At 36.8% G+C, this 124,684-nt stretch overlaps 4 protein-coding genes and 1 long non-coding RNA gene across 7 annotated transcripts; 3 read left to right on the top strand and 2 right to left on the bottom strand.

Annotated features, from left to right (window-relative positions):
• Positions 1-21,464: 21,464 nt before the first annotated feature.
• LOC120473373 (uncharacterized) lies at positions 21,465-67,784 on the top strand. Its single transcript, XM_039663176.2, has 14 exons — positions 21,465-21,611; positions 44,339-44,412; positions 46,473-46,558; positions 48,609-48,648; positions 48,908-48,988; positions 49,160-49,267; positions 52,795-52,904; positions 56,876-56,924; positions 59,329-59,449; positions 59,547-59,641; positions 59,733-59,798; positions 61,415-61,514; positions 62,235-62,387; positions 64,168-67,784. Exons 2-14 carry the CDS (start codon positions 44,347-44,349, stop codon positions 65,316-65,318), a joined length of 2,226 nt encoding a protein of 741 aa, XP_039519110.2. The 5' UTR covers positions 21,465-21,611; positions 44,339-44,346; the 3' UTR covers positions 65,319-67,784.
• On the top strand, positions 29,240-32,962 carry LOC120478541 (uncharacterized). The gene is made up of 4 exons (XR_016150699.1): positions 29,240-29,397; positions 29,992-30,060; positions 30,426-30,526; positions 31,204-32,962. It is a non-coding gene; the product is annotated as an uncharacterized LOC120478541 (long non-coding RNA).
• Positions 67,759-77,935, bottom strand: uevld (UEV and lactate/malate dehyrogenase domains). The gene is made up of 12 exons (XM_039663181.2): positions 77,777-77,935; positions 77,529-77,613; positions 77,317-77,382; positions 77,041-77,204; positions 75,508-75,649; positions 75,321-75,409; positions 75,119-75,224; positions 71,915-72,085; positions 71,155-71,328; positions 70,136-70,223; positions 69,889-70,012; positions 67,759-68,712 (listed from the first exon to the last, which is right to left on the bottom strand). The coding sequence occupies exons 1-12, from the start codon at positions 77,816-77,818 to the stop codon at positions 68,548-68,550; spliced, it is 1,416 nt and encodes a 471-aa protein (XP_039519115.1). The 5' UTR covers positions 77,819-77,935; the 3' UTR covers positions 67,759-68,547.
• Positions 77,936-80,138: 2,203 nt separating this feature from the next.
• Positions 80,139-92,926, bottom strand: spty2d1 (SPT2 chromatin protein domain containing 1). 2 transcript variants are annotated; one of them, XM_039663171.2, is made up of 6 exons: positions 92,412-92,926; positions 90,548-90,662; positions 83,192-84,598; positions 82,370-82,526; positions 81,232-81,309; positions 80,139-81,083 (listed from the first exon to the last, which is right to left on the bottom strand). In XM_039663171.2, the coding sequence occupies exons 1-6, from the start codon at positions 92,469-92,471 to the stop codon at positions 80,996-80,998; spliced, it is 1,905 nt and encodes a 634-aa protein (XP_039519105.2). In that variant the 5' UTR covers positions 92,472-92,926; the 3' UTR covers positions 80,139-80,995. The 2 variants fall into 2 exon arrangements, with proteins under 2 accessions (XP_039519105.2, XP_039519104.2); XM_039663170.2 differs by having other exon boundaries at positions 80,139-80,896.
• Positions 92,927-94,412: 1,486 nt separating this feature from the next.
• tmem86a (transmembrane protein 86A) lies at positions 94,413-107,838 on the top strand. 2 transcript variants are annotated; one of them, XM_089127966.1, is made up of 4 exons: positions 94,413-94,578; positions 95,077-95,148; positions 98,595-98,859; positions 100,864-107,838. In XM_089127966.1, exons 2-4 carry the CDS (start codon positions 95,128-95,130, stop codon positions 101,289-101,291), a joined length of 714 nt encoding a protein of 237 aa, XP_088984092.1. In that variant the 5' UTR covers positions 94,413-94,578; positions 95,077-95,127; the 3' UTR covers positions 101,292-107,838. The 2 variants fall into 2 exon arrangements, with proteins under 2 accessions (XP_088984092.1, XP_039519052.1); XM_039663118.2 differs by lacking the exon at positions 95,077-95,148 and having other exon boundaries at positions 94,419-94,578.
• The last annotated feature ends 16,846 nt before the right edge of the window (positions 107,839-124,684 follow it).

Raw genomic sequence — 124,684 nt, 5'->3', positions numbered from 1 at the left:
TGTAATCAACTACATTCCTTAATAACCATAACAATGAGTATTTTGAAATAAATGCTGACAATAGCACATGAATGTGAAAGGTTTCATGTCGAATATCAGATTTGTGAGACGTTCGGGTGACATATGTTGTGGGTTTGTCTTGTTCACTTTGGAAGTTCACATCAATTTTCCAGAAACATTAGCCCTTAATATCTCGGAGAAACAAAATGTAGGTGATATACAATTAAAAGTCTTATTATAATTTGTTTGTACTTTATAATTTGTTAAATTGGTTGTGAATTCATAAGGTCTCTCATTTGTACGTTTTTTGTCAGTCTGCTCATGCCCCCACTAGGGTTTGGTTTAGGGGTGGACCTTCATGTTTTTACCTAATCATTCATATAAAATCACACACTTGTACAATACTTAAGAATTATCATTAGATCAGGTTGGTACTTCACACCAAGGGTTGCGTCCAAAATCGCAAACTCTCTTGAGTAGGTACTTATTCAGAATGAGTACTTACTTCACATCCGGTAAAAAATTATGTTCTATACAGTATGAATGTTGTAGTAAGAATGCAATCTGGATGTACTATATTCGCAATGTTGGACTGCCTTTATATAGCGCTTTCATAGACCCAATGGCCACCAAAGCGCTTTACTTTTGCAACAACCCAGAGTACAGCCAGGATGAAGACCCATGGCGTAACTGATGGTGGGAAGAACCAGGGTGGAGTCAAGGGTCTAACCACCAGGGGTGAAAACAAGGGAACTACAGTCAAGGACCAAGGTGGATCTGGAGCTAAGGTGAAGCCCGACGAAGGGGTGGAGGGATGAGGTGCTGGCGAAGACCTGAAGGTCCATGGCATAGGAGGAGCGACGACTGAGCAAAGTGGAGCCGAAGGGATGAGGAAGCCGGGTGGAGCCGTAAGGACGACGGTCCCAGGTGGAGCCGAGCGAGGAAGAAGCCAAAGTGAAGCCGAGTGATGAATGGACCAAGATGGAGGTATGGGCTCGGTGGCTGGATGAGGAGCCATGGGATCATCCTGCAAAGCAGGAACGGAGAGCTGGAGACCGTAAAACCCAAAGCAGATCCACACAGCAGAGTGGAGTCAGCATAGGGGGAGCTGAGGGACAAAAGGGGACTAGCGGAGGTGGGGCTGAAAGAGGTGTCCAGGACACCCACTGGCACTGATGATGTTGCCTGCTCTTGTACCTGATCAGACTCTCTGTTGGGCTCGGATCTGGAACGAAGTTGGCATTTGGCTTGGATCTGCGATTGGCTCTGGCAGTATGTTCGTTCTGTGCAATGTTGATGATTGGCTGGGCTCCGGGTCGGGAGTGGGGCTGGCAGGGTCTTCTTCCAGACGATGAAAGGTGATCCCCAATTCACCAGCACCCACTCCACATAGGCAGCAAAGTTTCCTTTTGGACCATCCAGCGTGCTTTGGACCACTTGCTGACAAAAAGTTTGGAGAGAGTTGTTTCCCCCGGTCACTCCTGCTCAGATTCTATACACACGCGGGTTGCCAGTTTGAGGACACGCAACAGGAACAAGCTCAATTGACAATGGAATGCGAGGAGACTTAGGCTCAATCCCAATTCACCCCTTGGCCCTACCCCTTAGCCCTACCCTCCGTTTTGCTCATTCACGTCTAAGGGTAGGGTGTCCCGATTCTTCTTGAGATCGAGGAGTAGGGCGAAGGTGTAGGGCTACATAGCACTCGAAACGGAGATATTTCAGAGGCACACTCCAAACGGAGGGCTAAGAGAAAAGTTCATGGAATGCATCGGAAATCACCGACGAGATGGATCGCAAACGGTTAAACATTTAAAGTTAGCGCCAGATGATTCCACCACGCACTTTATTTACTCTTATAGTAACACTATAGTCATTTAAATTAAGAAATGGTATAATAAATTACCTTTCCGATCAGAAAAGACATACATTTCGAGGAAGGGATTTTATAATCATCATGTTTATTCAAAGTTAAGAGCAGCTGCGCTGATTGTCAGTTGTTGTCATGGAGAAATCCTGTACAAACTCTGTAACGGCAGAGCCATTGCCGATGACTGATGGCGTATCGGGTTCATGAAGGGTTGTTCCATTTCGCAGGGGAATATTTCAACCCCTTGGCCCTTGTAACTCCGTTTTAAGGGCCAAGGGGTGAATTGGGATTCAGCCTTAAGGCCATTGCACACTGAGTCCGAAATTCGCATCCGAAATTTTCACACGTTAAAAAAAAAATTCGACCTCACGTTATGTCAGTCACGCTTTCACACCGCCTCCGAAACTTTCGTCCGTCATAAAATTAATCAGATCGGGGTCGATTTTCTGCGTTTTTCGCATCCAGAGCCAGCATTTTGAGAGGTCTTTTGACAATTCAGGGCCGGGGGGAGCTCGTCCTCACATCATTGCACATATGTGCCGTGCTTTCAGTTTCGGTTTTCAATTCGATCAAGTGTTTATGTTCTCTTCTCTATATTGGATTATGAAATTAATAAACCTCCTCTTTCAATCAGATTGAAATTTAGGATCGAATAAGGTGTGATTGAGCAGCCTATTCGATAACTAATGTATTATTTGGGCACAATATATACACAATAACAGCCTAGCTGTTCTGTCATCCCAGATCGGTGCCAGCGCTTCCACCGGCCGCGCGCGGGTGTGTGTTTGTGTGTGTGTCCATACCAGACACACAGCCAGTCTCCGTTCAGAATCGATTGGTTCACGGAAATCGGTGGTCTTGTTTTTAATATGTGGCTCCAGAATCGCTAGCAAAGCATCAAACTGTCCCACTGACATTCTGAGGTAAATTTTGAATCGCTCAGGATAAATTCGCAACTCCTTGATAAGGTGGAACTCTCCTGCCTCGGCGCAATTTCAGGATTGGATGGACGTAATATTTTCTCTTTCTTTTCTTTTCAATAAGAGAGAGGGCAAAAATCATCCTCACTGCTTGACGAATCCATTTGGTATTTTTGCGTTTTTCCCCGCAAACGTTTAATAAATACGCAACGGACTCGGTGTGCAAGGTTTCTATGCGTGACGAATTTTTAGGCTGACGAACACGAAAATACGCATACGAAAATTTCGTACTCAGTGTGCAATGGCCTTTACACTGTAAGTTGATTTATGATGAGTTGATATGCTCCCTTTCATAAAGTTTTTGGATGGGTACTGAGGCTTTTTAGGTTGGCTATAATCTGCGATCTCTGACAGATTGTTCGCTGGCTTTCTTGGCTGCAATAAGCTGTGTTTTCTGTCAACTGGCAACCTGTGGTGGCAAAATAATTGGGTTTTTCCAATTTTGGCTGCATGCGATTTCGCACAGACCACGTTTTTTGTTTTTAAGAGAAACGATTATGTGAAGTCAGCATGATTCCTAAATATCTGGAAACATTTGTATGCTGTAGTACCGTCAAAAACTTACAGAACCTTTAATTAGAAAATTTGCTATGAAACTACGTTTGATGGAAGGATGGATATTTTGATTGATTTATTGATTGATTCTATTTAATAAAGTCACGTTTATTGACCAGGGTGGAAGAAAACTTCATTTTGAACCACAAGAGCCATATCTGTATTACCTGTTTTGCTGGTTATGGTGTGGATGTAATTACCCGTAGGCATAATTGAGCTTAATGTGTCAAAATACAGCTGCCAATTTTTTTTTACCTGGATCTTAAACAACAATTAAAGAACAAGTGAAAGTCTCGAAAGTCATAAGCATTAGTATCTTATTTCTTATAAGAAATTAGGCAGTTCACACACAGACAGAGTCGGATATGAGAAGGGCAAAGATCCTTCTCAATTTCCAGATTTTATATACACAAATAATCCCCCTTCATTGATGTACCCCTCCTTTCCTTGCCAAGGCTCCTGCATGTATACAGGTTCCAGTTCTCCTTTTCCTCACACTCAAGTTAGTTATTGTTACCGGGAAGACTTTTCGGTCCTTTTGACCAGGCCAGTCTGTCCTATTTTGCAATTTCCCTGACACAGCATTTACTAAAAAGGCGTATCTGTTGTATGAATCATCTCTGTCTAAAAACAAATAAAACATCTATGTATTATAAAACACACAAGCAGATACACATATTCAAAAAAGAAAAAAAGATAATATGATTGGTTCTTCATTTACTGCCTCCTCTGTTACTAGAGGAGACTTTGTTTTAATGATTACTTCATAGATGTCAAGCTCGAAATTCGTCTTCTGCCTGGTTCCATTTCTCATATTTGTTATTTATACACACAATCAGGTGCTTGACATACACACATCTCTAAAGTACAAAATGTCTTAGTACATTTTTTTAGAGACTTAGCAACTGATAAACCGTGGTTAGATTAAAGGGTTAGTTCACCCAAAAATGAAAATTAAGTCATTAATTACTCACCCCCATGCTGTACCAACCCCGTAAGACCTTCGTTCGTCTTCAGAACACAAATGAAGATATTTTTGATTAAATTTGAGAGCTGTATAACTACCACATAGGCTCCTAAGGGACTGCCTCTTGACGGCCCAAAAAGTCAATGAAGAAAATGTTTAAATATCCCAAGTGGCTCAACTATATGTTTATCAAGCGACGCGAATACTTTTTGTGCGAAAAAACAAAAAAAAATAACGAGTTTATTCGACTATTTCTTTTCTTCCTTGTAGGCCAGAACGAGATTTCCTTATAGATTTCCACGACGCATGCGCGAGAATTGCGATCTGAAGTAGTGCTGGTGTAAGCAGATCGCAAATCTCGCGCATGCGTCGTGGAAATCTATAAGGAAGTCTCGTTCTGGCCTACAAGGAAGAAAAGAAATAGTCGAATAAACTCGTTATTTTTGTTTGTTTTTCCGCACAAAAAGTATTCGCGTCGCTTGATAAACATATAGTTGAGCCACGGTAGTCACTTGGGATATTTAAACATTTTCTTCATTGACTTTCTGGGCCGTCAAGAGGCAGTCCCTTAGGAGCCAATGTGGTAGTTATACAGCTCTCAAATTTAATCAAAAATATCTTCATTTGTGTTCCGAAGACGAACGAAGGTCTTACGGGGTTGGTACAGCATGGGGGTGAGTAATTAATGACTTAATTTTCATTTTTGGGTGAACTAACCCTTTAATATTCAGTTTAAAATTTCCCTTACACAAGCAAAATGGCTAATCACGTATAGTGCACCTCCGTCAGTTTTTGCACATGTAATTTGTCAGAGGTGGTTTGAGCTGTGACTATGCTTGTGTCGTGACGGCCTAAAGTATCAAAAAGGACATTGTAGTCGATACTAGTGCAGTTTGATGCTGTGCAGTGTTTATTTGTATATAGTGTCTTTTTAAAAATGGAAAATTTCACATATTGGTTTAGGGAAGCAACACAATGTTCTTTGAAGCATTAGCATGAAGTAATGTAATGTGTACGCTACTGTGTAATTACTTTTCTGAAACCTTTCATTTTAACGACATTTCACTTTAATGAGATGATTCTATATTTGTGATTGAATTGACATCTATTTTGAGTATTGCCAGAGTGGAAGATTATATTTAAGCGGACGCAGACAGATAGAGAGAAACCCACAGAGCATTACAAATAACACACTGTACCATTTCAAAATAAGGTCATGTATTGTGAAATATATTGAAGTAATTGAGGGTTTAATAATTGTAAATAATAATTTACTTCTATTTTCATTGATAGTCAAGTCACCTTTATTTATATAAGGCGTTTTACTATACAGATTGTTTCAAAGCAGCTTTACAGTGATGGAAATAATGCAACAAAGTGTTTTTGGGGTGTAAAGCAGATCTAGAAGTAAATCATGTCATCCAGCTTAAGTAAGTGATGGTTCATTTCTGCTGTAAAAAAGTTATTAATTTAGTTCATATCTATACAGCTTCTCTGAAAACAGTGATGATGTCGTTGTCCCGCTCAGTTCAGTTCTTATATATAGTGTCAGTGCAGCCAGATCAATAATATTGTTGAATATTAAGATCAATATTTAGATAAATGTATTACATATATTAAATATATTTATTAAGATTAATATTTAGTGCTAGGAACTTGTTATGCTGTAGCCTACTTCACGTACCATGAGTATTTTTTAAAGGGGTGGTTCACCTTTATTGTCAGCCGCTTTCTCCTCTCTCATTTGAACGACCGGTTGACTTGCTTAGTCAATGAAACCACTCCCTCAGAAACAGGCAGTGGGCTCAGATTGGTTAGCTTGGGCCGGTGTGTTGTGATTGGCTAAACTGTGTCGTGCACGTTGTCCGGAAACTTCACGCCCATTACCTTTACGGGCGAGAGTTGCGTGTGTTCCTGTCAAATGTAAATAATGGTCGATACTGCATCAGTATGAGCCAGAATCAGACCCAGAAAGCGGCGATGAAGAAAGTCAAGCAAAACGGTAAGCAAAAAGCAAAATGGTAATTTGCCTATATTTTTTTTATATACACGTTTGTCTTACACAAAATAGCATCTGACTAACTGGCTACTATATACACAAACAGCGTTGGGCATTGGTTTACGTTCTTGATCAAATCGAAAAATAACATCATAACGTATATATATATATATATATATATATATATATACACACATGAAACATACATTTACAACATTAGTACATACACAAATTCAGGTCTAAAATGTTTGTACACGTTTGTCGTAGACACGAAATAGCATAACTACGTAGCTATAAAGCCAGCGCTGGCATTTGATAAAACTAAAACATTACATCTGAAATTATACATGCATGTACATTTAATATGATTGAGTCTTAGCCTACTTACAGGTTGTGGCCCAAGAACTGCTGCCTCTGGTTTTAAAGTTGGAACTGCTTCACGTTTTAGTAACAGTTTCTTGTTGAATCCGGTGTTGAATTCGTGGAGATTCTGGAAGCTGTCTTCCGTAAAATGTGCAACACAGTGAGCTAAATTACGATCGTCATTTTCAGGAACATAATCAAACATTAATTGTATCCATTGTTGACGAAGTTCAACATCCGTGGGAAGCCCGAACACAGAAGACCTGACAGCTGCGTGAACATAACACTCGACGAGCCGCAGAAATATGGCCATGCCCTTTTTTCCGGAGGGAGGGTTGATGCAAATGTATGGGTTACCGTACGTTCACACCGCCACTGACTTGAGCTTCCAAAGTGTCTGGAAATCATTCATTTTCAATGGAAGCTGGCTATTCTCAGCTACAAGGAGTGTCAAATCCATCGGAGTCGCATTTTGAGCGTCAATCAGAAAGCTGAAAGAAGCTCAACTTAATGGTAATATTCTTTGATGCGGTTCAGCGTCAATCAGCGGCAAAACGCCGGCAACCAATCAGAATATAGACGTCCTTCACGCTGGCTGATTCCGGAGAAATACACACTGAAAACTTTCGTTCCTACCAAAACATTAGTTCCGAGAAAATGGGAGATTGCTGTGATTCCTACCGGTTTCGTATCATTTATGACATAAAGTTGTTTGCTTAATAGGGACCGCATGAGCGCAACTTTTATTCGAAATATTTACGAACGCTCGTTTTAAAGCGGGAATGCAATTAATTTGCTCATAGTGACACCGATTTGACCGCAAATAATAATAATAGCTAACTTTTTTTCCCGACCAAATGTTACCAAAAAAAGCTGTCATTATAAAAGGTTTCTTCAATGTATTGCTTGTTTTTTTTTCATTTCTGTTTATTATATACATTTCATATTATGACACTTCTATTCTCCCTGCAACATCAGAGCGTTCAAAGCATCCAAAGCGTCAACAAGCTTCGTCAGATATTCCCGTCTCGTCAACAACATGTAAGTTAGCATGTAACGTTATTTGTTAAAGGGGACATGAAACGTCCATATTTTCGCAGTGGTAGTGCTAGTAGCTACAGCCTACATATACTAGGAAAAAGTGTCTCCACTCTGACATCCTTCAGGGAAAGCATCGCCGCTTCCACGCGTCTAACTCCCGGCACAGCATGGTAAACGTGCGCGCCGGTGATGCAGAATTGACCACGCAATACATGCTCAAGATCAACCTCTTGACAGCAGATGGACTCTGACATGGAGGGCATCGCAGCCACTCTGACACCTGGTAAGTTAGCGTTGCAAACCCGCTCTTCGCCCCAAACCACCACCAGCTGTTCTACATAGCAACTTAACTTACATGTTGTTGACGAGACGGGAATATGACGGCAGACATCGCGAACAATGTTTCTATGTGCAGTTTGTCAACATATAACATTAGACGTCGTCTTTTTGTCTAATGACTGTACCTAACATTAGTCGTTTGCGGTCAAAACACTGGTGTAAACACAGTTTGATGTCGCGATTTTCAATGCTCAGAGCCTGTTGAACTTGAGCCAACCAACCCCGTGACATCAACTGCACAATGGCGGCGCCCTAGCGGCGAAAGATACAAAGTTTTTTCTTTTTTTCTTCTAAATGTTTACATTTGTAATGTTTCTTATATAATTGTTGATTATATTGGAAATCCATCTTGTAAATCATGTAAACTTGATTCACTGCTTCATTTCCCCTTTAAAAACCTTTTTTTTAACATAACTGGGCTACTCCACAGCGTTATGACAGTACCAAAATGGTCCGAATATAAACCCTTATGATAGGTGTACCGCCGTGATTCAGGATAACACAAAAACACGGTTTTGAAAATGGATTCATGATGTACTCGCTTAATATATACAGTTTGTAAATTTTGAACGCAAAAAAAGTTACGGACTTGCAGCTTTAAATAATTCACTGGGATTCGCATTTTTCTCTAGTGTAACTTTATGCCACTGTTGATCTATCTGTAGTTTAAATTATGGTATGTTTATAAGATATGTTATATTTGATCAGGAACAAGGTCTTCAGAGGGCATAAGCCTAAAACTCATATTGAAATCAATCAAGAGAAATTTACATCACTTGACCGATTTATCGTCTGGATCCATTCAAAATAGAAACCTTGTTTTGAATACATTCACATTGTAACTTAAACCCATAAGATACATCATATGTACAACAGCTCAAACCTGAGGGTTTATTTTGGTACAACAGCACTGCTTCCCTGCTCCCATTAGTCCCAAACCTTCTCCAAGAGGGAGCGTGTTATTGAATTTACCTTTCGTAATGGCACCATGTGCAGCCCCTGCCGCAGGCGAGGATGGAACTGGATGTGGTAATTACGAACACCCTAAACCCACAGACGCACCTCCTAATTAAACTCTGACATTTTCACTCAACACACACACACTGTTTTCCTCTGTCTTATCACCTTCCTCTTGCTCTTTGTTCTCAAAATCAGCTCTGATGATTACACGGACAAAAAAATGTTCTTTAATACCTTTCTTAAAATTTTAATGAGCCAAGAAAATGTCTGCCATAATTCACTGAGACAAATCTACAGCTCTTAAGAACAACAGGAATGAGTTTTCACCCTCAAGCCATGAATTGACAGTGACATTAGCCAAATCATTCCAGTTAAAGAATATTTGTTTGTTTTATGAAGCAAATGGGGTGATGCTTGCTTTTAAAATAGTCACACCACAAAATATGGGAATTTAACATGTTGCTATGTGGTTGATAGAGTTTTTTTGCTATTATTGGTCACATCATCGATGGCCACAAATGGTCAAGGATGTGTTTCATGCAAAGTTTAATACTTTTTAGTTTTTTTTACCAAATCCCCATTACTAAATTTGAACAATAGTTATACTTGCCTTAGTTTCGCGTAGCCAGATCTTCAGAGGTCTGGACTCTATCGCAGCTTTTCTTGGCTAAGCCCCGCCCACACTGTAAAAATGAATAGCTACGACTGAATATATTAAATCTAATCAATAAAATTGAGGCAACAGATTACAATCGATATTATTAATTAAAAATTAGAATTGAGTAAAAATGAACCAAATGAATTACTTAAATAATGATTATGTTAAAACACAACCAACTTTATGTTAGATCACTTTATCTATTTGTTCATCTGGCTGTTATAAAAGTTAATGATTTAAGGGTCAAGAGCCCAAACACTCACCATCTTGAACTTTGTGCAGGTTTAATCCGTGTTTAAGAGCCATGAACTTCATATAATTTTGAAAATCCAGCGTTTAGTTGATCCTGGTGAGCGCTCATTGTCACAGTTGAAACATGACGCCGTTCTTCTTCCACGAGGGGGTTTTGGCGTCATTGTTTCCAGGTGGGCTGCTAAAGACTGCGACACCTGTATAATTCAACCAATCAGATCACGAATGTGTGTCATGTGCATCAGACGTTCAGCCATCGTTAGCTAACTATGGTTGCAAGTTGATCGCAATTTCTATTAAACTCTATTGGCAACGACGGAACTTGCGAGTATAGTTGGCTCGATGCTTTCGGGAAACGCACCCCTGGTCATGACGTCTGAGGCTGATGGTGTGTTCACGTGCTATGGTTAATACCAAAAGCCGTCGTGGACAACGCACATGAACACCCCCTCGTGTGGTATTTTCCTGACCAACTCGTAGAATATTTTCAGAGCCCGTTTAGTTGCACGAGTTGCCGAGATGAGATAACCGTTGACCTTTTCAAAATGGCGGAAAGCAACTTTTAGTGTTGTGAATGGTAAAAATATATACTTTTCATGATCTAGAAAATAGAAAGCGTATTATTTACCGTTTGAGTTTTGATAAATCATTTTCTTGCTGTAGCAGATGACTTAAGCAATCTAAAACAGTTTTAGCTAAATAACAGTTCTGGATCTCCATCTTTTTACCACATTACGACAACAAAAGCACTTGAACGCAACACACTGCTACCAGCTCACAAGTGGAAAATATCATATTTTCCATACCACGTGAACGCACCATGCGAGTGACTATGCTTGCCTTAGCAAACACCACTAATAAACTACTTACCGATTAAATAAGTGGCAAAATCAAGGGATCCCAGCAAGTCATTTTGCGTTTAAAAGATGTTTAAAAGATGTCTTATAGCCGTCCAAACACAGCCCTGTCGTCTCTAGGCTAAAACAATGCAAAATTTGGGCTGTCATTAAAAATTTTATAGATGTCTAACCATAGCCCAAGAATAGAAACACAGGTTAGGCATAAGAAATGAAACCAAACACCTGTTTACTTTGCTTACATTATGGAATATCTTTGTTATTTTGGCAAAAATGACTTGTAACCAAATTCAAGGTTATTTTGGCTATGAGTGGGTTACTATTAGTTAACCTAGACGGTGAAATGACGGCTGCTTGCTAGTTCCACCAAGAAATTATTCTGCCATCATTTACTCACCCTGTCATTCCAAAACCATGACTTTCTTTCTTCAGTGAAACAACAACTATGGACCCCACTGACTTTCATTATTTAAAGAAAAACAAAACCATTTTACACCATCACTAGGTCTCACTAAGTCTTCTAGGTAACATGTTTTATCCTTTTCACATTCCAACAGTTTTGAGGGACAAAACAATTGTGAGGAATGACAAGGTAAGACAGATCTTTTCCAAAGCAGAGGGCAGAATGATGTTTGCATGCAGCGATAAAAGGCTTTCTGTCATGGAATGTGTGAGAGGACACAAATAAGACATTGTGTCTGAAATTGCTTATCGGAGCAGATGCGAGTAAATTGCCTCTGAAATGTGCCGTGACCGGAGAGCTGACGCCGTCATAAGGCTGGATCAATGCCATTTCGGCAAACATGGCAGTCTGTGGCTGTGACGTGGAAGCAATGGGTGTTGTTGCGCTCATTGAACGACGTCCACTTCCTCTGGATAATGGTTGCAGCTGTGCCACGAGTCCACGCCGGCCCAGAAAAAGCCATTACTGCAGAGTTAAGCTGAAGAGGACCTAATGGAGACCAGGGGATGCACAGACAGGCAGTTCATACTCTTCAGTCTGTTTGGTATCAATAATCCCATCTCTCATGTTTGCCCACTTCAGTCAAACTCAATTCCACCATTAGATGTAAAAGCAGCGAATACACAGGGCGGGCAACATTGGCCAGACGGTTTCGATTTCCACATCCGTCAACAATTTTGCTTGAGTAAATATAAATTGGGCTGACATTCATTGCAATCCTCTCTCCAATTGCATATGCAGGGAGGACTGGAGAGAGTGGGTGTGTTAGGGCGCAATCTCAGTCTCATCTCTGACCAATGGAGTCGAGGGTCACGCAGACAGCAGCGCTTGAGGGCTTTTGCAGCCTTTATCGCATCAGGGAGTCAACGGAGCCAAATGTATTTATTGGATCTGAGACAGTCTAACTGCGTACTTACTGCCTGACCTGACCCTGGAACAGAGGAACCTGCCATTTCTTGAACTTCGAATGCGATGAAGAAGTCCTGTTTATCAAATGTACAACCCTCAACCTCACGGATTCATTCACGGAAATCAACTGACAATTTGCATTTCTTGTTTGCTTTCTGCATGCTGCGAACAAGCATCAACACATGCCGCTTCTGGGTCGTTTTGTGTCGTACACTTCGTTCCATCGACTTTCATTCAAACGCATGCAAATTCAGGAGACCGGAAAAGAAATGTCATGCGATTTTTACTGTGTTTTAAAGTTCAAGTAGGGTAAAGTCCAACGCTATCTCACGACCAATTCGTATGTAAAAATGAATACGCTATCTAATTGATAAAATTGTGACAACATATTACAAGCAATATTATTAATTAAATTGAACAAATTAGAACTGAGTAATAATTAATCAAATGAATTCCTTAAAAGTTAACCATTTAAAATGAGTAAAATGTACACCAAAAATATCTGAATAACAGATAGACGTCAAAGATGAATGAAGAACTCTTTATTTTATATTGCCAACATTGAAGACACCTGATGCTAACAAGCAGAATCACTGAGAAAACCATCATTTTAAGTCACTATTATGGTGATCAATGTTTATTTTAGTTGGGCTCTTGACCCTTAAATCATTCACTTTAAGTTTTGTTTGGCTGATATACCTGGGTTAACAGTCAGATGAACAAATAGAAAAGGTTATCTGATGGTGTTGGTTTTGTTTTAACATAATTTTTTTTTTTTTCACAATCATTTAACTGCTATCTTTTCCACAATTGTATTGCTTAGATTGCATTTTCATTTTTACAGTGTATTTTACAAGGTGGCTGATTCGTACAAATTTGTACGATTTGTCTAAACCCCAGTGACGGGTAGGTTTAGGGGTAAGGGGTAAGTCATTCGTATGAATTCATACGAATCGAGAAACTGGTTAAATATGTATGGTTTGGCAAACATCTTATGAATTCGTACGAATAAGCCAACCTCGTAAAATATTTGTATTTTTAGGGGATTTTAAAAATCTGGTTAGGGTTAGACTTAAGTTAGGGTTAGGGTGGAAAATCTTAAATAATTAACTTAAATAATGAATGTGGTTCAGATAACTTAATATTTTGAGTTTCCAATCTCCTTCATTGTATTAACTCTTGTAAACTCTGACCTGCGAATTCGTATCACACAAAGAACACTAGAAGAATAATGTCATAAAGCATGACCTCTTGACTTAGCTGAATTAACCCGTTTTTTGACCGTAAAAGTTTACATTTTGCTTTTTTTTTTTTTTTAACTTTTTACTTCATCGAAATGGTACAAAACTTGGTAAAGGTATGTTGTACTTGCTATGTGAAAAAAAAAAAATCATGGACATGATTCGAAAAGGTGACAAATGGTCCTGACATTTTTGGTGATATCAAGCTCAAATTTGGAACACAGCTCGTTTAGATTTATGGCTTTAAATTTCTTGCAGTTTTAGAGTAAAACGTGTTTTTGAAAAATAGAATTCATATAAAAATGTTTAAAGTATTTTTGTGAATTTTCTTATAACAATTAACATAAAACTAGCCTGACTTCGTCATACTCATATTCAAGAGAGAATACGAACTTCCCGACCAAAAAATGTTGTGGGCGGAGTTCGGGCTGGCATCCAGGCTAACATAAAATATAACTTTTTAAAGTTCACTTTTTAATTTTGTTTTCAGCAATAATCGGCCAAGAAATTCTCTTTGAAAAGAAATCACATTTAATGTGCTCTAAAACATTCAAGATTTATGAAGTTGGATAAATTGAATAAAGGGATTATAAATACAGTGTAAATATAATTTAGTAATATAAAATCCCCTGAAAATACAAAATATTATATAAAAAAAACATTATCAAACTAAAATATAGTACAATCATTTCATTGAAATAATAATAAAAAAATAATGTAATATAGATATCATTCCATTTTTTTGTGTGTGTGTGTGTGTGTGGACAGTAAGTGTAGCTATTTTTCATCTACCCATTTTTATGTGAATTTTGGGATATTGCATTAAAAAATTGTAGGAATACTTAAAAAGAAATTTCCATTCAAAATCTGGCAAAGTTTCAAAGCCTTCACCAATGGCGATTAATCTATTTACCTAATATGAATGTTCTTCAGATTACTCAAATTGTTACAATTTTGCCAGTCAAAATCTAACTAAAAAGTCTGTAATGATGAATCAATTGCCAAAATTGCATTAAAAGGATAGTTCACTTTGAAATTAATTTTTGGGATGTTTTAGCTTACCTCAAGGGCTTTGTTTCCACAGTATTTTCTATTTTGATATTTTTCGATCAAACCGTTCTTGTCTGTCAGTCATATAATGGAGGTATATGGGGTCCACCTCAAAGAGCATGCACAGAGAAGTCCAAATTAAACATGATTTAATGACTCGTTAATGTAAGTACACATTGATGGCCTAAGACACGAAACGAGAGGTTTGTGTGAGAAAACGAACAGCACTTATATCGCTTTTACAAGTCAGAAGCAGAGCGCAACACTATCTGCTTAAAAAAATGTGATGTTAGGGATTGTCATCAACCCATATTTGTGGGGTGATAAGTCTTTCTCTTGATTGAGTCAATAGGAGAGGGAATGTTTGGTGATCACACAAATGATGCACGTTGCCTATATCTGATCCGGCAGGTGTGTGTGTATGTGACATGGTCACGTGTGGTTTAGGGGGTGCAGAGCGAATGACGTGGGCTACGCCACTGTCTGGCTTGTTAAAGGGCCCATTGCCTGTCACAGGTGTCTCCTATTGTGCATCTGCCAGAACACCACGCACATCACGCCATCTTGTTTGGAAATTACACCCTTCACAACAAACAAGCTTCTTTGTAGCGGGAATGGATCCTCTGTCAGCACCGGTTTGTATGGGGAACGTGTAGCACTGGCAGTTTTATAGATCGTCATGTCAAATAGAGATAGAAATGTGGCATTATCATTTGAATCACCCGTGTTTTAATGCAATTGCTCTTGATGTAAATGGTGGCTATTCCATTGTGACACTGATCAGACAATAATGAGCCTTTGTGTGTACATTGTTTTTTTTGGGGACCACAATTTATCACCGCAGACACACACACAAACATGCAAATGAATTTAAATTGGGTAAATGTACTAATGTACTCACATAAAACATTTTTTAGAAGATGATGCTAAATACAAATAGTGTTTATTTGTAATTAACTCATTTTAGCTACATTGCAAAGATTAGTGTTGCGGGAAAAGTGCTTTGCCTTCTTTAATAATGGGAAGAAATAGTTTAAATATTCACCTGTGAATATTGAAACTATTACAGATATTTAAACTAGTAAATACAAATATTTAAACTAAATACATCAATGCAAATATTTAAACTAGTTTATGTGGCATTATCAAACTAGTTTAAACTAGTTTAAATATTTGTATTGTTGTACTGTAAGTACCATAACTAAGAGAAATGCTAGCAACCACACCACATATATTAGCGAACACGTTTCCTTGTGTTGTACCTAGACTTTCTTCTCCTTCAGGTTAAGTCATTTTTACAACTGTCAACTATACACTGTAAAATAAAGTTGCTGCCTCACAATTCTAAGTACATTCAACTTGGATGTTTAAGTCATTTCAACCTAAATTGCATTAAAAAAATGTAATCTTGTTTTTACTTATAAAAAACTTACTGTAAAAAAATGTGTTCATGATTTGTAATCACATTTTTTCTTTTGTTAAATCAACTTAAATAATTCATGTGGTTCAGATAACTTAATATTTTGAGTTTCTGATGATTAAATCAATCACTCAATAAACTCAATTTTTTCATTTCAATGAACTTAATTTTAAGGCAACCAGGTTACTTAATTTTAAACCAACAATATTTTTTACCAACACAGTCTCATGAAAGTGCGTATCTATACCACGATTGTCATTTCTCGTGACATACGGCAAATGTCACGAGTGCATATGCTACGTACTGAAAACCCGTTTAGGGGAAAGGGGGGTGGGGAGTTCGTACTTATTATATGGCAAAAAGTGCGTATCATATGTAGGCTACGCGGGAAAAAAATGCGTACCATATACACGCAAAAACTAGTTTTGGTGTATAAATGGCACGAGAATTGACATTCGTGTTATAGATACGAACTTTCATGAGATTGGGCTCTTTTTTACAGTGCACTGACTTTTTTTTTGTTTTGGTCTATACTATGGAAGTCAATGGAGACCAGCAACTGTTTGGATACTAAAATTCTTCAAAATATCTTCTTTTGTGTACAGCAGAAAAAAAAGAAATTAATACAACTTATGGGAACAACTTTTGGTTTGGAACAACTTATGGGTGAGTAAATGATGAGAGAATTTAAATTTTTGGTGTAAATGTAAATGCTTCAAGTGTAAATGTTTTTATTTAGTACAAGTAAAATAGAAAATTGTAAAGTTAATTGTTGGTTTAGAAGTTACTCTGTAAAAAAAAACATTTGTTATCATAACATTTTTTTCTTAACATTTTGTCAAATCAACTTAGATAATTTATGTGGTTCAGATAGCATAATATTTTGAGTTTCTGGTTATTAAATCAATCCCCTTTTTTTGTTGTTTTAAGTTAAACCAACAATATTTTTACAGTGAGCAGAGCCACTTGAGTACAGTAGGCTAAAGTACAAGAAAATTGCCCCCTGCGGTTAAAATCAAGTTTTGAATGTTGTTTATATGTCTGTGGTGTTTTTAATATGCTTTAATACAAACTATGTGCAAATTCATTAGTCAACACCATTGCTGAGTATTTTCTCCTTAAAAATGCAGAAAGACAAAAACACGGCTTGAAATCGCTGGTGTTTCTGATTTGACAAACTACCTTGTAACCAATCAGATCAATGACTGGATCTCTGAGCAGGGGTACGATCAAATTCAAAACGGTGTGCAACGTTCTGCTACGGTCTCTGGGTTGAACGTCATGTTTCCTGGAAACGGCGTGCACCGGTGTGCAAGAAGGTTTGAAATACGTTTTCTCTTGTTTGGTTGGTGGGTGTGTCAGAACTGTCCAATCAGCAGCAACATAAAGCACGCGGTATTAAAGGTTCTCTAAGCGATGTGGGGCCAAAAGATTTTTTGTCACATACATCAAACGTCTCCTCACTATCGGCTAGCTGCCTGTCCCCTAAACATACTGTAAAATTTACGCGGTCTCTGTAGACACCACAGGCTCCACAAACGGCAACAAAAACAATCATGTCTCACCCGGACCACGAAACCTAACAAACAGTGTTCCAGCCAATCACTGGCAAGAAGTATTTGAGGGTGGGTCTGGGGTGTTAGTGCACGTGCACATAAAGGGTGTGTGTGTGTGAAGGAGAGCAGCGAAGCATCAGAGGGAAGTTTGAAAAATGGCCGACACGACCAAAGAGACGTCGTTCTGAAGAACAAATTAAAAAGAAGAAGGAGTCGGATAAAGAACGTGCGAAGTTCCGAATTTACATCGGTTGCAAAGCTTTTGAACTCCGGCGGCAGAAGGGCTTCCAGTCCGACATTCAGGTTGCTCTGTTTTGGCTGGACAGGTGGGTAACGTTAAATTGTTTGTTTTTTTTCCTCTAAATTGACGCTTATGTTCGCCAAACCCACACAAGGATATAATTTGCTAGAAATGCACGTTCACAATTATTTCAGGAAGCACGGAAGGGAGGGGGAGGAGATGAGATGCAGAGGAGGAAGGGTCTAGCTAGCCTCCGATTTGTTTGAAAACATTCCGAACGTCAACACCCAGGATCGCTTAGACAACCTTTAAAGTGAACTCACTTAATGGGTTCAAGGAAAGTAATTTACAAATGTGTTCAATGCAGCTCGGTATACGCAACAACTGAGGATATTAGAAGATATGTTTGTCGTTTATTGTAAAAATATAGGATATCTACGTAATGATGTAGTTCTTTATATTTTTAGCTTCATTGCAACTGTATGACATTTGATAGCAATAAACAATGGTAATTAAGTGCTTTTCCTAAAAATGAAAATGTGAACTACAAATAAAGTCGCTATGTGAGGCTAAATCGATGCATTTTAGTCTGAATTGAGTAAGATGTGTGCTTTCATTTCAGTTCCCGCTCGCTACCCTATGTCACGACCAATGCGTACAAATTCGACGAATGATTAAAAAGTGTCTAATTCGTACGACCTCACTCATACGAATTCGTACATTTGTCTAAACCCACGTGATGGGTAGGTTTAGGGGCGGGGTAAGGGTATGTACGATTTTGCAAAATTGTACTAATTCGTACGAGGGAGGTCGTATGAATTCGTACGAATTAGCCCCTTTTAATTTGTCGAATTCGTATGACTTGGTCGTGAGATCGGGTTGGTTCCCTTCACTCGATTGGGATGTTCTCTTGTGTTCTGGGCGGCAAGTGCAGTAAATGTAACATTCAGGCATATTAAACACATTTATACTGACTTCATCAGGACAATTCTTCCCAAAGAACACAAAGAATGGCCTTCTCAGCTGCCATAGTTGCAACTCTTGCAGAACAGTGTGTTCAACGCACCACCGTTTCTGTTTAAAAAACGTGCAACGTTTTGTCGGGGCTGAACGCAGCCCTGGTGTGAGCGAGTGGAGGCGGGGGCTCATTTGCATATTAATAGAACAGCGTATACTAAATGAAGCAAAGGTGTCGAGTTACATTAAAGCTATTTTAAGGCATGGCAACATTTTTTTTTGTTCATGGAAAAATTATTGAAAATGGACTTGGACCTGATTTTGATGAGTTAAAGCAATGCAAAAAAAAAAATGTTGTCATTGTGTAGACAAGTCTTTTACTCTTTTACTTCTCAGATTTAACACTTCTCATCAAATTATCAGAGTTTTTATAGTTTTATAGGCCTGAGAAACATCCGAAACAATAATGATATTTATATGAAACATAATTGAGAAGTCCATTAAACGTATGATCTAGAGAAACCTCTGAGAACTAAACCCGTTACCATTACAAACAGTGGCGTTTGATTATTATCTTCTTTTTTTTTTTTTTCCCCATGCAGGCAACAGAGCAGCCGGTAAATGTCACTTTGTGCCTGAGTCCAGCCAGAGACACCACATTTGGGCCCTCGGGCTTCAAACCCTGTCACTTCAGTAGAGAGAGAGAGCAGCCGGTGGTCTCCCAAACGGGAGTTCTGGGTTGAGTTCATTAAAAGCTATTAATTAGCGGTTCGCCTCACAGTGAATCCACACAAACTCAATCTTTGCATGTCCCTTACACCATATACAGTAATGTGCATAGGATGCAACTTGCACCAGGGTCACTTTATTAACAACATTTCAGTGCATATGTTTTCTGCGTTTTCTGCATTTTATTCTCTGAATAAAAGAATTAAGACACGGGCTATATTAGTTTTGGAATTTACTGAAGTTTTATATTAACGTATTGTATTATTACAACTCTTATTACAGTTAGGCCTGTTTTGCCTTAACGGGGCCATTTACACAGGCCCCTTTTTTGGAATAAACCACTCAATTCATATAGTTTATAATCTCTTTTGAAGCGTCAAAGTGGATGTTGCGTATTGTCAATGGAGGGACAGAAATCTCTCATATTTCATTAATTTTCAGTGAACATGTGTAGTTAAATTATGAAAATTCAATTTAACTCAAAATCTCAGGGGGTACTTCAAAAAACATGTTATGTCAAATTTACTGACAAAATAATGTGAAGCCACTAATTTTACCCAACACAACCTACTAAAGCAGATTAGCATTTGCATAATGACCCACAATAGTAATTTATATGTTTCTCACAAAATAACAGATCGTATAAGAATACACAGATAATTTTGAATATAAACAAACACTGAAACCAGCCAAACCCTGAACCGTTGATATTACCAAGCATTTCAAGTGTTTTCTATAAAAAGCAGGGATAACTCCTCCTTTTTGTCTTGTCTATCAAGTCACATTGCAATTTTAGTGTGTGCTGCGTGTGTTTTGGCAATTTAAGTTTCTCAGTTATGTATTCATATTAGGCTATACGCTGTAGACCTATTTTTTTTTGTATTATTTTAAAATCACTACATTGATCTAAATAAAACACCAATATGATACTGTCATCATAGGAAATAATAAAAAATTTCTTCGGGCAGAAAATTAGTCAGCTCAGCACAAAATTAATCTAGCCAAAAGACACTGACAAAATCAAAAGACAAAATCAATGTTGGATCATTTCTGCATAAAAACCTAAAAACAAAACAAAAAAACAAATAATTTTTCAAAAAATAATTAAAATCAGTGATTGATAACACCAATACAAAAAAACATTAAGCTGCCTTTAGATAGATTAATAATGTTATGTTTATTATTTTCACTACCATTTACAGATAATTCAAATCTTGTCAAACAAAGACAAATCTGCAAGTCTGGTGTCTGATCCATTGCTCTCTAGTTTGGAACCCTCCGGTGGTGAAATATGGAACAATAAAGAAATATGTCTTGCATGTCTTAAAACATATTGAATCCATTTTTTTTTATCTCTCTCTCTCTCTCTCTCTCTCTCTCTCTCTCTCTCTCTCTCTCTCTCTCTGTGTGTGTGTTTAAATATTCAATGTTACATTATATATTAAATAGGTGCTTAGCTTTTTTTTATTTTTTATTTTTTTTTTACAACTGCCAAATCTATCTGAAACTAGAAACATCTGCTAAGGAGAAAAACACAAAAAGGAATAAATATGGCATACATTTATATTAAACCTATATAAACCAGATATTTATTTCAGATATTAAAAGATTTATGCATATATACACCTAAACCAAATTGTTGGACAGAAATACTACGCATGGCCGCTAGAGGACGCACCAAGACCAATCACTGCACAATTATAATATAATATAATATAATATAATATAATATAATATAATATAATATAATATAATATAATATAATATAATATAATATAATTAAGCAGCATACATCTAATAATATATTCATTTGTATAAAATGTATAATAAGTTATTCATTATATTTCGTATAATTATTAACACTAATTATCGTCATATATATATATATATATATATATATATATATATATAAATATATATATAAATATATATATATATATATATATATATAATCATAATTCGTAGTCGACTATAATATATAAATAAATATAAATATTAATTTTACAGGTCTTGTGGCTTGCCCTGTGAAGTTGAACCGCGGTCACAGCCACGCGCGCGCGCGCGCTCGTGTTCTCGTGCACTGGTGTGTGACAGTTGAAGACAGTTGAACTGGAGTCTCGTCGTTCCTCGTTGAGCGGCTTCATTATGAACACAGATTATTATTAAACAACAGCCTGTGCAGCGCAGAGTGTCTGTTTTCAAAGGTAAAATACGTCATATAATGCTGTTTATATTTTCGCTCAGTTTGATGAGATTTGATGTTTGGCTGTAGCGTCTCTGTGTGTGTGTGTGTGTGTGAGAGAGAGAGAGTTCTCAGATGAACGTCTGTTGATCCCTCTGAAGTCAGATAAAGTCGTGCTTTCAACGTGTTTATTTTGTCTAGAGAAGCTTGGTGTTGTTTTTTTGTGTTGCCATTTCACAACTAAGTTAACGTTAAGTTAAAAGTTGCCGCTGAATAAACTTCAGGTGGCTTTAGTTTGTAAGACATTTTGATTACTGAAACCGATTGATGTTGATATTAGCCATGAAACAATTTACATCGGCATGTCACACATTTTATATGAATTGTAGGCTAGCTGTCAATTATATCTTTTTGAGTGCTTTTTCATCTTCCCATTATGGATGTACAGTTAATAAATCTATCATGGGTCACGTGTCGGTATCCATATCGAACATTTTAACCACGCGTTGTAACGTTACTGTATTGAAGTGCATTGAACGGCATTTCGGCGTCTTTACACAGGCAGGCTGTTTAATACTGCTAAGGTGGGATTGTTGTAACTGTAACGTTATTGATTGTAGGTGCTGAGGTGAGTCAGAGCAGGCTCAATTTAAGGGATAACGTTAGTTCACTTTGAAATTAATTTTTGATATGTTTTAGCTTACCTCAAGGGCATCCAAGATGTCGGTGTCTTTGTTTCCATAGTATTTTCAATTCATCGTCTGAAATCGTTTAAAGCCCTTTGAACAGTTTGCACTGAAACTGTGTTTTGGACCTTGAACCGTTTGGTTCCCATTGAAGTCCATTATATGGAGAAAAATCCTGGAATGTTTTCATCAAAAACTTTTTTCTTTTCTTTTTTCTTTCTTTTTTTTTGACTGAATAAATAATTACATGGATATCTTGGATGACATGAGGTTGAGTAAATTATCAGCAAAAGTTTTTTGAGCTACTCCTTTAACTTGGCTGTGTAAAGATGCCCACAGTCAAGACGCAATGCTGCATAAAAGCCAGACTTAATAATGACTAGCATCAAATCTTACAGCAGTCATTTCTGTCACTGTGTATTTATTCCCATTACATATTTGTTCCACCTCTGAGCATCAGACGGTGTGTGTAAAGCACGCCAGAAGTGCTTCTACTCCACCTTTGCAGGGTCAATTTGCCAGTCGAATTTGGTATTAAGTGACTTCAGCGTGAGACAGTGTTTTCGTTTCAGTACACTACGCCAGACTACCATTTTACATTTTAAATGTGAATAATTGCTGGTCTTTCCCATGAGATAGTGTTTCGTGTTGAAAACCTTGAACTTCAGAAGGACAGGATGCATTGTGGTCTCCAGCTTACTTCCGTGCCTTCTTTCAGCGAGCGAGGCGTGGCCCACGCCGGTTTCCACTTCAGGAGACTGCTCTTGTGTGTAATAACACACACTTTGGCATAGACTTTAATATCCTATCGTGTGCAAGGTGTTGCCAGAAGTCAGTGGATTAGATGTTCTTTTTGAGTTGAACTCAAATGTATTTAGAGGAAGTGGGGCAACAGAGCATGTATTTCTGTTTCTGAAACCCTCCAGTGAAAACTAATGAACCACAATCTCACTGACGTGTGTGTTTCCTCACAAAGTCTTATATATATATATATATATATATATATATATATATATATATATATATATATATATATTAGTAGGACTGTCAAACGATTAATCGCATCCAAAATAAAAGTTTGTGTTTACATAATATATGTGGGTGCACTGTGTATAATTATTTATATATAAATATATATATATATATATATATATATATATATATATATATGTGTGTATATTTAAGAAAAAAATTAATTATATATAATATATTTTTATTTATGTAAAATATAAATTCTATATAAATCTATATACAGTATATACATGAAAATATTTCTTAAATATATACAAGCATGTGTGTGTATTTAGAAAATAATTATACACAGTGCACCCACATATATTATGTAAACACAAACTTTTATTTTGGATGCGATTAATAGCGATTAATCGTTTGACAGTGGTAATATATATCCATTCAAAAGTTTGGGATCAGTAATATTTTTAATGTTTTTAAATCTCTTTTGCTCACCGAGGATGCATTTATTTAATCAAAAAAAAAGTTTTAGGCCTAATTGTTTTCTATTTGAAAGCTAAATTTCAATTTTCAATTTCAATTAGCCCCATTCACACAGCGAGTTGATCCCAGGAAATTGCCGGCAAATTGCCAGAACGCCTTCTGTGTGAACGCAAACACGACCTGGGATTGCTTCTGGGATTGATCCCGGGTTGGGGACCTAGTAACATTGCCGTAATCAGTGCCGGAACGCGCGCTGTGTGAACAAAAGCCAGGACCAATGCCGTAAAGGGTGTGTCTTTAGTGATGACGCTCGTGCCATCGCGCGACTCTGTTGCTCTTAGAAGAAAGTTTGTGTTCGTCATCAACAAACAAAGGACGAACAAATACCTGCAAACTAGGGCTGCACGTTTTCAAGTTTTTCATTAACCGTTAACCGAGGCCCTTTCGGTTAATACTCGGTTAAGTGTGCGCGCCGCGCCGCAACCTCGAGATACAGAGTTAATTTTTAACACCTTTAATAACTGGTTGCACCCCATTTGAAACGAAATTAATTTATAGAAATAAAACGCAGAGGTAAGTTCAGAGCAGTTAAAGTAGGCGCGTTTCCATCACCCTTCAAACTGAAATTGCCAATTGAAAATATACACACATTGGCAACACGTCCATTTCGCAAAAACTCCGTGTCCGCAAATAATAATAATAATTATCATTATTGTAACATTTTATAGGCTGCATATGTAGAAGACGCTTTTATCCAAAAAAGGAGCAAAGCACAAATAAACACAATATTTTGACGCCTATCCAGTGTGTGTGCTTAGTGTGGAGGCTGCGAGACGCCCATGTGAACACTTGCAGTTTCATTGCAGTTCTTTCAGTGGAAACAACTTAAAATACTCTTTCATTTCTGGTCATACAGAAAATAATAATACATTATTCGCAAATACATGTATTTGCGTAAACTCACAATAACAAGAAAACGTTGTGCTTTAACAAACAGGCGCGCTTCATGATTTCCGTGAACTGAAGCGCGAGAACTGAAACAACCACCGCATTTGTTCGTTTTAAATTGGACATTTAAAGCTTAAATGTCCAATTTAAAACGAACAAATTCGAATCAAAAGCCAATATATCCTGACTATGTAATTATGTAGCTTAGCTAATTATGTAGGCTATTTCTCTCTAAAGGTGCATCCGGGGATGGAGATTTGTTTTTAGGAGAAACTGATTTAGAAAACAATAGTATATTAATAAACAATAAATGCCTCGTTATTTTATATTATTTTATTATCAGACACATTTATTATATCTTATAAATTATCTATAAATCCCCTTTCTGTAGGCTGTGGTTACGGCTCTTCTCATTCAGCACTGCGGGGGAAATATAATTTCCAGGTTCTAATTTGGCCTCAGAAAACCAGTAAAATCTTTTTTTTTTTCCATATTCATTTGTCAAATATTTTAAATGTTTAAAGGGGCAAAAAAATCAAACAAATATCTGAAAATTCGTCGATATATATATTTTTTTTTGCGCAGCATTTGACCTCCTACAGTTCAAATGAACATTTTCGTGTTAAACTCTGCGTTTTACAAAATACAACAACCGTTCATTTTTCGTTTTGCAATTAGGCCTACGGATTAAATAAGGGGAAACGAATGAACACAAAAGTACACTGACCGTTTGGACATATACGAGGCAGAGTTATTTTTTAAAATTCATAAAAGATACAAGGAATATACACTAGACAAAACCTCAAAGAAATGTCACAATCAAGACCTCGGAGCAGAAATGAGGGAGAAACACACAGAAACTCTGCGACTTTCCCTGCAATTAATGCTTGGATGACACACCACATCCTTCCATAAATAATAATAATAATGTCTAGTGCGGTGGCTGTGATATACCAACGTCCGTTGCCATTATTTTTGGAATGGCTTATCGCGAAACAGGGGCGATTCTAGGATTTTTTCAACTGGGGGGCACAAGAGGGGCCACAATTATTACAGAGGGGCCATTCTTATGTTGTGTATTTATGTAGAACTATAGATATCCAAATCATTTCAAGTTCAGTAAGCTTTAAAATCAGCAATAAACAGTGATACCCTGTTATCTTTTAATAGCAGTTATTTACTGCTCTAAATCAAAACAATAAAATACAATTTATATTAACTTTTCACTTTACAAAAGTGATAGAAAAACTGTAATAAATAAAATAATCCAATGTATTAGTGTCCAACTCACAAATAATAATAGAACAGCCTTATTTATATAAATGCATAATTATATTAATCATTCATATAATAAATACACAATTAATGAATTCATAAAACTGTAATAAAATTGTATACATATTTTTCCCCACATCCTATTCAATTTGCATTTCAGCAGTTGCAGTAAATTTGCATTGATGAATAGACCAAATCTGCTTATTTCGAGGAAGGCTAATTAGTCTTGAGCATATTGATTGTAAAATATGACATAATACTTTGTTAGATAGCTACTTTTTCAAAAAGGTATGATTTAGTTTAATGTAATATATGTGGATCATAGAAACAGTGACGTAATTATCCAGTAGTATTAATTATTTATTTTGCTATTTAATCATGCATTTTTATTTAATTATCTTTTTTTATATTTTTTTTATTTGAGAATGTTTCTGGATGCAGGGATTAAATTAAAAAAATTCTTTTGACTGATTTTTTTTTTTTTTAGGCCAAGTCATATTCCTGTAACTTTATTTAAATAGTCGAGACCAATAGCGTTTTAAGGAGAGATGTTTTAAACCGATCTAATATTGCCAGTTTGCGTAATTTAAAAGCTATTTTAATCTATGAAAAACAATTACTTATCTTGACAAATAGGCCTAATCAACCATCTACATAACTTTTCAGTGCATGTTTTTATTTATCTTATAAGACCAAACAATGCTAACTGGCTGAGGGAAAAGTGAAGTTTCATAACTTTATATATTTAACTGGCTATTTAACTTTAACTTTGTATCCCATTAGAGAGCTGACTTATGTTTAACTGAACTGTTTACTTTATTTCTCATTGTATAGCTTATTATAGCCTACCTATTAGGCTACTTATACTTTTGAATGGGATATTATCATTAAAACTGACATTTAACAAAAGAGACAGGGTTGTAATTTTATATATTCTAAAATATATAAAATATTCTTTATATGTGTATGTTTTTACTATACATTCTCTTCACTGTGTGTAATACAATAAAACGATACATGTCTGTTTGTTAAATGTCAGTTTTAATGATCAATAATGTTTCACATTTTTAAAATGAAAACAAAAAGAAGCAGGGTTGTGTTTTATATTTCGTGTTATAAATATATGCAGTGAAGATAGTCAATGTGAGTACCTGAACCACATTTTTGTGGCCATTAATCTGTTCATGATAATATGTCCATTTATAAATGAAATGAGGCAGAGTGCTATTTTATATGTATTTCGTTTTATTGTTGATGAAAAGAAGCAAAGTTGTGTTTTATACCATATAAGAGATAACCGGAGTAGCCGCGTGCTGAGTGACACGATCAAGAACGCGCTATTCCATTAGCAGAATGACCGGACTCGCGTCCTCTCGTCCTCGGGAGTTCGTTCTCCGAAGTTTGCGTTCTTGGTATTGAGAAACGACCAATATTGACCCGCGTTCTGTTTTCTATCATACGACCGCAGCAAACGAGCGAGCAGTAGCCTGACATGCACTTCTCAAAATCTAAGACTAATTGAGTGAACATGGAGCAGTTTTTCCGTGAGCGGGAATTGAAAAACCGGAGTGGACCATGAGCGAAGTGATTACAGAATGCTTAGAGTGGAGAGAGGAACGTGCTTTCGCTCCACTCCAGGCTTTATCACATTCCCCTCAGCAGGGTGAATACACATCGTCTTTCCTTAAAAAATAATAAGCTGTATAAAATATATCAACTTACCGTGTGGTTTTGAGAAGCATCGCGCGACGCGGAATCATGAATTATTCTACTACAAGCTGAAAGATTATGATTTGAATTTTTGAGTGACAGACAATTAGAAGGGTGGGGGCACACTGGGGGGCCAATCAGTTTTCAGGAGGGGCCAGTGCCCCCATGGCCCCTCCCCTGGCTACGCCACTGTCGCGAAAGGAAAAAAAATGTTTTAGTCGCATAACATCGTTAATAGAAACGCTGTCATTTCACAATATTTTTTTATCGACAATCAGAAAAAAAAAAAACGCAAAAGTTTTGTGCAAATATGTAGGCTATTGACGCCACTTAACCGAGCAAAAAGGTTTCACTCGGTTATGCAATTTTAAACGGTTACTGCTAATCGGTTAACCATGGACACCCCTACTGCAAACTGGAGCGAAGCAGAGACCAGGAGCTCCTCACTATCCGTACTGAAGCTGAGATCCAGTGCGTGTACGGTATGCGCGTTTACATGTTTTCGACGCGTCCGTTACGTCTCACCCTGACGTCATGTGTCTTCCCGGGATTTTTACGGGTTGTGTGTGAACACACACACAGATCCCGGAAAATCACTGGCAGTGTGAATGAACCGAAATCAGACAATTCCGGGACAAATGCTGGGTCACATTATCCGTGTATTTTCTGGAATCTCTGTGTGAAAGGGGCCCCTGCAAACATGCCCCTGCGGGGCCGACGCTGGCTTTTTGTGGGCACAGTGGGCTAGGGCCAGCCCACGCCAAACCTAAACAGGCCCAGTGCGGGTTGCCCAGACGAGGCCCACAGCTTTGGGCTCACTGCGGGCTATCAGTGAGCAGCCCACACTAGCGGGCTGCCCACATTAAGCCCATGATGGCCCACTGTGGGCCATCCCATTCGGGCCCATGAGCAGGTTTTGCACCTTTGGGCCCATGCGGGTTTAGTTTATGTAGCCCACATTTAGATTTGCCCACATGCCCACAATGTCGTCAGTACGTCCTCTAATCATAATAACTTGGTAATTTTAATTCTCTTAAAAATTAAAAAAAATAATAATAAAATATATATATATATATATATATATATATATTAAGAGAATAAGAAAGCACTAATAATATATATATATATATATATATATATAAAGAGAATAAGAAAGCACTAATAACTTGGTCATTTTAATTCTCTTAAAATTTTTTTTTAAACAATTTAAATATATATATATATATATATATATATATATATATATATATATATATAAGAGAATAAGAAAGCACTCTTTATATAAAGATGGTAATGAAATTACCTGTGGCCTGTTGCAGTTTCATTCCACACTTTATGTTACATATTTATATTACACGTTGCTCTTTATATTACATGTAGGCCTTTATATAATACAGATGTCATGAAATTGCTTTACAATAAAAGTAAAAGCAAAATGGTATTAAAAAGCATAATTGTCAACTGAATGGGTCATAGAACTACACAATGAGTTTAAATTCATTATATAAAATTAATGATATTTTAAATTGTTAAATGTTATAATTCTAGATGTTTATTTAAATGCTGCGTGCCGTGTTCTATGGTTTCAATATGGGCGTACGTGCGCGAGTCGCATTCAAATCTGATTCAAAGACAGGAGCGCGCGCGAGCAGATGGAAACCATGGAAACGAGGAAACCCATCAACTGACAAACAGCAAACTAGCGTCTCTCACTGTTGTTTTCTCTGCTTTCAGGTAAGTCTAGTTACCAAAATCACACAAATAATACATACAAACCTTCCTGATATATGTCTTACGTGTAATTGATACACTTCTGTTGAATATTTACTTTATAGAAATAGTTTTGTGTCCTCGATAAAGTCCGTTAGCATCTGACTGAACCGTTTTCAGAAGAGCTAACGTTAACGTTAAGTTGTTTACGTTACAATTGAGCTCTTGTTTTACATAAGTGTGGGTTTTTAACCACATTTTTGTGTTGATAACAGTTTTTGATAGTTTGTTTTGCTGGTAATTTGTCAATGGGTGATTGGAAGTTAGCTAAGTTAATTTATTTAACCTTGAAAGAATTCATTGTAACGTACTTAATGACGTCATTTACAAATATTGGTAATAAGTGATTTCAGAAGGAACAAGAAAAAAACACAACAAAGGGGAATTATTGTTTAATCATGATAATTATTTCATATGCATTATTGCACAATATATTACCTTAAGATTTTTTATTTAGCTATGCTCTAGCTTGCTTCCTTGTATTAAACCCTTTGTTCTATTGTAAATTCAATGTAATATTGTTGGCTCTGTGACACATTGCATGTTATTTTCTTGAAGATCATCATAGATGTCCTGCTGCACCCCCTGGGGTCCAAGACAATCTCCACGGCTATGACCTCGACTATAGTAAGCAAAACTTCATACATACTGTTTAATTGTTGTGGGTCTGTAGGATTTATGATTTTGAATGAAGTCTCTCACTTTAAATTCATTAACTACAGTTTTTTTCAGTGACATTGTACTTGAGAAGCTAAATAATAGGTGGCAAATATAATGTTATAATAGTCATAGTTATAATAATTCAGGATAATAGTCATGGGTATATATATATATATATATATATATTATTTTTTTATTTTATTTTTTCTCTGGGTGTGTTTTTAATTATGTTGGCCAATGAGACACCATACTGTCCAACTCAAAGCTATTTTTTTATGTATGTTTGACTGATAAATACTGAAATTCTTTTTACTTTCAAATGCTGAATTCAGGGGGTTATGGCTGTGCTCTTGTTACCAGATGAGATATCATTTGATCCTGTGATTCTTCAGGACAAGATCTTGATGCCATCCACACCCAGTACATGACGAAGGTGAGTTTCACAATAGCTATATCACCATCACAAACCAAGAGGCCAAACACAACAGGCCTTCATCCATATGAACTCACCCATATGTAGGAATAGGTTCCGAAACCCGGTATTAAACATTAAACGGGCCCTGGGGCCAAATTAAGGAAGACTGCAGTATCGATAAGCTCAGATGTTATCAGTTCTGCTGACGGTACTGAAGAAATTACACACACACTATTTATTATAGACATTATCTTGTGTCATTGTCATGTGTTTTTCAGGCTGGTTTGTCATTTTGTAAGAGTAGAGAGAGGCTGTACCTCAGTGAAGACTTATTTTACATTAGATAATTCAATTTCCGTACGTGATAAGTTAGATTTTCCGAAAAAACTTCATGCACTGCTTATTTCAATTGTATTTTTCTTCTATTGAATTTATCAATACTTGTAATTTGTTATAATTTTCAATGCAGATTCACTCAATAATCTCTTGAAATTTGTTTTTATATCGCAATATATATAGCAGCAGATAAACAAAATGTTTTATTTAAGGTTTTTAGTATTGTGCAGCTCTAATATTGAGCATTTAACCTGATTGAACCTGGAATTGTTATAATAACCTGGAATAATTTGTGATACCAGATGTATGATTATGTATGATAGATTTTGAACTGTATTTTTTTTTTTTTTTTTTTGCAGGTTTTCTGGGATCCACAGTGGAAGGCATCAAGGCGTGAGATGTTGGCTGGACAGATGTACCTGTACACCACACCGACCTCTGCTTTTACATGGATGGCGGATTACTATCATGTTCTGTAAAGGTTTCATTATAGCAAAGCAGAGCACCTGTGACAGTGGAATCTGTAGGTGTAACGTAGTCAGTTAAAAGTAGTCAGGTGTAAAGTAGTCACAGAGAGAACGTTTTTTTTTTTTTAAGTTTCAAACTTTTTTCTCTTTCACAAAAAACACTGCAGTTACAGCTTTTCAAATTCTTCATTGGAGGTGTACAAATAATTTTCTTTTTTTCAAATCACAAAAAGGGCTGTGCAAAAATTAATTGCAATTAATCGCATCCAAAATAAAAGTCTGTGTTTACATAATATATTTGTGTGTGCTGTATATAATTATTTTGTATATATAAATACCTATGCATGCATGTATATATTTAAGAATTATTTGCACTTAAATTCTGTGTATATATATATATATATATATATATATATATATATATGAATACATAATCTATATTATATAAATATAAATATTTTATATATGAATAACACATTTTCTTAAATATATACATGCATGTGTGTGTATTTATATATACAATATAGGGCTGTGTAACGATTAATTGCATCAAAAATAAAAGTTTGTGTTTACATGATATATGTCTGTATAATTATTTTGTATATATAAATACACACATATGCATGTATATATTTAAGAAAAATGTGTTATTGATATATCAAAGATTTGTATTTATGTATAATATTAATTTTGTATAAACATATATACAGTACAAACATGCAAATATTTCTTAAATATATACATGCATGTGTGTGTATTTATATATACAAAATAATTATACACACTACACAAACGTATATAATTTATGTGAACACAAACTTTTATTTTGGATGTGATTAATCGCGATTAATCGTTTCACAGCCCTAATACAAAATAATTATATACAGCACACACAAATATATTATGTAAACACAGACTTTTATTTTGAATGCAATTAATCGCAATTAACTTTTGCACAGCCCTGTAAGAAATGTATGCTGACATTTAAGGCACGGCCACACGGGGTTTGAGCATATGTGACTGTGAATGAAAAGTGAAGTGTGACCACATGAGAATAGCCAAACAGTATAGATGATTCACAAAATTATACACCAAGAAATGTGCATAATTGGCCAAAATGTTACTGTTTATCAACAAAAATATGACCCTATGAGTTTGGTAATTTTTAGAATAGGATTTGTGCAACTGCAATGAAGAATTTAACTGATGTTTTGTGTAACTGATGTGTTGTGTTTGTGAGAGAGAGAAAGCAAAGAAAAAGAGGTTTGCAACTCATAAAACATTTTCTCGAAGACTAAAAATCTACAAATTGCACTGTTATAGGGACTCTGTTTAGCTTCAATATTACTAGATATAATACAGTGTCAATCTTATTAACTACTATTTATTTTGTATAAAATCATATACAGTATACAGGTAAAAAATTTGGAAACATTTTGGAAGAAGTCTATTCTGCTTATCAAGCTTGCATTTATTTGCATTTATTTAAAAAAAAAACTTTTTAATATTGTGAAATTTTATCATAATGTAAAACAGCTGTTTTCTATGTTTCTGTTTTTTATGTGAATATATAATAGTGTAATTATATTATATATAATAACCTGAATTTAATGTTTTATGTTTTGTAATTAATAAATACATTGATTTGAAATCCCTTTGACTTCTGTACATTTGTGAAAATACAGAAATTAGTTATGTGGTGACTGCATTCAGATGTATAGAATAATTGTTTTTCCCAAAGACTTATAGTTATATTAGCCAAAAAGTATTTATAGTGAAACAGATTAATTGTGAACTATATCTATTGTTGTAGATGCCCTGTGTGTGCGGTGCGGGCCCTGTGTGGGCTTAGTGAGGGATTCCTTGGGGCTAAGTGAGGGCTGCCCATGCAGGGCCAACGTTTTGTGGGCCCAGTGTGCGGGCCCTGTGTGGGTTTAGTGAGGGCTAAGTGAGGGCTGCCCATGCAGGCCCAACGTTTTGCCAATGAGCAAATTCTCATGGGCCCTGCGCTAGCAGCCTGCAGGGGGCCCTTAGGCTAGCCCTAAGTGGGCCCGGACAGGGCCAGTGCAGGCTTGTTTGCAGGGGCTAAAGTCTTCAGTGTCACATGATCTTTTAGAAATCATTCTAATAGGCTGTTTTTCTACTCATTAAACGTACTTTTATTCAGCAAGGATGCATTCAATTGATGAAAAATTACAGTAAGGGCATGTATAATGTCACAAAATAGTATATTTCAAATAACTTTTCAAATACAGTAACTACGAACTTTCTATTCCTCAAAGAATCCTGAATTGTTGTTGAAATGTTTCCAGATTTCTTTGAGCATCACAAATCCGCATATTAAAATGATTTCTAAAGGATCATGTGACACTGAAGAATTGAATAATGATGCTGAAAATACAGCTTTAACATCACAGGAATAAATTACATTTTAAAGTATATTCAAATATAAAATATATATTTTTAACAATATTACTGTTTTTTTTTTTAATAGTAGTCGGCTATATATATATATATATATATATATATATATATATACTGTATATCATTACATATCTTGGTTGAACTCTAATGCAGAATGCGGTCTGTTATATCTTAACTGTGCTAAGTAAGTATAACACACCGTATGCACACTGTTGCCATGAAAAAAGGAGCATTGCCATGATTCCAAGAACACAGGATGAGATGTTACTATCCTTTGTGCAAGCACTTCCAAGAGTTCATGAACAGTGAGCCTCATGAATTTGGGGATCGCATCGTCAGCAGTGTACCTTTGGTTCATAGGGTGTTTCGGCCTTTCACACTATACACCCTCTCCAAAGGCGGCCAGCGACAGGGTGATCAAACCTGCGCTTGCGTCCCATTCCCAATTAGACATGGAGTTGCCTTGTTGTTGACAGGCAACATCCCATGGACACAGTTCTGCTCACTCTGGAGGATAAACTCCTTTAAATCAATAAACACCCTTTTAAATCAATATTTTGTGTCAAGTTATTGATTTATTTGATAGGTAGCTGTGTAATAAGTGGGATAATGTAGAGCGAGGCGATTGTTATTGCGAAACCCCTTCAGGCTGACTCAAGAAAAACACTCAGGGTCCTGATCAGCCTGTCGGGGTAGTATTCTCTACAACAACCCCCTTGCTCTACATTATCCCAATTTATCCCTATTTTAAACAAATGTAAATCTATTTTCCTGTTACACTTTATTTAAACATTACATAATATATGACCAAATATACAATAACTCTATTTTGTATTTTTTTACACTATGTAATGTTCTAGGCTATTTATTAAAACTTAACCAAGTATAAATATCATGAAGTTAGTGTGTTTGCAAATGTTTACATGTATTCCAAAATAATACCTAAACTGTAGGAACAATAAACAATGCATATTAATTGTGGAGTAATATTCTGATTTTCCTTTTATAATTTCAGCCCATTTCAAGTTTGATTTTGATTAGGGATGCACCGATATGAAAATTTTGGCCGATACGATAACCGATAATTCTTTATATTTGAAAGCCGATAACCGATATATTGGCCGATAAATCTAAATCCAAATTTTTAGACAATTTTTGAGAGGAAATAATACATTTACATTATATACTGAAGGAAATAATACATTATTTATCAGCTTTTAGATATCGGCTAAATATTCTTGTGGGGCCGATAACGATAGCATTAAAAATGATCATATATCGGCCGATACCGATAATGTGGCCGATATATCATGCATCCCTAATTTTGATGTGACCTAAAGTTGTTTATTAACTTTTTAATCCCCCCCCCCCCATATTATTATGATTATGATGATGATAAATATTATTATTTAATAATATTGGGCCTATTATTACAGTACAATGAATTATATGATTCACATATGAACATATTCTAAAAAAAGAAATTTTTAGAGAATTCTAATTATATTTATACATTTTCTTAATGTCACAGTTTAGTGATATTTGCGTTGTTTTATTTTTGTAATATCAATGATGTTCTGGTCCAGTTTTTTTTTTTTTTTTTTTTTTTTTTTTTTGAGGAGACACTGTGAGACGGTGTGTGTGAAATACTCTATAGATCATCTGGGTAGAAATGAACATGTTGCAGCATGTCTAATAATAGGTTTATGGATTCGTTTTTTTTTTCCTGCAGCTTCTAGAAGACTGTGGTGTAAAAGTGATGTGTGAGTCCATTTTTGCTCTTGAAATGATCTCATTAATTATTTTAATCTTCAACCTTTTAAAGTTGTCAAGATATCTAGCTGTCAAACCTTCAGCATAATAATTCTGCAGAAGTTTGACGGAAACTCTGCAGTTCTGTCGTGTTATTGGTGGTCTACCATTTTTCATTAGTCGATCAGATGATAACACTGCGAAAAGGTTGTGACATTAAGATATGATTCAGGCACTAAGAAATACAGTTTCATCTAGTTGATTTGGCCTCTTGAGTTCTCCCTGGGGAATAGTCCGGGGGACGTTGGGTTCATAGGAAATAGGCTGAGCTATTTTAACAGAACATTACTAATGTTAATTCGCCAGACTTGGGCAACAAACAATGAACAATGTTTTTTCATTGTTTTTAGCTTTGTGCTAACATATTCTGATCCATAAATAAAAATAATATGATTATTTTTCAGTGTATTAAAAGGTTAATACCCCCAAAATTAGTATACTAAGAAAATGTTCTTTATTCCTTTTTTCTGTAATGAATTGCTCTGGATTGGTTGACTGGCTTATTGTATAGAAGTTTAGGATGTATTGGTACATAGTAGAAAGGCTTATCAAGTTATATTTTTGATTATTAAATCAACTGTTTGTTTCTCAGGGATATTTCATAGTGTGTATCGCATGCTGAACTTGTCATGACGTCTGATTATTTGAGTAGTTTTTGGCATTGCATCACTGCATATAGTCCAAACTTGTTCTCTGCAAAGCTCAGAAGATCCATGGCATATAAATGAGAAACTTGCACGAGATCATACAAAACACCCATTTATAGAACGTGACGCATGTATTTTAATTGATTGGTTGTTTGAGTTTTGAGGTTCGGTGAGATTTCTGTAGTTTGACTTTGCAACTTTAAACTATGTGGTTGGACTTTCTTCAAACCTAAAGAAAGTGATGTATCTAAACCTTCACTTTTGTACACAGTTTATTAAAGGGATAGTTCACTTTGAAATTAATTTTTGGGATGTTTCAGCTTACCTCAAGGGCATCCAAGATGTAGGTGTCTTTGTTTCCACGGTATTTTCAATTTTGATATTTTTAGGTCAAACCGTTCTTGTCTGTCAGTCATATAATGGAGGTATATTGGGTCCACCTCAAAGAGCATGCACAGAGAAGTCCAAATTAAGCATGATTTAATGACTCGTAAATGTAAGTATACACATTGATGGCCTAAGACATGAAACGAGCGGTTTCCGGTGCTTGCGCACACCGAAGTGTCCGTGCCTTCAGATCACTTGGAAGTGACTGTGGTTACAAGAGGTAAAAAGATATAAATACTATTCGTTTTTCTCAAACAAACCGCTCGTTTCGTGTCTTAGGCCATCAATGTGTACTTACATTTACGAGTCATTAAATCATGTTTAATTTGGACCTCTCTGCATGCTCTTTGAGGTGGACCCCATATACCTCCATTATATGACTGATAGACATGACCTAAAAATATTATTAGACCTAAAAATATCAAAATAGAAAATACTGTGGAAACAAAGACAACTACATATTGGATGCTCTTGAGTTAAGCTGAAACAAATCAAAAAATCATTTCAAAGTGAACTATCCCTTTAAATATAACCTACATGGGGAAGTTCAAGTTTTCAGTTCTCATAACCCAAAACAGTCCATGAACAATGTCCTCTAAAGCTGCGCGTGTGCGCAGAAAATAATAAAATGCCATGCCAAGGACCAACGTGAAATGTGTGGAAATCCATTTGATTGTAGTTTAAGTGAGAAATAATTTCAGAGTGAAAACTGGTGAATGCAGTTTACAGCTTTCATAGAAAGAGAATTGATGTGAGCGCATGTGATTGGCAGTGAGTCATGTGTGCAGAGGCAACGAGAAACAAAAAGACATGTGAAACATAATTACATCATAATGTTTTAAAGAAGAGTGGTTTGATTAAAGTGGTGGAAATAACGGTTGATGGATACAGAACAGTAACAATTACACACCCACCCGCGTGAAACTCAAAATACATCATTAGTTTAAATCGATGTCTTTGTGTGTGGGGGAGTTAGATTACTATTAAAGAGTTCACATATTCACTTTTCTTGAAAATATTTAGCTATTAGATCTATTAATGCTTCATTTTGTTTTCATAGTATAATAATATAATATGTAAACAATTTATTTTATTTTTTTTTTACAAATTGAAGCATTTAAAATGATATATTCTATCACTTCAAATACTTTAATTTGTTTTTTATATTATCTTATATTAGGCCTATATTTTGTTATATTATAAGGCTAAATAAAGAATCTCACAAAGGTATTGTTTAGGTTATAGGCTTATATTTTATTATATATTATAAGGCTAAATAAAGAACATCCACTTTAGGTCTCATTGCCATTATTGCAAAATATTGGAAATTCATAAGCAATATGATTTTATATGTTTAATGCTTCCTGTACACAATTCATTGACTGTACTAAAACACTTTATGGTTTTCCCAAACCATCTCAGTGTAACAGCTTACTTTTCTTGCTTACTATATTCTATTATTGTAAAGAATTGAACTGTCCTGCTGAAGTTTTTGCAAATTATTTTTCATAGTATTTCTTGGTAACGACTGTACAGTTAACAAAAAATCAGATAACCTGAAATGTGCTTCATTTAGTCAGTGACTTCTTAATTAACTGCTTGTTTTTCAAAAAATATGATTTAATACCAATAAGTTACATCAAGGGTCAAATAAAATAGAAATGGCACTTTCAAGTTAAAAGTTACAACTGAATGTTGAAACCATTGTGTTTCTATGCTGTACAGGTATAAATAATATTTTTGCTCAGGTGGCGAAACATGTCCGCCCAATAGAAAAAAAAATTGCGCAGCAAGAAAAAAAAAGAGGGAACATTGTCCATGAATGGTGATTATTCACACTTTCATGTAAACTGTAGTGCGTCTATGGCTGTGCATTGCTCTTGTTGGTGGTTGCATGTCTGAGTATTGGCTTCTGCCAGTAAAAGCAGCTGAACTGAGCACAGATCAGTGCTTAGGACGGTTCTCCGTCAGCACTTTTTCACTGCCCTCCTGCCACTGGCCTGTGATTGATGCAAAGCAAGCACTCCTGCTGTGCAAACGTTGGCGGTGGCACACCTGTATTCCTTTGGCTGAACACCAAATGGCATTTTCAACAGGATCCAACTGTGGATTTAGAGTTGGCACTGAGTTTTAAAGAAACAATTTAGATGGGGGAAAATCCATTGGTTTGATGCTAGGAGTCACAAATGGGGATCCAAAAACTTAAAGATGATAAACATTTGCACAACAAAGTAGTTTCAGACCATGAGCTTCTCAGATACAATTGTGCTGGTTTTGTCTGAAACATCAATGAGAAATGGCTGCTTCCTAGTGCACTTATAATTGCAAGCATGAGGTTATTAGTTTAGATCTGTGGGTGACCTCTCTGTATTTAGCTTCATGAGAAAATTGAAACCGCTTTAACCTTCATTTTAAATAGTGTGGAGGAAAATGCATTCTCAAAAACCATTTATTGCTTTTGAGTTTTGACCAAACGGATAGACGTTTATGCAGGCATTGCTATAATCCGACTTGTAGTGGCCAACATGATTTCTCTCAAGCCATTAAGTTCCATGACTCGTAGACAAGACTGCGGTGAATAAATTATGCTTGCATCTCTTGCTTGACCTGTTTTCCCTGGTCAGCTTATAGGAGACGTAATGTTTCTCAAAGAAGCCTTTCCCTATTGCAGTAAATGAAAGTGTTTTGGCTCCAGATCAAGTCTTAAGACGGATCCGTTTACTGTGGCACATTTGACTTCTCACGAGGGTGGTAGTTATGTGTATAGTGCTATTCCTTCTTTACCATTGTCGTGTATTTTCTTCCTTGACCAGCAATAATGACCACTGACGACTTGAATTGAATAAACTGAACTGTTTACTGAAGTTTCTGAACTTGAATCATTAGATACAGCGCTCGCACATGAAATCAATCTCTTTCTCTTTTTTTTCCTTCATACACTGATGCATTATTGGTAGAATTCTCTTAAAGCTGAACACCCCCATTAATGTCAAACTGTTTCTGTTATTATTAAAGATAACAAATTCACATTTCTGTTCTGATTAATTTACAACAACCATAGACAACATGGTGGTAGCCTCAATCGGGTCATGGGGTCTATACGACCCAATCGACTTTAACTTAATTAAAAAAAAAGGTTCCCTTCATCTCAGTGGAATAAGATTATGTGACTTTTCATGCATTATCTTTCTGTTCTGAAGGTATGTAAAAAAAAAAAAATTTTTTACACTTCTGGTCTTTGGGGTCAATATGACCCCACTTTGAAATGAATGGTAAATGTGAAAAAAAAAAAAAAAAAACGAAATATGTTTTATTCACGTGTCAAAAAAAAAAAATCTGGCATAAATCTGAAAATTTTTACACAGAAATGAATGCCTAGTACTGGAGCATAAATGCAATGTACGTATCATAAAAAATAATATTTCATATGCACGCTAGTGTAGTTGATGAATTGTGTGGTATATGGATACAAAAGTACTTTATTTCTCCAATGAATAGATGAGAAGTAAACAAAAAAAAAAAGATATATTATTTGTATGATTAAAAATTGATATTTTTTGTACAATTACTCAATCAATTGTTGGGGTCGTATAGACCCAAAAGTGTAAACAGGAAACGAAGACCATTTGAAGGTTAAAACAAAAATCCTGGCGTTATTTACTCTAACCCAATCCAAATCTATAGGCTTATTGCATGGAACATATTATTAAATAAATAGTTCCTCCCAAAACAAATATTTGTTTTGTATTTCTTCCATAGAACATAAAATGAGGAACGCTGAATAATATAATGACACCTCTTTATCAAATAACATTTCTATTTTTTGTCATCTACAGAAGAAATAAAGTCATATTGATTTAGAATGAAATGAATGTGAGTAAATTATTCCTTACACTGTAAAAAAGTATTGTTGGTTTAACTTAAAAAAATTAAGCAACCTGGGTGCCTTAAAATTTTAAGTTGACTGAACTGGAAAAAGTGAGTTAATACAATGAAGGAGATTAATTTAATCATCAGAAACTCAAAAAAATAAGTTATCTCAACTAGATAAATTATTTAAGTTGATTTGACATAAGAAAAAATGTTGTGATAACAAATCTTGAAAATATATATTTTTTTACAGTCTAGCAACCGTATAACATTCAGCTCACGTGTCGATTTATGATCTTAAAACAGTGACTTGAAAAAATGTGCACAGTACAAACCTTTAGGAAGAAACTGGAAAGGTTAAAAAATTGCACCGTTTTCTGAGAGTGAAAAGAAGTTTGAAAGGGAACTTGGGTTTCCTTTTATAAGATGTGATGTTTTGAGTAGGACAGGTGGTTAAACAGAGAAAGGTGGCCATGTGTCTCAGCAGAGCAGTTGTCTGGTGAACTGTAGACTATATGAGTCCCACCTGTCCACAGGGGACGTGAACTAACAGACCTCGCTAGTTTTCAACACATGGTGAGTAGAGTATCAGCTGCGTCAGTTTCTGAATACATGCTGAGTTTCACACGACTCAGTCACTTTACCTTCTCAGTTCATTTGAATCCTCAAATAATCTTCTCTTAAATTATCCAAAATCACAAGATACATTTTCATAGATTTTGTGATAACGCTTCATTTTACAGTCCAGTTATCCATGTAAATACTATGTACTTATTTTAGTAACTACAATTAATGGGTAATAACTAGTACTAACCCTGAACCTACCCCTAAACCTACCCCTGTTCCATGTACTTACCTTATATTAGCCAGTACTTTCTTGGTAAGTAAGTACACTGTAAGTATACTGTAATTTCTGTACCGTAAAAGGAAGCGTTACCGATTTTGCTTCTACATGTAGAATCTAATTGGTCTAACTTTTGAGTCGGACTTTTGAGTTACATTTTTATCCCAAGTGACTTAAAAGGATAGTTCACGCAAAAAAAAATTACTCACCCTCATTTCATTCCATGTAAGACTTTCGCATCATCGCAACAAAAGTTAATATATTTTTAATGAAATCTGAGTGATTTTTGTCCAGTCATTGACAGCTATGCAACTACCACTTCAACGCTTAAAAAAGTTCATAAAGAGATCTGAAGATGAATAAAAGTCCTACAGGTTTGAAACAACATGTGATTTTTGTGATTGATTGACAGTTTTTTTTTGTTTTTTTTTTATTTTTTTAGGTGAACTATCCCTTTAAGTTTCAGGGGCTGTATTCACAAAGAATATTATCTTACCACTAGGAGTACTCCTAAATCGCATTAAAATATTTTAGCTAGGAGTTTTCTCTTAAAAGTTATTCACAATGCCTTTCTGACCTACTCTATGTAAGGAAAAATGACAACTCCTAAACTAAGAGCGAGTCTTCATTGCTATTGATGACGTCAATTCTCATGCACGAGCTTCCTCGCAATGATCTCGGTGATTGGTTGTTAGATGACTGGGCCATCATGTGGAACATAACAGACACAACAAATCATGGAATTACGACATCTTAATATGTTTGTGTCCTACACAGAATAATAATAGTAATAGGGCTGCAGTCAACCAAAGAAATTCTTAGTCGACCAAAGTCTTTTGGAAAAAACCCCCCCCCAAAAAACTGATGTTTTGATTGAACATTTTTTAAACAATTGTCAGAGCATTTATAAAACAACAACGAAAAAACATCAAAAATAAATAAAACTATAATAATAATGCAATTCTTTGAAAATTAAGTGATTTTTTTTTTAACTGCAAAAAGTGAGGAGCACAGTCCTAGGTCTATGGCGACAGTCACAATCGCGCACCTGATCACACCACACGCTACAAAAAATATAACTGCTATCTGCCACATAATGCAAAATCTTAACAAAACTCTCGTTTATACAGGCTATATTCTTCTTTATTTACAAAGCTATGAGTTAACATTTGTCCAGCCGATCTAGGCGTTTAAAAAAAGCCTAAAAACAATCTGAAATAGGCTGTGTTGTAGGAAGGCTGCAAGGCATACAGGTTTATTTTCGTTTTGTTATATTATTTAGGCTATTTTCAAATGCGTCAAGTGTACAAATAAAAAAGGAAAACATATTAAGAAATCACAATCATGATAAAGCCGTTAAAGAGGCTGCTCATGTCTTTCGTGCGCTCAAGTTGATTTCAAATGTAGGCCCGCGATGTGCGTGCTCATAATGGAGCAACGTGGTCACGGTCGCCTACCTCCACAGTCTTGTAGTCTTAGTTTAAAAATGTAGCCAGACAAAAGATTTCGATTTTGACTAAAGCCAAAACAAGTTAGCGTTCTAACTTCTACCTAAATGAATACAGCAAAGCTACCTATATCCCTTACTGAGCGCTAAGCAGCAGCGCAGCCAGCCACAGGTGCGGTTCCCGAGTGTGTGCGCTAAACTGTGGCGCAGTTACAAAAATAGCCTAAATTAAAGCATTTAAAGTTGGGGATAAAACATATTTAGAATACAGTAATAAATAACTGCTTATAAAGGAATAAATATCAAGGAGTAAATCATTGAAAATGTATTTTTAAAAAAATGCGACTGGTCGACCAATACGAATGTCAGGCGACCAAGAAGGCATCGAGTGATTAGTCGACTAAACGACTAAAGTTGACAGCCTAATGTCATTGAAATGCATATATAATGACATGTCTGTGCAGGCCCCAGTGAAGTGTAATTTTAAAAAGGCAGAGAGAGAGAAAAGCTGTTAATTCAATTAAATTAAATCAAGGTAGCCTAATACCCCAATGAAAACCGCCACTTGCCTAATAATGAAAAACGACACTTGCCTAATAATGAAAAACGACACTTGCATTAACACTGGCTTGGTTAATTGACTTCCTATTAGCCTAAATAGACTTCTTAAAGCAAAGAAATGTTGCTCCTACTGAAGAAATGTAGCCTAATAGTTCAGTGACAGTGGATTTTGAACTCGCCAAAATGGAAAAGAAGGCCCAACTGGACGCAGGATCAGTTATTGGTGTGAAAAAGAAAAAAAATAATAATAATAATTCGGCACTGGGATATCAAGCACAACTAAGCGTGAGATGGGAGAGGATTTGTTTGCAGATCAATGCAGCATTCCCACTTGTTTCGCGGACCTCCGACGACTGCAAGAGGCGGTGGTATGCACTACAATCCTTTGTGAAAAGGTCTTAGTGAGTTAGGAGTTATCTCAGACTTAGGTGCTACTTTAGAAGGGCTAAAATGTTTCGTGAATTACTCTTAGTTAAAAAAAAGTCCTAAAGTTAGGAGTGACACGCCCATTATTTTTAGGAGTTGCTCCTAAATTCGCCAGTTAGAAGCTACTTTTAGCATTAAAATTCTTTGTGAATACGGGCCCAGTTAATTTATTAATGGTTTAGTCAGCCTGCCCTGAAGTAATAAATATGGGTGGCTTGCTTTAGGCCACAATGGATAGGGCTTTATGGATTGCCACTACTGGGGTTTGAGTTTGCATTTTTCCTGACAAGACTGTTGGACTGAAAAAAAGAATGCTTGAAGAATTAGCTGACATAACAGCACATGTCTGTTTTTGGCTCATCATGAATGTGCATTTGTGCAACTTCACCTCACATGGGTGTCTCTCAGCTTCTGGCAGAACTTGGATGAATGTTGTAATATTGGTGGAATGTGAATTCCTCTGAGCATTTTAATGCGTTTAACCCAAACGGAACTGAAGGTGGATCAGTAGAGGAATAGTAATGTCAGTAACCCTCAGGGACATGTTCCCATTCATCTGGATGAGCCAGTTGGCTCAAAAGTCTTACGTTTGTTTTGTTCCTTTTTCAGATTTTGAGATGAAGAAGGACATTGATACGCTAATAGCTGAAGAACGGGCTGAAATCATCAACAAATATGAGAAGGCAAGTTACAACCTTTCAGTAGTCTACCTTCTGACTTTCTGTAATTGTTGACCTAAGTTTTGCAGACCAGTTTGAACCAATGTCCAGACAAGAGGAAACTGGTTAATGATCTGACCTTTATGGACAGCAAGGCATGCTGACAAAATAGCACAAGTAAAGTAGTAAGTAGCCATTAAAGTAAAAGTTCACCTAAAAATGATCCCATGATTTACTCACCCTCAAGCCATCTTAGGTGTATATGACTATCTTCTTTCAAACACAATCTGAGATATATTTAAAAAAATATCCGGGCTCTTCCAAGCTTTATAATGGGAGTGAACGGGGGATGAGATTTTACAACCCTAAAAAATGCATCCATCCATCATAAAAGTACGCCTTACTTTAGCAAAGCGATACTGCAAAGTCGACTTGCGCCACAAGAGTAACTCTGACGAGATGTATGACGATGTAGGATGTAGGACTATCTTGGGTTTAGACGCCTCTCGAGGTTTAAACACGGAGGGCTGTGCAACAAACTCAAGTTCCTCTTCTCTTATATTGAGATACTCCAACATTTCTCTTTAAAACTTCTCGTTTTAGACTTCTAATCGTGACCAGTGTTTTGTTTTGCTCTGTCCTCTGTCATTAAAGTCATGCGTCGGGTCAGGAGTTACTCTTCCGCTGCAAACCGATGCGTACGGCCGTCTGTCGGAAGATAGTTATTATAGCTAATAAAGTTTTAAATATGGATTTTTGTTTTTTTCATGATGGATGGATGCATTTTGAGGCCTTCAAAATCTCGCCCCCCATTCTCTAAAGATTGGAAGAGCCTGGATATTTTTAAATATAACTTTTAAAACTTTTTTGTTCGTCTGAAAGAAGATAGTCATATACACCTTGGATGGCTTGAGGGTGAGCAAATCACAGTATAATTTTCATTTTTGGGTGAACTATCCCTTTAAATCCGATGTCTTTGCAGTACATACAAGGACAATCCTCTTGGGAGAGGCAAGATTTGGGGCTGGGAGTAACCTAGGGTTAAGTGTCTTGCTCAAGGGAATGATTGTGATAACTCATGGATCAACTATACCAAATATATAACCACAGAAAAAGTTGCTGCAATTTGCTGATCTTGACAAAGAACAACTTTCCTTAGAGATGCTGCACACAACTGATGTAAGACAAGTTATATTAAGGCTGATGTATAATATGTGGGTGAAGGTAGATGTGGTTCATATTGTGGTCATTTTTGGGGGGATAGATTGTGGCTGTGTCTGCCTCACTGCCCAGTCATGAGTTCACAGACAGTGGTTTTGCAGGAATGTACGAAAGGAAATGTTTCAGACATGCTTCAGAAGCAGAAAACATCATGTGTAATGGTCTAAAACAAATTAAATTTAAATTTAATTAAATACAGCCAATATCAAAGATTTTGATAAAACCAAAATATTTGGTGTCCACAATGTGTGTTCTGCTCCACAAAATGTGTCCATCGGATGCCATTATGTTTTAATTGTGTGTGAACTGTAGACATAGGGTTGTGGGATATCATGGGCACTGAAGGTATATCTATTCTGCCTTAACATCCATCCATTGATCAACATAAAGGCTTTGACCTTTTTATGGACGGGTTTTTATGTGAGCAATGGGTCCAGACAAGTCTTATTCCCTTTGTACCTCCATACAGCTTGAGAAATCAGCATGTTTTAGCTTGCAAAACAGCCAAAATCTTTTGAGGAGGAAGCGTCTTGATGGACAACAGCTGGATGTCATGCTTACATTTCTGCTACACTGACTACAGTCTGGATGTAAATTCTCAGGATACCTTTAGATAAGTGTGTGAAGTTTATACACATAAGGAATTCAGGATTATACAGTGAAATCACTCTGTAAGAAGAAATTATGGGAGTTTCTTGTATTCCCATTTTTTTGGATCGTTCTAAACAGAGTTTGGCGTGTTTTCAAATGTTTTTATTGCCTTTTGCTGTGTCATGTTGTTATTGGATTCTCAATCGTCTCATGGATTGAGGATCTTTTGCCTTTGCTCCAGTTTCTCAGTGTGTTTGTTGGGCTGATTGCAGGGCCGGCAGGAGGGTGTGCACATTAAGCCCTGGGAGGATGCCGACTACAGCGTCTACAGGGTCACAGACCGCTTCGGTTTCCTGCAGTAAGTCTCGCCTGTCCTGGCAGTTTTGCCACTCAGTCTAACAATACGATGACCTCTCACCTTACTTGGAGATGTTAAAGGGATAGTTCACACGAAAGTGAAAATTCTGTCAAATTACTCCCACTCATGTTGTTCCAAACCCGTAAGACTTCCGTTCGTCTTCAGAACACAAATGAAGATATTTTTGATGAAATCTGAGAGCTTTCTGTCCCTCCATTGACAGCTATGCAACTGACACTTTGATGCTTCAAAAAGTTCATAAAGAGATTGTGAAACTAATCCATATTAATCGAGAGGTTAAGTCTACATTTTCTGAAGAGGCTCAATCGTTTTATATGATGAACAGATTGAATTGAGGCTTTTATTCACAAATAAACCTTCATCAACTCACACATCAGTTGTGGTAAACAGAGGCTCAAGCGTGTTTGCTTGATGTGCAAGAACTAATGAGGTTCATTCTCGAGAACCAATGAGGTGTGTTTTCGCATATTAAGCAGGTTCAGTTGAGCTTCGGTTTATGTTCGCTGATCAAATTTATATGTGAATAAAAGCCTAAATTAAATCTGTTCGTTCTCTTTAGAGCCCGACCGATAAAGGATTTTGAAGGCTGATACCGATACATATATTTCTTGGTTTTAAAATCCGATATTCTGATATATCGGCCGATATTTTTATTTATTTATTTATTTTTTCAGAAACGCACAACAAAACATTAACAGATTTCCCTAACATTAGTTATTTGTAGTTATTTATGAGTTTTAAATAAAATATGATGATACATTTTAATAAGAAACTTGTTTCTTTTATTGTCACAACAGAACAGACTGATGATAGTGGCATTAGCTAGCTTTGTGGTTTGCTAGTCTATGATGAGCCATAATTTAGCAATGGATAACGTCATACTGCAAATTGGAAAACATACATTTTCAATATAACAGGCCAAGAAGAGATTTAATTGTTATTCAAGCTATGTATGTGTCGTGACCAACTCAATGAGTGTTGCCAACATGGTTCAAGCGTGATTCGTTTTTATTTTATTTTTAAAATATTCATTTATCGGCCATTATACCTCCCGAAACGTATAGTTTGGAAAATGCCTAATATCGGCCTGCCGATATATCGGTCTGGCTCTAGTTCTCTTTATGAGCTTTTTGAAGCGTTGATGTGGATGTTGCATAGCTTTCAATGTAGGAACAGAAAGCTCTCAGATTTCATCACAAAGATTTGTTTTCCGAAGATGAAAGAAAATCCGTCTTACTGTGCGTTCACACTGGACGCGAATAGCTCGTCAAATTCGCGTCTACCGTGTCTAGTTTGACGCTTGACCACTTTGTGTTAATTCTTGCATAAAAACAAAAGTTTGAAGCGAAATTTACGTGTCATGCAAGTCAGAATCGAAACCCGTTGGCGGCCATCTTTTTTATGTTGATTGAGCATTCATTGAGAGAGTCACCACTCTGAGCAAGCAGCTAGGCTCCTGATTGGTTAACGCGGCGCGAATTGACGCCACAGTTCAGATTTTTCAACTCTGGCGGCAGATGCGAATTCGCGTCAAACGCGTGAATGCACTATTAGCACTAACTAAATCATTTGCGCTTAACGCGCCAGAAGCTCAATTTGCGCCATTCGTGCAAAGTTGACGTGCGAATGGGGTGTATTCGCGTCTACCGCGCTGTGCTCTACGCCTCATTTGCGCAGCAGGAATTTTTATGTGCATAACGCGTCTTTGCATTAACTTAGCATTGAAATCATTCACGCCTGACGCACTATTCACGTCCGGTGTGAACGCACCGTTACGGGTTTGGATCGTCATGAGGGTGAGTAATTAATGACAGAATTGATATTTTTGGGTGATCTATCCCTTTAATTGCTCAACTGTGCTCAACTGTGTTGTCAAAGAATATGTGCGAATTATTTTGCCTGACTGTAAACGCTAGAACAGTGTTGTCAGGATTGTGTTTCATAAGTCCACAGTAAAATCGTCCAATGAAGTTTCTGAATTTTGAAATACAGATTTAACATCCATTTACCCTTTATACTTCCTTTCCAGTGAAGAGGAACTGCCAACACCCACCGCAGTGGAGGAGAAGGTGACATTAGAATATCAGCTTTCCTTGCACCTGCAATCCTTGTTAAATCTTCTATGGCAAAATTCATTTTAAATAAGTTAACCCATTGAATTGTCTACTACTGTATATACAATTTTAGGCATTCAAGTTGTGATGTTACATTTAAACTAACTTGGGGGTTTAGCTTTAACCATTTTCTGTTTCTGTGACTTTGACTATCCTCTTTGTTTTTGGTACATTTTTAGATTTAAGACTAAAATTCATTATGCTCTGTCTCTAGTATAAACTCCAGGAGGTCGAAAGAGAGGAAAAATGGGTTAAGATGGTGAAAAAGTGGGAAAAGTACCAAAACAGTGAAAAGGTAACTTTAATTGCTTGAATTGGATGAATTCGAAACAATCATAAAAATAGTTCCCATATTGAAATATTGAACGTTGTTGTTTTTTACAAGGCTGTGTTTAAAGAGGTTCACATGTCTGGAATTATGGAGATCCAAAAATAAATCTATTTGTTTCCCATGTGCCTTTTGCAGATGATGAAGCGGGTGTACAAGGGGATTCCCTTGAAGCTGCGCGGTCAGGCCTGGGCTCTGCTGCTGGATGTGCAAAATGTGAAGCAGGCAAACTTCAGGAAGTACGAGGTACAGTAGGAGCTTTGCAAGGATTTTCTGTTTGGGTTCCAGTAGCTCCTTTGAATTAAAAGTGGCTGTTTGATGTCCGTTCATTCAATGACTCGCTTGTTTGGGTTTTACTTTGTCCTGGGTGATTGTTTGGGTTTAAATTAGCCAGACATGTTTTGCCTCTGCCCTCTTGGCGCAGCAATGCTTTAATTTCATAACAAAGGTTTTCTGCTTCGCATGGTTTGTATAATCTTAACAACTCTTACATTAAAGTTCCTTGGGATTAAAGGGATAATTCACCTAAAAATGAAAATTCTGTCATTAATTACTCGCCCTCACATTGTGTTCTAAACCCGTAAGACTTTCGTTCGTCTTCAGAACACAAATTAAGTCTGAGAGATTTCTGTTCCTCCATTGACAGTCTACGCAACTACCACTATGATACTTCAAAATCAATAATATTTCAAAGCTTAATATGATGAACAAATTTAATTTAGGCTTGAGTAATTAATAACTATTTTCATTTTTGGGTGAACTATACTTTAAAAGGAGAACTCCGGCGCAAAATGAATCTTTGGTCTAATAACACATCGGTACCTAGTCGACCGTACTCTTCTCAGATTTGTTGTCATGATAATCGAATGTAAAGAGTTTTAACTCTAAAAACTGTTTAGCGTCTATGGCTAGTATATGGGGGCATTCAATAAGTAAAGAGAAATCGCTAGTTAATACCACTAACAAGGCTCAAAATAGCCCCACACTAACACAGTAGCATAATCAGGCTCTATACATGCAAAACGAAGCATTAAGAACTATGTAAGTGTACAGACCGTTTAATAAGAAGATACTTTATAAAGACGGTTCACTTTGTGTATACTGACAGGAGCCATCTTGGAAAACTGTATGAACGGCGTTTGTCAAGGTCAAAAGGTCAAGGTCAAAATGTATTTATATAGCACCATTTATACAGACAAGCTGACCAATGTGCTTTACAAAGCAATATAATATCACACAACAGAGCAAGAAACATTAAAATGCACATTACACGTTATTAAAAGCGATAGAATAAAAATGTGTTTAAGCGTGACTTGAAAATTGACAGATCAGGTGCGGAACAAACCTGAATAGGCAAGCTATTCCATAATGTCGGGCCCGCAATGGCAAAGGCACGATAACCTCTGTGTTTTAACCTGTACCGTGGTATGGCTAAAAGTTTCTGTGTACCTGACCTAAGATCTCTGGAGGGATTATATTGCTCTAAGAGCTCAGATAGATAGAGGGGAGCTAGGTTGTTTAGGCACTTAGAAACAAATAAAAGAATTTTAATATCGAACCGGCAACCAGTGAAGGGATGCTAAAATCAGGGTAATATGTTCCCGTTTACGAATGCCTTTTAAAAGTCTCGCTGCGGCATGTTTGTGGTTCGAAGTTCTCCTTTACACCAAAAAATAAAACAAAGTTTCCAGAATAAGCTGTAACGGAGACAAGACTTTATGCTGCAAAAGTCTGATTAATTGAGACTATGTAGTGTGTATATATACACACTACCATCCAAAAGTTTGGGGGCTGTAAGATTCATATATTTTTTTAAATAAACTTTTATGCACCGAAGACATTAACTTGATCAAAAATGACAATAAAGACATTTATCATATTACAAAAGATTTATTATTTACTATTTATCAAAGAATCCTGAAAAAAGTATCACAGTTTCCACAAAAATATTAAGCAGCAATTTATTTTTAAATTGATCATAATCGGAAATGTTTCTTGAGCAGCAAATCATCTTATCAGAATGTTTCTGAAGACTGGACTGAAGACTTATCATCACAGGGATAAACAAAAATGATCACATTGTAATAATATTTCACAATATTACTGTTTAACTATTTTTGATCCAATAAATGCAGCCTTGGTGAGCAGAAGAGGCTTCTTTCAAAAACATTTAAAAATCTTACTAACCCCAAATTTTTGAACGTTCTTCAGGATTTATATTTATGTATATCTGTATCTGAATTTCTAAATATATCTAGGTGCCCCTGTAATATTTATAACTTGTTTACTGCTCTGATGGATGATAAAAAAAAACAGAAGTGTTTCTCTTAAAGGGATACTTCAGAATTTAGCATTAAGCTTTGCATTAGTATAAAACCAGTACTATTTTCAAATTACCGTGCTTTCCACCCTCATATCCCCCTGAGACGAGAGATTTATGTATTTTTGTCTGGAAAAAATCCTCATATGACGCAAAAATCTTAATTTTGCATCATCTGAGAATTTTTTGGCCAGAGGATAAAGATTACAGTCAGTATAGGGGCCGTCCCGCATGTTCTCAAGCCGACCAAAGAGGGTGATGGGATCTCACTCACAGAATGGACACATAGTGTCAGCCATCTTGTTTTGGAAGCTAAGCTAGCAGGCTCTTGTTCTGTGGAGAAAGCTGAGTAGTAGGGGTTACCTTCCTCTTTTTCCGGACATGTCCGGCCGTCGATGTCCATAGCTCAGCTTTTGCTTTCTGCAGTCGCCATTCATTGTTTACATGCACAGCTTTTGTTTCAATCTAACTGAATTCATTCGATTGGTGAATCTGAATGTAGTGTTTACATGAACGCTAAACAAGTGATCGGTTGATGTGCGTTTTAACATTGCTAAGGTGTCGCTCATCGTTAATCACGCCACCGGCCTCGCATCGTTCTCCCGCGGCCCTCACTCGTCCCGCTCGCCACAGAAAACATGATGAATGGCGACTGTAGAACACAAAAGCCGAATCCTGGACATTTTGGGCGATCTCAAAACACATTTTCGGGCAGACTCATCACGGAGACTCATTAGTAGCCTAGACTTCTTGTTGTTTAACTACTGCGCTCTGTTAACGGTAGGCGTGGCCTCCTAGGGCAGCGAAGCAAATGCATTCTGGGAGTTGTAATCTTTCATCCACATGAGCCAAAAATACATTTCCTGGCTTTTTTCATTCTAGAAAGCTCCAAATTAAAAAAAATATTTTCACATTTCTTCTACATAAATGACCCATTCTGAATACACATTCATCATTCCAGAGGTGAAGTATCCCTTTAAATCGAAACCAGTGGCTGTAAATGCATTGTTTTTAAAAGATTAACTGTGGATTTAATTTAAAGGATAATTTAATACAAATTATATTTGTCATATTGCTCCAAACCTGTCTGTCTATATAATGTTAGTGACAATGTTAAAAAAAAAAAAAATTCTATAAGTTTAATATGCACAGATAACCATTAATAAGCCATTTGTTCATTGATTTTCAGTGTAGTGGATGAACATTGATGCTTCAAAAATGTTCTTGAGCAGTTAGATTTTGTCATGATTTTTGGATCAGCCAATGGCATGAGTGTAAGAGGTGACACTCTGTTTGACTGACCAATGGCAGATGGGCAGTGTTTGGGAAATCTTTTTTAAAATGTCAATGTTTAACTATCGAAAGGATGTTTTTTTTTAAAGCAGTCTGCAAATTTCGGAATTGTTTAACATTTGTATTATTTCGAATAATTTTTGTTTTCATGTTGTTGCAGAAAATGAAGGAACAAGCCAAGAAATATTCAACAGAAATTAAGCAGATTGACCTTGATGTCAACAGGACCTTCAGAAACCATATCATGTTCATGGAGCGCTTTGGGGTCAAGTAAGATATTGTGTGAATGAATACATAAACACACAAAATCTAGTTGTATCTTCGTTTCACTCAAGGTCTGTTTGGCATTTTACTTGTTTGGAGTGTGTGCGTGTGTGTGTTACCCAGACTTTTGTGTTGAGATGGTTCTTAAATGAGGTGCTCAGACCTTGTTAACCAAAACAAAAGCAAACTTCCTCTTTGTCACTGCATTTTTGTTCGGCTTCCTGTTTCTGTGAGTGGCCTAACAGGAAATGACACAACCGGTGACTCGTAACCATTATGCCCAGAATAAATATATACTTTGATGTTGTCCATAACAACTAAAGTTTTGCCACAGTGTCATGAAAAAAAAATGATTTCCTTTTGCGCCGGACAATCATAAAGACCCACTTGGGATCGTATATCCTCTTAAGAATGAACAGATGTCACAATAAAAATTCAATCATGGCTTTTTAACAAAACGTAGACCAGAAGCTGTTCAATAACCCTTCACAAATGTGATATTCAACTGTGCTCCACGTATTATCAAACTGAAATGGTCTTCAAACGTCAAGGTGTGTAGACCAAAGTGCATGGAGAGGTTTCAGCCATGTGGTTTGCATGGGTGGCACTCTCACAATAGACGTAGATCAACCACCAACCACTTTGCACAGGCAGGCTATCTGGTGGATGGAAGCTTTGAGTAATGACTTCTACATTTGTATTAGTGCAGCGGAGCCAATAAGAGGATATGGGGCGGAAGTGGAGTTTAACACTTCTGCTGTTTGTTTGCGTTACTCGTCAGTGTTTCTACAGCACACTAGTCACAATTCTGCTTTCGTCTGGCTTGTTATCAAGGGTCTTGCTGTGCATTGCTAAATCTTTTTAAATCTGCAGATGCTATGAATTATTAACATGCATCTCGTTTGGATGTGATGGCTTATGCATGAATGGACTCTTACTGCTACTGTGAGCTGGTTTCTTTCTACTGTTCAATTTGGGTTGGGCCCTCACGGCACATGTAGTTGGGGTACTGACAAAGAAGATGTCCTGGATAAAAAAAAGGAACAATATAAAAATAAATCAAATTAATTTGAACAATTAAACAAAAATATATATTAATATTTTATAATATTTTAATTGGAAATTATTAGGGCTGGACCCGAATATTCGTTCGGTGGGTTGGTATTCACAGTGTTCGTTCGGTTGGTATTCGTTCGGTTGTTATATGTCGGTTATATATGTCTTTTGGAATGCAGTTGGCTTATATATTAAAAATATGAATATCACTGAGAAGGCTGCTTTCATTTTAAAATACTAACGCGCACTTTGTGAAGAGCACTCGTGCATGCGGTTGTGAGCGACTCATTGGTTAAACGTACTTGCATGTCAAAATGCTTTTATGACGCGAAATTAATGTAAACACGGTCAGTTATATCTTAAATCAACAGGACAAACCACATTTACAATTTTAAAAGGGATATGTGCATTAGCGTGAATACAGCTTTTCATATCAAAACTGAGGGGAAATCACTCCAGCTCTTGAAAGAAAAACATTCAGACAGCCTACTTTTAAATACTGAGAGTTAGGGGTTTCACAACTACTGATTTTTGCTAGTCGACTAGTTTTGCATAACAGTCGACGACTAGTCGACTAGTCGTTAAATGGTTTATTCTAGGGGTGTGCGACAACACTAATAGTAAATGTCTCCACGATCTGCTTTTGAAGAAATATGGTAGTAGTAGTATCGTGTTACAGTGCATTCTATCAGTTCTGGCGTCTCTCAAATGTACAACGCGACGTAGCCTACACATCACACAATAAGGAATAGGTACGGGACACTGCAATTCACAAAAGTTCATTGTTTGCATAAGCCTTGCCGGTTAAACATTTAATTCACGCGCTGTTCTAACGTGCGCTTTCCTGAGCACGCGGCATATCCCCGACGCTCACAGGCTCATTAGAAGCCTGTCAAACAGCGCCTGAATACTGGACTAAGTTATCTTTCAAGTCTTATTATGCTAATACTGTTAAATACACACAATGTTTACATAAACAGAATTGGCTATGTCTAAAGTGCAGCCTCCCCATATAGAAAGTGAAAGCAAACATTTGAGAGAAAATCTGGTGCTAATATGCGTCTATATTAAACACGTCGCGTGCTGGTCTAAAAGCGAGAGTAGTACTCGTATTTTCCGCACTATAAAGCGCACTTAAAAGCCTTTAATTTTCTCAATCCGGCCTTTTCTCAAGCTTTATAATCCGGAGCGCATTATATATGGATCAATTGCTCGCGCACGTGTCCATCTTATGCCCGCTTTGTCACACGGCCAGTTCAACCTCGTATAAAATATCTCCCGCTCACGAGCGCTCTCTCTAACACACACACGAACAGACACTGCTGTCAGCAGGCTGCGAATGTAAGTTACGTGCCCGCCCCGCGCGCTCACGCTTAAATAAACGCCTCACCTCCGACGCCGCGCACTCGCTGCATTCCCTTTAGCACATCTAGTGGATGCATAATGCAAACCCAGTCAAACGTTTGAAAAATGTTCTAAAATAGGTCATTGAAGGTGCGCCTTATAGTGCTTATAGTATATAGTACTGCTGCTTGTATTTAAAGGGATAGTTAACAAAAAAATATATCTATATACATGTCATCATTTTGTTTCCGACTAGTCGACTAAGGCCAACAGCGCCAACTAGTGGTTGTGACAGTCGACTAGTCGACTAGTTGATGAAACCCCTACTGAGAGTACTCTTTGTTTATTGCTTGTAATGCTTTTTTGTTTCTCTTTATTTACTAGCTTTTATATTTTGAAGCTATATTAGTTTATATAGCCTATTTAAATTCCTCAACATGTAATTGGTTTAATTAAATATTATATATATATATATATATATATATATATATATTAAAGTATGTGTTTTTACACATGTAATTAAATACATATTTTAAGTGTTATTAAGATTAATTAATAAGAAAAAAAGTAGATCAGATCATGAGCCATCTAAAGATTCCCATCCCTACAGTACAATGATTTATTGCTTGTCTTTGTCGACTAATACAGAAGGTAAAGAACTTAAAAAAAAAAAATCGCATATTAAATCGCAATCGCAATATTAGTAAAAAAAAATAAATAAATAAAAATCGCAATTAGATTATTTTCTATAATCGTTCAGCCCTAATATCATGTTTTCAGATGATAAAGAAAACATGATTTATAGTCTGGAAAATCGGTAGGCTCAGTTATAAATTATTTCATGGAGCCCCTGGCTATAGATCACGGACCCCACTTTGAGAACCACTGGTATAACCACATATAAAAATATCATGTATTAATCTGAATTCCGAAATTGAAGACGAGTTCATCATTGAATAATCATATTCGAACATTATGTATGTATGAAATGCACATTTAAATGTACTTTTGAATACTATATTAAAGGAGCTGTATGCAAAATGTATTTCAATTAATCATACATTTTTCCCTGATATGTCACTAGACATTACGAAATCATGTTCATTTCAAATACTTATATCACTGACAACAGTAGTCTGGCCAGAATATTGTCGTTTAAAAAGTGAAGTCGCAGCCCTCGCATCCCTGATATTGATGTTGTCATGTTGTGTTTTGTTCTGATGCGTCACCCTCCACCGATCTACCAATCACAGAGTCAGTAGTGTTGCGGTATTTGGGTTGCCAGCTCTTCACTAGTTACCACAGCTGCAGATACAAACGTGTCGGAATCGGATAACAAAAATGTCTAACGTTGGGAAATCCCCAAAAAATACACTGCTCTACTGTAATTTGAAAGTGATTGCAGTACCAGTTTTGGCCACAATCCTGCATACGCCTCCTTTAAGTCACAAAAATAGTAGCTTCATGTCATTGACCAAATTTTTTGCCCACTATTAGTATCACATCATTAAAACATTGAAACTGTATATTTGAAATCTCGTTGTTGAACTTTGACCTGTGTTTTTTGTCCTTAACAGACAGCAAGCCCTGTTCCATGTGCTGGCAGCTTATTCGGTCTACAACACGGTGAGGGACTGACTGAGTCTGAATGTTTGTGTGTAAATGTGTTATGTAACTCAGAACAGCATGTGCTGGATGAACCAGGGCGGAGGGGAAGAAGGGCAGTTCGGTGTCCTACACCGACACACATACCGCACTAATGGCGACTTCCCATTCATCTCTATTGTTCTTAAGTTGAGCTAAATATAATGACTACAGACCCTAACAATGAAATGAAACTTGTATTTTTATCAGTGAGTGAATAATGACATGGCTCCATGCCAATTTGCATACGTATTTGTATTGTATAGCTTGCAAGCTACATGGGACAATTGTGTCCCAAATGGTAGCATGTTGAAAATAGTAGGTACTATACACCCGGATGATATACTATTCCCAATTTTGGAACTGTGCATGTCTCTTTTGGGTTAATGTTGCCCACAAACCCCTTTTTTTGCAAATGCAAAAGTTGTATAAACTTAAAATTAAAGGGATAGTTCACTTTGAAATTAATTTTTGATATGTTTTAGCTTACATCAAGGGCATCCAAGATGTAGGTGTCTTTGTTTCCACAGTTTTTTTCAATTTTGATATTTTTCGATCAAACCGTTCTTGTCTGTCAGTCATATAATGGAGGTATATGGGGTCCACCTCAAAGAGCATGCACAGAGAAGTCCAAATTAAACATGATTTAATGACTCGTAAATGTAAGTACACATTGATGGCCTAAGACACGAATCGAGCGGTTTGTGTGAGAAAACGAACAGTATTTATATCTCTTTTACCTCTTGTAATCACAGTCACGTCTAAGTACTCTGAGGGTGAGGGCGCTTCGGTCTGCGCAAGCACCAGAAAGCCCCAGAAGTGATCTCTCGCACGTGTACATTACTCATTGTTTACACAGAGATCACAGAAGTGTTATCCTTCACTGTGAAGATCTAAACATATTTAGATATACAGGAAATTGCAATGGAAGACGATTTCGATATATCAACAGACAACGTTAATTTTTTTTCCCGCAACCGCACAAGAGATCACTTCCGGCGCTTTCCAACGCTTACGCAGACAGAAGCGCCCGTGCCTTCAAATCACTTGGACGTGGCGGTGGTTTCAAGAGGTAAAAACGATATAAACACTGTCCGTTCTCTCACACAAACCGCTCGTTTCATGTCTTAGGCCATTAGTGTGTACTTACATTTACAAGTCATTAAATCATGTTTAATTTGGACTTCTCTGTGCATGCTCTTTGAGATGGACCCCATAAACCTCCATTATATGACTGACTGACAAGAATGGTTTGACCTAAAAACATCAAAATTTAAAATACTGTGGAAACAAAGACACCTACATCTTGGATGCCCTTGAGGTAAGCTAAAACATATCAAAAATTAATATCAAAGTGAACTTTAAAGCCGGAATACGCCAGGAAGTCTGTGCCCATCATACACAATGCTATTCTCTGGGAAATTGGTCAACTCTTTACTGCACAATATCTGCAGACTGGCTCCTCCAGACAGTAAATTGTGTTGTGTATTCCAGCCTATAAATGAGTTCAGATGTTTGGCTAGTTACCAAGTTTCTCAGCCTAACCAGTAACGACCCAAAACCATTCTAAAACTAGCTTACAAACCAGTTTGACCTGGCACTAAGACAAACAAATAATCCAAGTGGTTTTTTTTGTTTGTTTTTTGGTTTTTACAAGAGTATTTTTTGTCAAGAAAGCAATCGCATAATACACCCAGTACAGTAACAATATAAATTCAAGATGGACAAAATTAAGAGAATTAGTGACTTCAAATTTTGATTGTTTGTCTGGTTCTTGAGGACTGAAGTATAGTATCTGCTCTGGAGAAAGCCTAATTTCAGAGACAGTGACTCTAATGTTGCCCACAGGCAATGGCTGACCAGGATCTAAAAACCATAACAGAGGCTGGCTGTCTAGTGCTATTTGTACGATATGCTATTTAATTTATTTTTGGGGTACTTATTGGGAACTGACCACCATAAACAGAAGCGTTATAAAGGATCGAAGTGGAATAATGATGGTTTGACAGGATGCTTGACAAAACTGCTGGAACATTAGACGCACATAAATTTCCTTGTTTGTAAAAATGAGGAGTGTGTCAGTCTCAAAGAATCAGGAAATGGTGTTCTATTCCTTTTCCTTCCCAATGTGCCTATACAAAGTGGGTCAAACTGGGCAAAATGAGGGCGATGGAGGGGGGAGAGAGATTGAGAGAGCGAAAGAGGTGGAGTGAACAAGCTGGAGATGTTCTCTTCTATAGCAAAAGTATTACAGAAGCACTAACAAGTTTTGTAATTAGGGAAATGAGAACTACCGTTTCCTTAGGGCTTAGGCCGTTCTATATGTCTGAATGTTTGTTTTTTTGCGCAACTCACTCAACACTTCTGGTTATGTGGTTTTGTGTAGGAGGTGAGCTACTGTCAAGGGATGAGCCAGATCGCTGCCATTCTGCTCATGTACATGAATGAGGAAGATGCCTTCTGGGCCTTATCACAACTACTGACCAATCAGAAACATGCCATGCATGGTGAGCATCTCTCATTCTCAGTAGATGAATAGATAGCTCTTTTGATTTTGGAGAACCTGCTGTAATTATTGATACATCTCTCTGTGGTTTCTAAAAGGATTCTTCATCCCAGGATTTCCCAAACTCCATCGTTTTCAGCTTCATCATGACCAAATACTGTCCAAACTCCTTCCCAAACTCAGGAAACACTTGGTGAGATTTCTTATTTTAATCTCAAGTTGCTTGGCTTTAACAAAATATGAGTAACACTTCCTTGTTTTTTTAAATGTTGTCTTCAACTCAGGATAAGGAACAGATGTGCACTGGTATCTACACAACCAAATGGTTCCTTCAATGTTTTATTGACAGGGTGAGGCACAATTTTCATTTTCTACTTTTCAACAATTTCACTATTGTTATTTACTTTTAAACGGTTCATAGTGTCACCGTAAGGTTACGTATTACTACTCTCCTAGAGTGTTTTCTCCCTTGCTTTGGTTTGTTTTGGCATATGTGAACATGTCAATCGCGTTCGGATCCGCACCAAAACAATGGCTCCAAAATTGCCAAAGTCTAGGGTGCTTTCCTTTTGAGGTGTGATCTGAACCAATGAACCAAAGGGTATAGACCCCTTTTCAGTTGGTAAACACGGTGACGTTTTTTGTGGGCGGAGCTTAGGTGGAGGCAGAAAGATTCCTCTGGCCGCTTCACTAGCGCTAGTTAGCAAGTATTGTTGGCTTGTTTTTTAACAATGACTGGAGAAAATCCGATATTATCTTAATGTGTAAGGTCACTCAGTGTCCAGGACCGCGATTGTTATTTCCAAAAGTTATTTTTAACGGACAGAACCAGATTGGCCGACCCGTAGCCGCCTACATGCTCAATCAATGTATAGACGATCTGACAGGATTAACGTTACGTTACCTCGGTTGAGTGGCCTGACTTCTACACCTACCTTATAGAGAAACCGATCGTAAAGAGAAACCGAGGGCATATAAATCTTTAGATGCCTATATGGTCCTGTACAAGACTTGTGTGTATGATCCGCAGTTCTGCCGAGCCAGCGCCGAGACCACGACAATTTTATAAAGAGTGACATTACAGTGCGATTTTAATGATGTGAATATTTTCTAGAAATAAAAAGATACAGCATATTCATTTTTCATCAATCCTTGCACCAAACAACACAATACGATGACATTTAATAATAGTAACAATAATTTAAGCTCCTTATTATGTAGCCGAATCTGTGCTGGTTTGTATTGGCCGCCTCCAGTTTTCACTTTGTTTTGTAACTGTGACGTTGACGCAAAAGGGGTCTATTATAATTCATAACAGGAAATGTGTTATATAAATATCAGTAGTGTCTGATTCTGTGAGTGAGCATATTAGTTGTCACAGTTGAAAACCAAAAGAGCATCTCCTCATCTTAAAACGTTGTGTAATTGTGCTTCTCCGTGCAAGTATGCTGTCCCGATGAAGCCTTGATTTCTGCACTATAATAGGGGGGCTATTCCTCCAATAGGACGACAGCTGTACTCACATGTGACATGTGCAAACACATTTTAGTACGCTTTTGAAAGTTGCCTTGTGAAAGCGAACCAAACCAAGAAGAAAAAGCAACATTATGACAAATTAAGTCCCTGTTTCGGAAAAAAAAAAAAAGATCTATGGGTGTGAAAACTCTGTAAGGTACTAATATGCACCTTTTAAGCGTAGATACATTCGAAATCTCTTTCTGAACCCCCTCTACTTGATCTTGTCCAGGCCGGGACAAAAGGTCATTTTTTTTTCCAAATTTCCAAATTTTGCAACTCTTCACATCACTCGCTTACAGCAAGTTTTTGTGTAAAAAAGACTTGAAACATCATCTACTAAAAGTTTTATATGGCTTGGCTGAATCCCTCTTATGTCAATGTTTTATTCATGTCGGAGCTCTTGCTTAGCCGGTTGATGACTTGCCTCTGTTGTGTTTCTTCTACATAGACGCCCTTCACACTCACCCTGCGTCTTTGGGACATCTACATATTAGAGGGAGAAAAGATTCTAACCGCCATGGCCTATACTCTCCTTAAATTGTACAAAAGTAAGTTAGATTTTCACTTTGGTGAACCTCTGTAGCCTAGTGGTTAAATATCTGGGCTGGACACTGAAAGTTAAAGGGATACTCCACTTTTTTTGGAAATAGGCTTATTTTTACCACTCCCCCAGAGTTAAACAGTTAAGTTTTACCGTTTTCAAATCCATTCAGCAGATTTTTTTTTTATATATTTAGAAGAATATCAGTAACCAGACAGTTTCTGGTCTCATTGACTTCCATAGTAGGAAAAAATATACTATGGAAGTCAATGGTACCAGAAACTGTCTGGTTACTGATATTCTTCTTAAAAAAAAAAAAATATCGGCTGAATGGATTTAAAAACGGTAAAACTCAACTGTTTACCTCTGGGGGAGTGGTAAAATGAGCCTATTTCCAAAGAAGTGGAGTATCTCTTTAAGAATCAATATCTATATTGGACTATTCATGAGCAATCACCATTACAACACAGAACTGTATGGTGGTTAATGGTCGGGTTACCGACAGTTTTTAGCTATACAAATCCCATTTTGGGCAATTCAGCTATCATTGCACCATTGAGCATTAAATAAGGTTATACTTAGTCTGAGCAGTAGCACTCAAAAACACAAGAGTTATGGTTGTAGTAGTAAATGAGCTTCCTAGATATACTGTCAGCGAATAGTTTCTAATGTTGTAGTTGAGATTAATTTGAAGTTAATAAAGTCTAAACTTTTTTCTTCCTTTCAGAGATTCTTCTGAAGATGTCTCTGGAGGATCTGAGGGAGTTCTTGCAGGACCGCATTGCTTCATCTTTCAGCATGAGCGATGATGTTGTTATTGAGCACCTACAATCATCAATGTCAGAACTCCGCAGGATGAAGCTTGACCTCCCTCCTCCAGGTAAAAGATATTTTTAGAAATGACAATATTTTGTGCAAATACCAGATAGAATAATTAAAGGTGCTCTAAGCGATGTCACACGTTTTTTACGCCCAAACGTTTTTTGTCACATACAGCAAACATCTCACTATCCGCTTGCTGCCTGTCCCCTAAACACACTGTAAAAAAATGTGGTCTATGCATACAACTAGGGCTGGGTAAAAAAATATTGATTTCTCAATATTAATCGATTCTCATTTTTACCAACCGATATCGATTCTTAAACCTCAAGAATCGATTAGTCATCCTGTTTTCATTTGATGAATGAATGGAACATTGTAGCGTGTATCCTATCCAATAAATCGTAATAATCTTTGTGCTTTGTTACTATTTTTATGTAATAAAGTCTCTAATTTTGAATTAGGTCCATTTTTTTTTTTTACGAAATTCAAAAACGTAAATAGCGTTTTAGCGCTGTGGCGTGAGATCGCTCTGGCTCAGCTCAAGAGAAGCAGCAGCACATGATCTTCTCTTCCGCCTTAATAATACCAGTTACAGCGCCAAATAAACATGAATGAGCATCTGAAAGTTTGTTAAAAGATAGAGTACAACTTATCAAAATCCGTATCATCACATGGAATCGCTCAATCAGTGTTTCATCAAGCAGCTCGTAAACAATGTCATGTAACGTCACATTTAATTCAGAAAAACCATGTGACCATAAACTTAGTTAGTCAGCTAGAAAATTTAACTCTAGAGAGGAGAATTTTGCTAAATATATGAACCATATTACATATTCATTATAATTTTTAATGTTCTTCAATATTTAATTTATGTTTGAATAAATCAGGCAAGTTTTTTATAACAGCCACCATTAAAATGTTTATATTTCATATAACTTTCTTATTATAAAAAATAAATGTGTAATTTAAGTGTTTGTATAGCTATAAATCAGTTCATTTTTATGTTCAATATCATAGGTGGCTAATGAAGCCAATAGGCTACTGACTCCCATAGTTTACAGCATTAGTTAAGAGATTTGTTTTCCTTCAGAAAATTTGCCATGTATTGTACCTGTTATCAAAATAATCAATATTAGAATCGAAATCGAATTGGAAGCTGGTGAATCGAAATCGAATCGAATTGTGGAATCTGTGTCAATACCCAGCCCTACAGACAACCCAGGCTCCACAAATGGCAACAAAAACAAACTGCGGCAACCCGCTCCACGAAACATAACAAACTGTTCCAGCCAATAACCGACAAGGCCCTGGGGGTGGGGTTTGGGGTGTCAGTGTGCGGATGAGGAGGAGTGAGGGTCTATCTAGCCTCCGTTTTGTTTGAAAATACTTTAAACGTCAACAAGAAGTCACGTCACCCGACATCGCTTAGAGCACCTTTAAGGATGACGTGTTCACAAGGTGTACTTTACTATTCTATATGTCTTTGGTGTCTGTAAGTGTAGACTTCTAAAAGTAAAGGTTCAATAAAAAACTGTTTTATAGTCTGATGCAATAGAAGCTTTCCCAAAGCAGTTTATATCCCCTAGTTGTTTAGAAAACCATCTGGTCCTCCAATGAAATTGGAAGGCAAATTGAGTTCTCTCACAAACTGATAATGTAAAACCAAGAACCATATGACCAAATCCACAACCTAATAGAACAAAAAATATCCTTAATTAATAGATGGTTATTTGTAAAACTTAAGGAACCTTGTAACAAGCTTTTTTTTAAACGCATTCTGTGGTTTTATACAATTTTAGACTGTTACAACAAATGTCTTTTCTTGGTTTGTCTTGTAGCCAAGGGAGAAGAGTTCCCAAAGATACCATTGGGTGAGGAGCGTCCAATAGTGCTGCTTCCAGTGTTCCAGACTGAGTCTGTACCCTTACCACCGGCCGCACACAACAATCAGACCTCAAACAAGCTTCAGGCGGAAGACACCACCACCCACAACCAGGGCAGCGATAAACACATCCCTTCCATGACATCATCTTCCCCTGTTTCAAAGGATACCCACTCACCTTCCAACTCATCACTGTCACAAGCTACACCTGAAGATTCAGGGTCCACACTGAAGAATCAAGACCATGCACCCTTACAGAGAAATCAGCTACTCCAACCAGAACCTACACCATTTTCAACAGAGACTCTTGCGTTTAAGGATGAATGTGTCGGTAGGCCTTTATCGGCGGTGTCTGAAGACTGGCCTCCTCCGTACCAGACACCCCTGACAGATTGTTCCAGTAACCACTCTTTAGATCTCCCTGAATTACCTCCTCCACCTCTTCCCTGCATCGAACAAGTGGTCGAGCTTTCACCTTCCGAAGAGGATGTCCAGTTTTACCTGCTCCCACCTCCAATCACCCAACCTTTGGATCTCATCTTAGAGGATCCATCTTCATCACCTTCCTCGTATAGATCCTATCGGCAGCTAAGCAAGTTTCCCGTCAACCTGTACGTCCCGCCGTCCTCAGGTGACCGGAGGCCTTCCAACACCTCGCATTACGACAACCTCTCGGAAGAGGAAGATCAGTCTGTGGAGAGGCTGTTGGAGATCGCGGCCACATTGCCGCAAAACCCAAACTTGGGCCTCAGGAACACCACCCTTTCCTTTCCTTCAGAAGATGCCATGTCTCTTCCTCTACCATCCCCTTGTATGTTCTTCTACAGCCCTGACTCTTCGCCACTCCCTCCTCCTCCTCCATGCATTGAGGAGTCAAACCGTTGGGTGACTCCAGACTCCATTTTCCCCCACCCATCTACCGGCTTTGCAGATAGACCCTTTCTCATATCTTCTGCCCCATGCAATCAGGTGGTTGTAAACCAGACTGAACAAGATAGGGGTCAGTCACAGCCCCCGAGACTACCACCCAAAAAATCTCAAGCCACAAGACTCTCTCCAGTACACTCGGATTCAGACTTCTACCGAATGCATGTCCCAAGTCACTAGTTGCTGGAATCAACCCTATCATGCAAGTACCATTTTTAGTGTGAACTGAAGACTTGTTTCCATTTTGGACTTTTATACTTCAATGATATGAAGTGAAAGTTTTTTTTTTTAAATCTTTTAGAGGTTGTGATTATTTTCTTATGTTGCCGTACGTGTTATATAACAAAAAAGGATGGTGGAATGTGTGCGTGTTTAATGAGAGTGTGTTTCAGGCAAATTTGTTGCATTGAAATCCCCTTGTCTAAGGTGAAGAAGATTATTTTTATCTGATCGGTTATCAGAATCTATGGAAGCTTGTTTCTGCCACGGAATGAAAAATAAAAAAAAAGGTAATTGCGACTTCTTATCTCACAATTCTGAAATTTTTTTCTCATAATTGCAAGTATACATCTTGCAATTCTGACTTTATTTCTCAGAATTGCGAGATGTACAGTCAGAATTGTGAGATATAAAGTCAGAATTGCGAGATACAAAGTCAGAATTCCGAGATATAAAGTCAGAATTGTGAGATATAAAGTCGCAATTGCGTTTTATAAAGTCAGAATTGCGAGATATAAAGTCAGAATTGCAAGATATAAAGTCAGAATTGTGAGATATAAAGTCGCAATTGCGTTTTATAAAGTCAGAATTGCGTTTTATAAAGTCAGAATTGCGAGATATAAAGTCAGAATTGCAAGATATAAAGTCAGAATTGTGAGATATAAAGTCGCAATTGCGTTTTATAAAGTCAGAATTGTGAGATATAAAGTCAGAATTGCGTGATATAAAGTCAAAATTGCGAGATATAAAGTCAGAATTGCGAGATATAAAGTCAGAATTGCGAGATATAAAGTCAGAATTGCGTGATATAAAGTCAGAATTGCGAGATATAAAGTCAAAATTGCAAGATATAAAGTCAGAATTGCGAGATATAAAGTCAGAATTGCGAGATATAAAGTCAGAATTGCGAGATATAAAGTCAAAATTGCAAGATATAAAGTCAGAATTGCGAGATATAAAGTCAGAATTGCGAGATATAAAGTCAGAATTGCGAGATATAAAGTCAAAATTGCAAGATATAAAGTCAGAATTGCGAGATATAAAGTCAGAATTGCGAGATATAAAGTCAGAATTGCGAGATATAAAGTCAAAATTGCAAGATATAAAGTCAGAATTGCGAGATATAAAGTCAGAATTGCGAGATATAAAGTCAAAATTGCGAGATATAAAGTAAGAATTGCGTGATATAAAGAATTGTGTGATATAAAGTCAGAATTGCGTGATACAAAGTCAGAATTGCGAGATATAAAGTCAGAATTGTGTTATATAAAGTCGCAATTGCGAGATATAGTTAGAATTGCGAGTTATAAAGTCAGAATTGCGAAATGTAAACTCGCAATTGTGAGAAAAAGTCAGAAGTCACTTCTGTAATTTTTTCGCAATTCTGACTTTATATCTCGCAATTCTGACTTTATATCTTGCAATTCTGACTTTATATCTTGCAATTATGACTTTATAACACGCAATTATGACTTTATTTCTCACAATTCTGACTTCATATCTCGCAATTGTGAGACAAAAAGTCGCAATTATTTTATTTTTTATTTTTTATTCATTGGCGGAAACAAACTTCCATAAGAATCACCAGTTAGCAAGATGACTAAGCAGCAGTTTTCCGGGAAGTCTTATTGTGTTTTGAAAGGATAATTGTAATAATTTAGTTTTAATTTAGATAATTGTAAACAATTTCACTGGACCCTGAGATGCGACAGTCACCACTATTTTGTTTGGGTCTGTTTTGTCTGCATGTTGTTTTCTGAGGGGGTTCTTTGTCAGTCATACAAGTACTATAGTGGCATTGGTTTTCGACTAGATGGAAGGCAAAAATAATTTGACTGCTTTTTTCAGATTTTTCCCTTTAGATTATTGTCTTTGTCTTATTTTTTGTGGGTTTATTTTATATCTAAGTGCAATTTTTTTCTGTGTTTTTTGTTTCTTTTGAAACCATCATATTTAGGAAATATAAACAAGGATCCCACCACACCGACATAAGCAAAAGCTCCTTGGTTACAATAATTGAAAGATATTCATGGTCCTTGATTTGCTCATTTCCTTTAAAATTTTCTCTACATGTAAACCTTAGTGTTATATCTTGCCCTTTAGCGCCACCTTGTGAAAATGAAGCCCAGCTTGGTCAATTTATTTACTGGGAAATACAGCCAACCACAGTGAATGTTAAAATGAAGCAACTGTATATTCAAGGTCGCTTTGTGTCATTGTAAATAGAATTTGTTTGATTGTACTTTATTTGTATTAACCGCCTATATTTAATTGCTTTTTATATTGATTCTCAGGTTAAAACGGTGTTTGAACCCCAGTTTAAAGTGTATTTTGCTTTATGCTCATTTGACTTATACTAAAAAAAACGTTTTGTTTTCCTCATGCAACAATGGAAACAATAGATAGTAAAGTGGAGTGTTTTATTTACATTATTGCTATATTCATTTCTGATTGCACATTCAGAGGTACAGTACATGACAAGCACAACTTGATAAAATATAATACCAGGATGGTATTTCTATTTCTTTAGATATGAAAATGTACATTCGCTTGCAGAAAAGCACTTTAAGAACCCGCACCCTTTAATTAATTTAAGAAAAACCTACATCACAGATTTGCATGATTGATAATAGCTTTTAAATAGATAGTTCACCCAAAAATGACAATTCTGTCAACATTTATTCACCTCAAGTTTTCCAAACCTATATGAATGTCTTTCTTCCGCTAACGAAACGAAACGAAAGAACGAAATTCATACAGGTTTGGAACAACTCAAGGGTGAGTAATGATAGAATTTAATTTTTTGGTTTAACTCTCTTAAAGCCATTCATTTTACCATTCAACCAGAATTTATCCTTCCATAAAGGCACCATTGTCCATTATTTGCACAGGCAACCACATACAATAAGTTATATGACAAAAAGGATTGCATCTACATAGTTTTATATTGTAAACAATATTGAAGTGCAGTATTATTATGCATAATGCTTCACCAGAAGCCAGGATAGTGTCTTTAAGTGCTATTTGCGATCAGATGCAAGACTTTCACTTCACAGTGACTGCAGGGAGAATATAACATAAGCAAGTGTTGCTGGAAGGACTAACCTGAATCTTCACATACAGACATTTCTTTGAATAGCCCCTCATCCGTAACCGTTCTGAAAGCTGCGGTTGTAGACGTGATGGTGTTTTACAATCTCAGCTGCATGAAGAGGTTAACCTGACACGCCACACTCTCCCTCAGCGTCATTTCTTCTTCTGAACCTAAAGACACACCTGGTAATCTGGTGGAGCCGTTTTCCCCGAGGATGCACGGCAAGCTGAGGAACACTTTTGAACCGATTCCACCCCAGCCCTGAATGAAGGAAACGCACATTGGAGACTCAATTCTCTCAACATTTACAGACATGGATATTTAAACTGCATCTTTAACATTTTATTGCAAAACAATTGAATGTTTCAGTGACTCCTTTAGAGTGCAAAAAGTGAGTCTGAAATAACAGACCTGTTATTATAATATAACAACTATAATAATACTTGTATTTAATAGTGGAATTTGTGCTGAAAAACTACATTACCCATGATATTCTTATATATAAAGAGCTTTGAGGGCCGTGAAATACATAATCGAGTTGGTTTCTCATTTTTGCATATATATTGTCATTGAAAACATATCCAAACATTCACATTTCATAATGTAATAACAAACCAATAAAATTAATTTGATATATATGCACATTTTGCGATAAAAATATATTGTTATATAGACGTAATTTAACTTTAATTAATACTTTTCACCATTGTTTTTAATTTGATTGTCATTCGCAATGCTTCATGGGATTGTAGTTCTTTCCCTCATGGAAGTCGTTAAGTGCACAGCCTTGAACCTTTGTCTGATTTTCAAATGCTACAAACAGATGTTTGCAATGTTTTGATTCACTTCATAGTTGGCTGGCTTGGTTCGGTTCATGGCTTATAAAATTAATGTAAAAATACTTGCTGAACCAACGCAGCTGAAAAAGTGGCAGGACACTAAGGCCATGTCCACACGGACACGGGTATTTTTATAACCGTGACTTTTTTTACGCGGTTCGGCCGGGACACTGGACACTGAAACCGAACATTTTTGAGTATTTTCTGAAACGCCAGTTGCAGTGTTGTCGTGTAGACCGTGAAACCGGAATTTTTGCAGCGCTGACGGCTTCTGATTGGCTAACGTGGCTTTACGGTTAGGTTTATATCGCCACCTGGTGGTGTTGCATGCTCTTGACAGCGTTTGATAGCGTGTTTTTGCGTTTTCATGTGGACAGAGGGTTTTTTTTAAACGCAGGAGGGAAAAATACCCGTGTCCGTGTGGACAAGGCCTAATGCAATCTATAAAGTTTACGCTTACAAAATATGACTTAAATAATTTTGAGAGAAAAAAAAATTATGGAGAGACAATTTGAATCTTAAGTCTCTTAATTGCATGTTAATCCTCATCACGAATGCACATGTAGGACTGGCCACAAAGTTCCTTAACTGAACATACCTCAGCCAATGTTGAGACGGAGTGTGTTTTCCTTTGGTTTGTTACGATGCTGTGAATGATGCCAGCAATGGATAACCCAACTGACGATGACCTCTGACCTCTGCCCTTGAGCATCTCTAATGCCCTAAAAGCATATAAAAACGTTCACACATCATAATGCAATAAAAAAAAAAATATAATAAATTTTTACATTTCTAATAGACAATATATAAGAAAAAATCTGTACGGTCATCATTTAAACCCATACCTGTCCATCAAGGGTTTGGTAGAGTTGGACACTGGGGTTAACGCATGTAGTTGATCAGTTCCCGGCTCCATATTACCCCACACTGCCACTGAGGAACAACCAGAGAGAAATCTAATTTATTATTTAAAGCTAGACTTAGAACATCAGTGCACAGTTGAGGTTTGCAAGCTTAAATGTGCTGCGTAAAAGGAGAATTAATCTCATTGGCTCTCGCTGAAGCTCAAACGTACAACGTAACACGATCATAAACCTCATTCTTTCTCACAGAAGCTCAAACGTACTGCGTAACATGAGAACGAACCTGGTACTCTCGCACGTAAAGCGAACTTTCTTGAGCTTCCATTTACCACAACTGATGTGTGAGTTGATGAAAGTTTATATGTGAAAAAAAAAAAAAAAAAAAAATGAAATGTTGGTGCAGTGATAAACTAATTCATTTTAATTTGGTGCTATTACAGCAGTGTTTACATTAAAACACGTCACAAATGCTGTGGTGATGTTGGCCAATCAGGGAAGTGGGCGTTTACTTGTGCTTCTGAAAGAAGAAACGTCCTTTGAAATAGGGTAGGATAGAAAAATATCTTTTTTTTTAAAAATATGCAAAAAAAAAACTTTGCTGACTTCATAAGATAACCTCGATAAATGGAAAATGATTTCATGAACACATTAAAGGGTTAGTTCACCCAAAAATGAAAATTCTGTCAGTATTTACTCACCCTCATGTTGTTCCAACCCTCTATGTGTTTATTTGTTCTGCTGAACACAAAGGAAGATATTTGGAAGACCGTTTTAATCAAACAGATCTCATTCCCCATTGACTACCATACATACTATGGTAGTCAATGGGGAATGAGACTTGTTTGATTGCAATATTCTTCCAAATATCTTCCTTTGTGTTCAGCAGAACAAATAAACACATAGAGGGTTGGAACAACATGAGGGTGAGTAAATACCGACAGAATTTTCATTTTTGGGTGAACTAACCCTTTAATATGTCAAGCTGCTCCTGATCCACTCACCCTTGTTCTCCGAGAGTTCTCCAATGACCCAGGCCTGCTTGCCTGTGTTATTTGCCACCAGTGAAATGTTGATGATGTGAGACAGTCTCTCTGAATCCAGATTACACCCCACACCGATCACTTGAGAGGGCAGAAGATGACTTTGTCTCCAGGCAACATGCGTCATAATGTCCACTGTGAACAAAGCAAGATAAGAATTTCTATAAGAATCACTATAAGAATTTGAGCTGCTTGCTAATGATAAATAGATATTGAAATTAGAATAGAAGAAAAATGATGATGATGATTTAAAAATGTTTAATTAATTTGCGATAATCAGTTTGAATGAATGATTCAATGACACACTAATAGACTTTGCTTGTTTAATTAGAGGATAAATCTGCATTTTTGAACGAATCTCTTGAATGATTGATTCAATGTCGAATACATTTTAACAGTAATTTGTCGCCACCTACTGGTGTAACGATATAATCGATATAACGAAGAGCCAAGTTACTTTAAAATGGTGGTTTTGAAGTCTGTGATGATATATGAATATTTGTAACAGATTTGAATGTTCCGGTGTGATTTTGTCAAAGGTTTAATAGTCACAGGCGAATCGTTGTCATTTAGGAATGAGATCACGTGGGTCTTTGAATCGATATTTTAACGATTAATCGAGCAGCTCTAATAAGAACAATCACTAATCAATCAGTAAAGAAAATAAATGGGACATTTTGATTTGATGTTGTCTTTGAGCAGAAGCTAAGCGATCTCTAACCTGGTTGAGAGGCGATGAGCAGCACGGCTCTTGGACTCAGCTGGGCGAGATGCGGGATGATTCCTCTGTACATGTCCACATTAGTCTGAACTACACTTAAATATGACTGCTCATCACTCCAGGCATTCGCTGTGACGACCACCACTTTAGAGCCCGCTGAGGCCGACAGGTCTGTGGAATTGAGATGAGAGACACTGTCACTGTCTGTTGTGTAGGAGAGGTTGAAGAACTTTTACAATGTAGACAGTAAAAAACAAAGAGACATGTAAAGACTTTGTGGTGATCTCTGTTAGAGCCAGACCGATATATCGGCAGACCGATATTATCTGCCGATATTAGGCATTTTCCAAACTATCGGTATCGGCAGTTATAATGGCCGATAAATTAATAATTCAAAAATAAAATAAAAACGGACGAAACACGCTTGAACCATGTCATGAGTGGAGTTGGAGTTGTATAGTTTGTCCACCAGAGGGCACTCTACACCGTTCCTGTTGACAACACACGTTCAGTTGGTCACGAGACATACATTGCTTGAATAACAATTAAAAGACACTCCCCATCAGTTCTCTCAACTCAAATAAGCATGACAAAATTTGTGAATATCATGTCCAGTTTAAAATAAAAAAATAAAATATCGGCCGATATATCGGAATATCAGATTTTAAAACCCCAAAATATTTGTATCGGCCTTCAAAATCCTTTATCGGTCGGGCTCTAATATCTGTATCTTCACCAGGGTTATTATCGTTCAAACTAAAACCATAAAAACATATTTTCATTACTTGAATTAAAATTAACTGGAAAAATATATACTTTGTACAAGACAAAAAAAGCTGAAATTTCATTTCAGCTACAGTAGTTGCCCAGGCAACATTTCTCATTTTAATTTAGTTTAAGCACTAAAACTCAAACCCTATATACAGGTCATTAAAATACAATTTAACAAAAGTTGTTAACTATTAACACAACTTTAAAATGAAAAATGAAAACCGAAAATATAAAAATAAAATATCAAATGCTATCAAAATATATATATAATTATAGTGAAAATACACATCTTCGATGGTTAGAATTATGAATACATTGTCTTTTTCAAGTCTTTTTTCCTCAAGAAAAGTAAAATAAATAAAATTATTTTGCATCATTATTATAATTTATATATATATATATATATATATATATATACACACACACACACACACACACACACACACACACACACACACACACACACACACACACACTAACATTACATTAATAAGAATAAGGGCTGTGTAAACCAAAACCATTAAAAATTGTTTTTGGTAATTGAAATAAAGCTGAAAATAAAATATAAACATAATATAAACTAAACCTGAAATGAAAATAAATTGAAGTTAAATAGAAATTATCACTAATAAATGAAAACACACATTATAAAACTATACTAAAACAAATTCTAATTTATATGAAACTGAAAGTATAGAAATATTAAACATACTAGAATATTAAATAGATAACATTAAATTAACACTGAGATTTTTGAAATATGACAGATGCTGTGTCCCAATTCGCATACTACCCATCCTAAATAATATTTGAAATTAGAATTGTAGTATGTTGAAATAAGTATTCCAAAAATACCAGGATAGCCTACTTTTTTTTTTTTAGAATAGGTTTAGATAAAGGGGTTTGAGTGCTTAATAATCAGTAGCCCATCTAACCTGACAAAAAAAAAAAAATATTAAAGGTTATCCACTTTATATTTAATCTAAAACAACACTGTGATCTTTTATAACCATACGTTCGGTCATTAACTTTTAAATGCATCATTATGCAAACGTGAGGAGTTCTCCGAATGAAAGACCCACGACTGGCAGATCAACGTGTGATTTCTCTTGCATTTCTCTCCGTAATGGTAGGAAATTCAATTTAATTCAATGTTGTGGATTTTAACTTTGGCAAGATGATTGACGGGGCAGTTTAAACAGTGGCTACGTTTACATGCAACCAAACAATCTGCTAGTATTTGGATTGAAGGCTCAATCGGACTGAAAAATCAGTCATAAACCTGTTGAACAAAGCATCATAAACGAGTGTCCCGTCATTCTAAAATTCTCCTCTCACTCAGTGTCTGTGAAGTGGAACAGGACATCTAGCCAGTCCTCGTCTCAGACTCTCATCCACTCAAATCAGACTCAAATCGATGAGTCTCGATTTCTGTTGAGACATTCAGATGGTAGAGTCAGAATTTGGCGTAAACAGAATGAGAACATGGATCCATCATGCCTTGTTACCACTGTGCAGGCTGGTGGTGGTGGTGTAATGGTGTGGGGGATGTTTTCTTGGCACACTTTAGGCCCCTTAGTGCCAATTGGGCCTGAGCATTGTTTCTGAGTGCCTGAGCATTGTTTCTGATCATGTCCATCCCTTTATGGCCACCATGTCCCCATCCTCTGATGGCTACTTCCAGCAGGATAATGCACCATGTCACAAAGCTCAAATCATTTTGGTTTCTTGAACATGACAATGAGTTCACTGTACTAAAATGGCCCCCACAGTCACCAGATCTCAACCCAATAGAGCATCTTTGGGATGTGGTGGAACGGGAGCTTCGTGCCCTGGATGTGCATCCCACAAATCTCCATCAACTGCAAGATGCTATCCTATCTATTTCTAAAGAATGCTTTCAGCACCTTGTTGAATCAATGCCACGTAGAATTAAGGCAGTTCTGAAGGCGAGTGAGTGTATAAGCAGCACAGCACAACGATTCAAATGATCATTGTTTTCAAATTATGACCAGAAATGGATAAATAATATTAAACAAATAAAGAACCAATGTAGGAGAATAGTTATGTGCAAACAGCAAGAAACGCTGTATATTCGTGCAGCGTGTACACGTCAACAAATCTATTCCGATTTGAATCTTGTGACATGTAAAAAGCGCGCATCAAACCGATCACGTTTAGAGTTCATGTTCAATGAATTCAGTCCGACTGAAACAAAAGTTGTGCATGTAAACATAAACAGTGACAGGTTGCACGCTATTAAGTGAATTATGACGAAGCTTGCATACTCTTCTGCTACACACTCAAAAGTATATACTTTTTCTTCTCAAAAACAGGGCATAGTATAAGTAGGCCAATTGGGACACGGCACCAGACATGTTATGGACAGACATTTTGAGATTCTGTGAACGTAATGATGAAAAAAAAAAGCACCTTTTGAGACCTCGACCTTTGGTAAACTGAAAATTTCCAAATCCATCGTGCCGCCTTTGGTTGAACTCTCAGGGATGTCAATCAAAACCAGTTTGTCAACACAGCACTATGACAGAAAGAATGACACAACAACCTGGTCATAAAAATGTGGTTACGTAGCCATAAGCTATTTCCGGAAAACAATAGACAATCGTGTAGTTACCTTCGCCATGATACTCAACACGGCAGCAATTCCCAAATCTCCCCCGCCAATCACACACACTTTAACCTCTTGATCAGGACGATTTCCACCTATAAGAGCAATACCACATTATGATTTCAATTTTGAATTCATAAAAGAGGTACTCAACCTGTGCAATTGCATTTTTTTTGCTCCATTCCAGACATACCTTCATTAACTTTGAGATTCGCCACAAAGGCCAGTAGATCGTTGGGTGTGTCGACATGTGCTGAAGATTTGGTGCTCAGTGGAGGTTCCTCTTCAAACTTAGCAATCATCTCTGCCAGAAGCCCATTCACAGACGACTTTGGCTGCGATAGTGACAGTTTATATATACATACAGTCAAACCAAAATGTATTCAGAGTCAGACACCTTCAACATTTCTCACATTATCAGTTTATTAGGTATGGTTAAGAAAATATGCCAAGAAGAGTTATCGAATCAGTTGATATTTCACTGGTTTTGTCCATCCTTCTGTTAGACTGTCTCGCAGATGAATTAGGTTGAATAGCTGTCAGCTGTTAAATTTAAGTACAACATTAGATAATACCAATCTAGTTCAACCGATTACCAAGAAATGCTTCATTTTGTTCAGTCTGTGGTTTAAAAAGGTTGCATTGGCAAGCAAAACATGGTCAGGTCAAAGTGTCTGAATAATTTCTGATCCAGCACTCTGTAAAGTCTCCTCCAGCACATCAATGAATTTAAGGTCTGGATTTAGAAGATCCGATTGGTGTGTGAACATCAAACGATTTCTGAAGGATCATGCGACACCAGACGATGAATAAGGGTCTTATCTAGCGAAACGATCTGTTATTTTAAAAATAAATAAACAAGTTTAAGTTTTACAAGCACAAATGCTCGCCTTGCTCTGTTCTGTGATGTTCATGACTCTCCTGTACGGACTCTTTTTTCAAGTCATTTCGTTCACTTTGTTCTTTGATTGACTCGAAAAAAAGCTTTGTTCGCACTCGTTCATCAAAAAGAACGTATCTTTTTTCGAGTCATTTTGTTCGTTTCGTTCGTTGAGAGAACGAAATGACTCGAAAAAAGATTTGTTCATTTTGATGAACGAGTTCGAACAGGAGAGTCACGAACGTGCATCACAGAACAGAGCAAGGCGACCATTTGTGCTCATAAAACTTATTATTTTTCAAATGGCCGATCGTTTCACTTGATAAGACTCTTATTCATCATCTGGTGTCGTTTAAAGTCCTTTGAAGCTGCACTAAAACTCTTATTTGGACCTTGAACCGTTTGGTTCCCATTGAAGTCCATTATATGGAGAAAATCCTGGAATGTTTCCATCAAAAACCTTAATTTCTTTTCGACTGAAGAAAGAAAGACATGGACATCTTGGATGACATGGGGGTGAGTAAATTATCAGCATTTTTTTTTTTAAGTAGGGCTGTGAAACGATTAATCGCATCCAAAATAAAAGTTTGTGTTTACATAATATATATGTGTGTAGTGTGTATAATTATTTTGTGTATATATATATATATATATATATATAAATACACACACATGCATGTATATATTTAAAAAAAATAAGTTATTAATATATCAAATATTTATATTTATGTATAATATTCATTTTGCTATGTTTTTGTGAGCATAAGGGAGTTTTTTTTTTAATTAGGAATTGAATAATTAAACAATCAGTCAAATAAAGCATTTTGCATAAACAAGTTATCTTACGTGGTCCCAGTTGTGCAGGCCCGGCAGGTGTATTCTACCCTTCGAATCGACATGTTTACCCTCCCGTATGACCATGCTGGAAGTGGGTCTCAAGAAGCACATGGGAGGAGTGAAGGGGAAGGAATCCAAGAGCCACAGCAGGACGGGCAGGTTATATGAGTGTCCTGTGTGTGAACAAAGACAGTGCTCAAATCAACATAAAGAAGACTCTTCCGAGCAATTATATCTAGTATACTCATTGTTCAATTAAACAACAGATACTCTTTCATGTCTCACCTTGATATATGACTGGGATATTTCCAACCAGTTGGAGGAGATCCTTCTGTAAATTGTCATTAAATGCTAAAAAAAAGAAGTTTCAATAATGACTCAGCAGATTCAAATGATCACAAGTAAGACGTATACAATAATTTGAGCTTTGAACTCCCAATGACTAAACCAGATAAATGTGGTGTTATATGTTATGATGTTTTATGAAAATAACTTACTGTATGTTCCAGACTTTACTTCCATATCAGTGTGAACGCGAGACACTTTCTGGAGCTCTTCAATGGCCACATCACGATATTTATACTAGTAAGGAAACCAAGTACCATGTTAGAGAGAGTAAATAATTCGCATTTAAAGATGTGATTTTTGACACACTGACTAACTTAAACTTTTCATAGAGGTTTAACCAGTGTTTATCATCAACCTTATTCGTCAATATTTAATATTTCTAGTTCATGTTACTTACCTTAGAGAGAACTTTCTTCACAGATTCCGAATTTAAATCCATGATCGCTGTTTAAAACTGTGCGGTAAAACCGTGGAAGCCCGAGCTGCTGAATCTCAACCAGTCAATAGTGAAACTCAAACTTCCGCAAACACATTGGATTCCAGCTGACTGCCTCTTTCTACGGCAAGCCGAGAGGGCTGATGCCATTCAAATAAAAAAAAAAATGCTAGGCGATTTTATTTATTTTACTAAATCAGTCATCACAAATTGAATTTTAAAAAATACAAATATAAATATATTATAATATATTAGATTACAAATATTTTAGGGATGGCTTTCTGAATGCACCTTTATGAATATTTATCCATAATATAAACTATTTAAACATTATTTGTAAATCTAATTTTCTTTAACAGAGCACCATTATGAAAAGAAACCATATACAGACATGTCCACAACATGAGGGTGAGTAATGAAAGAATTTTCATTTTTGGGTGAACTAACCCTTTAATCTTTAATCAAAAAAAACTTACCCTCCATCTTTGTTTACTGGCTCGAGGGCGGGAAAACCCTGTAATTTTTCGTTCATTCATTATTCTATTTCTGAATGAAAGATGAAATTTAAAAAAACTGTGCAACTTGGTTTTGTTTAAAAGAAAAAATCAGAAATGGCTGTATTTTGTTTTCCAAATATTCTTGTCACAAAAAAATATTATTAGAAAATTGGATGACGACGATCCAATCCCGACGGACAAAATCCAATCGTCTATGATAAAATCATGTTCAGCTCTATTTTATTTATTTATTTTTGTCATTCGAGAAGCCATCTCACTCGCAAATCTCTTTTTTAAATAAATAGACATTTTATAACACCATGTATTATTGCATTGGCAGTGAATAACGAAAAACAAATGAACACGACTGGATTAGGCAGTCAATCTCTACGTTTTCCCTTTTAAAATCAGTTTTGCTCTCTCTCTCTCTCTTTTGGTATTGCAAATGGTAATACAAAAATTATATTTGCTGTCATCTTTATAAGTTTACCCAACTATGACAACTTTCACTTCTGAGAAAGAAAAGCCAATAACTGCTTATGTTTCACGCCATCTTTAATAATTGTCAAATATGTTGGGTAAATTACCACTGAATATTTATATTTTCTTTTGCAATAGGCTATGTTTTCATTCAAAGTCCCCTGTCAATAATTTGAACCCTTAAAACTCATCTTTGATCAGCAAAATTACCTATACAAGTTTTTTCCTTGAAGTCTTCAAGCCTTCAAATAGCTTTATTTGTCACTCTACACTCTTGCCTCATTTAGTATAACCAGTTCTATGAATATGCAAATGAGCACGCCTCCACTCACTCAATCCAGCTCGGTTGACCTGATTGGATACAAGGTAGTTTGTGACATGAATTTGCACAGGGTTTTTCTTAAAGCATATTAAAACACCTCAGACATATAAACAACATTAAAAGCTTGATTTTCACCACAGGGGGACTTAAAACCTGACAAGTGTGTTCTGCTGGTTAGATCAGCATTAAAGAACTCAACCGTCAAATATCAGATTTAAGATTAAAATAATATCCATTTGTCTTATTTTAAAGCTACACTGTAACTCTTTTAGTTTATTCTTAGCTAGTGTGCTCATTAATATATATATATATATATATATACTTCGTTCAAGTAATACAGTATTCTCGTGAGTGTATAATGTGCCATTGAAAATACATACAGGTAAGGGGTTCTAATGTCGGTCACCATGTTGACCTTCCATCTTGAAAGTACATTAGACAAAGAGAGACATACCCATTAATTCAAGCTTCGCCTTTCGCGTTTACGTTTGAGTTAACACTCATGGCCGAGGTCAAACTGAAAGCCATGTTAAACTTGGACTACATTGGCCACCGTAGGAGTTAAACTGAAATCGGAATTGAGAGGAACAGAAACTAATATTCACTGAATGGTCATATACCTTTTCACCACTAGATGGGGGTAAAAATCACACAGTGTAGCTTTAAATAAACAAAAAACAGAGATGAAAATGAACTTAAGAAGTTTACTTTAGCTATGGATAAATGTTCATCAATATCTGAATATTTTGGCTGTAATTTTATCTGTAATGTACTATGCGTGTTACAACTAGCCCTGTACGAACATTAAGACACATGATGGTGATACTTGAGCGGGCTTTCACTCTAGTCTGGTCAGTGACAAAATTAGATCAAGCAAATAATTAGTAACGGTAAGCCAAAATTAGCATATTAAGGTAGCATTAGCGAGTCATCGACTGTTGGTCAAAACTACTTTAGCACTTTATTTGAGCATAGTGCTTGATATCTACAATGGTTGTCTGGATCAATGACCCTTAAAAAGTACTGTGGTGGTAATAATATATTTAATTCGCATTTGTAAACCATAGCATCCAATGGTGCTTAAAGATTCTTCACAAAAGACCACGGCATCGCAACTAATATGTTACAAACTAGTTTGTGGACTACTTGTCTATAGACAAAGCAAGACATGTTGAACTTTGAATGATGTAATTCGCATTACAAGGCCATGTGCAAAGTGATAAAGTTAATATTTGAGTTCCAGATCCACAACCAGAAACCAGATCCACAATTAAAGCAAAAAAATATGGAATAAAGAAATGACGGGACAAAAGCATCTGTCAAATAATTTTAACAAAAAAATACATTGGAAAAATGGCAGTCTTCTGTCTTTTCTCGTCAATTAAATACTATACTATACGTAATAAAATAACTCTCCCGAAATCAGTTGGTGCATGAGGTGTAAGGCATCCACATCAATATACTTACAAAATTTCTACAGATACAAAAAATTGCCATCGTGATTCTCAGATATTAATTTCATACATGATTTTCTCCGAAGCTCAGCAACGTCAGATGGGCTCATGATAGTGCAAACCTGCTCCCACGGTTTGGCCATTCAAATAAATAGTGTAACAATGTCTGTGGCACATTTCCACTCCGCTCGGTCCCAACCACACAAGACTAGATCAAAGTCAAGTTAACTAAATCTTTTTCCGGTTTGCTTTCATTGCTAGTTTTCTTTTCATCTCTTCCTCCTCCAATCGCATTTCTTCCTCATCCTCCTTGATACCCAGCCGTAAACTGAAGCAGAAAAAAAAAAACAGATGTCATTACGGAACGACCTTTCTCCGGTCTTCTGCGTTAAAGGGAGAGAAGCATTTTATTTCAGTCTATCGGAAATCATTTTCTCTTCTTGGCATTCTTCAGATTCATCTCCTCAAGTTCTCGTCTTTCCTCTTCCTGGTCTTCAAGCACTGCCATTCGCAGGCTAATCAGACAATCGGGGCAAGACACGGCACAAGAAACACACAGAAAGAAGGCAATAATGTGATGATTTGGTGAAAATGACGATGAACCACATAAGTTAGTCAAAGCTACCATTTCCTCACAGTCCGCAGATGAATGTGTCGGCTTACCTCCTTGCTTCCTCTTTCTGCTGATCTCTCCAGCTGCTCTCCATAAACTTCAGTGCATAGTCGCTTTCATCTTTATATCTATTGATACGAAGGACACGTTACCACAATATATGCAAAACACACTTTTGTAGCCCTCAATCAGGTCATGGGGTCTATACGACCCCAATCTACTTTTACTTAATAAAAAAAAAAATCCCTTCATCTCAGTGGAATACAATTTTGTGACTTTTCATACATTATCTACACACACACACACAAAAAACTGGGCTTGATAAAGTTGTTCTGAAAGGGTTAGTTCACCCAAAAATTAAAATTCTGTCAGTAATTACTCACCCTCATGTTGTTCCAAACCTCACAAACCACACAAAGGAAGATATTTGGAAGAATGTTGCAATCAAACAAATCTCATTCCCCATTGACTACCATAGTATGTATGGAAGTCAATGGGGAATGAGATCTGTTTAATTAAAACATTCTTCCAAATATCTTCCTTTGTGTTCAGCAGAACAAATAAACACATAGAGGTTTGGAACAACATGAGGGTGAGTAAATACTGACCGTATTTTCATTTTTGGGTGAACTAACCCTTGAAGGTGTGTAAAAAAAAGGTTTACACCTCTGTGCTTCGGGGTCAATATGACCCCACATTGAAATGAATGGGAAATGTAAAAAAAAACCGAAATATATTTTCTTCATATGTCAAAAACAAACAAACAAAAAAATCCAGCATAAATCTGAACATTTTTTACACAAAAATGAAGGCGTAGTACTAGAGCATAAATGCAATGTTTCCTTAAAAAAATCATATTTCATATGTAAGCTAATGGTGTAGCTGAGGAATTGTGTGATATATGGATACAAAAGTACTTTAATGAAAATAGATGAGAAGTAAACAAAAAAAATATATAAATTATTTGTATGATTAAAAATGTATATTTTTTGTACAATTACTCAAATCAATTGTTGGGGTCGTATATAGACCCCGAAGCCCAGAAGTGTAAAAAGGAAACGAAGACCATTTGAAGGTTAAGGCTCTGTACGCAAACATTTGTTCACCTTTCCCAAGATCAAATACTTGTGTAGAGTATTTTCAAGGCAATGGATATTTTGTGTAACCTTAACATGGGGAAGAACTCACTTGCTCCTGTCGTAACCAAAGATTTCCCTGATATGTTTTGAAACTTCATCTTGGTCTTCTCCTTCATCGTCGATGAAGTCATCCATCTCCGAGTCGTACTCTTCCTCCTCTTCATACTTGCGTTTGTAAGCGGATGTTATGGGGGGCAACGATGGTCCTTCAAAAATAGCAGGGGATACAACTTCAAAAACATGCAAGAACACACACAAGGCATTGATGTTGCTACTGACTACAAGTTAAAGAAAACAAGAATGAAGGTTTGTGTAAATAATTCATAAGTCCATGCAAATTCAATGCAGAAATTCATTTAAAAAAAAAAATTACAAAGTTTAAATTAGGCTCAAATGGTCGCCTTGCTCTGTTCTGTGATGCTGTGATTGACGAATCTTTTTCCAAGTCAATTCGTTCATTTAGTTCGTGGAATGAACCAAATGACTCGAAAAAAAATTCGTTCATTTTGATGAACGAGTTTGAACAGGAGAGTCACGAACGAGCATCACAGAACAGAGCAAGGCGACCATTTGTGCTTATAAAACTTAAAAACGTTTTTTAAATGAGCGATCGTTTAAAGCCCTTTGAACAGTTTGCACTAAAACTGTCTTTTGGACCTTGAACCGTTTGGTTCCCAGTAAAGTCCATTATATGGAGAAAAATCCTGGAATGTTTTCATCAAAAACCTTAATTTCTTTTCGACTGAAGAAAGAAAGACATGGACATCTTGGATGACATGGGGGTGAGTAAATTATCAGCAATTTTTTAAAAAAAAAAGTGAACTACTCCTTTAGCAATTAGAATGAAAGAAACGCTTCTCTTATCGCTTACCAGGAGGTTTAACCAAGACTCTGTGGCCTGAGGGGGCAATCACTGTCCTGGGCCCTTGTGGCCCCGAAGCCATCCCAGGTCTCAATGCAAAGTTCTTTGATGAAATAGTCTCTGAAACAACAGTGCATTGAGGTCTACCAGGGCCAGATCCCATGCCCATGCCATTTACCGGTCTCCCAGAAACACTACCTCCCATCCTACTTGGTCCATTTGTAAAGGCCCTGGAGCTTCCAGGAACTTGCTGACCTTGAAAACTACCACCTGGTCTTGGTTGCTTCGAGGGCTCACCAGAAGAGGGTCGTACAAGTCCATTGCTACCAGGCCGAGGAGGAGCAACGCTCCCAGGTCGTGATAAATGTACTGGTTTTGCTGGTTTCTGAGGTTGCCCACCCCTATCGGAGTTACTAGGTCTCCCCTGCCCGGAGTTTTTGTGCGGTCCTTGCCCTGATCTGGCTCCACCAGGAGTAGCTACAGGGCGACTTCCCGAAATACTTGATTTCCCTTGAGATACTGAGGTATTCCCCTTCCTTGGGGTAAGGTCACTTGAGGTTGTGGGCCTTTGGCCTTGCGGTGGTCTAGGTGGTGCTTGTTTTGAGGTAAACTGAGCACCATGTTTCATGGCAGATTTACCATTTAAGACACCCGATGAGCCCGAGTTGTTCCTGTCTCCATGTAGTTTGGCAGAAGCTGGAGTTCGTTCACTGGATGCTTGAAGCTTTGGCTTTTTGCTGGCACTACTTGACTGGTACTTTTCTACTGGTGGCTTGGGCAATTTCCCATTTTTGCCATCTCGGTCTACATTCTTCTTCTGAGAATTTGAGCTGGATTGAGATCTGATGTCTTTCTGTCCTGGATTCTTGTCTGGTTTTGCGTCCTTGCCTTTAATCTGTGACTTAACCCTGCGCTCCATTTCGAGTTCTCGAATCTCCTCTGCTGTTCTGAGCCTCTCTTCAGTCTTCTTCACTACTTTTATTTCAACAGGTTCATACTGCTTCTTTTGCGCAAGTTTCAAGAGTTCTGCAAAGTTCATTGATGGTGGGGCCGACCTTGGTGGAGCACTCGCTTTTTTCGGTTTGCTGTCAGCTTTGTTGGAGAACTCCGCCCGAGACTGAGGTGGAGGCTTAATGGGCCTGCTTTGTTCATGTTCCTCAGATTCAGAATCTGTACCCTCATAGTCATAATTATCAACATCATCATCATCATCATCATATGTGTTTGACCTGTCCTGCTCTTCTGATCTGTCTCCTCCCTTCGACTGCCTCTTTTTGGGCTGGTCTATGACAGGGATGCCGTTGTATCCTCTGAAATTGTCCTTGGTTCGTGAAGCCATTGCTCGTGCCTTCCTGTCTGATTTCAGCTCCACTCTTTTGGCTAACAGTTCTTCTTTTGCCTTCTTATTCTGGATTTCTAAAAAGGAGAAGCAAAGTGATATCAACATATGCATCATGTGAGTGCTATTTCAGGGCTCCAGACTAACATATGAGAGCAGTAGCTCTGGTGCCACTAAGCTCTACAGATGGTGACACCCACAACTGATGGGTGGTGCCGGGGGGATTTTTAATCATTGAGGTAATTTAATTTAATTATGTTACATTTGCTTTGCATTAATAAGTGAAGTTAGTTACTAATAATATTACATGTTTGTTTATTAGAAATTTAAGCTTGAATTGAGAAGTTATTTCCCTTAATCTGTCATCTTTAAACTTTTTTACAAATCACATTAAAAAACCCATTAATTTATTATTATTCAGAGCTTGAAACAGTGTGAAGAGTGAATTTCACTCTCAAAAGGTTGTACGAAGCCTGAGATAAATAATGTAAAAACGAATATTTCTGCCACAATACCATGGTTACAGTTGGCAATACTACATTAAATCCATCGTGAATGTTGTGGATTGAAAAACCTTGCTCGTTCATGGCACAATGTTTCCTCTGTTTCCACGTCAGGGATTTTTTATCCAATTAATTATTCGGCAGATTTGATTACTTATTATATTTTGCAGGAATGTTATTAATACTGCAGCAAATTAAAACACTTTGTCATCAGATCTCCCAGCGCTGTGTAGTAAAGGTGTCGTGTGATCGAGATTCACAATTAAATATGCCTGAACCACCAAACAAATGTCTTGCCTCTTCAGGAATACTAGAAAGTCGTCCTGGTAAGTGTGTAGATGCAAGTGTACCACAGAATGTAAACTTTTTTAATTAACACAAATGTGGATGGATGCTGACAATATTTTAAATTTGAATGAAAAAAAAAAAGTATTAAAAAATACTTTTATAATCAGTATAAATTAAAAATATACTGGAACAGGGCAGGGCTGATAAAATATACTGATAAAATCGGTAACGAAATGAGCTATTGTTATATTATAACAAATAGTTATAACCTGGTAAGCGATTATAAGGGTGCTCTGATCATCTTTAGCTTATTTTGAGCAGTGTTCTCTATAAAGGCATTCAGATGGTGCAAAACTTGCAATTTTTCTAAAATTGCTTCACTACATTCGTCGGTCTGGCAGTTCCAGCAGGTGTTTAAAAAGGACAATACATTTCTAACGTCTTTGCGAAGTGCATTTCTTTCCAAACCAACACTTAACATCCAAATTAGGGATGGGCGATATATTATAGCTTGCGATATAAAAATGGTAAAATTGTAAATGGACTGCATTTATATATAGCACTTTCACCGACCCAATGGTCACCAAAGCGCTTTAAATTTTTGCCTCACATTCACCCATTCATACACCGACATATACAATACAGGTATATATTACGATAAGAATTAGTCTCCCCTTGATAACGATAAAGCCTAGTTGATGACGTATTTCTGTTTGGGACCCATTCGCAGCTCACGTGCAGAGCGAAAACAACTATAGAGGAAGGGGGACTGAGTTTATCGCTAAATGAGGAACTACTTCTACAATCTATGTCGAACACTCTTGAGAGTTTCGATCTGTAAGAGCCATTTCATTTCATGCACAGTGAACACTAGTGAGGCGCACGACTCACCGTCACAATTTGCTGCGAGCGCTCAGAGTTTCTCACACACTCAGAGAGAGACTGGGTCTCATTCATGAAACACGAGCAGAACCAATTTTTGTGTAAATCGTGTGTAAAGTGGTTCTGGCGTAAATTTTCAGATTCATTAAAATGTTCGTATTTTTCAAATGTTAGTTGGTACGCAAGAAACCTACACCTGCTCCCAGCCACGCGTTAATGGTGCGCTTAACATCCGAACGTTTTGCTCATTAATAAAAAAAAAAGGAAAGATCCTGCATTTTAATTCACCTTAATTCATAGGCTGCATTTTAATTCACCTTATCGGGTAGGCTACATATTTAAACAGCATTTTGAAAAAAAATATTTTATAAAGTAATTACATACGGTTTTTCTTTTTACTTCTATTATGAGAGCCAGTAATAGCAGATCTGGTGATCGATGGCGGTCCTTCTCCAGTTTGAATACAATTTTTCCCAAGTGAACTAATTCGTTTTTTGCTGTCGAGCCTTAATGTCGAGCCATTTTCTTCTCACTTCTGGGACTGTTCGATTAACAGATGAAACTCCATTAACTGCATCTGTAATATGCTGCCAAGCGTCCTTTTTTTAGGACCTGATACGCCACTATGTGCGCTTGAAAATAAAATTGCCGTTTTGGATGAACTTCAACTTCAATTTCTGCATCCGAGAAATCTTTCTTCATGTTATTATATGCCTATATAGATGTCAGACGGATATAATGGGATTTATGGTAATTAAGAATGAACGTGCACGCACATCCCATTTACGACTGATTGGAATTCACTAACACACACACATTTCACTATCACATCTGTAATTTACAAAGTATTTGTGAATCAGGAGAAGAGTTTTCGGGAAGGTCTATTTACGTGCAAATCACTCTCATATTTACTCGTATATTTACAAATGTTTCATGAATGAGACCCACTGAGAGTCTTACATACGACACCGAAATGAGGTGAAACATGTAAACATTTTTTGCTGTATTTTCCGGTTAAAAGAACCAAGTTAATTTGCAATTATTCAGTCTTTATCAGCAAGCAGAAACGAATGTGCAAACGGCAATCTCATTGGCTGGCGCTCATCTATTACGTCCCTGTTTTGATTTCAGCAAATCAATTCGAGCAAACTTGATTAATATCCATGAACCCAGCAGCTCATCAATCCTTAGTGGTTTCTATTATTAGTAACGAAGACAGTGGATTCTGGGATCCACTGTTGCTTCAATGTATATCTAATAAGTGTCAATATTAGTCAATATTTTTCATTTAGCTGAATGACTTTTTCTAGGCTTATGAGATTTTACTTTGTTATAGGTGTTATTACTGAAATGTTCTTTTCCTGTATTCTTTAATGTGTGTATTAAATGAGGTCTGACTGAGGGTCCGGCCGATACCAGGAATGCGGTAACAGTGCCTTCTCATTTAGAATTCCGGAAATGTAATACGGCTTATTTCTATTTATTTATTTTGAAAAAGGTCAAGTTTTAAAACATATATCTGGGGCCTGTACCACGATGGTAATTGAACAAACTCAGGGTTGCAGGATTAGTTTCGAGTTGACAAAACCAAACCAAACCAATCCAACCAGGCTTTGTTGGTACCATCATCAACTTTCTCCGTCCACTCAGGTTTGATCCTGAGTTTAGGAGTTTAGCTGTGACATCAGTAGCGAACAGCCAATCACATGCCGAGAAAGAGTGAAACTCATTCAAAACTCACTGAAATGAATTTCTCGCGAGAGAAGTAGCGCAATTAACAATTGAAATAAAAGTATTAAAATATTAAGAATTCAAACAAATTTACACAGCAAGAAGAAAATAGCTGTTTGTGAAAAGAGGACAACTAAAAGAAAGTCTCGCTACTGTATATCAGTGCAAGTAAAAGGTATAGAGAGAATTGAACATTCAAGCTCACATGTATAGCTTCATTTATTGATTCTAAAGCGTATTTATATTACCCTTATATACTGTACGTATTCATTTAAAATCTGCAAAATAATACTTAAATTGAATAACTTAATTTGTACATGTGAGATCATTTTAGGGTATAATAATTACAGAAATAATTTCTAAATCATACAAATTTACTTACTAAAAGCCATGATTTTGTCTTTTAAATTCATTTGCTGTGGAGTGACTTTATCGCGTCAGACATACGTCACTTTGCTCACAGCTGATTGGTCCAAGTTCGGTTTGCAACCTCTTACCTGGAACATAACCTGTCCCAGACCATGTTAGCCCTGGAGTGTAAGTTACTATGGCGATGACCAAACCACTTTCATGGTACCTAAAACCCAGGGTTGGCAAAAACTAAACTGAAACATAGCTGACTAGCCACCTAAGCCGGCTTCATGCCATGGTATAGGCCCCTGTTCTTCTAGCTCACCATGACAGTAATAGTTCATAAGGGTCATTGGAACCAAAAGTTTGAGTGAGCATTTCATAATGAAAGCATTTACTTTACTGTTCTTTATTACAGAGTCTTCTTACTGAGAGAAATAACATGTTATCTGGATGTTTTGGGAAGAGTCTCCTGTTTATAGTTAAAGCCAGACCAAATCCAACCAAGCAAAGTCAACTTTTAGCTTTGGTTTCCAGCCTAAACTGATAAATACAGAAATATGTATTCTAGCTAGGAGAGTATTGGCATAAAACACCATCGGTTATGTCTTAAGTAAACACAAACCATTGGGTTGAGACAGATGTGTAAGAGTATATTGGATCTGTGCATTCTGTCTTAAAGTGACGGCAGCCTAATATTCCTGCTGAGGTCTGTGTCATTAAAAGATAAAGATAGTAGGATTAATCTAGATTTAATTTATACAGTGAATACTATGTAGTGTTTACACTTAATTATTCTGTTGATAAAGATTGCTGCTGATGATTTTTTCACAGTAATGCTATATTTGCTAAGCTCTAAGCTGTTCCTGATCACCTCTTAGAGAGGGACTTAAAATGTTGCTTGCCAATATAGTGCCGAAGTTACGACGTCACTCTGTAAGCCGAAATGCGGAAGTGAGTTAGCATTTTAACACTACCGGTTCCCTTGCTCTAAAGCCTATGGGATTTTTGAATGGGTTTTTGCTAAATCGCCTGAAATAATGTCTGTGGTGAACAAAGCCTCTAAATATTTTCACGTTTTGATCTATGACATAAAACACAGTTATAACCTGCTTGTGTTTTTTTTTTTTACTTTATTGTGTCTGTGTTTTTAAAAATGTTTATATAGGCTTCAAAATGTATACATTTTGGATTAACTTGTAAAGATTGTCTTGCTAGACAAAACGTGTAAGGGTCACAACTCTTTGTTAAACACAGATCTTATTTTTTGCGATTTTCCAAAAGTCAATGGGAAAAATGCATTGCTTTTCGACTGAGGGAACCCATGCGCCGCTAGCTTCCGAGTTGTCCTACAAAGTGACGTCATCACTTCGGCAATCTATAAATAAAGAGTTGGCTATTCATGATACTTTTTATTTCTTATTTTAATTTATTTTTTTAAAACATTAAGAATAGTTGGCCTATTATTTATTTCGGTGATCATTATTGGCTAATACTGCTCCCAGTGATCAATAATTGGTGATTGGCCCCAAAAATCCTGAGCGACATCACTTTTAGTTCATAAAGGGGCATTTCCATGGATAAAAATGTATTTGAAAAAGTATTAAATAATTGCATGCTCTAGCCTGAATAGTCAAAAGCATGGGAGGATTACAAAGAAGAAAACAACCATTTAGTTTCATGTGGGCTACCTTTTCAGGTGTGTGTGCCATTTAATGTGCCGTCAAGTTGCAGTTACATTTTATCTGCAAGTGTTAAGAGAGCATTTAACAGACAGAAGTGCAGCAAAGAAAGGCAACTGAATGATTTTGACTAAAGTATTTATTTTGATATAATGATATTTTAATACATAATAATACATTTGATTTATATAAGCAATACATTTTTATTTATAGAAAACAACTTTAAATATATTATAAATCCCCTGACACACACGACAGATCTGAGGTCTTGATTTTATTTATTATCATTGATTTACAATTTCTCTGTTTTTTTTTAACTGTCTACAAGCAGTTGTTTGTTTTATAATGAAATCCGATCAACCTTGCCATGATGTCTAAATATAAGTAGCATGGGCTATTTTTATGGCAATTTAAGGTCGTCATCTTGTCAGCAAAACGGTACCCATTCATTTTAATCATATGGAAAAGAGCAATCTTTTGTGGTCCACTGGGTTTGTAGTGACATGAGGACATAAACAATGACTTGGCTGGCAGGCTTTAAGAAGTTATGTTATATATAGCTAAACAAATATTACAAAGTAAAAAGTACCTTTTTTCCTTTGGTCCATGGCCTGTTTTTTCAAGAAGGCTTGCACCGCAGCCGAATTAACACCTTTGACTCGTTCATCTTTCTTGGGTGGTCCAGTTTTCAAGCTATACCGTTTCTATAAAAGACAGAAATCATTGAAAGAGTCATTCCATGTCAAATCTACCAAATTTCAGTAACTTCCCCAGTCCGAAAATGGGGAAAAGCACTAAGTGTGTATTTTTTGCCCCAAGTTTGCATGCCTGAAACTCAAGAACGATTAAAGATCTCTTAATATCCTTTTAGATTCAGATTTTTAACAAACATTTTTGTATCATCATTTTAAAAACCCTATATGGTTAAATTTGTTTGTGGCTTCATGAGTAAATTGTAAACATTTTCAGTGGTTGAAAACCAAATGTGGGTCACTGCGCAAGTGTGCATACAGCTGATACAGTTTTCTTTTAAAGATGAATAACTAAAGAATAAATAGAAATGTATCTCTTTTTTTCTATCAACACAACTGGATAGAGTATACCTGTCAGTGTGCCATGAATATTCTTTTTCCAAAGTTTGTGTGCCTGTAACTCAAAAAGTATTAAAAGATATCTTAATATGATTTAAACTGTTTGATTCTTAAACTTTTCTTTTGAAATCTTCATTTTCAAGCCCTTGTGTAGTTAAATAACATCATGATATGGGGATCTTCTTCATTTATGTAAAGCTTTCACTAGGAAAAAAAGGATCAACATGAAATAAATAAATAAATCATCCGGAAACCTCTGGTTGACTTGACACAGAATGACACTTTAGCGTTGTGTTTATGAACATTTGTGTAAATGAACATTTGTGTATATGAGCATATGTGTATGGATGAGCGTATGTGTATAAAGTTACATAAGCCTTAAAGGAGTAGTTCACTTTTAAAAAAATGAAAACATTTTTTTTGATGAAAACATTCCAGGATTTTTCTCCATTTAATGGACTTTACTGCTAACCAAACGGTTCAAGGTCCAAAAGACAGTTTCAGTGCAAAGTGTTCAAAGGGCTTTAAACGATTCCAGATGATGAATAAGGGTCTTATTAAGCAAAACGATCACTCATTTAATAATTAAATAACAAAGTTTAAGTTTTATAGGCTCAAATGGTCGCCTGGCTCTGTGACGCACGTTTGTGACTCTAGTGTTCGAACTCATTCATCAAAATGAACAAATCTTTTTTTCGTGTCATTTGGTTCATTCAACGAACGAAATGAACGAGTTAACTCTGGAAAAGATTTGTTCATTTTGATGAACGAGTTTGAACAGGAGAGTCACGAACGCACATCACAGAACAGAGCAAGGCGACCCTTGGAGCTTATTAAACTTAAACTTTGTTATTATTATTAGTATTTTTTTTTTTTAAATGAGTGATCGTTTTGCTTGATAAGACCCTTATTCATCGTCTGGAATCGTTTAAAACCCTTTGAACAGTTTGCACTGAAACTGTCTTTTGGACCTTGAACCGTTTGGTTCCCAACGAAGTCCATTAAATGGAGAAAAATCCTGGAATGTTTCCATCAAAAACCTTAATTTCTTTTCGACTTTAGAAAGAATGACATGGACATCTTGGATGACATGGGGAGTAAATTATCAGCAAAAGTTTTATATAGGCACATTTTATTAATATTGACCTAGAAAATGCTAGTTTGACATGTTAGAGCAGTAATATAATATAATAATATATTATATATATATACATATAATACAGTAATATAATAATAATATTTGAATCAATCAAACAACTGCATCAAGTTGGACCAAAGGCCTCGCGTGTACATATTTGAATCTGCCTCACAGACAAAATGATGTTATATAATTTTTAAACGCATATTTTTCCTCATACATACCGGTACGACGCTATGCCCTCGATTCTGGGTGGCAATGGAAAGCACATTGTCGAAATCCATGGTCCCTCACTGTCCACAGCTCACTTCTTTAGCTAATAGCAATAGCTACCAATCCAGTCGACAAACACTCACCTCAGCCAGCCTTTGAGCCCGCAAACACGATCTAAGAGTCAACTGATATCTACCCTGATGTTAAAATCAAATGAGTAAGCAGAAACTAACTAAAAAAAGAAAACCATTAATGTGGTTTTAATGCCTTCAGCTTCTGGCCGTCATATCTGATCAGCTGCTGTCCATTTAAACCGTTAAACAACGGAAAGCTTGACAGATTAACAATAAAAAGTTCCGTTCTGTTTTTGCTTAGTGATACCGTATCACTGTCCCTAAATTGTCATTAAACGACATTCAAGAGAAACGCTGTAAAACATCGTGAACATGGAAATCCTCTTGTGAGATTTGCGTTCTCTAGAAACGACAACCAAGCCCACGTCATCCGGTACACATTTTCACGTCACGTCCGGTTGTTAAGGGCATGCGTTTTCTGTTTTTCTTCTTCCTTTTTCAATTTTCTACTTTATCTTCTATCTTCTTTCGCAACTTTTTTATAAAGTTTTGATTCGTCACAGTTAACTCAGACCAGAAATAGTTAGACCACAAACAACAAAACAAACGAACGCTTTAATGTTAATTATCTAAGTGGCTACTAAACAAAAGATAAGTCCATATACACATTTTATCACGTGCTTTTTCTTGTGTTTCCTTGTTTTTGTTATTTTTGACAGCCAATGGGATTTTAAATGCAACTAAATAATAGGTAATCTAAACCAAAACAAATAATCCAATACATAGAAAACAATTAACATAAAATAAATAATGGAGGTCACTAAACAAAAAATAAACAAAAGAAACATACTTATAATAAAGACAAATTCTATAAATGACTATTTACAAGAACGTTATTAGCCTACTCTTTGGTTATAGCACGTATTTTCTTTTTGCATGCTAAATATTTATTATATAGCCGACTTGCGATACCGACACATCATTTCGCAATTTTTTTAAGTAATCAACAGTACAATCAAAGTAGCAAAAGTAAAATAAATAAAAATTATCCACCAAAAAATAAAAAAAGAAGATTTGTAATCAAATAAACACATTAAAAGTAGAACAATTAAGTACAGTTTTAACAGCTTTTTTGTTTTGTATAGAAGAGATGGTTGAAATATAGGCTACTGTTCCATTTCAGTTTTTAGCACAGAATTTTTTTTTTTACTGAATTTACACTTATATGGAATTTGGCAACAAATAAGATTAGGTTTACTAGAAAGAGTGCACCACTGTCCTTCCCACAGTCACTAAAACAACCAAAAATGACATTTTTGTAGTACTGGGAGAACCCAGGAAGAATATTTTCAACTAAAATGTCTTTCCAGAACTTCTATGTGAATTCACAAGACCAAAATAAACGTGAGATAGTTTCAGGCTGTAAGCCACAAAAGGAGCATTTTACATCAATGTAATTCTTAAACGTATTTAAGCAAACATTTGTGGGGTAAAACCTGTGTAGTAACTTGAATGAGACTTCTTTAATTTTGTTAGTTAAAAGGAACTTCGTGGGTTTGTCTTGACTTGTTTTTTTTGTTGTTTTTTTTTTTTGTTTTTTTTTTGTCTTGACTTGACTTGTTCAGGGAAAATGAAAGAATGACGCAACATTGTTTTTTAATGCCACCACACGGTGTCGATATAGATCCACGAAACAATTATGCGGTCTGTTTACTTAACTAAATATCGTTTTATTAACATCCTGAATTTCTTTTTATAGAAGTCACATTTTATATATATATATTAGAAACAGCCGTTGACAATCAAACACTAAAGACACGATAAAAGGAAGAAACGGTTCCAGTTTAGACACTTGTGATGCAGGTAAACCCCGCCCACACGTCTGCGTTGTAAACACTTTCACGCGTTCTCATTGGCGGGCCACAGTACAGCTGACTTCTCTCCTCCCACTGATGATGGCCTGTCCCAAACACAAGACAAAAACAAATCGCGCATACAAAGGGACGTAAATATAAGCGGGTGCTCTCTGTTCGCCACGACCGATCTGTTCATCTTTCCCTTTGCAATTCAACCTCAGATAAAGATGGTTTCTCCGGTCACTGTGGTATGTATATGTTACCTATTTTGTCTAGTAAATAAGCTTTTCATTAAAACACCAATGTCTAATCGACATTATCACTTCATAAAGACGTGATATCAGTTAAATTGAGATATGCATTCAATACATTTTTGAAGTGACCATTTTAATTTCGAATTCATTACCTCTGCAAACCACTTATTCATATATCATATAAATATAAAAAATGATGCTTATAGTGACTTGTTTTTGTTGTTAAGAAGAACAATACACATACGCTGACATCACTGTTTATTTTATTTTATATTTGTGTCCATGCATCCTTGAGTCTGTTATATTGGGAATAACAATGAGCACGTGATTATGGGCCAGCATGCTCATGTTTACTTTACCTCGACTAACCATGTGCCATATGATGGTTTATTTATGCAAAGATTCCATTGATCTATAATTAAGTTAGCACTGTGCAATTTGCTCTGCAAGGTCTGCATTCTCAGTATGTCCCCATTTTCTCTGCTTTCAAAGGGCTTTATTCAGTAGAAACACTCGTGACGATCCTTCATTCCTCTTTCATGTATGCATTCTGCCTGGAAGAGCGTGAGTTCATGCGGTTTCTGAAGTGATCTAGTTGCACTGTTTCAGCAAAAGCTTTTGTTTCAAATGTACTGTGTTTTCAGCATCTCTTTTCACTAAATGATTGTTGTTGTTGTTGTTGTTGTTGTTGTTGTTGTTTTTTAAAATTATATTGTGTATGACCAACTAAATATGTTCTCAGACTATTTTTCATAAATATGAAATAGGGGCGAGTTATCGCGTGTTTTAGTTGGCCAAACTAGTTTGATATTTTATAGGCTTTTTGACTTTTTACATACAATACATTGTTTTGAGCTTTATAGATGTTTTACGGTTTCATTATTTCCCTGAAAAACTGCAGGTTCTCACTGTGACAACTTATCCCGTGTAGGCTTGGTTTCACAGATAGGGCTTAGATTTCATATTTATGAAAAAAGCCAGAATTAGGCCTCAATAAAATTAGGACATTTAAGTAGATTTTTATAAACATGCATTAGAAGGGGGGGGGGGGGGGGGAGCATTACTGGTGAGACAAAACAATGCCATTGACATTTGAGACATGTTAGAGCAAGTTGCTTTCGATTCAAAGAGCTCAACATGCATTTTAGTCTGGGACTATTTCTGTGAAACTGTGGTGTGACAACATGCCCCACAGCCTAATGAACTGTATATTGTTATCTATTTTATTTAGCAAATTGGGTTATTTTAAATGAGTTTATTAAAGGAGTAGTTCACTTTAAAAAAAAAAAAACTTTTGCTGATAATTTACTTCTTCAGTTAAAAGCTGATAATTTACTTCTTCATTCCAGGATTTTTCTCCATATAATGGACTTTATTGGGAACCAAACAGTTCAAGGTCCAAAAGACAGTTTCAGTGCAAACTTCAAACTGTTCAAAGGGCTTTAAACGATTCCAGACGATGAATAAAGGGTCTTATCAAGTGAAACGCTCGCTCATTAAAAAAAAAAAAGTTAACAAAGTTTAAGTTTTACAAGCTCAAATGGTCGCCTTGTTCTTGTTCTGTGATGCGCGTTCGTGACTCTCCTGTTCGAACTCGTTCATCAAAATGAACAAATCGAGTCATGACTCGTTTATTTAGTTCGTTGAATTAACCAAATGACAGGAAAAAAGATTCGTTCATTTTTTTAAACGACTTCGAAGAGGAGAGTCACGAATGCACATCACAGAACAGAGCAAGGTGACCATTTGAGCTTATAAAACTTTATTTATTTATTTTTTTAAATTGGCGATCGTTTCGCTTGATAAGACCCTTATTCATCGTCTGGTGTCATTTAAAGCCCTTTGAACAGTTTGCACTGAAACTGTCTTTTGGACCTTGAACCGTTTGGTTCCCATTGAAGTCCATTACATGGAGAAAAATCCTGGAATGTTTTCATCAAAAACCTTAATTTCTTTTCGACTGAAGAAACAATGACATGGATATCTTAGATGACATGGCGGTGAGTAAATTATCAGCAAAAGTTGTTTTTGTTTTTTAAAGTGAACTACTCACTTTTTAGTAAACAGACATTTCATACAGTTATTACTAGGACAGTCCCACCAGCACACTGGTTGTAGTGAATGGATCATTCCTTGTGAGGTTCACATGTACAACAACCTTTTCTTTATCAGCATATTTATAACCACAAAGTTTTACCACATCCATTTTAAAGAACTGCACCACATTTATAAAGAGCTCCAGCTGTGTGCACCATCTCTTCACATCAACTGGCTTGAAATTAAAAGTCTCTGTATTTCAGTGTGACCTTTCTCAGACTGCGGGGTACACCAGAATCTGATTAAAATGTACTCTGTCTAACAATAGCCTTTTTCCACTTCCCCCACGGGCTAAAGCTCAAACTACAAATTCCAAGACTAAGCCAAGACCAACTGTCATGGACTAAGAAGAGGATTAGGACAATAACATTTTTTCCCACCTTCAGTTAATATAGTTCATTGAAGCAGTTGTGTTATGTAACACATCTTGTTATTATTATACATAGTTACTGTTATGGGGTTGTTATTGATATTTACTCTTCTAAAGAACATGACCTACAATTTGCGCAAATTTTCTGCAAATGTTCAAAAAATCGTATTGCGTCCACCTGGAAAACAACCTCAGCAACCACTTAGCAACACATAGAAGCCATCTAGCAACATCCCAAAACATTATACAGTATACTGTAGTAGAACAAAACCTGTTTGTCATGAGAATAGGATTTTCAAGGTACCAAAATTTTGCTCAGTACCAATACCAGTCAAATTTCACGGTTCTCGGTACCATTTTCGGTACTGTAGCAAAAACTATTTTGTTGTAATATATATATATATATATATTTTATATATATATATATATATATATATATATATAATTTTAACTATTTAAAATAAATAAATGAAATGAGTTCATATTAATGATTACAAGTAATAATATGTTAAAACTAGGGCTGTCAAACGATTAATCACGATTAATCGCATCCAAAATAAAAGTTTGTGTTTACAAAGTACATAATGTGGGTGCACGGTGTATAATTTTATATATATATATATATATATATATATATACATATATATATATATATACATATATATATATATATATATATATATATATTTAAATACACACACATGCTTGTATGTATTTAAGAAATATTTTCATGTATACTGTATAGAGATTTATATATAATTTATATTATATATAAATATTTTATATATAAACAATATTATATATTTTTATCTTAAATATATACAAGCATGTGTGTCTATTTATATATATATATATATATATATATATATAATATAAAATAATTATACACAATGCACCCACATATATTATGTAAACACAAACTTTAATTTTGGATGCGATTAAACGCAATTAATCGTTTGACAACCCTACTTGAGAATATGATAAAAATCCAGTTCTACATGTATTAGTTACACATACATTTCTGTATGAAATATAATTTTAAGATTACACATGTTGCATTTATGACAGCTACTGTTTAATGTGGTGTGAAGTCTAGAATCACCCAGTTTTGTAATGGGGAGGTTGTGTAATCAGACTCATTTGACCCTATGGGTCACGAAACAAGCTGTATGTTCTTAAATAGTTGTGTATGTGGGTGTAAGTCAATACTTCATCCTTATTATTGTTGTTTGTTTTATGACCCTTCATCTACAGCACTTTGGTCAACTAATGTTGTTTTTAAATGTGCTCAAAACTTGGATAGAACGATGCCCAGTTCTTCCTACCTTGTTTACAGCAAAACTTTGACATATTGGGTTTGGTATCCTTTCTGAGATTTAACAATTGTCATATTCATATTCCGCATGGATCACATTTTACTGGAGTATTTTTATCACCTCCAATTGTTAAATGTAAAAGGAGCTCTGTGTCAGTCTTTCTGACTCACGTGATAGTGTGTTTCACTTCCCATGAATGCAGCTTCAATCTCTCTTTTGTCCTACAGGTCAAGAGCGAGGGTCCAAAGCTTGTTCCATTCTTCAAAGCCACTTGCGTCTACTTTGTTCTGTGGTTGCCCACCTCGAGCCCCACCTGGTACAGTGCCCTCATCAAATGCCTGCCCATCTTCTGTCTTTGGGTTTTTCTGCTCGCTCATGGCTTCAGCTTTTTAGGTGCCCACTCCAGTGCCAGGAAAATCCTGGCAGGACTTATTTTTTCAGCTTTGGGTGACGCATTTCTCATCTGGCAAGAACAAGGCTACTTTAGTCACGGTGAGTTAATACATTTGTTTTACTCTGATTTGATTAGAAAAGTAGCCTGGTTAAAACAAGACCATTCTCAGTTGTAACAGAGTTATGGTCAGGCAAGGCGTCATAGACAAATCATTTCCAGAGGGCCTTCGCCAACCGACATCGCGGATAGACCTAAAACCAATCAGGGCTAGGGGTGCGTTTCCCGAAAGCATCGTTAGCCAACTATGGTCGCAAGTTCCGTCGTTACCAATAGAGTTCAATGGAAATTGCGACCAACTTGTGACCATAGTTGGCTAACGATGCTTTCGGGAAACGCACCCCAGAGCGATGAAGGAGTTGACATATGCAGAGCGGCGGAGAAGTGTTGTTCCGAGTGTTGTTCTTTGCTTGGTTTTTAACAAAAAGGAAACGTTTAATTCGCTTAAAACAGACGCGATAGCTGATCCGAACGAGTGATGTTCGACGGCGGAATCCATCTTTGTAATGTAGGCAACAAAATCTGCTTCAAAATCCCAGCGCTGTCATCATCGTGTAAAGCCCGCCCCAACGTTTCTGATTGGTGCCTCGATTTCGACGGATTGGAAATGGGTTTGAATGAGCTCTTTGCCAGACCAACTTTCAGAGCAAATCTAAATTTGCAGGAAGTTGTCTGGGTTTTCCCAGGCTTTTAGAAAAGGATTAAGAGTCATTTTCTGTGTGTGTTGATGTGAAGGGAACGATGTATAATTCTGTTTATCGAAAGCTCTGTATCAATATAACACTTTAGCACTTTCAAAAATTATTAAATTAGTTTCTCTTTTAGTTTAAACTCTTTTAGTTTATTCTTAGCTAAAAACACTTAGTTCTTTCAAAAATATATGTGCTCATTAATGTATATTTACTTCGTTCAAGTAATAAAGTATTCTCGTGAGTGTATAATGTGCCATTGAAAATACATACGGGTAAGGGGTTCTAATGTCGGTCGCCATGTTGCCCCTCCATCTTGAAAGTACATTAGCCAAAGAGGGACATACCCTTTAATTCAAGCTTCGCCTTTCGCGTTTATGTTTGAGTTAACACTCACGGACGAGGTCGAACTGGAAGCCATGTTAATCTTGGACTACATTGGCCACCGTAGGAGTTAGTTAAAAACTAATATTCACTGGATGGTCATATACCCTTTTACCGCTAAATGGGGTAAAAATCACACAGTGTAGCTTTAAAGCGGACTGGTTTTATGCAAGTCTCCACTCTCAAGCAAGAAGTTTTTTGTTCCAACCCCGAACTATCATGCCTGTATCAGCGCCTCTTGTATTGAGACAGTAGTGTAGAGGTCCAATGATGTTTTTTTTTTTGGTCAAGGTTGAGGGTTGGGACAAACCGTTCTTGCCCAAAGATACCCTTGGGAACCACAGAGTTACTCAAGTTTTCCTTTGGATTAAACAACAGGGTTATGGTACAAAGACTAACACGTGTCTTGATATATCCTGTACAAGAGATATCAATGTGAAATTCTTTCATTCAGGAGTGTCCAATCCTGCTCCCGGAGACCTTCCTGCAGCGTTGATCTTTATCATATCCGAAGCTATTCTGGGTTTTCAGGATTGCTTGAAAGTTATTGTGTGTTGTAGGTCAACTCTGCAGGAAGGTTTCCCTCCAGGAGCAGGATTGTAATAGGGATGCACCAATACAAACATTTTGGCCGATATCGATAATTCTAAACTGGCCGATAAATCTGTATCCAAATGTTTATATCATTTTTGAGAGACTGGTTACAAAAACTAAAGTTTCATAAAGATTAAAAATTTTAAAATCCATGTCCCAAGGACACAATTACAATGATGTTCTGCATCGACTTGCTTTTTTTTTTAAAGTGATTCCAATCATACATCTGAAGAGTCTCAGCTGAAGGAAATAATTCATTACTTGTGGGCCGATACCGATAGGGTGGCCGATATATCGTGCATCCCTAGTTTGGACACCCCCTTCTTTCATTATGATGCTTTCATTGAATACTCAATTCAGTTGAATTTGCCTTGACAGGACTGCTAATGTTCGCCATCACCCACATTCTCTACTCTTCGGCCTTTGGGATGAAGCCCATCAACTCGAGAGCAGGTCTGGTCATCGCTGTTATCTCAGGCCTCAGCTACACCCTTCTTTACCCCTACCTCTCTGGTCCTTTTACCTACCTGGTGGCCGTTTACATCGCTCTCATCGGCTTCATGGGCTGGAGGGCCATTGCTGGAGTCCAGCTCGCAAATGACCTGTGGACCTGGACGAAGCTGTCGGCATGCCTCGGAGCCGTCCTCTTCATGGTATCCGACCTCACCATTGCCGTCAACAAGTTCTGCTTCCCTGTGCCCCACTCTCGAGCCATCATAATGGCGACCTACTATGCAGCACAGATGTTGATCGCACTGTCGGCAGTGGAATGTCAGGATGCCGATGCGTCTTGGAAAAGAGCCTGAGGGTCCATGCATTAACCAACCTTCCCCAAATGACTCAACATCAGTAGCAGCTGCACAGGTTAAAGTTCCACTTCCTGAAACCTCTGGTCCTCCCACAGTATTGGTTATAGTTGAAGAATCGCCTGTTTAAATCCATGTAAGACCAGACCAATGGGGGAGTTCTTGCTGTTTGATAGACTTGGTCTTTAGTCTATTGACTTAGTCAAGTCTCTCACCATAGTTCCTCAGTCTTACAATACTGCATTGGTTCCCTACATTCCTCTTAGTACCACTGTTTTGGTGTCAGGAAAGGACAAACAGTTTTTGAGTTCTGGTTACTAGATCCTCAATATAGCCTACTTCCTTACCTTAGCATGTTCTCCATTTCACCCGGTCTCTGATATGTTGTCCTCTTCAGATAGTCCTTGATGGCTTGTACTGTGAACAAAGAGAGTCTTGAGTGACTAGTCTTAATCGGGAACCTACTTTCAGTCCTGAAGAATGGACCAGCAAACAATACAAAGGGGCTGGTTTCCCCATCTCACCGTAGATTTCCCAAACGTAATCAGCGAGTAGAAGGAAATCATTTTATATTAAAGCAGATATGTTAGCGTAGTGCTGCTGTATTGGAAATCGATGCACAATCTTTGCTGTAGTATTGTGAGGTATACCTTACTGTTTATCATGTGTCACTGACACATTTTAAAGTGTTGATTTCGGTAGTACACGAACCGTCATGTCTAAATACACATGCGATGGAGTAGCCTAGTTGTCTTGGCTCAAATAGGCCATTAAGCCCAAATGACTGCAACCAGTGCTAGCGTTGTCTCTGGATGAGGCTATCCTTCACTAAAATTCGAGAAACTCTCATAAAAAGGGAAGGGAGATGCTGTCTGCTATCATTTTCTTTGGTTTCTGCCAAGTGAGCAGTATTGCTCAATACCTCTACCAAAAGGAAACAGCAAATACGTACAAGTTGTACTGTTAATCCTGTCTGTATAGTATCAGATAATATTTGTAAAGAGGGAGTGATGTCAGATGATACGCATGTATGATGCTTCCAACCACTCTTTATTTGTCTTTTGCCAGTAGGAAGCATCTTACTCAAGGGAAAGTGGGAAGCCCTGTGGTGGGCGAATGTCGTGTGTTTTAGATCTGTAAGCCAGTTCTTCTTTTTTTTCGTTTGGGGCTGTGCTGCATCAACTGAATCGCATACTAGGGTGAATCACAACATATCTGTAGACAAATTTCAGTACTAATTAAAAAGTTATATATTTTGCGTAAAGAAAATGTATATTTTAGCATCATGTGTTTTTCACGACATTCTCATCAGACCATAATGTAAAAAAAAATGCTGTCATTCCTGTAATGGACCCAGACGTTTTACTTTTGTTTATAATTCTTATTATTCTTGATGATGATTTTCAGTACTGTAATGAGAATTATTCTGAATTATTCATTGTTTTTTTTTCTTTATGGGACAACAAATACTAAAATAATGCAAAATATGTATTTTTCAAATCGCATTAAAGGGATAGTTCACTCTGAAATTAATTTTTAGTATGTTTTAGCTTACCTCAAGGGCATTCAAGATGTAGGTGTTTTTGTTTCCACAGTGTTTTCAATTTTGATATTTTTAGGTCAAACCGTTCTTGTCTGTCAATCATATAATGGAGGTCTATGGGGGTCCTCCTCAAACAGCATGCACAGAGAAGTCCAAATTAAACATGATTTAAGACACAAAATGAGCGGTTTGTGTGAGAAAACGAACAGTATTGATATTGTTTTTACCTCTTTAACCACAGCCACGTCCAAGTGATCTGAGGCCGCGGGCGCTTCGGTCTGCGCAAGCGCCGGATGTGATCTCTCGCGCGGTTGCGAAAAATATTCAACCTTGTCTTTTAATATATTGAAATCGTCTTCCATTGCGATTTCCTGTATATCTAAATATGTTTAGATCTTCACAATAAAGGGTAACGCTTCCGAAATCTCTGTGCAAACAATGAGCGACGTACACGCGCGAGAGATCACTTCCAGCGTTTTCCGTCACTTGCGCAAACCGAAGCGCCTGTGCCCTCAGATCACTTGGACGTGACTGTGATTACAAGAGGTAAAAACAATATAAATACTGTTCGTTTTCTCACACAAAACGCTCGTTTCGTGTCTTAGGCCATCAATGTGTACTTACATTTACGAGTCATTAAATTATGTTTAATTTGGACTTCTCTGTGCATGCTCTTTGAGGTGGACCCCATATACCTCCATTATATGACTGACAGACAAGAACGGTTTGACCTAAACATATCAAAATTGAAAATACTGTGGAAACAAAGACACCTACATCTTGGATGCCCTTGAGGTAAGCTAAAACATATCAAAAATGTATTTGAAAGTGAACTATCCCTTTAATGGAAAATTATTATAATTAATATGAGTGCGATAAATATCAATATCAACAAATGAAAACTGGTACTAAACTAGGCTACATTTTAATTATGTAAAATATTCTGTTTTGGGGGGTGAGATATGACCTGGACATTTTTCAGACAGGCTTTGTGAGATTCTGTACTGGACTTATTATCAGTTGATTCAAACTGATCGTTGTTTTATTCATACGTCTCAAAAAAGGATCATCAACTTGATCCTTCACTGATGCTAAATGAGGGAACCGTCAGCCATGATGGGAAATGCTGCTTGGTCTGATATGTACTCAGCTGTTGTACCCTCAGGTGTGAGTGGAAATGCGCTTTGAATGAAAACACAGCGGATCACTCAACGGTGGTCCATTTTAAAGTCATATGGCATCCACAACCTGGTCGTGTTGCACGGGACAGCAACATCCAGTGTACACTGGTGTGTTCAGCAAACAAAACCTTGAACATTTCCAGTGGAATTCTTTGTATGTTTAATTACTCTAAATACATTTTTAATTCAATGAATAACATTTTGCTTCTCAAGTAATACAAGCCAAAAAAACACATTAAATATGGCATCTACACTTCTAGCATACTGAGACCGGCACAAACGCTCCTGTCGCTATCAGCACGCGCTCAACCCTCGAGAATCAGCTAGCCTATTTTTACACATTTGCTTAATGCCAAGTTTCATAGGTTCCCTATACAGGGGTCACACTGTCAGCAAACCGTTTCAGCTTAGCCGGGGGAAAAAAACGTACATGATTTGCAAAGTCATCAAAACAGAATGTCATTTCAGAGCCACTGTGTCCCACACTACGAATCAGTAATGTGTTGAGAAGGTCTGCGAATGACATTTTGAGTGAGTTTGTAATTATTCGTAGGATGGGTCTCGTGAAAATAAGAGTTGAAAAGACCCCATGAAGTGTCCCTTAATCTCGTTTCACAGGCTTTTCAAGCTAATTCTCATAGCAGATGCCATGTGACCATTTTGTAATGGTAGTTTAGAAAGTCAGTATTCCTCTTCTATACTTAGCGTTTCTTTTGTTCTTTGTTTGCAACCTGCTGCCACCTCCCAGATGGTTAAGAGTTCGACCTCGCCTGGTCGTTTCCTTCTCTATTGTGTGAATGCGAGCTCCGAAGAGGAGAACAGGTGCCTTCTGTTTCCCTCACTGAAATGCTGTCCTTTGAGAAGCGTGGAGACAGTCACTGGCACGGGGAAGATTTCCTTTCCATCTGGCTTTGCTTTAGCTTGCGACCTTATTCAAATGGCAGTGAGCGCGATCGTTTTACCCCTTCTGTCAGCACTCGGGTGTTTGATGCTTTTGTGACGGGTCGAGGGGGATGAAACTGAATGCTGGGCGTTCATTGGGTTCAGTATTGATGACTGTGTTTAGGTAAAGCAGTCCTGTTGTTAAAGATAATGAGGAATAATCCACTTGGTTCAGGCCGAGCACACCATTGAGGGGTGTACTGTAAATATTTGGACTTTTAGATTATACCTTTGTATAACTTTCAGGATATTATCTTTATGAGTTTGAGGCCTGAAACTTACTCTACGCAAACGCTGGATGCAATTCATAAAGTCCGATTGTGAAAATATGAAACGTGTCAGGTGACAGTTCATGACGTGACGTGTTGCATTCTCAGCGTCACCACAAGGGGTGCTATAAACTGTGTTCATCTACGGTCGGGGTTTTTTCTGTCAACGGTTTAAAGGATTAGTTCACTTTTAACAAAACTTTTGCTGATAATTTACTCACCCCCATGTCATCCAAGATGTCCATGTCTTTCTTTCATCATTAGAAAAGAAATTAAGGTTTTTGATGAAAACATTCCAGGACCCTTCGAGTTGTGACTCGAAAAAAGATTTGTTAATTTTGATGAAAAAGTTTGAACAGGAGAGTCATGAACGCTCATCACAGAACAGAGCAAGGCGAGGATTTGTGCTTATAAAACCGATGATTTCACTTCATAAGACCCTTATTCATCGTCTGGTGTCGTTTAAAGCCCTTTGAAGCTGCACTGAAACTCTCATTTGGACCTTGAACCGTTTGGTTCCCATTGAAGTCCATTATATGGAGAAAATCCTGGAATGTTTTCATCAAAAACCTTAATTTCTTTTCGACTGAAGAAAGAAAGACGTGGATATCTTGGATGACATGGGGGTGAGTAAATTTTTAGCAAAAGTTTTTTTTTTTTTTAAAGTGAACTACTCCTTTAAAGAGCATCCTATGGAAGCTTGAATAAAAAATAAAAAAGATTAGAGTGATTTTTTTTTTATCTCACAATTCAGACTTTTTTTTCTCGCAATTCTGACTTTATATCTTACAAAACTCGCTTTTTTTATTTTTTAAACAAGCTTCCATAGCATCTTACTCAGCAATTTAGTTAAAATTAATTAAATAAATGGCATGTTTATAGCTAGCAACTTGAACAAACAAAACTATGAAGATAACTAAAATGAAAACCATAGCATCCCCCCAACGGACAATAATGTTGTTTAGAAGCACAAATGTTTTTTGTCATTCATCAGCTGCAAAAACTCCTTCTGAAAGTGATTCCAACGGTAACGTTCCTCTGTGTCGTTATCGTTATCGTTGTGCTGTGAATTTGACTATTCTTGTGGAATGATGATTAAAACATTATAGTTATTGTCCTTGGTGTGAGTGGGCCTTAACACATCTGTAGCCTGTTGCGTACAGTATATTGCTGGCCTTACAGTGGTATTTAGTACAGTTTCATTCCTTGTGGAGGAAGCTCTCAATGAATCTTTAATCTAAACTTTGCATCATAGTATAAAATGCACTTTTAAAATACGTCCTTTCAGTGTTTTGTTGCTGTCTTTTGTCACTAATATAAAAGCTTTCTTCCTAAACCCTAGTGAGCAACCATTTTGTCTGCTGTCTCAGTTAGATTGAACATCAGTGACTGACAGGAGTCTCGCATTAGCATGTTGCTAAGCTAACGCAATAGCACGTCAGTATGCTCACAACACACCTTTTATTGTTTAACTAGTGTTTATCAATGTGTTTTCAGTATTGAGTGAAATTTAAGTATTTATAATTAACATTTCTTTCAACCAATCCTCCATTTTGGATTGATTTTTCAGACAGTGTTTTCGAGGATTGCATTCTCTGTTAAAGATAGCTAAATGCTAATTAGCTAATTGATATATCTGAGAATGTACACTTCATGATGGAAGCACCTATGATGCCTTGAAATGCTGTATAGGTATAGAGCTCACTTAGTTTTAGTATTCAGACATTAGATTTGAGGAGGGAAAAAAACATTTGATTTCTTATTTATTAAGTTTGTTGTTGTTTTTGCTTTAACACAGTTTTTTTTTTGCTAACATCTGCCACGAACATTGTGTACAATCACAACTTTACCAAATTTGCTTTATATTATTCTGTATCACCTCTGCCTGTAAGAGTAAATCCAAGGCTATATGCTGTTAACATACTAACATAAAATATAGTAGGCTATAATCCTGTGTTTCCATCTTATGAGAAAGTCTTATAAGATACCAGTGTAATAACATTATTATTATTATTATTCCACAAAGCTGATGGTAACCACTGTCCAGTACTAAAAGCATATACTGCAATATGTTGGATTTCACATTTACAGTTACAGAAAAGTATAAAGCATCTAAGCTGGACCAATATTGTATAGAGTTTTTGGAATTGAATATATGTAAAAAAAATATATATATATATTTTATGACTATGCTGTATGTAAGGCAGTGACAATACTTTGGTTGTGAAAGCTGTGCAGTTGTAATTACAATCTTTAAAAATCAAAAAATGAATTCTTAAGGAGGTTTTATGGTCTGTGAACAATATTACTACATAAGGGAAACACATATTTATTGGAGTACCTCTCTCTCTTGCTATATATCTATATATTTTTTACATTTGACCCATAACATTGTAAAGTTACCATTATGTTGTGAACGAATGCTGTTTTTTAGATGTGTAGATGTGAGGTCTATTCAATATTTTGCCTTATTGTTACTATCAAGTAGTTAAAAGTATTTCCTTTTGTGATTGTGTTAAAGGACTGTAGTGCTCCTTTACTATAGTGATACTGCTGTGAATGTGATTCAGTCCAAGTAAGAAATAAATGCAACTGCAATGCAACTGAAAACATGTTACAAGTGTGTTTGTCTCATTATTGTCAATTGTAAAAAGATGATGAACCCTCAAAGGGACAGTCAGTGTTGGGGTAACACATTACACGAGTTAATTACAGTAAGTTTTAAATTCACAACAAAATCTCTGAATTATTTTTTTCAACTGAGTACCGCTAGTTATAGTTTTTCCATTTATTGACTGACACTCATTCTGTTCGCATGTTGAGAGAAACCGTGAGTATGTGCAGAGGCGTTGTGTGTGCAGTGTAAACATGATTCTTATTATAGATCTAATCTAGACTTGTAAACATGCATTTACAGATTCAGTTTTCCTCAAAATGAATAAAAACTGTGAAATGCATATTTAAAACCTAAGGTCTTTTCTGCCGATTTTTAATGATGTAGTAAATAAACATTACATTTGTTTTGTATGTAATAAAAAGTGTAAAAAGGCCTGCGTCTTTCTTTATATTTCCTTCAGCCTGAGGTGTATTCATTTCACTGTTGGGCCTTGTTTACACCTGGTATTAAGATGCGTTTTGGTCGATCGGATCACAAGTAGACGATGGAGACACATTCCCGTCTACACCTGGTGTTTTAATCCGACTCTTTTGTCCACTTTCAACCACTTCTGTCCTGATTTCTTCGATGGGAGGGTCTATATAGTAAATGTATATATTTTTTTATGTTTTGACGAATTAAGCTCACACAATTTACTTATGAACACGAAAGGAGACAATGGAAAAACATACGGAGAGCAGCAGCTTTCATTTCTGCTCTGACAGCCACAAGACCACAACTAAGCTGTGAGTGTGTGTTAGAAATCAGGAACGGAGAGAAGACATTGTGCTTGGTACGTTTTTTGTTTGTCTTCAAACCAAACTTGGTTCTCCAGCTGACAAAGTTATAATCTCTTCTGGTAAGCACACTTCCCATAATGTTTACGCATGAGATCAGTAGGCAGAGAGAAGATGGTATTTTGTGGCATTCGACCACATGAATGTTTACACTACAAAAGCAATCCAGTCAAATACCAGACTGATCTCATGAAGTAGCATGTGTATGACACGCCAATTCGTATTTCCATTTTTGGCGTGCTATCAAGACGCATAATCGCCTTTCAGCGTGTTTATGAACGCCGTTGACTTAACGTAATATAAATATATGACTTCCCTCAACCCCGTCCCTAAACCTAACCATCACTGGGGTTAATGGCATTTATGACTGTTCCCTTACCATTCTAGGTAAAAAAAAGATATGACTTACCTCAACCCCATCCCTAAACTTAACCGTCACTGGGGTTAATGCCATTTATGACTGGAGATTTGACTGCGTGTACGGACACGCGGAATGACGCATGCAGACGTTAATGGCGTAGACATATACGCATACACGCGGATAGCTCAAAATGCGCAGAGATAACACGCCACCTGACTCGAAAGTGGCGTATATGTTTAGGCAAAAGTCATGATGTCACGTTGCAAATACGTATTCGACTACCTCTGGAAGTGATTGAAAGAGGACAAACTTAAAGGGATAGTTCACTTTGAAATTAATTTTTGATATGTTTTATCTTACCTCAAGGGCATCCAAGATGTAGGTGTCTTTGTTTCCGCAGTATTTTCAATTTTGATATGTTTAGGTCAAACCGTTCACATAATGGAGGTATATGGTCACCACCTCACAGAGCATGCGCAGAGAAGTCCAAATTAAAAATGATTTAATGACTAAATGTAAGTACACACTGATGGCCTAAGACACGAAACGAGCGGTTTGTGTGAGAAAACGAACAGTATTTATATCGTTTTTACCTCTTGTAACCACAGCCATGTCCACAGATCTGAAGGCACGTGCGCTTTGTGGCTGTGATTTCAAGAGGTAAAAACGATATAAATACTGTTCGTTTTCTCACACAAACCGCTCGTTTCGTTTCTTAGGCCATTAATGTGTACTTACATTTAGTCATTAAATCATGTTTCATTTGGACTTCTCTGTGCATGCTCTTTGAGGTGGTGACCATAGACCTCCATTATATGACTGACAGACAAGAACGGTTTGACCTAAAAATATCAAAATTGAAAATACTGGAAACAAAGACACCGACATCTTGGATGCCCTTGAGGTAAGCTAAAACATATCAAAAATTTATTTCAAAGTGAACTATCCCTTTAAAACATTTTAGACCCCGTTTACACCTGTACTATATTTAGTGTCGTCAACTTGTGATCCAATCCACCAAAACGCAGCTTAATACCAGGTGTAAACAGGGCCTTTACATTTGCAAAAACTAATTTTTTTTAATTTTTATTACAAATGTTATTATTTTTATTTATGTGAAAAGTATGCAAAAGGAATCTAGAACTTATAATGCAACGTATAGTTGCTTTTTGGCATTTTTTTTTTTTTTTTGGTCCTATTTTAATCTTGACCATTCCAGTCCCCATCCACTTCCATTTTATGGAAAAGAGCAGCTTGAACATGCTTGATCTCATTTTGTGCTCCACAGATGAAAGAAAATCAGATGAGTTTGGAACATCATCAGGTTGAATAAAATGAAGACATAATTTCTGCTAACCACTTTCCTTTTGACTATTGTGTAGATAAGTGTCTAGAGGAGGATAGATCGCTTTTCAACTATCATTCACAGGTGGGACAGTGCAATGACCAGACAAAGCAGTCAACCGGATATCATAGAGCTCGTATTGAATTACATACACTTTGACTGTTGTGAAACCCAAACTTTGTACTGGTTAAACTTAGATAACTATGTTTAACAACATTTAAACAATATCTTTACAATGTGGGTCTAACATTAGTTTGAGTCTGTTTTACATTTCAAAAGATTTGACAGGAAAATACATTCAAACTAAGACAGGACAGCCTGTCCTCTCTATTACAAAGTCCGACTGGTGTGTCCAGCATGAGATTTGGATTTCCTGTGTGGAAACACTGGTCTAAAGACCAGCATTTGGGAAGGCTTGCCCAGGTCAGATGCAAGTGAGCTGAATACTGATGATCCTGTCCTACAACGGCTGACGGTTGTGGAATATGAATTTCATGAAGAGCATTGGTGATCAAAAGACAAGACACCTAGTGGTCAAGAAGAGCAGTGCAGCGTACTATTTGACATAACATTTGTGTATTGTTACCTTGTGTAGTCATTAAAGTCTTGTTTTCACTTTTTTCTGTTAATTCTTAAACACCTCTATTGTAAACACCCAGTTACTTTGTTGATGTATTACACAATTGCTTTGTAAATGAACATGTTGGCAACATTTACCTCAGTGCCTCAGGTTCATTCCTCATTCAACAAATCATACAAACTATAATGGATCCAATTGTGGAAAGTAAGGTGGTGATTTTCTTGTGGCAACAATAATCGTTAAATCATGTGAACAAAACCTTTATTGACAATTAATGATCTATGAGGCTGTTTAACCTTTCTTAAAAATCCCCCGAAGCAAGGAAAATAAATGTCATGTGGTTAAAAGCACAGTTTCTGGCGTGACTAAGAGTTCATAAATGTAACCTTGAAGTAGCCTTTGGTTCTCAATGGCAGCTTTAAACTTAATCATTAATAAAATATCACTCTTGTCTCGGTCATTCTGTCTCAGGGCGTCATTGAGGAGTATTGATCCCGGCTTTCACCTTTTGCTTTCCTTAGCCTATGTATTGAGCGTTTCTTTCCTAGAATTCTTTAAAAAAAAAGAGACTCTGGAAGAAATTGGTCCTCTTTATCTGAAGCCAAATAAACAACCAAAATGTTTCCAGTTATCAACATTGCAAATCTTCTAATTGTTGGTGCCAGACGGGCCTCTCTGAGTATTTCACAATCTGCTCAGTTACTGGGATTTTCACGCACAACCATTTCTAGGGTTTACAAAGAATCGTGTGAAAAGAGAAAAGCATCCAGTATGCAGCAGTCCTGTGGGTGAAAATGCCTTGTTGATGCTAGAGGTCAGAGGAGAATGGGCCGACTGATTCAAGCTGATAGAAGAGCAACTTTGACTGAAATAACCACTCGTTACAACCGAGGTATGCAGCAAAGCATTTGTGAAGCCACAACACACACAACCTTGAGGCGGATGGGCTACAACAGCAGAAGACCCCACCGGGTACCACTCATCTCCACTACAAATAAGAAAAAGAGGCTACAATTTGCAAGAGCTCACCAAAATTGGACAGTTGAAGACTTGAAACATGTTGCCTGGTCTGATGATTCTCGATTTCTGTTGAGACATTCAGATGGTAGAGTCAGAGTTTGGCGTAAACAGAATGAGAACATGGATCCATCATGCCTTGTTACCGCTGTGCAGACTGGTGGTGGTGGTGTAATGGTGTGCGGGATGTTTTCTTGGCACACTTTAGTCCCCTTAGTGCCAATTGGGCATCGTTTAAATGCCACGGCCTACCTGAGCATTGATTCTGACCATGTCCATCCCTTTATGGCCACCATGTCCCCATCCTCTGATGGCTACTTCCAGCAGGATAATGCACCATGTCACAAAGATCAAATTATTTCAAATTGGTTTCTTGAACATAACAATGAGTTGACTGTACTAAAATGGCCCCACAGTCACCAGATCTCAACCCAATAGAGCATCTTTGGGATGTGGTGGAACGGGAGCTTCGTGCCCTGGATGTGCATCCCACAAATCTCCATCAACTGGAAGATGCTATCCTATCAATATGGGCCAATATTTCTAGAGAATGCTTTCAGCACCTTGTTGAATCAATGCCATGTAGAATTAAGGCAGTTCTGAAGGCGAAAGACACAGTATTAGTATGGTGTTCCTAATAATCCTAATAATAAGGTGAGTGTATACATACAGTATATTTTTTAAAATGTAATAGACATTTATAACACTATACGTTCTGTACCTTGGCAGTCAATGACGAAAAAACAAAACAAAAACCCTGAATAAACATTGCCGAGTTTTTCTTGACTGCAATTTGATTTCTTTCTCTCAACGTAATCAATCTCTCTATATTTCTTTCCTTTTTCGGAAAGTCGTGAAACCGCTATCTTGCTTACTTTGGTATTTGGTATTTGTATATTGTATACATGTATGATTACTAATGTAGGAGAGACCTGATATGATTGTAACGCTTTTTGATGTAGCATCTGTAACTCACTGAATTTTTGGAGCTATAGTTTCATAGCTATAGTACCTACATTTATATACAACAAAGCCACCAATTCAAACTTCTTTAAGAATACTCCAGTCCTTATAAGTTGGTGTGCCTGAAGAAAACGGGGCAGAAAACACGGATATCCAGGAAACCAGGGAGAACCATTACACTAGAAGCCAGCGAGAGCACTCAGAAATGCAGTGTGACACATACATGACTTTGCAACGAATGATTGAATATACATGGCTTATATATGCAGGGTTAACAAGGATAATGAGACACAGCTGAATCTAATCAAACATAATGAGAGTGAGCAATGGGAAATTATTGCTGAGTCCCAATTCGCCAACTGAGGGTATCTTTACACGGAAACGATCCTGAAGAGAAAACGAAAAAGTGGCGTTGCATCATCACTTTTTATTCTACGTTTAGACGAGCGAAATTCAATGTAGTATGCACTCCAGGCGGCTAGGAGTGCATACTACAACAACACCAAGTCCACGCGCCTGCGTACAACCTTCCCTGTCAAGCAGACTTTTGCGTTTTTACCATTTACATGGGAACGTGGCGGTGGAGCGTTTTTAAGATTTCGACTCTAGAGGGTGGTTTCACTTTTTGGCGTTTTTAAGTCTCAAAAACGCTGTCGCCGTGTAAACGAAAGGCACAGCCGATAAAATATTTTTACGTTTTCACCCGCGAGTGTTCTCGTGTAAACAGGGCCTAATACTATGCCCTAAAATTATGTACTGTCTTTGTGAAGAAAAGGTACATACTTTTGAGTGTGTAGTAAAAGAGAAGACAAGCTTTGGGACATACTATCACTTCATCTTTAACGGACAGCTCTGTCGCGTGCATCCTGTCACCGTAAACTGCCCTGTCAATCATCTCGTCACAGTTAAAATCCTCCATTTAATCTAAGTTAATTTCTTACTGTTTCGGCGACAAATGTTGTCGCACGTTCATCTACCAGTCGAGGGTCTTTCATGCTCTCCTCATGTGTTTGCAATTTGAATGTAATGATGCATTTAAAAGTTAATGGCTAAACATATCTTTACAAAAGTTCACAATGCTTCTGCAGATGCAATATAATAATGTAGCCAACATTGAATAAATACATTTTCGTCAGGTTAGATACTGATAATTAATCACTTAAACCCACCGGACTCGCGCGTCCTCCATGTCTGTAGTTGTTTAACACTTTTCACTCGGGTTTGTAGTTCTAATCCGCGTACAACGCGCGATGGGTTGTGGGCAATATCAGCCGTTCGAGTGTGCATCGATCTGCACTTCGGATCCTGACCGGATATAGTAGACTATCCGGGTCTCTTTGGAACACTCATTTCAACATACTACGATTTGGGACGTACTAAATCTATTTTCGAATACTATTTAGGACGGATAGTATGCGAATTGCAGCACAGGATTCAAGAGGAGTGTCTCTGGTGGAGATAAAGGGCACTACAGCTGGTGCATGTATCCATCGTCTTGATTGATCTGACTCACCTATCCTTCTTTAAAGGGGTGGTATAATCCCCTTTTGACAAGATGTAAAATAAATATCTGATGTCCCCAGAGTGTGTTGGTGAAGTTTTAGCTCAAAATAACCCACAGATATTTTATTTTATCAACTTTATGTTAAAGTTGTCACTTTTTGAGGGTGAGCAAAAACGTAACGTTTCTTGTGCCTTTCCCTTTAAATGCAAATGAGCTGCTGCAGCCGGCACAGGGGGCGGAGCTTCAAAAGCTCCTGTCCTTTTGCCTCAGACAGACATGCACAGAAAATTTTAAAAACTTTTAGCCTTTTATGGTTTTTTTTTTAGCCTTTTTATCAAACCAGAGTCAGAAAGATGGAGAGACTTGAGAAGAAGTGAAAACATTTCTGAATGGATAGTTGATGAATTTATGTAGCTTATGTGTAGTTATCTTCTAGTCATTGATTAGCATATATTATGTCTCAATAATCTATAAATCGTGTTCCGGGGGCGGGTTTATTTAAATTTCAGAGTTTGTGATGTCACTAACCCGGGAGGAATGTCATGTAGTCTCTATCAGCCGTTTGTTGTAGTCCTCCTTAAAAAGCGATTTCTTTAAAAACAAATACCGTATCCCACTTTCTTTGAACTTTTAGCGTCCTGACTTTGCGGATGTTGTTTATGCTCAAACAGCAACATTAATGTTAAAAACAACATACAAAACAACAAAAACAAAACAAAAACAAAATTTGTTAGCATAATGGTTTGAAATCAGTAAAAACGGCCTGAGAAACTACAATTTAATAAAATGTACGTTAAATGCATAAAATTGATCTAATAAGTTATATTTTATATGTAAAAAAGGTAAGGGTGTAATGAAATAGTTTGGTGGGGAAAAAATGACATTCTACCCCTATTTTATTTATTTCTTTATTTTTATAAAATCTGCATGTGCCTTTTGACCACCATTCATTTAGGATCTGGAAGGAAATGGGTAAACAATGATAGGAAATGATCAGACTTGGTGGTGTTACAACTCTGCCCATGCTAACAATACCAGCTACGATAATATTCTATTATAATCATTATAACATGAGATGTTGAGTTTTAGAAGCCGGAACAATGAGAACATTATCAGTGTATAAATGTAGAGCAAAATTTCAAGATATAATCAGCCGATTTTTACAACACTTTAATATTTCTGGTGAGACATGTTGTGTATGACATTTGGAACTATTTGATGTGTTTATTTTCTTTTGTATCATATGTAACCTGTGGTGTGGGCATGAATGTATCACGAGAAGAACAATAAAGTCCAGTTAAGTCTGTCAGAAAAGAGAAAATGTAGAATCAGAAATATCTTATTGCCATAGTGAGTCAGTCACTGATTTTAACTGTCAGGCGTCTCATACTGAAGTTGCTCACCATCATCACGCCTCCATTGTCTGTGGTGCTTTCCCTGCCACGCGATGCATTTCCCAGCATTCTCCAGGAACCCGACTCTACCCTGAGGTGGTTTATGATGATCTGAGAAAACATAAAGTGTTCAGTGACCCAAAACTCTGTGGTTAGGAAAAAAACACTGTAGCATAGTAATCAAGCCTTAGTGATCACATCCAGACACAGATTCGCAGGAGCCTAACTGAACCAAAGTCCTCCTTCTACTCACAAATGTTCAGCACCATTGTTGATATAGGTCATATATATATATATATAGGCCTATACACACACATTTTACAGTTTTCTCCCAGCAGTCAATGAAATATTCTTCTGTCCATGTATGTGCTTGATATTAACCCATGTTGTGTTCGGGTCATGTTCAACCCGGGGAATATTTTCTTTTTCCCAAAAATGAAACATTAAATTAGACTAGTGTGGTCAACAGTGCACGCTTTTTTCATATTTAATTGAATAATTGCGTTTTAGCCATTCATTTACACGACAACTGCGTTTTGAGGGCATAAATAATTTGAAAGTGGGTTTCAAAGTGCCAGTTTCAGAACGATAGGCCAGCTGTGATCGTCTTTATGTAAACTACAAAAATGCAAATTTTCAAAACAGTGATGTCAAGCGCATGCGTATTGTCGTATTTATTTTTTATTTTTTTTTACGGCCGTTAACACTTTTTTTTTTATTGAACACACTTATTTACAAAAAAAAAAAAAAAACAATTTACAAAATCTTTCGTTGGGAGATCGTATTGTATGTTCAGTCAGGCAGGAAGTGTTTCTTTACAAAGTGACATCGCCAACTACTGGCCTGGCATGATAATACAGCGTATTCAGTCGTTTTTTATATCACGGATTCTTTTGAACTTTGACAACGATGTTGTGTGTATGCGTGAAATGCACAAAGGACAAACTTTTCCTTTTTTTAATACATCGTTTTCGTGTAAACGTCCCCTGAGGATTGTTGAACAATCCTGTTCAACCTGATCCTGATCTGTATCATCTAATAACTTATCAACTATTAGGTCTTGTGGACTTTAACTCTTTTAAAACTTTAAAAACTTTTCACATTATCTATTTATTGCAGTGGTAGAGGACTTGCATCACACCAAGTATTTTTTTGCATCCTAAATATAAACAACTAAATAATATTTTCAAATTTGATAGTCCTACATTTTGTGGAATTTGTGTTATTCACTTATTACACAATGTTTTCAAAGGGTGCTATATTATTTTTCGATTACTATTATTAGTAAGCAATACATCAAATAAAATGTGTGGAAAAGAAAGAATTGTTGCACAAATGTACAGATCTTTGAAAACTGTATTAACGCATATGACCAGCAGGGGTCAGCGGTGTTTAGAGATCGCCACACACACATCTCTGAGCAGATGAACGGATGACTGCATCTCAGAATCTACATTATTACAGTCTGTCTGTTACAAATGCATCAATACGTGAATATTGTTTCAAAAGTCTGGGCTCGAGAGACTCTTAGAAGAAAAGGTTCTGTCAAGAGCTTTTTATTTTTAAATGAATGAATTTAGTTTTAATTCATTTTTAATTTGAAATAAAAAAAAATGTGTTAAATGTATTAACGTTACTAATTATTTTTAAGGATGAATTAAAGAGCTTGCACATATACTTTATCACTAGAAAAAATTAAATAACCTGTCAATAATGATAGTATTTAACATTTATTAAATATTAATATAGTATTAAACATTATTCATTTCCGACATTTCAATGTATAGAACCTTTTTGACATAAAGGGTTCTTTAAAGTTGAGTTAAGAATGCTAGTATTCTATATATTACACCACTGCACATTGTTTATACATATTTTATTGTATCTTGCTTATAAACTGCATTTATTTGATGACAAATACAGTAAAACAGTAATATTATGAAATATTATTACAACTTACAATAACTGTTCTCTATAAAAAATAAATAAATAAATAAAATAGAAGACCGGATCTGGTAATTTAACATTTGAGATTCAAAATTAATCACATTATTTTATGTTTTCCTTTTGACATCTTTACGTTTCTCTTCAGGTCTATTACAGTAATCTATGATAGGCATAGATTATTTTCCAGGTAATATTTGTATTATTTTTTTCATTTTATTTTTCTCTGTATAAAGAGATTTATCCATTTTTTATCCATTCATCCATTTTAGAAAGAGGGTCCACTGTCACCATAAAAATGCTTATCGTTTATAATTTTTCGGTAAAATCCGTGATTTCAGAACATCTGCCGTGTCTGATCATGCATGTGAAAACCAGCTGAGCAATATTCTTATTAATGATAAAAGCTGATAGAATATTACAGCAGAATTTCGAAGAGGACATATTTCAGAGCTGATATGATAGCAGTGTTAAATAGTGCTTTTCACACTATTTTGTTTGATTTTAAAAGGCATGTAAAATGGTTTTTAAGCTACACTGTGTAACTCTTTTAGTTTATTCTTAGCCAAAACACTTAGTTCCTTTAAAAATATATGTGCTCATTAATGTATATTTACTTCGTTCAAGTAATAAAGTATTCTCGTGAGTGTATAATATGCCATTGAAAATACATACGGGTAAGGGGATCTAATGTCGGTCGCCATGTTGCCCCTCCATCTTGATAGTACATTAGCCAAAGAGGGACATACACGTTAATTCAAGCTTCGCCTTTCGCGTTTACGTGTCGAACTGGAAGCCATGTTAATCTTGGACTACATTGGCCACCGTAGGAGTTAAAACAAAATCGGTATTGAGAGGAACAGAAACTAATATTCACTGGATGATCATATACCTTTTCACCACTAGATGGGGGTAAAAATCATACAATGTAGCTTAAGCGTTATCCAGTCTCCTGCAAGGCATAATAAGGCATAACAGCAGAATGTCCAAGCAGCTTGTTCTATGTCATTGTTTGATTTTTTTAACTATGAAAGTTGATGGGAACAACATGCAGCTGTCACCAGATATATCTACCTGACGTACCTTTACTTTGTGGGTGTAACTAATGTCATTTTATTGAATAAACCTACGTTTCACCCACAAAGTAAAGGTAGGTCAAGTAACTAGCTGGCGAAAGCTGCATGTTGTTCCCATTAAAAGTTTGAAAATTCAAAATCAGCTGCATTGTATAGAATTGTATTTATTTTGCCATATTTCATAGCTATAACATTTGACATGAATAGGCTTTGATGCTGATTTGGCATATAATGGCAGATCACACTCTTCTCAAATTCACTTTATCATTTTCAAAAAACTTGCACTTTGAAACACGTTTTCAAAAGTTTGTGTTTTCAGGCCCTCATTCGCTGTTGTGTAAATGAATGGCCAAAATGCATAAAAAGCTTTTCTATTTTCAGTTGAAAATGGTGTAAATATTATAGAGGCCCTAAAGGGTAATTTGCAAAAAATAAATAGTACATACAAACGTTCGCATGGCCACAATAAACTTTTGCATTATATATTTCCGTGCTGTAGCAGCTGGAATATGCGCTGGCTGGAACAATCAGACACACAGTTATTCATCATATTTACAAGCAATGGTCCAAAAAGACCTCTTCCACTGACCATTGTCAGTTTTTATTCCCCTTAGGTGACACTAGCCCATCAAATAGTGTGGACCTCAGAGACATTCCAGGTTGGGGAAGATGGACCATGTAAAACACATAAGGCCCATAAAAAATGACTTCTTTCCATTAAAACATAGGCAAACTTTCTATTACCTGGACATTGTGTGTGTGATTATTAATGTCTTTTTGTATTGTATACTGTTTTTGTGCACGCTTTATGATAGAACCACTAATGTAACCTCATCTATACCATGCTTTCTATCAAAATTCTTACGCACTCTTTTAGTGGTAAATCTAACGTGTTGAAGTTCGAACTCAAGAAGTCACACTTTTCTTCTGTAAACAGTAAGACCCGCCTTCTTTGATTTGATTTTTCGATCTTGACATTGAATTTTTACAATTTTGTCACAAATAACAAACAGAGCTGTGCATAATGGAGAGCAGCATCAAGAATATGAATTATTGAGGGACAATTTGGCCATTTCTAATTTTTGGGGAGACTTATAATTGGCGAAATGTTTATGGTGGTTATATATATATAGCATATATTCTACTTTTCATACATTTATATTTATCAGATCTCTTACATTTAAAATTGATAATGAATGACTGCTATTAAAAAAGAGAGTAAAAACACATCTTAGGCCTACCTAAAGCAGAGGAAGCCACCTCTTTTCTGAGTTGCGTAGATGTTGGTAGTGGAAGTGTCAGAGTGAGAGCCCCCTCTCCTTTAGTTGGGGGTTTATTTAAAAAAAAACTATGAATAACTATCCATTTAGTTTAGGGTTAGGGTTAGCCTAAACTACAGTGGGAACAGAACGATAAGAGAGTCTTGGAGAGAATGGGTTTCTTGCTTTTTTTGTTTAGCTTAGCTTAGCTTAGCTTTGTCCTGCCCATACTGTCTAGCATAAAGGCAACGAGAGCTCTCCACAGCGCACAATCAAACGCACTTTCCCAGGCTTCCACCCAGCTGATGCCGAGTCGCTTCAAGTCATCTTTGAACATGGATCTCCAGTTGGTCTTAGGTCATCCACATCCAAGCTTGGCATCTGCCGGTTCCCAAAACCTCGTAATCAGGTGCTGGTCCATTCGCAGAGCATGGCCTGCCAATCGTAGTCTCTATTCGGAGATGATGATGTTCAGTCTGCACATTTTACTCCGTCTGAGGACTTCCACGTTGGTGATGTGGTCTAGATCAGTGGTTCTCAACTCCAGTCCTCCGGACCCTGCTCTGCATGTTGTGCATGTCTCCCTTATTTAACACACCTGATTCAGATCCTCAGCTCGTTAGGATAGACTCTATGAACTGAACTGAGTGTGTCAGATAAGAGAGACATACAAAATATGCAGAGCAGTGGGTCCCGAGGACTGGAGTTGAGAACCACTGGTCTAGATAGCTAATTCCAAGGATACGCCGTAGACAATGCTGATGAAATACGTCAACCTTACGGGTGACGGCCACTGTGACCGTCTATGTCTCGCTGCCATAGTGACAGCAGGCAGGACAATGGTTGCATACAGACGCAGTTTAATGGTCAGGCCGATGGTCCTCAATGTCCAGATGGGCCGCAGGCGTTAGAACACTCATGATGCGTTACCAATTCGACAGATCACATCCGCTTCTTAGTCACCGTCATTTTAAATTAGGCTCCCAAGGTAAGTGACCAGGGTGACATCTTCCAGCTGCTGCTGTCCTACATTCATCGGGATCATGGCCGGTGTTGGTAGCACGTGGACCTCCATGACCTCGGTCTTCTCTCCAATGATGCCCAACCTCATTTTGGCAATTTCCTGTCCAAAGAGGAGGTTATATGTCTAAGGGATTTCCTCGTCTCCGCAAGCAGTGCAACATCATCAGCAAAATCCAGGTCGGTCAGGCTTGATTGGTCCGTCCATTGCCTCTGCCATGACAAAGTCAACCAAAATCAAGAAGAGGAATGGCCAGACATGATATTAAATTCAAGAGTTCACACTTGCATATAATTAGATTGGATAAGATTAAATGCGTATTTGGCGTGCTGTCCAGAGTACTCCCCATATGTAAATGTTTAGGACTGGAAGTGTGGAGAAGGGGCGGTGAAGGTAGCCTGGTTCAACCAGACTCTAGTACATTTCATTTGTACATAGAGTCTGGCCTCCCTCTATAGGCCGTTTTCACAAAAACCGGAAATACGTAATCGTTGTGGAAACGGAGTTCCCGTCAACTGTTAACACATCAGAAAAACCTACTCTGGGAGGAGAAAATTGATCAGAGAGTCTTCAAAACTTCGAAAAAATTTAAACTTGTCATGGTCCAGTTGTTGATGACTTTGTAAAATGCTGTAGTGATGCTTGTCTGCAGCTGATTTATCTAAGACCAAAGATATGATATTGATTTTAGAACTGAAGCTCATTCTTCCCAATATACGTTAATTAAAGGTAAGAAGGTGGAGTGTGTGGAAAGTTATTCATATTTAGGGAGTATTAGGCCTATTTACAATAAACTACATTTTGATGAGAATACCAGAAAGAAGTTTGTCAGTTTTATTCAACAGTTATCCTGAATTTTTTGCACTGCTGTTGCTATAGAACGATCAAAGAAGAAGAAAAATTATACAAATATTAATTTATTCCTTGTACACTCAGATTGTTAAATACTCAATGGTATATATTAATATTTTAAATTTATATGTAGCCCACTGTTGTGTGTTATTTATCTTGTTTTATATTGTGGTGTATATTTTATGTGCTTATTCCGCTGGATACAAATATCTTAATAAAGTTGAACATGAACTAACGTTACTTCAAAAATACGCAAATCATAAAACATAAAAAATAAACAAACAATGACGGCTTATTGGTAAATGGTGACATGAGAAGTACAGAAGATCACAGGATCAATAACATCCCGCCAGATTGCCTGAATCCATTTCCGTCGAACTTCATCGACAGGGAACTGACGAGGGAAGGAATGAAAACGACAGGTATGGCTGCTTTTGGGAATAACAAAAAAGATCGGTACGCAACAACTCTCACTAGTTGCCTTCGGCGCTATCTGTTATGAATGGAGCGGAAGAAGATTACTACGACAATTGCGTATTTCCGGTCACAAATACGGAAGTTGTGAGAAAGGTCTATTGAGAAACGTTTCCTTCCTTGTAGGCGGGTTCACTATTAAAGTTCAAATCTATTGGATCTGCCCAGAGTCACTCACGATCTGCCATAGCCAATCGCTAATGTGTGGTCGTGAGTGACATATGTCATGCGCCGAAACGGCTGGAAACAACCATAGACAGTAAAAGAAACAACAAGTCCGAACTCTGAATGATCAGAGGATTAAATTTACAATAGGATTTCAGTCAACGAGAGCTGCAGGTTTTGTTAATCTAGGAACAATTATTAATTCGAAATGTATATTTGACATGAAGGACAGTGATATATTCATTCAACGGTGGAAGCTGTGTCTAATCATTACAAATACGCCGCTGTGGTCGTTTCTGATCTGCCGCAAATGCTGTAGCAGCTACAGTGAATGATCAGTCTGTCTCTATCTGCAGATGTGTAATAAACAACAATTTTTCATATTACGTATTTTTGTTTCTTAATTACCTTAATTATGGTCTTCAAAGTATGTGTTTGTACATTTTTATATGGCATTTAGGTTTTTTTTTTTATTAAAACAAATTAACCATTGACATCTAAAACTGAAAATCAAATATAGTCTCCAAAGTATGGGTTTTCAAATTTTTATTTATGACAATTTTTTTTTTTAAATCACAATCACCAATTTGTATGATTTACAACATGTAAAACTGACACACCAACCTCCTGCACGAGTACACAAAGGGGCTCAAAATGTTCATCACAAGAATCAGTAAATTTACAGTTGGGAATATGAGCGACTGACATGACTCCTGAGCGGATCTTCAACAATAGTTTAGCAGCCAGGACTCGGGGCTTCCGAACACCGCGAACACCAGGCTAAAGTCCAAAATGTCACGGTCATCGTGCACGAGCTGCCCAGCACAAACTTCCAACCTTTCTGCCTCCTTCACTTGGTCCTCCGTTGTGCAACAAGAGGTGAGATGATAACAATCCGGCTTTAAATTCTGTATATTCGGCAGTTTCTTTACCAATAACGGACCGACTGGCTTTTCTCACGTCTTTCTCCGATGCCATTACTGCACTCAAACTGACGCACTACATCAACGTCATAGTTCTCAGCCACTCCCTCTATTCGCTAATTGGTCCTACAAAAAATTGATTTCTGGAAACCTAAGGATATGGAGCGGTCCCAGACGTAGTACTGAAGTAAAATGAAATTGAGCGGAAGTGCGTAGGAGGGCGCAGCCAGGCTACGGTGAAGGTATGCTGCTAAACAATCGATGGAGTGAGGTGAGTTTGTTGAATCTATATATTATATACCTCTTATCATTGATTGCTGAGTGCACTCCACTCATGTAAATTAACTGAACCTGCTCCTCCCAAACTTTGTTATTAAAAGATCATAAGTCTTGATTCGGTCTTGATCGCGCAACTGGAGTTCAAATAAAGGATTTTGAAAATGGGGATGAAGGCGGGATGCCATACAGGTAAAGAATATGCCACAGCGAATCCCGATGGACACTATCAAAGGCCTTCTTGAAGTCAATAAAATTTATGGAAAGAGAGTGCTTGAACTTGACGGACTGCTCAATAATATTATGGAGGGTGAATCTCTGCTCACTGCATGACCGATCAACATCCGCCCGCTGGCGTCGCAGCATGCCACTGCAGAAGACTTTGCCCGGCACTGAGAGCAAGATGATGCCTCTCAATTTCCCACAGTCAGATGGTTTCCCCTTCTTTGGCAGCTAAACAATGCCCTTTCGCCAATCATTAGGGACAGTCTCGGACTGCCAACAGCTACTGCACAGCCCGACCTGCTTTTGGTTGATCACTGGCCCGCCGTACTTCAAAAGCTCTGGGGATATCTCGTCCAGTACGGCAGCTTTACTCCTCTTTAGCGCATCAAAATCGTAGTTGGATGTTGGTTCTGACTGGTTCAGGGTTTCTTGGAAATGCTTGATCCAACGGGCGTCCTGCTCTTCTTTGCGTAGAAGTAGTTTCCAGTGTTTATCCTCAATTGGGATGCTTGAGCAACTTTGAGCTCCAGCTTGTACATGATGCGATACAGGGTCCTGGTATCGTTCCTATCGGCGGCTGCCTGAGCTTCGATGCCTTTGTTCTCCAGCCATTTCTTCTTATCGGC

This window comes from Pimephales promelas, chromosome 25 (genome assembly GCF_988280905.1).
Source record: "Pimephales promelas chromosome 25, fPimPro1.hap1.1, whole genome shotgun sequence".
Taxonomy (NCBI): domain Eukaryota; kingdom Metazoa; phylum Chordata; class Actinopteri; order Cypriniformes; family Leuciscidae; genus Pimephales; species Pimephales promelas.
The sequence above is the reverse complement of the archived record's forward strand: the minus strand, read 5'-3'. Positions and strand labels throughout refer to the sequence as shown.

Coding starts and splice junctions, on each gene's coding strand:
- tmem86a (XM_089127966.1), top strand. CDS start 95,128: ATGCATTCTGCCTGGAAGAGC. Junction 95,149..98,594: donor TGCATTCTGCCTGGAAGAGC/GTGAGTTCATGC, acceptor TTTGTCCTACAG/GTCAAGAGCGAGGGTCCAAA. Junction 98,860..100,863: donor ACAAGGCTACTTTAGTCACG/GTGAGTTAATAC, acceptor TTGCCTTGACAG/GACTGCTAATGTTCGCCATC.
- uevld (XM_039663181.2), bottom strand. CDS start 77,818: ATGGATTTAAATTCGGAATCTGTGAAGAAAGTTCTCTCTAAG. Junction 75,225..75,320: donor TGTTGAGTATCATGGCGAAG/GTAACTACACGA, acceptor TTTCTGTCATAG/TGCTGTGTTGACAAACTGGT. Junction 70,013..70,135: donor ACCAAACCCTTGATGGACAG/GTATGGGTTTAA, acceptor ATATGCTTTTAG/GGCATTAGAGATGCTCAAGG.
- LOC120473373 (XM_039663176.2), top strand. CDS start 44,347: ATGAAGAAGGACATTGATACGCTAATAGCTGAAGAACGGGCTGAAATC. Junction 46,559..48,608: donor GACCGCTTCGGTTTCCTGCA/GTAAGTCTCGCC, acceptor CTTCCTTTCCAG/TGAAGAGGAACTGCCAACAC. Junction 59,642..59,732: donor CCAAACTCAGGAAACACTTG/GTGAGATTTCTT, acceptor TCTTCAACTCAG/GATAAGGAACAGATGTGCAC.
- spty2d1 (XM_039663170.2), bottom strand. CDS start 92,471: ATGGATTTCGACAATGTGCTTTCCATTGCCACCCAGAATCGAGGGCAT. Junction 84,599..90,547: donor CATGGACCAAAGGAAAAAAG/GTACTTTTTACT, acceptor TCTCCTTTTTAG/AAATCCAGAATAAGAAGGCA. Junction 82,527..83,191: donor AGTCTTGGTTAAACCTCCTG/GTAAGCGATAAG, acceptor CTATTTTTGAAG/GACCATCGTTGCCCCCCATA.